This window comes from Xyrauchen texanus, chromosome 25 (assembly GCF_025860055.1).
Source record: "Xyrauchen texanus isolate HMW12.3.18 chromosome 25, RBS_HiC_50CHRs, whole genome shotgun sequence".
In the NCBI taxonomy this organism is placed as follows: Eukaryota; Metazoa; Chordata; class Actinopteri; order Cypriniformes; family Catostomidae; genus Xyrauchen; species Xyrauchen texanus.
The window spans coordinates 26715542-26859720 of NC_068300.1; the positions used below are offsets into that span (position 1 = coordinate 26715542).

The window sequence follows — 144179 nt, forward strand, 5'->3', positions numbered from 1 at the left end:
GGGCAAGTTATCACAAATGATCAATGTGTGTTCAATGCACTATATCTTTATATCATGGTGGCGTAGTGACGCTTAGGAGACCTGGCTGGAATCACTCAGCCGCCCTGTATTCAAACTCACGACTCCAGGGGTGGTAGTTCTTTTTCCTGGATTTGAAAGAAAATCAATACAAATCAAATCTGAATTTCTACAGTTACCTACAGAGTTCTGAATTAAGTGAAGGCGTATTGTACCTGCCACACCACACCCTTGCATGCTGGGCGCTGAATGAGGTGAACATTCAGTTCCTCCACACAGGAAGTGATGGATAAGGGTATCATTGCTTCTTGTAGACTAAGTATAACTCTAGCGGTTTCCTCTGCCTTCCTCCTTCCCAAAGCCTAGAAAACAGAGCATGTTCTGAAAACACAGCTGTGGTCTGGTCACTATGCCTGCTAGAACCTATTACCAGGTAGCTGCCCATCAGGCTGGATATAGTTGAGGGTTTCAGCAGGCCCTGAATAAAGGACACTGGTTTCTCTTGGGTCACTGTGTACTCAGAGGAACCTCTGTTTTGTTCAGTATAGGTTTCTCGGTCCATCTCTTTTCCTAGTGGTTGATATGGTTGGTCATGCAAGTGTAATTTTCCCTGAAGTGTATGGTCAGGCTGCTCATGTGAAATTAGCCTTTGGGCAGAAGTGGCAAAGTAGAGGTATCCACCCTCTCTAGTGACCGGTCCAATGAAACAGAAGACTTCAGTATGTGTCTCAGTATGTGACATGTGATGATCAACAGAAGCTTTCCCTTGGTTTTGGGGTGATTCTTCAACAGTATCTGCTACATTTGCTCCAAAGTATCGTTGATGTGATGGACAAAGTGGAGGTATCCTTCCTCCCAGGAACTACACACTTTGTTATTAATCTCTGCTGCCAGTGTTTTTGTTGGTGTGTTGTTGTCTGTGTTTTGCAGCTCCGTTTCCCAATAAGGATCACCCTTATTAACTACAACTCTTCGCTTTCTACTTCTAGACCTTTTGAAATTATTATCTAGTGATACCTCCATATGTATATTTTTTTCTGGACTTCAAGAGAATACAGAGTTAATATGTTTGGCCACATAGCTATAACTTTCGCCAAATCTGGATGCCAAGGAGCTAGGAATAGCTGTTGTCCAGGATAGGACAAAGGTGTTCCCTGAGACTGATTTGAGGAAGCTTCCTGGATTTTCTCAAGAGCAATGGTCCCTATAAAAGCTCTGTTCTCTTCAGAGCATCTCTCTCAGTGCTCTTTGGTTTTGAGTTTGTCTCTGAGTTCTGGTAAATGGTTCCTGCACCGCACACATCAACTCTTCCTGTTCATTTCAAAATCAAACCTTTGTCAGTCTTTCCACAAAGTATGAACACTCATGTTAACACAGTCCATCATTCAACACATATGTGCTTGTGTATATATTTAGCAAAAAATATTTACTAAACTTAGTCTTGCAGAAATAGAGATCCAAATGGAACAAATAGGGATGGGCAGATCGATCTTAAAGTATCAATACTTCCGATACTGATGTTGTATCAAAAATATCGATCCTCATACAAAAAATATAGATTATAATTTTTTTTCTTATTTGGCTACCATGAACATGAATCATAAGCTTCAAAGTGAAATAAAAAGGATTAGGCTATATTAGCAAGTACTTGTGCAGGATGGGAACTATTTCTTCCGCTCATCTTAACATGCATGCTGAAAGACACAAGCATACAAGTGCTTGTGCCATTACAAGGCTTGTTCAAACAAGATGGATCAGTGCCTTGTAGAGGTAATGATAGAAAATCAGAGAAACAGCTTCTGGAGTAAATTCATGTTAAAATAACAACATATCTAAGGTGACATTTCTTATTTCTTATAGTGGTAATGTCTCGGTTACTTATATAACCTCGGTTCCCTGAGATGAAGGGATCGAGACATATTTGTCAAATCAACCAAATGCTCGAAGGGTGGCCCTACAAGCACTGTTGGGACCAAAGTTAGGTGATTAAATCATGTTTGCCTACAGAGGCGCCGGCTTCAGATGCATAATATGCAGATATAGTTGCCACATAAACTTTGAGTGTTGATGGAGTGAGTCCTGCTTCTAATCACTCTTGACGTTAATATGAGAATGTCATGTATGGGGATTTTGGAGCATAGAGGCGTCTTGTGGATGGCACTCTGCCTGTGAAATGGTGTTCATAACTGAATGTGTCAGTTCTGGTGTGTTTAGCATGCTCCTTTCAGAGGCCACACATGCAGGTTCCACAGCTTGGGCTGGGAATGCCAGATTGTGCATTGCGCCTGTGAGAGGAGATCCCTCCTCAGCGATATTTCCCATGCCGAGCTGTATAACATCTCTATCATTTCCGAAAACCATGGCTGATTGGGCCATTTCGGCGTATTAACAGAACTTTTTCCATGTCCTCTTGGACTTCGCTTATGACAGAATGATGTAGGCATACTGGGGGAAGGGCATACTTGCGTTTTGCTGGACATACGTGGACCAGCGTGTCATGGCGATATATATACACCACTACTGTTGTGTTGTCCAAACGAATCAGAATGTGGTGAATCACAATATCGGAATGAAAGTTACCCCGATGGACATGAAAATTAAATGACTTCAGTGGTAATGTTTTTTTCAGTTTGAATTGAAACAGACACCAAAGAATGGTCTGTACATGCTCGTTCATGAGGTGCACACACATGAACTTCTAAAAAGTGATTAACTGGCTGGGGGAAAGTGTTCTTTTTGCCCAGTTGACTTTAGACCAGATTTTCCATATGGCAAAACAGCATTGGCACTAGTAATAACAAATAATAATAATAACTAGATAGGTACATTTCCTCAAGAAAATGTGAGTGGTGCTTGCCGTGGCAAAACTCGTCAAATAGCCTGCTTGAAAAGAACAGAAATTGTGGTCATAAATAAATCAACCCAGAAGTCTGTATAATTTTCTGGTGCAGAAATATGTGATTTGTTACTAGGTTGCTAGGGTAAGCCCATGTGGTTGCTATGCAGTTAGCAAGGTAATACAATACATGGCTCCTTTCCATCCTGAGTGAAATAAGTCAACCCAAAAATCTGTACTGTTTTCTGGTGCAGAGATATGTGATTTGTTACTCGGTTGCTAGGGTAACCCCATGTGGTTGCTAGGCAGTTACCATAGTGATACTAATCAAGTGTCCTTGCCATCCTGATTGAAATAAGTCAACCCGGAAGTCTCTATGTTTTTGTGATGCAGAGATATGTGATTTGTTACTCGGTTGCTAGGGTAAGCCCATCTGGTTGCTAGGCAGTTACCATAGTGATACTAATGAAGTCTCCTTTCCATCCTGATTGAAATAAGTCAACCCGAAGTCTCTACGCTTTTCTGATGCAGAGATATGTGATTTGTTACTCGGTTGCTAGGGTAACCCCATCTGGTTGCTAGGCAGTTACCATAGTGATACTAATCAAGTGTCCTTGCCATCCTGATTGAAATAAATCAACCCAGAAGTCTCTCTGATTTTCTGGTGCAGAGATATAGTTACTGCTAAACGGTTGCTAGGGTACTCTGTTTAGTTGCTAGGGAGTGGCTTGGCAGCTGCCAATCATGAATCTCCAAAGGCTGCTTGTCAGTATGAATGATATAAACCAACTCCCATGCCTCTGTGACATTCAGAATGGAAGATATCCCTCTATGGATTTTGGTTGTTAAGGTGCTCGACAATGGTTGCTAGGGAGGGGCTAGGAAGTGTTGATTTGATGCATGATTGGCTGTTTGCTGTCCCGAGTCAAACGAGACCACCCTTGTGTTTCTATGACACTTCTATCCGGAGATATCCCTTTGATCTGTTTCAATAGAAGTCTATGGGACTTGTTGCTAAGGTGCTCTTAATGGTTGCTAGGGCGTGGCTTGATAGCTTCACAATGATCCTGAGAGACTGATTGGTCGTCTGAGTAAAATGAGCCCACCCCCTCGTCTCTATGACACTGTGATCCAGAGCTATGTTCAATACAAATCCCTATGCCTTTTCATTTCATGGGCCGCCCTACACCATTATAAGTCAATTGGGGCATTTTTGGGCAGCTCCTGCCCCCAGGGGTGCAACTTTTACCCCATATTGAGGTATGCTCTTACAGAGCCTGCCAGCCTCTTCAAATGTGGCAAATCACACGCTTTCTACGAAATCCTCGCTTGGAGCTGTGACGCGCCAAAGTTTGTCTCAATGTTAAGTCTATGGGATTTTTCGCCGCTTTTTTGCCCCTGGGGCAAATACCGCACTCCGATCGCTTATAAAAGTCATAGCACACGTGTCCTCAATAGGTCGCTCGATTTGACACCTCATTCGTGGGTCTACGCCAAACGGTGCGGGACGAGTTAGGTGCCGAAGTTTTGTTAAGAGATATAATAAAATAAAAACTAGATGGGTACATTTCCTGAAGAAAATGTGAGTGGTGCTTGCCGTGGCAAAACTCGCCAAACAGCATGTTGTAACTGGAAAAGAAAAAAATTATGGTCATAAATAAATCAGCCCAGAAGTCTGTACGATTTTCTGGTGCAGAAATATGTGATTTTTTACTCGGTTGCTAGGGTAAGCCCATGTGGTTGCTATGCAGTTACCAAGGTAATACAATACATGGCTCCTTTCCATCCTGAGTGAAATAAGTCAACCCGAAGTCTGTAGTGTTTTCTGGTGCAGAGATATGTGATTTGTTACTCGGTTGCTAGGGTAACCCCATCTGGTTGCTAGGCAGTTACCATATTGATACTAATGAAGTGTCCTTGCCATCCTGGTTGAAATAAATCAACCCAGAAGTCTGTACTGTTTTCTGGTGCCGAGATATGTGATTTGTTTCTCGGTTGCTAGGGTAACCCCATCTGGTTGCTAGGCAGTTACCATAGTGATAGTAATCAAGTGTCCTTGCGATGCTGAGTGAAATAAATCAACCCGGAAGTCTGTACTCTTTTCTGGTGCCGAGATATGTGATTTGTTTCTCGGTTGCTAGGGTAACCCCATCTGGTTGCTAGGCAGTTACCATAGTGATAGTAATCAAGTGTCCTTGCGATCCTGAGTGAAATAAATCAACCCGAAGTCAGTACTATTTTGTGGTGCAGAGATATGTGATTTGTTACTCGGTTGCTAGGGTAACCCCATCTGGTTGCTAGGCAGTTACCATAGTGATAGTAATCAAGTGTCCTTGCGATGCTGAGTGAAATAAATCAACCCGGAAGTCTGTACTCTTTTCTGGTGCCGAGATATGTGATTTGTTTCTCGGTTGCTAGGGTAACCCCATCTGGTTGCTAGGCAGTTACCATAGTGATAGTAATCAAGTGTCCTTGCCATCCTGATTGAAATAAATCAACCCGAAGTCTGTACTCTTTTCTGGTGCCGAGATATGTGATTTGTTTCTCGGTTGCTAGGGTAACCCCATCTGGTTGCTAGGCAGTTAACATAGTGATAGTAATCAAGTGTCCTTGCCATCCTGATTGAAATAAATCAACCCGAAGTCTGTACTCTTTTCTGGTGCCGAGATATGTGATTTGTTTCTCGGTTGCTAGGGTAACCCCATCTGGTTGCTAGGCAGTTACCATAGTGATAGTAATCAAGTGTCCTTGCCATCCTGATTGAAATAAATCAACCCGAAGTCTGTACTCTTTTCTGGTGCCGAGATATGTGATTTGTTTCTCGGTTGCTAGGGTAACCCCATCTGGTTGCTAGGCAGTTAACATAGTGATACTTATCAAGTCTCCTTGCCATCCTGATTGAAATAAGTCAACCCGAAGTCTCTATGTTTTTGTGATGCAGAGATATGTGATTTGTTACTCGGTTGCTAGGGTAAGCCCATCTGGTTGCTAGGCAGATACCATAGTGATACTAATCAAGTGTCCTTGCCATCCTGATTGAAATAAGTCAACCCGAAGTCTCTACGCTTTTCTGATGCAGAGATATGTGATTTGTTACTCGGTTGCTAGGGTAAGCTCATCTGGTTGCTAGGCAGTTACCATAGTGATACTAATGAAGTGTCCTTGCCATCCTGATTGAAATAAGTCAACCCGAAGTCTCTATGTTTTTGTGATGCAGAGATATGTGATTTGTTACTCGGTTGCTAGGGTAAGCCCATCTGGTTGCTAGGCAGTTACCATAGTGATACTAATGAAGTGTCCTTTCCATCCTGATTGAAATAAGTCAACCCGAAGTCTCTACGCTTTTCTGATGCAGAGATATGTGATTTGTTACTCGGTTGCTAGGGTAACCCCATCTGGTTGCTAGGCAGTTACCATAGTGATACTAATCAAGTCTCCTTGCCATCCTGATTGAAATAAATCAACCCAGAAGTCTCTCTGATTTTGTGGTGCAGAGATATAGTTACTGCTAAACGGTTGCTAGGGTACTCTGTTTAGTTGCTAGGGAGTAGCTTGGCAGCTGCCAATCATGAATCTCCAAAGGCTGCTTGTCAGTATGAATGATATAAACCAACTCCCATGCCTCTGTGACATTCAGAATGGAAGATATCCCTCTATGGATTTTGGTTGTTAAGGTGCTCGACAATGGTTGCTAGGGAGGGGCTAGGAAGTGTTGAGTTGATGCATGATTGGCTGTTTGCTGTCCCGAGTCAAACGAGACCACCCTTGTGTTTCTATGACACTTCTATCCGGAGATATCCCTTTGATCTGTTTCAATAGAAGTCTATGGGACTTGTTGCTAAGGTGCTCTTAATGGTTGCTAGGGCGTGGCTTGATAGCTTCACAATGATCCTGAGAGACTGATTGGTCGTCTGAGTAAAATGAGCCCACCCCTGGTCTCTATGACACTGTGATCCAGAGCTATGTTCAATACAAATCCCTATGCCTTTTCATTTCATGGGCCGCCCTACACCATTATAAGTCAATTGGGGCATTTTTGGGCAGCTCCTGCCCCCAGGGGTGCAACTTTTACCCCATATTGAGGTATGCTCTTACAGAGCCTGCCAGCCTCTTCAAATGTGGCAAATCACACGCTTCTGTGAAATCCTCGCTCGGAGCTGTGACGCTCAAAGTTTGTCACAATGTTAAGTCTATGGGATTTTTCGGCCGCTTTTTTGCCCCTGGGGCAAATACCGCACTCGATCGCTTATAAAAGTCATAGCACACGTGTCCTCAATAGGTCGCTCGATTTGACACCTCATTTGTGGGTCTACGCCAAACGGTGCGGGACGAAGTTAGGTGTCAAGTTTTGTACGGAGATAGAATAATAATAAATAGTAAGATCAAGACATAATAATAAGTATGTGAGATTACAATAGTGATGCTTTGCAAGCACCACTAACTAGATAGGTACATTTCCTGAAGAAAATGTGAGTGGTGCTTGCCGTGGCAAAACTCGCCAAACAGCATGTTGTAACTTGAAAAGAAAAAAATTATGGTCATAAATAAATCAGCCCAGAAGTCTGTACGATTTTCTGGTGCAGAAATATGTGATTTTTTACTCGGTTGCTAGGGTAAGCCCATGTGGTTGCTATGCAGTTACCAAGGTAATACAATACATGGCTCCTTTCCATCCTGAGTGAAATAAGTCAACCCGAAGTCTGTAGTGTTTTCTGGTGCAGAGATATGTGATTTGTTACTCGGTTGCTAGGGTAACCCCATCTGGTTGCTAGGCAGTTACCATATTGATACTAATGAAGTGTCCTTGCCATCCTGGTTGAAATAAATCAACCCGAAGTCTGTACTTTTTCTGGTGCCGAGATATGTGATTTGTTTCTCGGTTGCTAGGGTAACCCCATCTGGTTGCTAGGCAGTTACCATAGTGATAGTAATCAAGTGTCCTTGCGATCCTGAGTGAAATAAATCAACCCGAAGTCTGTACTCTTTCTGGTGCCGAGATATGTGATTTGTTTCTCGGTTGCTAGGGTAACCCCATCTGGTTGCTAGGCAGTTACCATAGTGATAGTAATCAAGTGTCCTTGCGATCCTGAGTGAAATAAATCAACCCGAAGTCAGTACTATTTTCTGGTGCAGAGATATGTGATTTGTTACTCGGTTGCTAGGGTAACCCCATCTGGTTGCTAGGCAGTTACCATAGTGATAGTAATCAAGTGTCCTTGCCATCCTGATTGAAATAAGTCAACCCAGAAGTATCTACGCTTTTCTGATGCAGAGATATGTGATTTGTTACTCGGTTGCTAGGGTAACCCCATGTGGTTGCTAGGCAGTTACCATATTGATACTAATGAAGTGTCCTTGCCATCCTGGTTGAAATAAATCAACCTGGAAGTCTGTACTCTTTCTGGTGCCGAGATATGTGATTTGTTTCTCGGTTGCTAGGGTAACCCCATCTGGTTGCTAGGCAGTTACCATAGTGATAGTAATGAAGTGTCCTTGCCATCCTGAGTGAAATAAATCAACCCGAAGTCAGTACTATTTTCTGGTGCAGAGATATGTGATTTGTTACTCGGTTGCTAGGGTAACCCCATCTGGTTGCTAGGCAGTAATCATAGTGATACTAATCAAGTGTCCTTGCCATCCTGATTGAAATAAGTCAACCCGAAGTCTCTACGCTTTTCTGATGCAGAGATATGTGATTTGTTACTCGGTTGCTAGGGTAAGCTCATGTGGTTGCTAGGCAGTTACCATAGTGATACTAATGAAGTGTCCTTGCCATCCTGATTGAAATAAGTCAACCCGAAGTCTCTACGCTTTTCTGATGCAGAGATATGTGATTTGTTACTCGGTTGCTAGGGTAACCCCATCTGGTTGCTAGGCAGTTAACATAGTGATACTTATCAAGTCTCCTTGCCATCCTGATTGAAATAAGTCAACCCGAAGTCTCTATGTTTTTGTGATGCAGAGATATGTGATTTGTTACTCGGTTGCTAGGGTAAGCCCATCTGGTTGCTAGGCAGATACCATAGTGATACTAATCAAGTGTCCTTGCCATCCTGATTGAAATAAGTCAACCCGAAGTCTCTACGCTTTTCTGATGCAGAGATATGTGATTTGTTACTCGGTTGCTAGGGTAACCCCATCTGGTTGCTAGGCAGTTAAAATAGTGATACTTATCAAGTCTCCTTGCCATCCTGATTGAAATAAATCAACCCAGAAGTCTCTCTGATTTTCTGGTGCAGAGATATAGTTACTGCTAAACGGTTGCTAGGGTACTCTGTTTAGTTGCTAGGAGTGGCTTGGCAGCTGCCAATCATGAATCTCCAAAGGCTGCTTGTCAGTATGAATGATATAAACCAACTCCCATGCCTCTGTGACATTCAGAATAGAAGATATCCCTCTATGGATTTTTGTTGTTAAGGTTCTCAACAATGGTTGCTAGGAGGGGCTAGGAAGTGTTGAGGTGATGCATGATTGGCTGTTTGCTGTCCCGAGTCAAACGAGACCACCCTTGTGTTTCTATGACACTTCTATCCGAGATATCCCTTTGATCTGTTTCAATAGAAGTCTATGGGACTTGTTGCTAAGGTGCTCTTAATGGTTGCTAGGGCGTGGCTTGATAGCTTCACAATGATCCTGAGAGACCGATTGGTCGTCTGAGTAAAATGAGCCCACCCCTCGCCTCTATGACACTGTGATCCAGAGCTATGTTCAATACAAATCCCTATGCCTTTTCATTTCATGGGCCAGCCCTACACCATTATAAGTCAATTGGGGCATTTTTGGGCAGCTCCTGCCCCCAGGGGTGCAACTTTTACCCCATATTGAGGTATGCTCTTACAGAGCCTGCCAGCCTCTTCAAATGTGGCAAATCACACGCTTCTACTAAATCCTCGCTTGGAGCTGTGACGCCACAAAGTTTGTCTCAATGTTAAGTCTATGGGATTTTTCGCCGCTTTTTGCCCCTGGGGCAAATACCGCACTCGACGCTTATAAAAGTCATAGCACACGTGTCCTCAATAGGTCGCTCGATTTGACACCTCATTCGTGGGTCTACGCCAAACGGTAGCGGGACGAAGTTAGGTGCCAAGTTTTGTTAAGAGATATAATAAAATAAAATAAAAATAAAAGATAACTAGATAGGTACATTTCCTGAAGAAAATGTGAGTGGTGCTTGCCGTGGCAAAACTCGTCAAACAGCATGTTGTAACTTGAAAAGAAAAAAATTATGGTCATAAATAAATCAGCCCAGAAGTCTGTACGATTTTCTGGTGCAGAAATATGTGATTTTTTACTCGGTTGCTAGGGTAAGCCCATGTGGTTGCTATGCAGTTACCAAGGTAATACAATACATGGCTCCTTTCCATCCTGAGTGAAATAAGTCAACCCGAAGTCTGTAGTGTTTTCTGGTGCAGAGATATGTGATTTGTTACTCGGTTGCTAGGGTAACCCCATCTGGTTGCTAGGCAGTTACCATATTGATACTAATGAAGTGTCCTTGCCATCCTGGTTGAAATAAATCAACCCGAAGTCTGTACTCTTTTCTGGTGCCGAGATATGTGATTTGTTTCTCGGTTGCTAGGGTAACCCCATCTGGTTGCTAGGCAGTTACCATAGTGATAGTAATCAAGTGTCCTTGCGATCCTGAGTGAAATAAATCAACCCGAAGTCTGTACTCTTTTCTGGTGCCGAGATATGTGATTTGTTTCTCGGTTGCTAGGGTAACCCCATCTGGTTGCTAGGCAGTTACCATAGTGATAGTAATCAAGTGTCCTTGCGATCCTGAGTGAAATAAATCAACCCGAAGTCAGTACTATTTTCTGGTGCAGAGATATGTGATTTGTTACTCGGTTGCTAGGGTAACCCCATCTGGTTGCTAGGCAGTTACCATAGTGATAGTAATCAAGTGTCCTTGCCATCCTGATTGAAATAAGTCAACCCAGAAGTATCTACGCTTTTCTGATGCAGAGATATGTGATTTGTTACTCGGTTGCTAGGGTAACCCCATGTGGTTGCTAGGCAGTTACCATATTGATACTAATGAAGTGTCCTTGCCATCCTGGTTGAAATAAATCAACCTGGAAGTCTGTACTCTTTTCTGGTGCCGAGATATGTGATTTGTTTCTCGGTTGCTAGGGTAACCCCATCTGGTTGCTAGGCAGTTACCATAGTGATAGTAATGAAGTGTCCTTGCCATCCTGAGTGAAATAAATCAACCCGAAGTCAGTACTATTTTCTGGTGCAGAGATATGTGATTTGTTACTCGGTTGCTAGGGTAACCCCATCTGGTTGCTAGGCAGTAATCATAGTGATACTAATCAAGTGTCCTTGCCATCCTGATTGAAATAAGTCAACCCGAAGTCTCTACGCTTTTCTGATGCAGAGATATGTGATTTGTTACTCGGTTGCTAGGGTAAGCTCATGTGGTTGCTAGGCAGTTACCATAGTGATACTAATGAAGTGTCCTTGCCATCCTGATTGAAATAAGTCAACCCGAAGTCTCTACGCTTTTCTGATGCAGAGATATGTGATTTGTTACTCGGTTGCTAGGGTAACCCCATCTGGTTGCTAGGCAGTTACCATAGTGATACTTATCAAGTGTCCTTGCCATCCTGATTGAAATAAGTCAACCCGAAGTCTCTATGTTTTTGTGATGCAGAGATATGTGATTTGTTACTCGGTTGCTAGGGTAAGCCCATCTGGTTGCTAGGCAGTTACCATAGTGATACTAATGAAGTGTCCTTGCCATCCTGATTGAAATAAGTCAACCCGAAGTCTCTACGCTTTTCTGATGCAGAGATATGTGATTTGTTACTCGGTTGCTAGGGTAACCCCATCTGGTTGCTAGGCAGTTAACATAGTGATACTTATCAAGTCTCCTTGCCATCCTGATTGAAATAAATCAACCCAGAAGTCTCTCTGATTTTCTGGTGCAGAGATATAGTTACTGCTAAACGGTTGCTAGGGTACTCTGTTTAGTTGCTAGGAGTGGCTTGGCAGCTGCCAATCATGAATCTCCAAAGGCTGCTTGTCAGTATGAATGATATAAACCAACTCCCATGCCTCTGTGACATTCAGAATGGAAGATATCCCTCTATGGATTTTGGTTGTTAAGGTGCTCGACAATGGTTGCTAGGAGGGGCTAGGAAGTGTTGAGGTGATGCATGATTGGCTGTTTGCTGTCCCGAGTCAAACGAGACCACCCTTGTGTTTCTATGACACTTCTATCCGGAGATATCCCTTTGATCTGTTTCAATAGAAGTCTATGGGACTTGTTGCTAAGGTGCTCTTAATGGTTGCTAGGGCGTGGCTTGATAGCTTCACAATGATCCAGAGAGACTGATTGGTCGTCTGAGTAAAATGAGCCCACCCCTCGTCTCTATGACACTGTGATCCAGAGCTATGTTCAATACAAATCCCTATGCCTTTTCATTTCATGGGCCGCCCTACACCATTATAAGTCAATTGGGGCATTTTTGGGCAGCTCCTGCCCCCAGGGGTGCAACTTTTACCCCATATTGAGGTATGCTCTTACAGAGCCTGCCAGCCTCTTCAAATGTGGCAAATCACACGCTTCTACTAAATCCTCGCTTGGAGCTGTGACGCCACAAAGTTTGTCTCAATGTTAAGTCTATGGGATTTTTCGCCGCTTTTTGCCCCTGGGGCAAATACCGCACTCGACGCTTATAAAAGTCATAGCACACGTGTCCTCAATAGGCCGCTCGATTTGACACCTCATTCGTGGGTCTACGCCAAACGGTGCGGGACGAAGTTAGGTGTCAAGTTTTGTTAAGAGATATAATAAAATAAAAATAAAAATAACTAGATAGGTACATTTCCTGAAGAAAATGTGAGTGGTGCTTGCCGTGGCAAAACTCGCCAAACAGCATGTTGTAACTTGAAAAGAACAAAAATTATGGTCATAAATAAATCAACCCAGAAGTCTGTACGATTTTCTGGTGCAGAAATATGTGATTTGTTACTCGGTTGCTAGGGTAAGCCCATGTGGTTGCTATGCAGTTACCAAGGTAATACAATACATGGCTCCTTTCCATCCTGAGTGAAATAAGTCAACCCGAAGTCTGTAGTGTTTTCTGGTGCAGAGATATGTGATTTGTTACTCGGTTGCTAGGGTAACCCCATCTGGTTGCTAGGCAGTTACCATAGTGATACTAATGAAGTGTCCTTGCCATCCTGAGTTGAAATAAATCAACCCGGAAGTCTGTACTATTTTCTGATGCCAGAGATATGTGATTTGTTATCTCGGTTGCTAGGGTAACCCCATCTGGTTGCTAGGCAGTTACCATAGTGATACTAATCAAGTGTCCTTGCCATCCTGAGTGAAATAAATCAACCCGAAGTCTCGTACGCTTTTCTGATGCAGAGATATGTGATTTGTTACTCGGTTGCTAGGGTAACCCCATCTGGTTGCTAGGCAGTTACCATAGTGATAGTAATCAAGTGTCCTTGCCATCCTGAGTGAAATAAGTCAACCCGAAGTCACTACTATTTTCTGGTGCAGAGATATGTGATTTGTTACTCGGTTGCTAGGGTAACCCCATCTGGTTGCTAGGCAGTTACCATAGTGATAGTAATCAAGTGTCCTTGCCATCCTGATTGAAATAAGTCAACCCGAAGTCTGTACGCTTTTCTGATGCAGAGATATGTGATTTGTTACTCGGTTGCTAGGGTAACCCCATCTGGTTGCTAGGCAGTTACCATAGTGATACTAATGAAGTGTCCTTGCCATCCTGAGTTGAAATAAATCAACCCGAAGTCTGTACTATTTTCTGGTGCCGAGATATGTGATTTGTTACTCGGTTGCTAGGGTAACCCCATCTGGTTGCTAGGCAGTTACCATAGTGATAGTAATCAAGTGTCCTTGCCATCCTGATTGAAATAAGTCAACCCGAAGTCTGTACGCTTTTCTGATGCAGAGATATGTGATTTGTTACTCGGTTGCTAGGGTAACCCCATCTGGTTGCTAGGCAGTTACCATAGTGATACTAATCAAGTGTCCTTGCCATCCTGATTGAAATAAATCAACCCGAAGTCTGTACTCTTTCTGGTGCCGAGATATGTGATTTGTTACTCGGTTGCTAGGGTAACCCCATCTGGTTGCTAGGCAGTTACCATAGTGATACTAATCAAGTGTCCTTGCCATCCTGATTGAAATAAGTCAACCCGAAGTCTCTACTGCTTTTCTGATGCAGAGATATGTGATTTGTTACTCGGTTGCTAGGGTAACCCCATCTGGTTGCTAGGCAGTTAACATAGTGATACTAATCAAGTGTCCTTGCCATCCTGATTGAAATAAGTCAACCCGAAGTCTCTATGTTTTTGTGATGCAGAGATATGTGATTTGTTACTCGGTTGCTAGGGTAAGCCCATCTGGTTGCTAGGCAGTTACCATAGTGATACTAATGAAGTGTCCTTGCCATCCTGATTGAAATAAGTCAACCCGAAGTCTCTACGCTTTTCTGATGCAGAGATATGTGATTTGTTACTCGGTTGCTAGGGTAACCCCATCTGGTTGCTAGGCAGTTAACATAGTGATACTTATCAAGTCTCCTTGCCATCCTGATTGAAATAAATCAACCCAGAAGTCTCTCTGATTTTCTGGTGCAGAGATATAGTTACTGCTAAACGGTTGCTAGGGTACTCTGTTTAGTTGCTAGGAGTGGCTTGGCAGCTGCCAATCATGAATCTCCAAAGGCTGCTTGTCAGTATGAATGATATAAACCAACTCCCATGCCTCTGTGACATTCAGAATGGAAGATATCCCTCTATGGATTTTGGTTGTTAAGGTGCTCGACAATGGTTGCTAGGGAGGGGCTAGGAAGTGTTGAAGTGATGCATGATTGGCTGTTTGCTGTCCCGAGTCAAACGAGACCACCCTTGTGTTTCTATGACACTTCTATCCGGAGATATCCCTTTGATCTTTTTCAATAGAAGTCTATGGGACTTGTTGCTAAGGTGCTCTTAATGGTTGCTAGGGCGTGGCTTGATAGCTTCACAATGATCCTGAGAGACTGATTGGTCGTCTGAGTAAAATGAGCCCACCCCCTCGTCTCTATGACACTGTGATCCAGAGCTATGTTCAATACAAATCCCTATGCCTTTTCATTTCATGGGCCGCCCTACACCATTATAAGTCAATTGGGGCATTTTTGGGCAGCTCCTGCCCCCAGGGGTGCAACTTTTACCCCATATTGAGGTATGCTCTACAGAGCCTGCCAGCCTCTTCAAATGTGGCAAATCACACGCTTCTACGAAATCCTCGCTCGGAGCTGTGACGCCCAAAGTTTGTCTCAATGTTAAGTCTATGGGATTTTTCGCCGCTTTTTGCCCCTGGGGCAAATACCGCACTCGATCGCTTATAAAAGTCATAGCACACGTGTCCTCAATAGGCCGCTCGATTTGACACCTCATTCGTGGGTCTACGCCAAACGGTGCGGACGAAGTTAGGTGCCGAGTTTTGTATAGAGATAGAATAATAATAAAAAAAAAAATAAAAACTAGATAGGTACATTTCCTGAAGAAAATGTGAGTGGTGCTTGCCGTGGCAAAACTCGTGAAATAGCATGCTTGAAAAGAACAAAAATTATGGTCATAAATAAATCAACCCAGAAGTCTCTACGCTTTTCTGATGCAGAGATATGTGATTTGTTACTCGGTTGCTAGGGTAAACCCATCTGGTTGCTAGGCAGTTACCATAGTGATAGTAATGAAGTCTCCTTGCCATCCTTATTGAAATAAGTCAACCCGAAGTCTGTACTATTTTCTGGTGCAGAGATATGTGATTTGTTACTCGGTTGCTAGGGTAACCCCATGTGGTTGCTAGGCAGTTACCATAGTGATACTTATCAAGTCTCCTTGCTATCCAGAGTAAAATCAGTCAACCAGGAAGTCTCTACGATGTTCTGATCCAGAGATATGTGATTTGTTATTTGGTTGCTAGGGTAACCCCTCCTTGTTGCTAGGAAGTTACCATAGTGATACTTATGAAGTGTCCTTGCCATCCTGAGTGAAATAAACCAACCCAGAAGTCTCTACGCTTTTCTGATGCAGAGATATGTGATTTGTTAATTGGTTGCTAGGGTAACCCCATCTGGTTGCTAGGCAGTTACCATATTGATACTAATGAAGTGTTCTGCCATCCTGGTTGAAATAAATCAACCCGAAGTCTGTACTCTTTCTGGTGCCGAGATCTGTGATTTGTTTCTCGGTTGCTAGGGTAACCCCATCTGGTTGCTAGGCAGTTACCATAGTGATAGTAATCAAGTGTCCTTGCGATCCTGAGTGAAATAAATCAACCCGAAGTCAGTACTATTTTCTGGTGCAGAGATATGTGATTTGTTACTCGGTTGCTAGGGTAACCCCATCTGGTTGCTAGGCAGTTACCATAGTGATAGTAATCAAGTGTCCTTGCCATCCTGATTGAAATAAGTCAACCCAGAAGTATGTACGCTTTTCTGATGCAGAGATATGTGATTTGTTACTCGGTTGCTAGGGTAACCCCATGTGGTTGCTAGGCAGTTACCATATTGATACTAATGAAGTGTCCTTGCCATCCTGGTTGAAATAAATCAACCTGGAAGTCTGTACTCTTTCTGGTGCCGAGATATGTGATGTGTTTCTCGGTTGCTAGGGTAACCCCATCTGGTTGCTAGGCAGTTACCATAGTGATAGTAATCAAGTGTCCTTGCCATCCTGAGTGAAATAAATCAACCCGAAGTCAGTACTATTTTGTGGTGCAGAGATATGTGATTTGTTACTCGGTTGCTAGGGTAACCCCATCTGGTTGCTAGGCAGTAATCATAGTGATAGTAATCAAGTGTCCTTGCCATCCTGATTGAAATAAGTCAACCCGAAGTCTCTACGCTTTTCTGATGCAGAGATATGTGATTTGTTATTTGGTTGCTAGGGTAACCCCATCTGGTTGCTAGGCAGTTACCATAGTGATAGTAATCAAGTGTCCTTGCCATCCTGATTGAAATAAGTCAACCCAGAAGTATCTACGCTTTTCTGATGCAGAGATATGTGATTTGTTACTCGGTTGCTAGGGTAACCCCATGTGGTTGCTAGGCAGTTACCATATTGATACTAATGAAGTGTCCTTGCCATCCTGGTTGAAATAAATCAACCTGGAAGTCTGTACTCTTTTCTGGTGCCGAGATATGTGATGTGTTTCTCGGTTGCTAGGGTAACCCCATCTGGTTGCTAGGCAGTTACCATAGTGATAGTAATCAAGTGTCCTTGCCATCCTGAGTGAAATAAATCAACCCGAAGTCAGTACTATTTTCTGGTGCAGAGATATGTGATTTGTTACTCGGTTGCTAGGGTAACCCCATGTGGTTGCTAGGCAGTAATCATAGTGATAGTAATCAAGTGTCCTTGCCATCCTGATTGAAATAAGTCAACCCGAAGTCTCTACGCTTTTCTGATGCAGAGATATGTGATTTGTTACTCGGTTGCTAGGGTAACCCCATCTGGTTGCTAGGCAGTTACCATAGTGATAGTAATGAAGTGTCCTTGCCATCCTGAGTGAAATAAATCAACCCGAAGTCAGTACTATTTTCTGGTGCAGAGATATGTGATTTGTTACTCGGTTGCTAGGGTAACCCCATCTGGTTGCTAGGCAGTAATCATAGTGATAGTAATCAAGTGTCCTTGCCATCCTGATTGAAATAAGTCAACCCGAAGTCTCTACGCTTTTCTGATGCAGAGATATGTGATTTGTTACTCGGTTGCTAGGGTAACCCCATCTGGTTGCTAGGCAGTTACCTTAGTGATACTAATGAAGTGTCCTTGCCATCCTGATTGAAATAAATCAACCCAGAAGTTTCTCTGATTTTCTGGTGCAGAGATATAGTTACTGCTAAAGGGTTGCTAGGGTACTCTGTTTAGTTGCTAGGGAGTGGCTTGGCAGCTGCCAATCATTAATCTCCAACGGCTGCTTGTCAGTATGAATGATATAAACCAACTCCCATGCCTCTGTGACATTCAGAATGGAAGATATCCTCTATGGATTTTGGTTGCTAAGGTGCTCGACAATGGTTGCTAGGGAGGGGCTAGGAAGTGTTGAGGTGATTCATGATTGGCTGTTTGCTGCCCCGAGTGAAACGAGACCACCCTTGTGTTTCTATGAAACTTCTATCCGGAGATATCCCTTTGATGTCTTTCATTAGAAGTGTATGGGACTTGTTGCTAAGGTGCTCTAAATTGTTGCTAGGGCGTGGCTTGATAGATTCAAAATGATCCTGAGATACTGATTGGTCGTCTGAGTAAAATGAGCCCGCCCCATTGTCTCTATGACACTGTGATCCAGAGCTATGTTGAATACAAATCCCAATGCCATTTCATTTCATGGGCCGCCCTACACCATTGTAAGTCAATTGGGGCATTTTTGGGCAGCTCCTGCCCCCAGGGTGCAACTTTTACCCCATTTTGAGGTATGCTCTTACAGAGCCTGCCAGCCTCTTCAAATGTGGCAAATCACACGCTTTCTGCTAAATCCTCGCCGGAGCTGTGACGCGCCAAAGTTTGTCGCAATGTTAAGTCTATGGGATTTTTCGCCGCTTTTTTGCCCCTGGGGCAATTACCGTACCTCGATCGCTTATAAAAGTCATAGCACACGTGTCCTCAATAGGCCGCTCGATTTGACACCTCATTCGTGGGTCTACGCCAAACGGTGCGGGACGAGTTAGGTGCCAAGTTTTGTACGGAGATAGAATAATAAAAAGTATAAAAATAAAAATAAGTATGTGAGATTACAATAGTGATGCTTTGCAAGCACCACTAATAAAAATAAGTATGTGAGATTACAATAGTGATGCTTTGCAAGCACCACTAATAAAAATAAGTATGTGAGATTACAATAGTGATGCTTTGCAAGCACCACTAATAAAAAAAATAAAAATAAAAAGTATAATAATAAGTATGTGAGATTACAATAGTGATGCTTTGCAAGCACCACTAATAAAAATAAAAATAAAAAGTATAATAATAAGTATGTGAGATTACAATAGTGATGCTTTGCAAGCACCACTAATAAAAGGTGACTGAAATTTTAATGACTGATAGAAAGTAGATAATACAACTGGCATTAATGCACCAACGTTCAGTATATTGACACTTTGGGACATCAAGGGTTACTCAGTATGTGTGGTTGTGTTTAAAGTCCCTTTGGAATTACCAGGTAGTTTATATTGTTTTAAATATAACAAGTTCTGATTTTGAATTCTGTAAAGCACAGTAAAAGTTTAAATGTGCTCATACAATGATCAACATGTATTATAAACAGCATATTCTTGAACAAGACAGAAGGTCAAGTTGGGCAGCTTGAGTCTAGCCCAATGCAGCAATGCACACTTAACCTTGAGGATGACTTTGAGGTTTGAAGGCCTAGCAAATGAACTAAAGATAATGTATCTTACCTGGCTCTCTCCTCTTCTTGTGAGCTTGTTTTCAAATTGAGAACTTGATCACTTTCTTTCCAAAACACATGCATTGCTTGTCTTGGATTACTTCATGTGGGGTGTTGTGGTTATTATTCTGATCCCAACCCACTCTGTGCAAGAATCATACTGGTCAGTTTATAGTTGAGAGCAGCTCACAACCTGTGGCCAGCCCCCATTAAAGCACAATTTGTTCTTCTGCACCTAATGGTTGATCGTGCATATTCAGAGTTCTTGTAAGTGTAAACACTATGGCGTTATGATTACCCTCCTAGTTTGAATAAATTCCTGTATACACGTCACATTGGTTTTAATAGTTTAGATGCTGAGTTAATTTTGATTGCTATGAAGCTCATGTACAAATCCACATGCAATGTCATGACATGGACCATTCATAATTTTAATGAATTTTAAGTCCTATACTGATCTATAGGCCTACGTATATATGTAATAACTGCCTTGCTAAATTTAGTCCTACACTGAGAAAATATTAAGGCTACTACACTTTCACTACGTAACAAGCACAAAAATTGGTCATGAATGTTTTCACACAACAAAGAACAGATATTTTACAATGCTATAACTATTTAGATAATCACCTGTCATTAATGATAAATCTGTACTGCTACACCTATATTTAAAATGACATTTTTCCAAATGTTGCTAACAATCCCAACAAAACTGCAAAAATACAGTAACTAAACCAGTGTTGGTGATTTTAAGTTTAGTAGACTGGGTAAGTGTACATATTTAGTAGCAGGGACTGAGAACTAAATGTTTTTAATTTCAGTATCTTTTCATTCTGGTTCAAAAGTTCTTCGGCCTACTTTCTAAAAGGTTGCCGGTTAGAAAAAAAAAATAAGAGTGGTTAATAATGTTCTTTTTAAAAGGACAGTACTCTGCACTAATGAAATACCAAATGCAGTGTTGCCAGATCTCGCAAGGGAATCAAGCAACCTGGTCTGGAAAAACAAGCCCAAAATAAGCAATTCAATTTCTTTCCTGTATGGTGGATTTACCAGCATAGAAATCATAACGAGCAGTTAATTAACAGTTAAGTATTATTTTAATTACAGACCTAAACTCAGCAGCAAGATCTGTATTGCTTGATATCTAACAATAATTCAGTGAAGACTTGGAAACAACTGTGAAATGTACTTAAAATAAATTTACGTTTTAACCTCTAATGTTTTCCTTGTATCTGGATCAAACGTGCATGTATATGTAGTAGGCTAATTATACATGTCTTTATCCTCAGAATCACTCCGGAACAATTGAAAATAATTTTGTTCCCATTTTCGGTTACGTTCTAAAAAAAATTTCTCATGTTTTCAGTTTTTGTTCCTTGAACTGTTTTTGTACCCATTTAGTAGGCTACAGATTTCAGATCCTTTTATTTCATTTCATAAAAAAAACTTTAAATAAAGCACATCTTCTTGCAACTGGCAGATAGAAATGACTTATTCTGAGCACATCATTTATTTACCTATTATTCATTCTCATCAAATGCAAAAAAGAAAACCGAATCACTGTTATGAACAATAGCTCCATTTACATGTCATTAAAGCGCTCTGCCCCTTAGCTCTCTTTTTTCACACAGCGGCCAGTTGTGCAGCCTTCTCTGCCGGTCCACTTTAGTCTGTTTCTTGCAAACACATCATAGGCTCGGTCCATTAGAGGCCTAATCAGTGGGAGAGAGATGAACCAGCCAAGCCAATCCAGACCCACTGCACTGTACATTACTGTGAAAGCTGGCACACCACGGTGAATCTGAAATAAGAATAACACAAAAACACTGAAGGATATTAAAGATTTTAAGCACTAATTTTGAAAATTAATAAACAAAATTAAAAAAATTATCATTTATTTAACAATTAGTAGAACCCCTCTTCTAAAGCAACTAGTTGAAAATGAAAAATAAGAAAACAATCCAACATCCTCTAATGCATAATATTCCATTGAACCCTGAAACGTTTCACATGAGGAGGAAAATATTCTTTCACTCACCTTGTTATTCTTATCAATGACAGTCATTTCATCCATTGCCATCTCATAACTGACACATTCATATTTATTCCCATCATATTCTGGTAGTGAGATGTCCACAAAATGTACTTTATCTGCTCTGTTTCTTTGAAGAAACTGAAGAAAGCGGATTTCTTTCACGCATATTGGGCACTCTCCATCATAAAGTACCTATCACATGAAATAATCAGGATATTTAACAATACAAATGGCGATGATGCTGGATCTTGAGCTCCAGAATTGAGAGAAGTTTAATTATTCCTGGGATTCATCAACTTTTCATGCACAATCCAATACAAGTCTGTGTGAGCATGGCATGCAAGTAAACATTTAGAGCTTATGCCCAATGCAATTGGTATACTTTAGTATATAGACATTTATCATTCCAACAGAAGCCAGTTCTCACCCGTATGTTTTCAGAAGAACCTCTCTGCTGACTGGAGATCAGCCGCTGTGAAGTAAACACGCTCGTCCTGGATGTGATACAACGTAAAGCTCGGAACCATGTTGCGCTGACAGTCATCGTTACCCGAGTGAGAGGAAATTTTCATCTAGTCTGCACATATGGAGTCACATCATTCACTGACCTGCGCAGTTTCGATGCATGTTAGCTCGCTTGCTAAGGTCACGCTTTTACACAACACGATTAGGTAACACACGAGCGGAGGTTTAATTAGTTCTCATGTTTGTGTATATGCAAATATGTGTGCTGGAGGCAATTCAACATTCATTGTGGTGCAAGTTTAGTTATTTTAGGGCTTTGATAGGCCAGTCATATTGCTCACGACAAATTAAACGTGAAAACTTGTTTCTTATTGCTGGATGATTTTCCAAAATAAGAGTCCTTTAACACCATTTATTGTACTCTTCTAAGTATCACCAAAATGTATTATATATTGCTGATTTAGGCCCAAGCATGGACATTTATGTATTTTCCCTTTTCCCCCTTGAAAGTGTTTCCAGGAAAAAATGACATTTCCTTTCTGGGATGAATTTCATGTGACTAGCAAGCTGTGACATTCAATGTAAAATTCTCCAAGCTTGGAACATCCTATCTGCCAACAACCAAGAAAAACTATGTCCAGATTTATCTAGGAGAATTGGTGCTATTTTAAAAGCAAAGGTGGTCACACAGAATATTGATTTAGCTTTAAGTTTACTGTACTGTGTATAACATTAACTGATAAATGAAAACTATTTATATAATTATTTTTGAAGACATCTTCACTATGCAACATTTTTCCCCAAGTCCCTAACAATATGCACAGTACTGTATATATATATGTATATGTATACATATATCAAATTGTTTTAAACAAATCTTGCAATTCTGCTATGCTAGGTCTCTGAGGGTTAAGTTGCATGAAATTGTGTCCTAAAATGAACCTGTGTGACCGTATCCCCATTTTATGAATGTATTTGAAACATTTGCTAAAGTTTTCAAAATACAATATTTTCACTGTCAGTAGATATTTCCGAAAAAGTGCCCTATGACAATCTTGACAGGCCATCTTTATTTTGAACAATTAAAATTTTAACAAAAAACAAAAAAAAAATCTATCCTCAGACAAGGAAATTAATGGTACGGCCAGCTATTTCATAGGTGAACAGAAGTTTATTTTCCCTTGCTCCATGCACATAATGTTTTTAGCTTCTCATGATAAATGTAACTTATAAATGATAAATATAATTTACATCAATACAAAAATCCACTAAAAACAACAAAACTGACACATTTCATCAAGCCACACCTTTATTTCTCTTGCGTATAAATTGTACAAACAATAGTGTAGATCAAATCAGCAACATCTTGGCGTGACCCAGTCCCTGATCTCCATCTACATTGTCAATTCCTGTGAAGAAATACAAAACATGAAACAGAGCAAGACAACTTAAGAATATCATGACATTGTATTTAATGCATTCATAATTTAATGCAAATGCACTGTATATGAGCTCTTCTCAGAACAGATGAATTGTCTCCAGAAAAAAGTCAGAAGAACGAAAGTCATACTGTTAAATCATCACAGAAGAGTTCTGAAATTCATGTGAAGTGTCAAACAATAAAACAATTAAATAATGCATTTTATTGATTTGCCTAAAGTGGTATATATTTAAAACTCACCATAATAGCATTGACAATATCATTATTGTTATTCTTCAGTGCACGCACAGCCTTTGCCCTGGACACATTGGCCTGTGACATCACTAGCTCAATGTCCTTGACCTCCACTCCAGTCTCATCAATCTGTAAACAAACAAATAAAAAGACTCGGTAAAAAATAAATAAATTCGTTATTTTAATATTTTAAACCAATATCATAACATATACATACAGAACAAATAAATCGTTTAAAATGTCACTTAAGACAGCAAAACCTTTCACGAAGTCAGCGGTTATATTCTGCAATAACAATGGCATTAGCTCTCACCTCTTCCTCTTCACTCTCCTCCTGTACTGTGGGCGTCTGTGTGTTTTCCTGGATGTTTGAAACAGCTTCTCCTTGCACCTTGAACTTCTCTGCAGCAGCCAACTGAGCTTGCTGGGAAAGGTCTTCAATCTGAGAGGAAAATAAACCATCATGATTTTAGCTTGCTTTGTGAGGCTCAGATAGCACCACCTTCACTGTAACCATTTCCTCTCTCAGGACAGAATTGTTTTGACTTCATCAGTCTCAGAAGAACGAAAGTCAAACTGTTTAAATCATCATAAAGAGGATGTCTAGCCTAGGTTAAAAGGTTGTCATGTAGAAATACAACAATAGCTTAAGAAATGCACACCAATATTAAACTATTTAAAAGTAGTTTGTCTTTACCTTGGCCTCACCGAAGACAATGTATGTATCTGAAGCTGGACTTTTGTAGACATCTGGTTTGGTGATGACAAAGAGAATGTTCTTGGACTTGCGAATAGTTACCCTAGTAACGCCAGCAACTTGTCTCAAACCCAATTTGGACATGGCCTAGCAAAGAGAAGCAAGGTTAAAAATAGTGAATTTATTCATTATGAAGAATTAGAGGTTATGAGATTCATGTGGTTTCTTGATGGAATGGCATACCTTTCTGGCTTTCTTCTCACTTCGGCTTTGTTTTGCTTTGCTGACAGGTTCCTCGTCAATTTCAGCAGCAGCTGCCAGCTATGGAAAAAAAACAGTTTCAGATAAGTTCCATGGAAAACCCTCAATTGTATGAACTCTCCCCAAATTTCATGATCAAGGGAAATGATTTGGGGAGTACAGTGATTTACCTGTGCCTGTTGTGTTTGTGTCTGTGCAGAGTCCTGCTCCTCCAGCTCAGGAACAGATTCATCACTGTCAGATTCAGTGCCAGACCCTAAAACACCCAAAAATAATTCAAACCTTCAAATTGGGAAAACTGTGAACATACATTTAAAATGTATACACAATTTTAAACAACCTGCAAGATGTCTGGGAGTAAACTACCATTCCACTTTAGAATGAGATTATATAGTTGATAAACTCGAGCAAAACCCATTTCATTATTGGCCTAATGTCCCTTTAACACCAAATTAAACTCTTCCGAAACAGACCACTGTCGCTGCTAAAGGACAACCAGTGTTGTATGCCCCAGTGTGCATTTAACTATCCAAAAGCATTTAAAAAAATAAATACAAATAATAATTATATACGCACATAAAATTATAAAGACAAGGAAACAGATAGAAAGAAAAGGAGATACCCTTGTCGTTCCTGATGACTGGCTCCAGTATGGATGGGGGTTTAACTAGCATGGGGACAGGGGCAAGAGGAGCGTCACCTTTAGAGGTGGGAGCAGTCTCAGCTTTGGGTGCAGCAAATGGCTTAGCTTTAGGGGCAGGGGCAGACTCCGCCTTAGGGGCAGGGGCAGACTCCGCCTTAGGGGCAGGGGCAGACTCCGCCTTAGGGGCAGGGGCAGACTCCGCCTTAGGGGCAGGGGCAGACTCCGCCTTAGGGGCAGTCTCAGCTTTGGGTGCAGCAAATGGCTTAGCTTTAGGGGCAGGGGCTGACTCCACTTTAGGCTCAGCTTTAGGGGCAGGGGCCGACTCCGCTTTAGGGGCAGGGGCCGACTCCGCTTTAGGGGCAGCTTTATGTACATGAGTAGGCTCATCTTTAGGGGAAGACTTAACTTTAGGGGCAGGCTCCGCTTTAGGGGCAGAGGCAGACTCCGCTTTAGGGGCAGCTTTATGTTCATGAGTAGGCTCATCTTTAGGGACAAGCTTAGCTTTAGGGGCAGGAGCAGACTCCGCTTTAGGGGCAGCTTTATATACATGAGTAGGCTCATCTTTAGGGACAAGCTTAGCTTTAGGGGCAGGGGCCGACTCCGCTTTAGGGGCAGCTTTATGTACATGAGTAGGCTCATCTTTAGGGACAAGCTTAGCTTTAGGGGCAGGAGCAGACTCCGCTTTAGGGGCAGGAGCAGACTCCGCTTTAGGGGCAGCTTTATGTACATGAGTAGGTTCATCTTTAGGGACAAGCTTAGCTTTAGGGGCAGGAGCAGACACCGCTTTAGGGGCAGACTCCGCTTTAGGGGCAGGGGCAGACTCCGCTTTAGGGGCAGGGGCAGACTCCGCTTTAGGGGCAGGGGCTGGCTTGGCTTTAGGGGCAGCGGCTGGCTTGGCTTTAGGGGCTGACTCCGCTTTAGGGGCAGCTTTATGTACATGAGTAGGCTCATCTTTAGGGGCAGGGGCTGACTCCACTTTAGGGGCAGGGGCTGACTCCACTTTAGGGGCAGACTCTTTATTGGTAGCAACAGGCTCAGTTTTAGGAGCTGCTGGGGTTACTACAGGGATTGTGCTTGGTAGCATGGGGGGGATAAAAGGCATTGTAACAGGATCCTCAGGTGGTATGAGTGGTGGGAGATCATCATCTTGTAATACTGAAGGTGTAACCCAGGGAGATGGCTTTGTGGGGGCCACAGATGGTTTATGTTTAAGAGACTCTGCTTTGCTAGCAGGGGCTGGCTTCCTGTCTGGCACTGGAGCAGGGCCAGGTTTAGCTGCTGCTGCTTTTGGAGGTGCAGAATTATTGGGTTCTGAAACCACAGTGGTTGATACTTTTGGAGCCTTGGGAGCTTCAGCCACTTTAGGTTGACTGGAGGCCATATCTGCTGTAAATGATTTGGGTGCTTGGACAGCAGGTTTGGAGTTGACTTTAAAAGCCACAGGAGCCACAGCAACTTTGGGAGAGACAGGGGAAAGAGCTGCATCTCCAGCTGGTTTTGCTACCTCTGGTGCAGATATAGCAAGAGGTGGCAGAGCTGCAAGTGGTGTGCACTCTTGAGCAGACTTAGAGGTGGAGGGAGGTGCAACCGTATGCTCACGTTCGGCAGGTTTGAAATTCTTTGCTTTTTGTTGCTTTCCCTGTTTGCCAGCCTTTACAACCTTGGTAGCAGTTTGGTCAGTTTTTACAGTGACTGGAGTGTCAGCTGGAGGAGAGGCCAGGAGGGAGCATGGTGGGGTAGCATGAGGGCCAGAGGCAGTTTTGGGAGAGGTGGGGGAGCTTGAGGAGGCAGATAAAGAGGAGCGTTTCCTGCGTCCAGCAGGAACAGGTTTAGGAGCAGAGGTGTGAGAAGTAGACCGCTTGAAGTTAGTCTTGCTCTCTTTAGGCTTTGCCTGAGAGGGAACATGGGCCACAGCAACAGGGGGAGGCACAGGACCAGCAGGTTTGGCTAATGGAAATAAATGGGCTAGTGATTTTTTTGGCAATCACAAAGTTGCATGGTGTATATCTTAACACACATGCTGATTATGGGGGATGCCTTCAAGAAACTACACAAAGGTGTTATATTGCACCACAAAATCTTTTGCAAAATGATTAGACTTTCCACAAAAACACGACTACAAAAGCAAACAAAACACACCATACAAATGTGGTTAGGAACAGTGAGTCTCTGTAAACACACATACACCATAAAAGGAATTGTCAATGAACCACAGTACCTAAAAAACCTCTATATTAAACATTCATTTTAAATAAGTTAAAATATTAATAACAGTATTCGCCAACACATTCAAGTCCAATTTACCATTTCTGATAAAGTACTCAAAAAAAAAATATATGCAAATGTCAATCATTAATATTTCAAAAGCAATTGGAAGAATTGCTAACTCCAAGAAATAATAATAATCAAAAAAAATTAAAACATAAAACTCTATATTTCTACGTATAAAAAGGCAATTACATTTCCTGATTTTTTTTTAAGTGCTTACAGAAATTAATTGTGTGGAAACAAATCTGATAAAGGTCTTAACACTAGCAGCAGGTCAGACTTTTAAATGACCCACCTGAAGTGTTGAGATGGAGGGCAGTATGTTGAGAAAGCAGTTTTATCTGAATGGAAAGGGCTGTGACTGCATCTTTTAAAATTAGGTTCATTTCTAAAATAAATTATGGTATTCCATAAAATCAATATTCAGAGACACTTCTTAAGGCTGGTTCACACCCAATCTGTGATGATTTTGCAAGACGAATATCTGACAGAAGGTCCATTCACAGAGTCCGTAAACAAATGCAACTAAAAATATTTACTCCTGCACAGTAGGCAATGCTTTTATTTTACCAGTCTTCTGTCCACACACTACAGCTGAGATTAATATAATAAATGGTGTTAAAGTATTTATTTTCCTAATTTGGTGTAACTGTCCTTATGTTCTTTCCATGATATTGATGCTTGAGGAGTATATAATTGTGTTTTTTAAGCAAGTGAGTGGAGTAAAAAGCACCGTTTCATATTTATTTTCACGTGTATTTTGCTACAAGTAGGTATATATTCCAGACTCCAGAACCCAACTTCTCTTTTTATAATGCCTGGATAATTTAACAGAAGGTACAGTGATATAAATACACGTGGAATAATGTACATCGAGAGTAACAGTATAATATAAAATAAGATGCATCTATTAAAAATAATATAAAAGAAAACACTGCTCACAGTATTTTCTTTATTTAAAGTATTGCAATACTTTGTTACATTGTCCTTGAAATAAAAATAGCAGTGTGGTTCTGCAATTTGTTCGTCTAAAACATTGCATGTATAGCATTAAGGGATATTTTACTACAAGCTTAGTGCAAACAAATTGCCAAACCTCGCTACAATTTTTGCCATGAGAATATACAAGGACATTGAAATACACATTACGACAAAATACAATAAGCAAACTTTCAAAAACAGATCGGGTTTATGTTTGCAGTACAAGTGAACTAACTATTTATAAGTATTTCATTTTCTGGGAGTGTATCAGTTGCACGTCCAATTCCGGTGTTTGCCAGTTGATTACTGCCACCAACACTCTGGATTAAGCAGCTGCAGCGACACTTGAAAAATAACAAAAACCCTTTTCTCATTGGTCAGACAGTTTTCATTGCAGTCTGAAGAAAAACAAATCTGCCCTCTCTGTAACCTTCTGATTGTTGGCGAATAATTTATAGACCCGCTGTGAATAGTGCCATCTGAATACATTGTTGCCATTCAAAAGCACACCAGAAAAACAGGTTTGATGTGAACAGACCATTAATTAGCAAACAAGCAGTTAACTGCATCTCCATTCCTCCTCATAAAGATCAATATGCCTTTTGCAAGTACATTCCTGAATTTAACAAATACCTCAAGAAAATACCATAGAAATAAAACCTCTGATAGTATCTTAATTTGTCTGCATTATCAGAATGGACAAAAAAAATATATATATGTAAAGGTTGAAATCACTCAAATTTTGTTAACGGTTAGGACAATGTAGTTGATTTGTCATGCAGAATTGGTTTATGTTATATGCACACAGACGTAGTGATGCACAGGTTCTCAATTACACCTTAACTTTCTGCAATACAAGTCAGTGCAGGCAAATCAAACTGTGGGCTATTTCTTGGGTCCTGGAACAGCCTTTAATATTTCAAAACCAACTAATATTCTCAGTATTACCACCACATAACCAATCAACATGCCTGTACTTAACCAATTAATGTAGTTTCACAAAACTACACTAGAGTTCTTGTTTGCTATGCTAAACAGAGCATCTTTTAAATCACACTGACCTAAAAATAAAAAATTAGACTCTTGGGGTGTCTCTCGATCAACTCCCTTGTTCAGTAGTCAGGGCACTGACTAGGAAGTCAGACGTTTCTCTAATCCACTGTGTGCATGAAAGGGGGAGTTTTTATTTTTATTTTAAGCTTTAATATGATAAAAAAAATACACTTTGTATTTTTATTTCTTAATCCATGTAATTTATCTCTCATAACACTGCACATTTTAATACCTCCCACGAAAATGTCCAACAGAGTAATTTAAACAGCCATGTTGTTGATTAATACCAGCTCTGTTTTAATGCAACTTCGTAAACGATTCGTAATCGTTGCAGGTAATTGAGTCACAAATGTCACATTGTTCACTGAAGGTATGTGCAAAACTACCAGTTTTTATAATCGATTAGTCATTGGTTGTTTGAATGACTAGTATATGTAAAAGGGTCATGAAACACTAAACTACATTTTCTGAGATGTAACCAGATGCGTTACACATGATAGAAGACAAAGTATCCATTATTTTAAATTAAGACGGAAGTGGTAATGATTTTTTGTGCCATTTTCATCTTCCGGGTTTAAAATCAACATTGAGTCAACGTCACGATGTGCCGTGTCCCTGTACTACAGTGTATCGTTGCGTCAGTGTCTCATAAATATTAATGAGACTGCGTGGCCTTATCTGACGAGAATGGGCTGTCTCATGATTATTCTTGAAACAATGGCGAAGAGCCTTGGTGTCAGTTGACAGAGTTAATAGTACCGACGCGAGTCCCCACGGCACGCTGCTGACAGAGGGACAGGATAGTTCTTCAATCATTGACAAAACCCTTTAAATGTTCATGCAGCACCCATCTATTAACAGGAGTGTTTTGAGATGTGCGGTAAGGTGGACTGTCTCTGACTGGGTCTCATTTGAGATGCGGTTTATTTTGATTGTTCCAGACACACAAACCCTGTCAATCTATCCTTAATTCAAGTGTGTTAACCGATCAAAGCACTTATATTTGTGAATCAACGTCCTGGAATAAGTCTAACATATTTTGTATTTACTTGTGCATGAAATTACAGATATAAAATGACCAGTGTACTGTATTGTGAGCTAACAAAACAGTGTATACTTTATTTGTACATTCTGTTATGAGCAATTGAACACGGTCTATTTTTTCTCTTGAAAAAATAGAGTGGTGGTGGCGTAGTGGGCTAAAGAACTGTTCAGAAGTTTGCTGGTTCGATCCCCATGGCCGCCACCATTGTGTCCTTGAGCAAGGCACTCAACTCCAGGTTGCTCCGGGGGGATTGTCCCTGTAATAAGTGCACTGTAAGTCGCTTTGGATAAAAGCGTCTGCCAAATGCATATATATTGGAAAACAAACCAAAAAAATAAAAATATTTGCGTTGTATAATGGGCTAAACCCTCTCACCTTTTTGTTCCCTTGATTTCGATCCATCTTTAACAAACAAAAAACAAACTCCTTTATAGAATTTTTTTTTTTTTATGTCAACGTTGTCAATAATGTTGACTAATTGTTTCAGCCCTAATATGGATTTTGGACCCATCAAAAAATGGAGTACATTCACTTGCATTGTTTAAAGGAGGAGGCCTGAAATGAAATCCTGAAAATCTTAAATTCTGTTTTGATGAAGAAAGAAACCTGGATACATCTTGTATCTGGGCTGAGGGTGAATTAATAATAAAAAAAAACACAGGACCTCAAAAATACTGGAGCATTACTCCCAGCAGATGATTTAACTTTCGACAGAGTAGAGGTGTGCGATATTGACAAAAAATGATATCTCTATATTTTGCATCCCTCAAAAAAAAAAAAAATTGGTAGAAGTCTGATATTGTACTAGTTCCCTCTTACAACATATTAATAGCATAACATGATAATATTGATATTATTAATCGAAACAATATATTGAAGGAAAAGAGGTCTTTATAATTTAAAACTGAAGCATTCAAGTAAGAACAATACAAAACTCTGCTCTGCTGTAAGGTGAACTGTGCAGCATACAAGCAAGAAGCAAAAATATGACATTGTAATAAGTCACCAAAGCACAAGAAAAAAACAATATTGCATTTGTAAACAACTTAAACCCTTCTGTAAAATTTTGCATAAAGTCAAAGATGCAAAAAATAAGCAGTAACAGTGTGTATCTTGGGTCTTAATTCTTCAAAAGTGGTTTAAAACCATCTCTCTTAACCGCTTGAATTGGCACCATGTCTTTTGCGATGTAATTGGTGACAGCGTTTGTTATTTCTTGCCATCTTTTTTGTCGTAAGGAACTTTTTTGCTAAATGATTCGGCCAAAGTTTGTCGAGTGTGTTTTTTTTTTATTTTACCCTATCAGCTGCAGGCGTGTTGTATTCAGTTGACTCGCATTTCATATTCAGTGCGGTGGTTAGTTCGAAGATGGTAAAACAGGTTGGTCGTCGAGCTGCTTTTGACTAAACGAATTTCGGCAGTTTACAGTTTGGCGTCTTTTGACTAGCATCTGGCCTTTCAAAACCAAACCACCTCCATGCTATTGATGATGACCCACATCTAGCAATTAAATCTAGCATGGGTTGCGAGGTTGTTGGGTTGGTCTCTTGCCGTTTCTTTGCTAATTTGTAACTTCTGTCATACACACTGCAATCTAATGTGCAACATCACGATCTGAATGTGCATTAGTATATAAAATACTTTGCTAAAGCACGCAGTGAATTCGTGGACACTTCGTCTGGCTTTTAGATTGTCACTCATTTAAAAAAAACTCGATAAAGTGATTTCACAGATCGTTAAAACAACAATTATCATAGACGATATATAACACACCCCTACGACAGTGATTGTCTTGAAATGTATAGTACATTAAAGGACTAAACCTAAAGCATTAAAGATACAAAATGACTTGCAGAGCATTTTACCATGCTGACTGTTGTTCAGTGTTAAGCACACCAAGTTCTCCTCATGTAAAAACGTTCTCCAAGAAGTCGTGTCTCAATTAATTTGAGAAACGTGTCTCTCATTTAAACCACCACAACTAAAAATATTTATGTTAGTAGTCAACCCAACTAATTGACAAGTCAGTTGTTGGATGACTTGTTGATTAGTCGACCACCCTGCCACATCCCTAGTTAAGAGTTAACACGCTTGCCAGTGCCTGAATGGGTGTTCACAATATAATGTTAAGGGGTGAGATGAGACACACCCTAGGTGACTCAAAAACCATGACCACTCCAACCAGAGGAACTTGCTTTGTGAAGGTTCTACAACAGCTGGTAGATGGCAATCATAAACGAATGTCAGAAACAGGTGCAAAAAACCTAACTGTATTGTATGGAGAAAAACTGCCTGCCTGCCCCCCCCAAAAAAAAAAAAATATATATATATATATATAGCTCCAGGACCCTTTGCACAAGCCACATTTAATTTCAGACATGCACATTTAAAGATAGTACTCACCCGTCTCAGCCTGTGGCTGCTGCATCTCCTGCTCAGTAACAGGGACAGTTTCTGTGGCTTCGCCAGGCATTCTGGACTGCAACAGAAATACAAATCATTACACATGTCATATGGATCTCATAAGTAAAGAAAATATGTGTCTTTGTGTTAAACTTATTTTGCTATTTCGAAATTAAGTGGAGCGACGCACTAGGCCTCTTCCTGCTAGGCCTCTGCTGTCAGCTGTCTCACAGCCTGAATTAAACACACATAATACCAATCTTACATGATAACATTCCCAGGTCTCCTGCACAGAGACTCTTACGTTCTATCAAACGTCCAAATGCAAACTAGAACATATTCAGGACCAGAACTACACAAAGGAGTAGTGCAAGTAAACGTTCAGAGGTGCGCGTATAGTGTGACGGACATTCTCACGTGTTACCGAGAGCAGTACTGTCACGCCGCCGCTGTATTAGACAAACTCAGTGAGCGCAAATGAAAACAAAACAATGTGGACTAAATAGATAAACGCCCTCTGGCTCTGTACAGTCAGTATAATACTTTCAAAGCATGTGCATATTTCTATCCTAAGCATGTTATGCCTATGGCTTGTTTAGTTGGTAAGATAAACTTTCAAATCTGTGACTACTGGCACACAATGCAAATTCCCGTTGTCTTTACGTTACATTAAACTTCCCACAAATATCACTACAGATATTTCTAATGGGATTTTGTCAAATAATGTGCTAGAATTGAAACGATGTTACACAGAGCCCCCAGCTCGTAAGAGAGAATGCAGCGCGTCTCGCTTCCCCCATTTTGAACAATCAGCTGGTTGTCTTCATTAAAGTATTTCCTCAAGAGACACACCAAATAAATAAATACTTACCATTAGGCACAGAGGAATACTAAGGCATCAACACACGCACCGCTTGAGGGGTCAAAAGCGCTTAAGCAACATTGGATGACAGAAGATGTAATACAGAAGTACTCACTAGTTCAGGCCACAGGATCCACGATGGCTGTAAGAGAGGATTTCTGACTACTGCGTCGATGTGATGTCATAACTCTGCTTCCGGTACGAACAGGAAGTATCTCTTGAACGCGCTGCTCGCTTGCTGAAAGGGAGAAGCCACATATTTAGGTTAAATGTTGTTTATATGTTTTTAGCGCTCAGTTATTTAAACATAAAAGTTACATCGGTTGATTGAAATAGCAGAAAATAGCAAAATAACTGTTTTAAAGGTAGGCAGGTGTTCTTGTATACAGCAATCTCGCCGTAAATAGCAGTTCAATGCTAAACTGAATAAATGTAGCGTTAAAAACGTTCACATGTAACTAATATTATGAAAACACTCACCTTTATCCTATGAGTATGAGTTAAAAGACACCGCGTGCTGTCTTTGTTTTTATCCAACAACATATTATCCTTTCCAGAATCGTACATCTAATGTTTTGTTTCATACAATGTGCACTCGTATTGCACATCCTGTTTATCTTAATAAAATGTGGCATTTGTACATGTTTTGTATTGTGTGTCTTGCCAGAGGACGATGGTGTTTTTCCTATGTCTTGAACACAATATTAGGGATTTACTGTCCTGCCACCATCACACTTGGCTTGCTCACTAAGGGTTTAAAGGCACAAGCTGCTTTGAAACAATTGTAAAAAGTGCTACACAAAAATAGTTTGACACTGTGCTTTTTTGCTGTTTCACTTTAATCACACTTGACAGATCTTTTATCCTCACAGCGAGATGTCTATGTCCCATTTGTATGGGCGGAGGGGAGGTGATGAGGGGGAGGATGGTGTGGAAATTGAAAAGTTTGAGATCTCTGAGTGGGACTTGGCCAATGAGTTCAACCCAGAAAGACGGAGGCACAGACAGACGAAAGAAGAGGTGACTTATGGGATCTGGGCTGAACATGACTCTGATGATGAGAAGCCCAGCTTTGGAGGCAAGAGGTATGGAACCATTGTTTATAATGAATGTTTGAGCTCATCTCAATTTTATGCGGTCAGAGACCTAGATAACTATGTAATAAGTGCTTTTGAAGACATACGTGCCTACTTGTTGTAGGAGAATTCAAATTTCCCTTCACTTGGCTCTTTTAGTTTTGTTTTTATGTGAACAACTCTCCTTTTAACACCCAAAACTGAAATGTACTCACCATCTTGTTGTTCCAAACCTTTATTGAACACAAAAGGAGATGTTAGACAGAATGCTAGGGACTGAAAGCCTCAGTCACCATTCACTTTCATTGCGCCTTTTTTCCATACGATTAAAGTGAATAGGGACTGAGGCTGTCAGTCCATATCATTTTGCCTAACATCAAGAATGAATGTAATATGGCTTTGGAAAGACATGAGGATGAGCAAGTGACTACAGAATTTTCATTTTTCAGTGAACTAACTCTTTATATATTCGTAACAACATAGATCGAAGGACTTCTCAGCTCCGGTAAACTTTGTGAGCGCTGGCCTACGAAAGACGGCAGCTGAGGAGAAAGCAGAAAAGGAGGATTCAGATGACTCTAGCCAAGGTGGAGATACACCTCCTCCACCCCGAACTTCTGCTCCCAAAAAACTCCAAACGGTACAGTGAGATGCCTATAAGTTTTACACAGCCACAAGTGTGAGGTATTGGACTCTGGGCCATGGAAATATGACTTGATACCAGTCTTTAAATGTATTTGTTCAGGGTGGGAGCTTTAAGACATCCCAGATGTTTGCTGGTGGTATCAGGGTTGGACAGGACCTGGGAACCTGGGAGAAGCACACACGAGGCATTGGCCAAAAACTCCTGCAGAAGATGGGCTACGTTCCAGGAAAAGGCTTGGGCAAAAATGCTCAGGGTAAAGCAAATCAGTCCATAGCCTTTTTATACCTCAGACTGATTCTGTCTGAGTACAGTTAGCTTATAGTGAATTATGTTATGTGTCATGTTTTATTTACCTGGATTGATTTAAGGAATTTATTTTTACAGTATCCTGATATGTGAATATAATTTGCAGGTATTGTGAATCCAATTGAAGCTAAGGTGCGGAAGGGGAAGGGAGCGGTTGGTGCATATGGTAATGAAAGGACTCGGCAGTCCTTACAGGATTTCCCAGTTGTAGACTCTGAGGAGGAGGAGGAAAAAGTAAGTCAAATCAAAAACAGGAGTGGTTTGGATTTTTTTTTTTTTTTTGGGGCCGTCTGTGCAAATGTAGTATTGCTAGTGCCTAAACTAATGGCAAGCATAATACCAAAGTTTGAGATTTAACATATTTTTACATGACACAAAAGCACTTTTTCTATTATTGATGATGACTGCATCAAACTGTGTGTATATATATATATATATATATATATACACACACACACACACACACACACACAAAACCATCCCTTGTATAACTCAATAAAAATTATTAGGGGTGGGTAAAAATATAGATTTTCCGATGCATCGTGGTCTTCGTTTGATCGATATCAATTCTTAAATCCCAAGAACGTTCTTTTACTCTATGCGCAACCCTCCACTACAATGAGAGGAAATCGCTCGTTGCTCAGTTTCACAGCTTGTTGAGAATAAAAGTGTTTCCGTATAATGTGTGTCCAAAGACAAGATCCACGCAACCCATTTGTCATTGAATTATGTATTTTTTTAAACCCCTTTCTGTTGTTTACAGTCAGTTGTTGATCAAAAACAACAAAATTCTTATCAGGCATAACACAGATGAGAAAAAGCCGTTTGAGTCTCACTCATTAACGTGCTGATTTACAGATGCTGTTTGCAGAACTGCTAGTTTTCTTAAAGAGAAAACACATGTTTTTCAACACATGTTCAACAAATCAATGTAAATACCTGTAAATAATACAAATGATATAATTAAACAATAAACATGTAACAAATATAAAATATGGATTTGTTCATTTTTAAAAAGCTAAAATGTGATAAAAATTATGAAAAAGGAATGAAATATAATTAGTAACATCAATATTTTCATAATGTACCTAGTTAGAAGGTCCCATGTGTAATTAACAGCATTTTTGCTGAGAGCTGAGCTGAAATTTTTTCATATGTAAGAGAAAGGGATATTATAACAGAAATATACCCATATAAATTTAAATGAATCAAGAGCTTGTGAATCGAAATTGAATTGAATTGAGAAATCTGTATCAATACCCAGCCCTTGTAAATAGAGTGAAATACACCTTTATTTTAAAATAAAATTGAAAAAATTACATTTATGTCTATGTTCAAATCAACACTTTTTATTCTTAACTCTCTCTTTTGCAGGAATTTCAGCGGGAGTTGGGGCAATGGCGTAAAGAGCCAGGAGTGGTGAAGAAAAAACCTAAATATTCTTACAAGACCGTGGAACAACTGAAAGCTCATGGCAAACTGGCCAACAAGAGCATGAGCAGACCTGCTGGAGAACTGGCTCGGGTCAAGGTATGAGTGCATCAGATGTAGAGTAATGGTCAATATACACTGCACACTCAACAATTAACCCACCATTCCTCTGTTTCAGGTGATAGATATGACGGGCAGGGAACAGAAGGTGTACCATAGTTACAGTCAGATGAGTCAGAAACATAGTGTCCCAGAGGAAGCCCCTTTGAGTGTGAGCACACAAGAAAAGAAGAGCTCTGGCTTCTCTCTTCCAGAGCTAGAACACAACCTCCAACTTCTCATTGAGCTCACAGAGCAAGACATCCTACAGGTACAGAACTCAAACAAACTAAACTGATCTACTGATGAAATGGGCAAAATAAGATACTTTGTCAATATCAGTATATAATAACATCAGTGGTTTGCAAACTTTTCAGACCAGCTCCATGTCTGAGGAGATCAGTCCAGGCCATCAAAGTACCACCTGATGCTCAATTCAAGTGGTGAAAAAGATATATTAAATTGGTGAAGCGAATAGAAATTATAAACAAAGCATGGAACAAAATTGGATATTTGTGTGGTGCATCATTACACCAGAAACAGTAAAATCATTTATTTTACATATTTTTCTCCTAGCAGGACATTTAACATAACTTTTAAAATCTTCTAATATTTAAATGCATAATTTGTTTTATAATAAGTGCCTTGTTTTTGTCTCTGACTGACACATTCAACAAATTCTGAACAAAGTACTTTGTTTGTGTTAAATGTGTAGAGTGCTAGGCGTCTGCAGCATGAGAAGGACACTGTGGTGACCCTTACCCATGAGAGCGAAGCCCTGCAGGGCAGGCTTGCAGAGGAGTCAGAGGATCTTTGTCGGTTAGAGCGGGTGCTGGACCTGGTGGAGCGTTTTGAAGCGGGTGAAAAGGAGTGTAGTCCTAAGCTTAACCTTCAAGAATGTGCTATAGTCTTCCAGCAACTCCAGACAGAGTTCTATCAGGAGTATAAAACCTTGGGATTAGGAGATCTAGCTGTATCTGTAGTGCATCCTCTACTGAAAGAGAAACTCTGCACATGGGATCCATTGAAGGTAAAAACTTCAGTCACAACACTGTCTATATCAGTCTTATAGTAGCCTTTTAATCCGATAATTGATAATCTGTTTGATTATATTACAACTAATAAACAAGCAGTACAACAATAAAGGCTTCACCACAAAAAATAATATAAATGTTTTATGAAGATCAATTCTTCCTGTATTTTGTGTCCACCATGTTTTTAAGCTCTGAACTGTTTATCTGTCTTTATCTATAGGATTGTTCAGATGGTTTAGAGGAAGTTGGTCAATGGAGGGCCATTCTTGAGAGCTTACAGTCTCTTCACAGCAGGCCAGACCCTTCTCAGATGGACCCTTACCACAGGTAATCCATGTGTGAGTCCTGTATATGTGGTGTGTCTGTGGATATGTAAGCAGGTTAGTTGAGCAAGTGTTTTTGTGTGGCTCAAGGTTGATATGGGAGGTGTGGGTTCCCGTCATGAGGAGCTGTGTGTCTCAGTGGCAGACCAGAAACGTGGGGCCCATGGTGGACTGTGTGGAGTGCTGGGCCCCTCTGCTACCACTGTGGATTTTGGACCATGTTCTGGAGCAACTTATTTTCCCACGACTACAGAGAGAGGTTTTTGTTTTACATTTGCATCATCATCACATGCATTATCATACTTGAGAATCTGAATCTCTCTCTGTTCATGGACAGGTGGACAACTGGAACCCACTGACAGACACAGTTCCCATCCATTCATGGATTCATCCTTGGCTGCCCCTGATGCAGGCCCGCCTTGAGCCCCTGTACGCACCCATCCGCAGTAAGCTCGCCCATGCCCTACAGCGCTGGCACCCCAGCGATTCCTCCGCCAGACTTATTCTGCAACCCTGGAAAGATGTCTTCACACCTGGTGCTTGGGAGGCCTTTATGGTCAAAAATATCGTCCCCAAACTTGGTATGTGCTTATCTGTTAGACTGTCTGAATTAGTGCTGTAACAACTAATTGCTAAAAATCTAAAATAATCAATGTGCATGGAGAAACTCTGTCAGTACCATTATTTTGCAGAAGTGAAAAATGCATTTTCATGAGAAAACTAATTTGAGACAAACTGAAATAGAAAATAAATCAAGACACAAGTTGTCCAGTGCATGGCAGCACTTTATGTTAAACACTTAAAGATCACAAGCATTCAGTTTAATGTGGGCCAGTTGCTGTTATTGTGCTCAGAGGTAACACAGGAAATAAAATTATGCTCTTATCCGATTAACCGAAGATTAATCAATTATCAAAATAATCTTTAGCTGCATCCTTAGTCTGAATTTACATTGTGTCTGGGGTGACCAGACATCTCGATAAAAATCGTTCCCGATTCACACTTTTGACTGTCCTGATTCTCCAAGCCCTGCATCCCAATGGAGTTACAGTCGGGATGCCATTTATCCCGATTATTATTCTTTACTTTTAGTGTTATAAATGTGTAGTGAGTGGGTGGTCTGTTGTTCTTTGACCCATTAATAAAATAACAAATTGTTGCTTGCTCAGAATATTGAGGGGCAAATTGAAAACATCCAGTGCAACAGAAATAATTGTATACTTGCTCAGATTTTATTGGCTACCATCTGACAAATAAGTTTAACTATCTAGTAGCTTATTAAAAAAAAATTACTTGTGTTTGGAAATCTGACACTCTGAAATCTGTTCTTATAACAGTAGGAGAAATCTTAAAGGAATAGTCTGGGTTGAATAAAAAATTGAGCTCAATCGACAGCATTTATAGCATACTATTAAAAGAAGAATTAATGCAAGTGCTTTTATAAAATACGTTTAAAAAAAACAACAACAAAAAACACACTCACTTCCATTGTACTGATTTTTGCACAAATGCTGTCGATTGAGCTTAACTTGTATTAAACCCAGAATACTCCTTTAAAGGAATAGTTCAACACAAAATGAAAATTCTCTCCTCACTGATCGCGTTTACATGCACATTCTTACACTGATTATGCTTAATAAGCCGACAAAGCTTGCGGTCATGTAAACACAATAAACCACGTTTCTTTATCAGTGTCAAGGCCATAAACTGCTCATGAATAACCCTGTCGACATGGGTAGAGTTTTGCCCATTTGCCGATTTTACTTGCAATGTAATGCCTTACCCTGTGTTCTTACTGGCTCATCCAATGTGCGCACATGTTGAGCGCATTCCATTTCATGGTTTGACATCAAAAGTAGAGAATAACACAATTATTTAAATAAGCTGATTTTAGAGAGTAATCAGTGTATTGGTGTGCATGTAAATATATCCTTATCTAAGATGTGAATTACTTTTGTTCTTCCGCTGAGCAATAACAATGATTTTTATAAGGCTGTTTGTCCATACAATGCAAGGTAACAGTAACCAGACCTTTTTAAGCCCCAAAAAGGGTATAAAGTCAGCATAAAAGTAAGTCAGCATAAAAGTAATCCATACGACTCCAGTGGTATAATTAATTTCTTAAACACTTTTAAGTACATGAAGCATGTGCAGACATTAAATAGCACTGTAGGAAGTGTAATAGAGCTTGAAATCTTGATCGCCAAGAAGACTGCTGTCAAGATGTACAGTGAAAAGTAGGGCATGGTATCGTTCAAAAATGTACGATATCGATACAAACACTTTTTCCGATACTTTGGATGAAAAAAAAATCTGCAGGAAAACGACAAACACCGCTGGTTGGACGCTAGGTGGTACTATGGAATAAACGTTAAACATTGTTAGGGTTAAGCTTGCACAATAAATCAAGACACCTTGATTTCAAACTTTATTTTTTATTTATTTTAACAAAGTTCAAATGAAACTAAAAAAATAAGTGCATTTAAAATACCTACCCGTCTGATATTTCGTTATCCAGGAAAATACAATACAATTGGAGGATATATATATATATCTCCAATTACATCGGAAACCTCGGGGCTGATGGATTAGTGAATATTCTTGCTTAAGTGATTTTGCATTGACAATTATAAAGTGATAAAATTATATATATATATATATATATATATATATATATATATATATATATATATATATATATATACAGTGAGGAAAATAAGTATTTGAACACCCTGCTATTTTGCAAGTTCTCCCACTTTTAAATCATGGAGGGGTCTGAAATTGTCATCGTAGGTGCATGTCCACTGTGAGAGACATAATCTAAAAAAAAAAATCCAGAAATCACAATGTATGTTTTTTTAACTATTTATTTGTATGATACAGCTGCAAATAAGTATTTGAACACCTGAGAAAATCAATGTTAATATTTGGTACAGTAGCCTTTGTTTGCAATTACAGAGGTCAAACGCTTCCTGTAGTTTTTCACCAGGTTTGCACACACTGCAGGAGGGATTTTGGCCCACTCCTCCACACAGATCTTCTCTAGATCAGTCAGGTTTCTGGGCTGTCGCTGAGAAACACGGAGTTTGAGCTCCCTCCAAAGATTCTCTATTGGGTTTAGGTCTAGAGACTGGCTAGGCCACGCCAGAACCTTGATATGCTTCTTACAGAGCCACTCCTTGGTTATCCTGGCTGTGTGCTTTGGGTCATTGTCATGTTGGAAGACCCACCCTCGACCCATCTTCAATGCTCTAACTGAGGGAAGGAGGTTGTTCCCCAAAATCTCGCAATACATGGCCCCGGTCATCCTCTCCTTAATACAGTGCAGTCAGCCCTGTCCCATGTGCAGAAAAACACCCCCAAAGCATGATGCTACCACCCCCATGCTTCACAGTAGGGATGGTGTTCTTGGGATGGTACTCATCATTCTTCTTCCTCCAAACACGGTTAGTGGAATTATGACCAAAAAGTTCTATTTTGGTCTCATCTGACCACATGACTTTCACCCATGACTCCTCTGGATCATCCAAATGGTCATTGGCAAACTTAAGACGGGCCTTGACATGTGCTGGTTTAAGCAGGGGAACCTTCCGTGCCATGCATGATTTCAAACCATGAAGTCTTAGTGTATTACCAACAGTAACCTTGGAAACGGTGGTCCCAGCTCTTTTCAGGTCATTGACCAGCTCCTCCCGTGTAGTTCTGGGCTGATTTCTCACCTTTCTTAGGATCATTGAGACCCCACGAGGTGAGATCTTGCATGGAGCCCCAGTCCGAGGGAGATTGACAGTCATGTTTAGCTTCTTCCATTTTCTAATGATTGCTCCAACAGTGGACCTTTTTTCACCAAGCTGCTTGGCAATTTCCCTGTAGCCCTTTCTAGCCTTGTGGAGGTGTACAATTTTGTCTCTAGTGTCTTTGGACAGCTCTTTGGTCTTGGCCATGTTAGTAGTTGGATTCTTACTGATTGTATGGGGTGGACAGGTGTCTTTATGCAGCTAACGACCTCAAACAGGTGCATCTAATTTAGGATAATAAATGGAGTGGAGGTGGACATTTTAAAGGCAGACTAACAGGTCTTTTGAGGGTCAGAATTCTAGCTGATAGACAGGTGTTCAAATACTTATTTGCAGCTGTATCATACAAATAAATAGTTAAAAAATCATATGTTGTGATTTCTGGATTTTTTTTTTAGATTATGTCTCTCACAGTGGACATGCACCTACGATGACAATTTCAGACCCCTCCATGATTTCCAAGTGGGAGAACTTGCAAAATAGCAGGGTGTTCAAATACTTATTTTCCTCACTGTATATATATATGTAACCACCTTTCCATTTAACGTCAGGCAAGAATCCGCCTAAACATGCAGCCGGAAAATTACTTATACAAATGAAGACATAAAAACTTAGAAATAATAATGATAATAATTACTGATATATAAATCATGGTTCGAGGTGAACGTGTTTTTGTATTATTTTACAGGCTGCAGAGTTGCGTTCACAATAAACTGTTCTGTTTAAATAAAGTAAACTGAACTCAAAGCACTTCCTGAACTGAGATGTCTGAGGTCATTTGCAGCACTCGTAAAAAATAAAAATCGGAAGACAGAAATGCACGTGTTCCACGAGACTGCACGCCTCTGTATCAGCACCTCATATATGCCCATATACGGCTTTTCTGTCATCTGTACTCTGTAATGTAGAACAGTGTTAGCAATGTTACTTATAACATTCTCAGTCCTGGAACTCATTTTCTGGTACAAGTGTTTATCCTTGATGCCTAAGCACAGCCAATCACCAGCACTTTTAGATTTGGGCACATCTAGCATGCTATATGCTTATCACTGACGTTGACGAGACTAAAAAAAAAGCGAAAGTGACATTTTTTGATACTCGATTGTTTAGAGGCAATTCGGTCTGTGCCTAAAATGTATCGAACTCAATACCCAGCCCTAGTGAAAAGGGTTATATATTGGTCTGTTCTCACCCAAAACCAACTGGATTGATTCAGAGGACATTGATTTAAACACTGGAGTGATGTTTATGCTGACTTTCTGCTTTTTGGAGTTTCAAATGCCTGATCACCATTCACTTGCATTACTCATACTGGCCAGATTCAAACTCATGTTTATTTGGTCACCGTAGTCTGTGTGAGTGTCTAAACTTTGTGTTGCAGCTTTATGTTTGGGAGAGCTGGTGGTGAATCCTCATCAGCAGGTGTTGGAGCCATTTAACTGGGTGATGGACTGGGAGGGCATGCTCTCTATCTCCACCATGGTGGGACTAATGGATAAGAATTTCTTCCCCAAATGGCTACAGGTCAGCTTGCTGCATTTTTATCTTTTAAAGTTAGTCAAAAGAACACAATACCTTTTGTACTAATGCAAATCATGTACAAGTGCTAACAATAATAAAAAATAAAAAAAACCTGATTGGTATAATGCCTGAATTTGGCTTGTATTTTAAGAACCAAATGTTATGTCATTTCGTGTTGAAGGTGTTGTGTTCCTGGCTCAGTAACAACCCAAACTATGAGGAGATTACCAAGTGGTATCTGGGCTGGAAGAGCTTGCTCTCAGAGAACCTGCTCAATCACCCACTGGTCAAAGACAAACTGAATGAAGCTCTCGACATTATGAACCGTTCTGTTGCTTCTGGACTGGGTTAGTCATGCATGCATATTTATTTCCAGAAAACAAAAAAGTGTGTCATTCTACCTTCCCATAAATCTTTACTGCATTTTTTTGCAGGTGGGTACATGCAACCTGGAGCAAGGGAGAACATCGCATACCTTATTCAGACAGAGAGAAGGAAAGATTTCCAGTACGAGGTGCAGCCAGAGCGCCGTGAAGTGGAGAATTCTATTCCACGGCCACCAGGCACTGCCCAAGTACTAACATCTGTACCCACCAATTTCAAAGATTTAGTCCAGACCAAGGCTGAGGAGAATGGCATTGTTTTCATGCCACTTGTGGCCAAACGGCATATGGGCAAACAGCTATTCACATTTGGCAGAATAGTCATCTACATTGAGCGTGGAGTGGTTTTCGTGCAAGGCGAGAAAACTTGGGTTCCAACATCCCTACAGAGCCTTATTGACATGGCCAAATGAGACTGATGCTGTATTGAGTGGAATTAAGAAAAGTGTTTAACTATGTCTACCATAATACGGTTTTATATATTAAAGAACTGACTCTGAAATAAATTTGTGCTTAAATTAACCCAATGCTTGACTGTATTGCATTAAGCTACAATCACCAAGTCATTATGGCAAATTTTGGCCTAAATCTAAATGCAATGTCACAACAACTACTTTCATTTGTTTTGGCCTTCATTTCACAAATCATTTTAATTATTGGAAAAGTTATTTTAATGAATTTATAAAAAAATAAAATAAATCAAACCAGAAAATAAACCATTACAAATATTAGAGAATGACATGTATACCCAAAGCAACTTTTTCGAATAGAAACTGGAAATATTACCAATTCCATACCAATGGAAAGTTTCAGTCAAAAATTGCCTTGGTTCTTATTTCTAAGCATCTATATTCTAAAGCAGAGTGAGCAGATCAAAGTGTACATGTGTTCTGCTGAGCTGCTGATTCCTTGTTGTAAAGTCCAAGCTCTTCACTTAGAACTCCTTCTGAAGATCTGCACAAACAATTCAAAGTGATTCCAGTATATCAGTATCACAAGCAAGATCCAACTAGCTAATGTAATGCCTGAAACTTCATTTTTAGGTGATGAAACACAGAGGTAGAACTGAGGCTTATTTCTGAACTCACCACTCTTCCTTAACATCTCGCCTTTTCGAGACCGAGCCATTGCCTCCAAAAACCGATCGAGGACCTTCACATACTTGGCCAAGCTGGTGCGCTTATAGTCTGAGTGAATATCAATAAAGGATGCCTTTACAAATAATCAAGAATATGTTTAGAGCATTGCCATGAGGACTCAATAACCGTCTTTGGAACTACAGGGTAAATGTATTACAAAGCTTGAACCCTCACCTCTGATTCTGCGGTGTTCTCCAGCATCTTGTTCATTCTCCTTGTCCCGCATTTCATCTTCCTCAACTTCATCTGCTCTGGGTTTCTCCAGCTCCTCACAGATCAGACTACAGAGAAACCAGTGAGTCATCTCTTACTAAAGATAAAAGTGCTTCAAGAATTTCAGTAACCATAGCAGATGTGAAAACAGTCATTATATCCAGTTCTGTGTAATGAACCAGCAAACATGGATACTGATATATTCTGTATTTACCTTATTGTAGGCACCTCAAAAGGATCAAATGTGTCCAGTTCTTTCAGATCAATTGGCACAGAGATTCGACCTGAAGACAGTACAGATGAATGCGTTTGCTGTCGTTAAACCAAAAGCTGAGAACGTTATGTATTTCTAAGAAACCTGTAATACATTTCTGAAATACAAGACCATACAATAAAAGTGCTGTGCTTTTGTTTGTTGTGCCTTAAGGGTCTCACCTGTCTTGGGGTGTACACTGAATGGACTCTTCAGTAAGTGGTTGACTCCTTTACTGACATTTACATCCAGGCGTGGGTAACAGTACTGCAGCATGATCTCCTTATTGAAGTATTGTCCACCCTTCTTACTGCTCGACTTCACAGGCACCCAGAAACAAACAAAACATATTCTGGGAAACTGAACTGTATATTATGCGTCTACAAAGAAAATATCCAAATGCTGGCACCAGAGCTGTTTTATATAGGATCATTAGGCTCATATCTTGCATTTACCTTTTTATGTTCAACCAAAGCACAGAGTCTGTCCCATCGCTTCATTGGGTTCTTCTCATTCTGATAAAAAGTAATCAGCTCCTTTCTGATATGTGTAGTCAGACTTAAAGAATAACAGACATCTGGGTTTCTCTTATAAAAGAATCAGTTACACCAATTAAATCCTCATTTGGGTCATAATAAAACCCTTCACAATGTGTGAAATAAAACATGACAATCACAACTGATGAACATGTTTAATAGGAATGAAAGGATATCTTCAGGTAGCAGACTGAGCACTTTGTCTACACTCTCCTTACTGCCCAGTATGTCCTGTCCCACAATGGCATACTGTGGAAAATAGCGTTCCACGACAGTCAGAGACTGACTAAGAGAAAGAAAGATATGGAGGGAAAATTAAGCACTTATTCTATGTTTCTATATATCTGGACCATGCCTAAGAAGGTGAATGCATGTTTTCTTTACCTGATAAAAGGATGGATTGGATCCGATAGCACAACTTTCCTCACTGTCTCCTCACCACCCTAAAAACATACACATGACACTATTTAACCCTTGTACACTTATCGATAGACAACCCTGTTCCATCTGTTTGGGTCAAATTTGACCCAAAACATAAAATGTGGAACCCCTAATTTTTTTAATTTAAAGAAATGTTATAAAACCATTTTCACTAAAGTTTAAAAAAAACAAAAGTTATGCATTTATTTTGGGATTTTTTGGTATTTGTGACCTCCTTTATCTCTTAGCACATTTTATCTTGTATTAAATTCAATAAAAAAACATTTCAGTAACAAATAACAACTATGGCTAGGAGGTTGGCTGATCTCTATAGTGTAAACCAATGTTGTAACAAACTTGCTGTAACTGATATTTAATGGAATGCTATGCAGAACATTTTCCTTCTTCATGAAAGATATCACTTAAATAAGTGTCCTGAGATATCGCGACACCACAAGACTTTGTAAACAGCAAACAAAAATGTGACCACGGGCCTCGTAAACATTCGTTAATCAGCCAATCAGAAGACTTTTGATGTGCTTTCTGCCTGTCAATCATTTTGTGTGTTATCAAAGTGTAGTACTTTAAGCAGATCATTCAGGTTTAATGTCATATTTAATCATAGCAGTTGTCAGCTGAAGGTGCTAAGCTGCTACTGTTGTGCTTGACAAATATGAGAAGGTGACTGTCTCAATGCTTTCTTTGGAGGGCAGAGTTTTGTAAAGAGGGGGCATGTCTAAATCAACAGCGAAGACTTATGGAAGTGTTGGAATGGATTAAATTGCTTACAGCACCTTTAATTTCTAGAAAGTTATGCACTGGATATTTATGTAGCTATTATAAAAGTGGTGGTGGAGGACAAGTCTCAGTTGCCTATGCTTCTGAGACAGTCATTCCATGCATCTTATCACGTGGCTCATTGTGCATGACACCGCATAGACTCACAACATGTGGAGGCTCATGCTACTCTCCGCGATCCACACAACTTACCACACGAGCTGTTGAGAGCGAGAACCACTAATCGCGACCACAAGGAGGTTTTCCCATGTGACTCTACCCTCCCAAGCAACCGGGCCTATTTGGTTGCTTAGGGGCTGGAGTCACTCAGCACACCCTGGATTCAAACTCATGACTCCAGCGGTGGTATTCAGCATCAATACTTGCTGAGCTACCCAGGTCCCACACCTTAATTTCTGTGCGTGTCTTGCAGATTGATATTTATTTGATAATTTTGGTAAAAAATAACCCGAATAGTGATTAAAGGTTTAAGCACGGACATAATTTAAAGCTGAACATTGTAAACTTCACCAAACTGTGGTGCTGTGTGTAACCTTGATTTATCTTAGTGACATATTTAAAAAGGATGCACTGGACTATACTATGTACTACTGTAGAACTAATATCCAGTATTTTCTGTTGTCATAATGAAATACCTTGACTAAACTGAGGTACTCTGCCACGGCAGACCGCGCCGCCACAGAGAGCTTCCTAGCCGCATCATCACAAACCCAGCAATGCACTCCTCTCCTGCCTGAGTACACCCACAGAAGATGCTGGAATCCAAAGTCCTCTGAAGCACACACACACACACAGCAGAAAGTAACCCTACGTTAACTTTGTTCCATTTATATATGTACGTTAAATGTTATACATTACTCAATTTGTAAATGTTCTATTGAGCAAGTCCACTCACCCCGCAGGGCCCGGTCCAAAATATGGATAGCAATGGTCATCAGTGTCCAACACTTTGAGCATATATCAGCAGCACTGAAGAAACAATTGAAGATTATTTTAAATGCACATAAAATGTAATATCAATCAAATAAATATTTCACAAGTTTATATAGCTGTATATAGCCAACAGTAATATGAAATTGAGAGAGAAAGGACATAAAGAGTCATCTGTTTACCTGCAGCAACTTCTGACATCATCATAGTCTGTCATGTCAATGTCAAACACTAGCTCTTTCTCCAGGGCCTGGAAGGTTCCAGACTTCACAGTGTTGTGTTGACTGGGCTGTCAATCGCAGAACCAGACACATTACAATCCCTTCATTGACAAGGTATTTAATACTCAACATGAAAGATGAAGCAGATATATAAAGCGCTACATTATCAAAGACACATACTGCCTGTTGATGAATGTAAAGTCCTATTACCGTCTTTGCTGGCGATATATGTGATATAATTTTTATAACAGCCAACAATCGCATATGATCACACCGCAAATATTACAGCGCAGCAAAGATGTACTAAATATTAAATAAGTTACGTAATATTATATAACTACAGCGTAATACAATTAATGTACTATAATCGCTATTTAGCACTATAATATTCTATTAGAACTACATCCTAAGTAAATCCATATATATAATATAATAGTAAATAATTATAGAATGTATTGAATCTGTGATTAGTTAGATCACCCTGTGGCTGTAGACTGCTCCAATATCAATCTTGTATGGAACCATTTTCTGCATCTCTTTCTCCAGCTCATTCTGAGTGCTGAACGACTGATATCTCACATAAATGTCATCTTTCAGGGTGAAGGAAAATTCACGGTTCTGGAAGTAGTTTTTAGACACTGGAAGATGTATATACACAGATGATAAGAGCAGTTAGAAATCGCACTGTTGGTACAGTTTGCTACTGCCATAAAGTTGACTTGAGGTTAGACATTCAATATTCAGAAATAGTCAAAAATTTAGGGACAGTCTCTCAAGTTACATAAAACATTGGTGTACACATTTCTATCTTCAATAGCATTTGAAGCATATCACCTACGGTCACAAAAACAACTCCAAAGTGTTCATATAGGTGTCAGAAATAATGCACACATTTTAGATTTTTCATATCTATTAAAATAAACTGTCAAATTCTATGTAAACATAGCTCTGTAGGTAATGTAGCATTGATTAAATATTTAATGGGCATACTATATTGTTTACAAGTGTGTGTGTGTGTGGGTGTGAGAGAGAAAGAGAGAGAGTGTGAGAGATTACTGGGCAATTTGATACAATTATTATTATTATTATTATTATTATTATTTTCAGATTGAATGTCACAGCTGCAAAAGGTGGTTCCATGTGGCATGCCTTTCTAAGACAAGCAGTTCAACAGGGCTCAAAAGTTTGACTGGAAGTGCTGCCAAAATAATGTAAATAAGTCTGAAATCCTATGGCTCCCACCTGCAATCTGTCTAAACATGTACATAAATAAATAAAACTGTACACAGTTCCCAATATGGTATAGCAATTTGCCTTTTGTTTCTTTTTCCTTTAGTGGTTAATTAGTATATTTCATTAAATTGCAATTGAATACATTTTTAAGAAAATTGCACTCAATTTCAAAAATGTCTGTTGAGTCCAAAAGGCTGTTATCTGGTGGCCTACTGACAGAAATAAAATCCAGATCCTGACACCAAGGCCTATTGCAATACAGATAGGTACAGAAATATTTATATACAATCTGAAAAAACCATTTTTTTTTTTTAAATACAAAAAATTTAAGGTGGGCATTGTAGCTGAAACCTAGATGAACACTTTGAAGTTGGTTGTATGATTGTAAGTCATACTCTTCAAATTATATTGAGCTTTAAATTATGGTATATTATGGTGTATAAGCCTATAAAGTAGGGCACTATATAGTAATGTTTACACATGATTTGACAGTTTATTTTAATAGATATGAAACATCTCAAATGTGTGCATTATTGCTGACACCTAGATGAACACTTTGGAGTTGTTTTTGTGACCGTAGGTGATATGCTTCAAATGCTATTGAAGTCAGAATTGTGTACACCAATGTCGGATGTAACTTTAGAGACGGTCCCTAAATTTGCAACTATTTCAAGCCAAATTTATGGCAGCTGTGTGTAATATCAATGATGAATATGATCATATTAATGCAAATATTATTGACTTAATAACAAAAGTGCACATATTGGTTGCATTGAAAAACCTAAATACACAAACTGTTCAAATTAATATGTTTAACACGCAAACTGTCTGATTAGAAACTGAGTTAGTTTAGTTGTTCAGAGATGTACTTACCTCCGCCATAACTTAACCAGCGATAGTATTGTGGAAACGGGAAAATTCTGCGGTAATAAAGCGGCAACAAGTCAGGTAAACAAGCTGCATCATAATCTGAAGTCGGCATGTTTCTTTTAGTCTTTAGTGTTGATTTTCATTGACAGCTGACCTCTCCCGCTAAAGCTGAAACTAGCGCGGGAAATCGAACGTCAACAGGAAATGACGCAATACGTCCTCACTCGTTGAGCTTGGCCATCGCTCACGATCTATTTACATACTCTGCTGCCGCCCGAAGGCTCGGAAAACAGTGGCTTATGATTACTTTCATTCAAAAACAAACTTTTACTTGTTTCTTGAATTTTAAAACCAAGAATTCAACGCAAACTAGCCACTTAATACCCATATTTTCTTAGCACCCACAAAATGTTTCCCCCTCATTGGTTGATACATGGAACTATCAGGTAGGCTTCAGAGCCATATAGAGATATATGGCTCTGGTAGGCTTTATACATACGTATATAAACATTATTTGCAAGATGCATGCAAATGAACACTATGTCTCACTTTTGAGATGATGAGTCAGCCTATGTTTTACATCTACGCTTAGCAATACAAGGCCTTTATTAACTAACTCCCTTTCCCCAACTTATTCTATCGGTCTTACCACAGTAGTAGGCTACAGATATTCCTCCAGTGCTGGACAGACCTGGCAGACTGAACCAGCCTAGAAGTGTTGCCTCCATACGTACTGTTATTTCTGCAGCTACTCCTAGATCTGTTCAACGTCACTGTAGTAAACAGGTAAAGGTATATTTAATTAGTTGTATTTGAGGCCTATTTGTCTATGCGCAGTTGTTTAAATGCAAATGGGTATTGGGCCATTGTCGTGGGTAACAGTGTTATCCTGGGCCCTGGACTGGGGTTAGTGAATGAGGGACCACTCCAAAACGTCTTAACACCTTCTTAACACCTAGTGCATTTTTGGTCTGCCACCTGAAACTTTTCACACTCAAATTTAAAAGCTCACCATTTACACACTCTGTGGACTAATTGCAAAAATGTTGTCTAATTTTTTAGAAAACCCCCAAATGTAAAAATAATAATAATAATAAATTCTGGTTCTGATCACCTTTCTTAAATTCTTCCTAAAATCCTGAATTAACTCTTAATTTTCAGCCTGTTCCTCTCACAACACTATCATATGGCTTCAGAATAATTTAGATCTAAGGCACAGGTGTCCTGAACTACTTTAGGTGCTTTTGGAGCTTGGACAGCCACAATCACAATCCTCTCGTCCTTCAATCTTGTGTTTCACGGGTGAAAAAAAAATCATATTGGTTTTGAACGACGAGGGTGTGTAAATGATGGCAGAAAGGTCCGTTTTTATTTCAATGGTAATTAAATTTGTCAGTATAATTAATATACACATGATTCATCTTTTAATTATTTTGGCAAAGTTTTATATTCATAAGACAAAAAAAATTAATAAAAGGTCATATATTACCTTTTGTAATACTGATCTCACAATATTCTTTGAAACCCTTTCAAACATGAGATCACAAAACAAAAAGCTTATAAAAACAATACAAATGTTAAATCTTTTCAAATTCATGTAACTGCCTTAATATTATATAGCACTTTTTATCCCAGTATCTGTTTTATTAATCTTTTTACATATATGTTCATTTTAGGTTTTAGTTGTTGTTATTCTCCACAATGCCTTATATTTGCCTTGTACTTTTTGCATTGCACTTGTTTGTAATTGAAAAACAAAGAAGAAAAAGAGCGTATAGACGGAACTGTCACGTGATCTTTTTGATTGATTCTTGCACTGGCCAGGATGGGATAAGCACAGTCGTTTAATATAACTGGATGAGGATTTTAAAAATACTTTTATAGAGACTGCTGAGGCTTATTTCCTTTCACATGTTTGAGTCCTTGGAATAGTCAGTTTTGTTTTATTAAAAATAGCTATCTGGTGTAAAAATGTATCCAATGAGATATCAAACTTTCTGATAGTTAAATTTGAATGAATCACAGAGCTATAAAATACCTGGAGAGAGCTATCCGTAAGAGCTATCTCTATGACTATGCTAAGCTAGCACCAGAAAGCTAACGAAATGGAGGCTGCCATCTTTGCTCATGTCACGTGACTGATCACTCGTCAATGGGAATAGATAGGGAAAAATATAAATAAATGTAACGCTTTAAAGAGCCCTTCAAAAACAACCCGTCACTGGATGACGACGTGCTATAATGTAATTAAATAATTTAAACTGAAACGGTTCTTGGAATTTTTTTTTATTCCTTCATAAAACATGGTTAGTTTTGAATGGCTTTCTATGGAGAAACATGCTTTTTGCCTTCGGGTGTAGTTCCAGCATCTACCACCAAGGGCTAACAGGGACCTGCTAACCAGCCATGGGATGCGGCCAAGCGCCACCTGGAGCGACAACAATGTCTGACAACATAGCAATTTGCAATGTTTTCATGCTCCTGCAGCAGTATCACTTTATATGTATGTGTGTGTATATATATATATATATATATATATATATATATATATATGTTGTTGATGTTTTGAAAGTATATTGTGGCATAATCATCTATTTTCATGCATTTATGTAACAAAAAGTATTCACAAAATAACAGAACAACCAAGTGACAAAAGTTAAATAAGAGAGTCATTTTTAATTAAATTATTTTAGTTAAATAATTTAAAAGCTTTTTTTTTTTTCAGTAAATCATTGTTGATTAGATTATTTGGGGAGGTTTTTTTTTTTGTTTTGAAGGGGGGGCATGAACCAAAATAATTGAAAACAACTTGTGTAATGCATTTCAGCCATCACAGATGTGCTTTTCCATTGATCATTCAGTCTAAATGTCATCGAATATTTTGGCCTCTGAGTGGACTAGAAGCTCAATCTAGGTGTCATTAGAAAGTTGAATATTAAATTCTCCCATTTGCGATGATATAAAACATTTTATCATCAATAGTTGATAACATATTTCCGATGATTTATTTACCATGCTTTTCCTGCTGGACTGAATATTTTGTTCTGGACATCTAAGATATAAAATTGAATTATTCACCCAAGCAAGCTCACAGATAATAAATAAAAGCTCAGTATGCAGAAAACTGCCTATGATAAAAACAGATATAAATCTTTGGCTACTTGGGGCTTGCAGCAGCAGTTATTATAGCATAAATGAGACATTTGTATTTGATTTCTTGCAGATATCATATTTCACTTTGTGATTCTTTTCATAATCTTTTGATCTGTGGCATTAAGGCAAGAAAATAAACTATATAGGCATGAGAATAAGACCTTTCATTTAATATATGACTTGTCCATGTAAGTGCTATGTGAAAGATTTTTATATTTATATTAATATTTCTACCACAGTAATAAACAAATAAAAATATTTTGTTATTTTATGTAAAATAAATGCAAAAGTGTGGATGTTCTATGGAAAGTTAACATTCTAAGCTTTCATATGATGCCACATATGAAATTTGCCTGACATATGTATCCGCATACATATCCCCTCCCATTTAGAGATTAAGGGGACAGGCAGGCCACACAGAATAATTTTGTCCCTGACCTCTTATGCATATTAAGGAGGTATGGGGCAATAAGACTTGTGAAAACATTCCAAAGATTTTATTTTGATTTTGCATGAGTAACTGTGTGCTTGTGCACTTGTGCAAATAATAGCACTAGTTATTAGGCGGCCCTAAGAACAGCGAGGGCCAAACTGTCCCAGGCCATCATAAAGGCAAAGCGTGCACCCGCCAGAGAATCCACAGTCACTTCCAGGACGGTGGCAACACGCGGCGCAAGTGGCAGGGCATCCAGGCCATCACCAACTACAGGACCACATCAGTTGCCTGTGACAAAGATGTCTCCCTTCCAGATGAGCTGAATGACTTCTACGCTCAGTTTGAGGCGCAGAATGCCGTGGTGGCCCCTCCTCCCAATGACCAGGTGCTCTGTTTTACCACGGCTGATGTGAGGAAAACTCTTAAGTAGAGTCAAACCACAGAAGGCTGCTGGACCAGACAACATTCCTGCTCAGAGGATGTGCAGACCAGCTGGCAGATGTTCTTACCGACATCTTCAAAATATCTCTGAGCAGCGCCATCGTTCCAACGTGCTTCAAGGCCACCACCATCGTCCCCATGTCAAAGAAGTCTTCAGTGTCCTGCCTCAATGACTTCCATCCCGTCGCACTCACACCCATCATCATGAAGTGCTTCGAGAGGCTCATCGTGAGGCACATTAAGACCCAGCTGCCCCCTCACTAGACCCACTGCAGTTTGTGTATCGTCCCAACCATTCAACAGACAATGCCTTCGCCACCACCCTCCATCTGGCCCTCACCCACCTAGACAAAAAGGACTTATATGTTCAAATGCTGTTCATAGACTTCAGCTCATCATTCAACACAATCATTCCTCAGCACCTGATTGGAAAGCTGAACCTACTGGGCCTGGATACCTCCCTCTGCAACATGGTCCTGGACTTCCTTCTCCATCACGACCAGCACACTGAGCACTGGGGCCCCCAGGGCTGTGTGCTCAGTCCACTGCTGTTCACTTAGCTGACTCAAGACGAACCACATCATCAAGTTTGCCTATGAAAAGACCGTGGTGGGTCTCATCAGCAAGAACAGGAGAGCAAGTCAGCATACAGAGAGGAGGTGCGGCAGCTAACGGACTGGTGTAGAGCCAACATCCTGTCTCTGAATGTGGACAAAACAAAAGACATGGTTGTTGATTTTAGGAGAGCACAGAGTGACCACTCTCCGCTGAACATCGATGGCTCCTCTGTGGAGATTGTCAAGAGCACCAAATTCATTGGTGTTCACCTGGCGGAGAACCTCACCTGGTCCCTCAACACCAGCTCTATTACCAAGAAAAAACTTTCTTCGAAGGGTGAGAAAAGCACATCTCCCACAACCCCCCGCCCTCACGGCCAGACTGTGTAACGGCTTCTTCCCCCAAGCCACCAGACTCCTCAATACACCGAGACTGGACTTACACACACAAACACACACACACACACCTGTACACCATCAAACTTTTGCACATGTCCAGAGTTGCACTTTAATTCATTGTCACTTATACCTGGCTGCTACCTCAATAACTGCTATGTCCATAGAACACTATTTCATAGGATGTTATATTTACGTTTGGCATTTTTAGAAAGTGTCATCTTTTTGCACTACTCATTAAAAATGTGTACTGGTCGGCGATGCACTGTCTCTCATTGTGCCTATTGTCCTGTTCCTTTTAGTAATTTATTGTACTGTCCCATATTTTTTGCCCACGTTTGCACGTGCACTTTATGTAGAAATTTTATTTAGTTTGTGTAGTCTCTTGTGGTTCTGTGTTCGTCCTATGTTGTTTTTATGTAGGACCATGGTCCTGGAGGAAGTTTGTCTCATTTCACTGTGTACTGTACTAACTGTATATGGTTGAACGACAATAAAAACCACTTGACTTGACTTGTGTCTGAATGTACCATTCTCATTTACACCTCTAAAGAGACTACTAAGAGACTACATTTTTATTTTTGTCAATTTGAGTACATTCACGCAAAGCAAAGCACATGCATTCCCTCCAAATGTTATTAGAGAACACTCTCTTAAATGTGTCAGGGATTTCACCTCTGTCAGCAAGTCACTCTATTAATTACTACCAGCCTCCTGAGTGGCTCAACAGAGACATCCTCATCAAGCAGCTGGTCACAGCTACTTTAGGCATAAAACTCTTCCATAAAGAAGTGCTTTCCTTTCATCCTTCACAGGTTCATTTTTAGCACTTTGAATATAATTGTCTTCCTGTTCTTGAAGGTATGACATATTTACTGTAGAAACAGCGCCCTTGATTTCCTAAATCTGTAAGCTAAATGGTACTTTTTACATTTAAAAAGTCTGAGGCTTTTAGTAAAACTGCTTCTTTTTTAAATTTATTTCTAAAGTAATACAAATGTCTTGGTATTTGGTATGACAACAGTGTGATCCAAGCCATGACAGAAGTAGACTGTAATTTTGCGGGGCAGGATGAGGGGCTTGTAGAGGAGGGAGATAAGGCTATCTGGGCGACAGTGCAAAGCATGTCAGGGCTTCATCAACAGAATTCCACCGACACACAAGTCTCTATTGTTTTGTTCACATCCTCCTCCACCTCCTGCATTGGTATTCTCCTTGTGTGGGTGGAAGATCTCAAAGCCGACTTTGCTTTTTAAAAGAACTTCCTCCAAAACAGGTGCTGAAACATTCCCTCATGTTTCCTGCAGACTGGTGATGGGGGTTTGGGCTGGAGAGACAGGCTTTGACACACTTATGAAGATCTAAAGAGATGCCTACTGTCTGCTTTATTGTAGGCAGGCTTTGAGTTTTGGTTGTGATGTTACAGATCACATCAGTTTGTTATGGTACAACACCTTGTGACAGCTGCATAGAAGCATCATGAGCAATAATATGCAATCTTTCCAATGATCACTATTTGAATATGTGTTCATACAAATCAAGTGAATTGCAAATTAGGTCATCGTATCAAAGGGGTCACATGGAAAGGCTTTAGATTAATGATAAATGTAGGCCAAAGGTGTTTTATGTTCTCTATTGCTTTCATCAGGAAAATGTATGTGTGCTCAAGAGAGAGTGGCGGTATCCATTGAATATTTCATGTCTTACAATTTTCTATTTCAAACCATTGAAAAGTAAATCTGTATTCATTTTTTCACACAAGTGTGTGCACACACGTGTCTACACACAGACACACTCTTTTACTCAGACTTTGCTGCTGTTGCTATGACTACATTCTTTCTGCACTAAATGTGTTGTCTGACATGTCTTCATACCTATACTCTTGCTCTCACATACTCTCTCTCCTCTCAGGCACACACAAGGTTGTGGGAAATAAGGCTTTGTCTTCGCTTGTAGCACAGCTCTTAAAGTGCAGCACACCATCAAAACTGTACCGATCATTTTGGATCTATGTGAGTGAATAGTCTGCAGTTTTCTTTAAATACACCCCTAATCATCGTTTATTTGTTTGGCATATTGTGAGCAGACTCGAGTAAGATACTTAATTGATAACATATCATACACAAATCTCCGTTCTTGATTTGTTCTGTATCCATTCCAAACTAACACACATCAGTCGAACAGCTTTTGCACAAGAGACCAGCTTTTTTAAATCGGTTTAGCTTACTTGCACAATTTGTATTGTTTTTTGCAACATAGTCTTATGACAACTCGTAATCATTTGTACGAGATCAAATCAATACAATACAGGCATCAAATTGTAACTATAGCCCCCTATCCAGTTAAAGGAATAGTTCACCCCAAAATGAAAATTCGCTCATCATTTACTCACCCTCATGCAATCCTAGATATGTATGACTTTCTTTCTTCTGCTGAACACAAATGAAGATTTTTAGAAGAATAGCTCAGTCGGTCCTCACAATGCAAGTGAATGGTGACCAGACCTTTTTGAAGCTCCACAAATCTCATAAAGGCAGCATAAAAGTAATCCATATGACACCACAATCAATGTCTTCTGATTCAATGCAATCACTTTGTGTGAGAAACAGATCAATATTTCAATCCTTTTTTTTTTTTTTATTCTTTTTTTTTTACTATAACTCTTTCACTGTCAGAAAATCCAAGAATTTTTTATTGTAAAAAAAAAAAAGGATTAAATATTGATCTGTTTCTCACCCACACCTACCATATCACTTTTGGAGGTATGGATTTAACAACTGGAGTTGTATGGATTTTATGCTGCCTTTATGTGCTTTTTGGAGCTTAAAAGGTCTGGTCACCATTCACTTGCAATGTACGGACCTACAGAGCTGAGATGATTTTGTTTCTGTTCAGCAGAAGAAATAATGTCATACACATCTGGGATGGCATGTGTAAATGTGAGTAAATGATGAGAGAATTTTCAGTTTTGGGTGAACTATCCTTTTAAGAAATGTATAGCATATTCATGCTATACATTTGACAGATGCATATCAATACCTTTCTCATTCCAACTTCCAAACTCTAATGTTTTGTTTTGTTTTTTGCTTCTGTGGTACAGTGCAGTTATTTTCCTATTAAAATCATGGTTAGGTGTTAGGTTAAGGGTTTGGGTGAGGGGATAGTCTTTATGGTTATGTTTAGTTTTGCATTAGTGAAAAAATCGCAAGAACGTTCATTCAAAACCCTGATCCTTTGATCTGTGGTACACAAAAGTGATTTTTCTCTTCTATTCATGGTTAGATTTTGGGTTTGGATAAGGGGTTACACTTTATGGTTAGGTTTGTGTTAGGGGTTAAACTCAGGAAATATCATTGTTTGTTCTTTTGTTTATTTTTCTCTATGTGAGTAAAAGTTGTATATTGTTGTATTTGTCAGTCACGCCAAGTACCATTTCGCCATCTTGTACTAATTAACATGACTTGTTGTGAGACCCGATTGGTTTGTTAACACACTAGGTTCAGGTCAATCATAAATCAAGAAACTGAGCTCAGGCAAAGGACATCTGGACATTTTGTAGCCTTATTTTTTTCTGCAATAAAACATTAAAACCATTTACTTCGACCTACATTTTCTGCTGTAACCAGCAAAACTCAGATTTGTGCTTTAAGCTTCAGACACTTTTCTCTAACCTGTCCAAACATTCACAACCCCTTCTCCCTCTCTGGCCCAGAGACCCAGATACAATAAAACCATGGTTGGCTAATTAAACAGCCAAATGTGCTCATCCATTATCAACATACCTCAGGGGTTCACGATGACACACTGTACATACGTGTGTGCGTGTGTGTGTGTGTTTATAGAGAGTGAGTGATGGTGGGGGCTGGGTGTACCTCTTGGGTTTTTGGGGAGCCGAGGGGATCCCTATGGCAAGAAAAGCCTACAATGACAAGAGGTGTGTTTGTATGTGTATGAGGGCGTATGCGTGCACTAATTTTGTTCTCTTGCCAGTACAGTGGAAATCAACATTCCAAGAATTCTTAGTCTAAATTATTAAAATCACACCATACTTTTTACCCATATGAAACACAAATATATATGAATATATTGGAAAATATAATGTGATATATTAAATAATACATTTTCATATATGGGAATCAAGTGCTTATATTTTTCAATATTCTGCAATATACAGTGCATCCGGAAAGTATTCACAGCGCTTCACTTTTTCCACATTTTATGTTACAGCCTTATTCCAAAATGGATTATATTCATTATTTTCCTAAAAATTCTACAAACAATACCCCATAATGACAACGTGAAAGAAGTTTGTTTGAAATCTTTGCAAATATTAAAAATAAAAAACGAATAAATCACATGTACATAAGTATTCACAGCCTTTGTCATGACACTCAAAATTGAGCTCAGATGCAGCCTGTTGCCACTGATCATCCTTGAGGTGTTTCTACAACTTGATTGGAGTCCACCTGTGGTAAATTCAGTTGATTGGACATGATTTGGAAAGGAACACTATATAAGGTCCCACAGTTAACAGTGCATGTCAGAGCACAAACCAAACCAAGCCATGAAGTCCGAGGAATTGTCTGTAGACCTCCGAGACAGGATTGTATCAAGGCAAAGATCTGGGGAAGGGTACAGAACAATTTCTGCAGCATTGAAGGTCCCAATGAGCACAGTGGCCTCCATCATCCGTAAATGGAAGAAGTTTGGAACCACTGGGACTCTTCCTAGAGCTGGCCACCCGGCCAAACTGAGCGATTGGGGGAGAAGGGCCATAGTCAGGGAGGTGATCAAGAACCCGATGGTCACTCTGACAGAGCTCCAGCTCTTGATGATCTCCACAGAGGAGCCGTCAATGTTTAGCGGAGAGTGGTCACTCTGTGCTCTCCTAAAGTCAACAACCATCTCTATTGTTTTGCCACATTCAGAGACAGGATGTTGGCTCTACACCAGTCCGTTAGCCGCTGCACCTCCGCTATCTCCGCTACCTCTGTATGCTGACTCGTCTTTCTTGCTGATGAGACCCACCACGGTCGTGTCATTAGCGAACTTGATGATGAGGTTCTCACCTGAAAGACTCTCAGACCATAAGAAACAAAATTCTCTGGTCTGATGAAACAAAGATTGATCTCTTTGGCCTGAATGGCAAGCATCATGTCTGGAGGAAACCAGCCACCGCTCATCACCTGGCCAATACCATCCCTACAGTGACAGCATGGTGGTGGCAGCATCATGCTGTGGGGATGTTTTGCATCAGCAGGAACTGGGAGACTAGTCAGGATCGAGGGAAAGATGAATGCAGCAATGTAAAGAGACCTCCTTGATGAAAACCTGCTCCAGAGCGCTCTGGACCTCAGACTGGGGCGAAGATTCATCTTCCAACAGGACAAAGACCCCAAGCACACAGCCAAGATTACAACGGAGTGGCTACGGGACAACTCTGTGAATGTCCTTGAGTGGCCCAGCCAGAGCCCAGACTTGAACCGGATTGAACATCTCTGGAGAGATCTGAAAATGGCTGTGCACTGACGCTCCCCATCCAACCTGATGCAGCTTGAGAGGTCCTGCAAAGAAGAATGGGAGAAACTGCCCAAAAATAGGTGTGCCAAGCTTGTAGCATTGTACATATAAAGACTTGAGGCTGTGCCAAAGGTGCTTCAACTAAGTTTTGAGCAAAGGTACGTGTGATTTTTAAAAAAAAAAAAAAAAAATTATTTTGTTTTAATTTGCAAAGATTTCAAACAAACTTCTTTCACGTTGTCATTATGGGGTATTGTTTGTAGAATGTTAAGGAAAATAATGAATTTAATCAATTTTGGAATAAGGCTGTTAACAAAATTTGGAAAAAGTGAAGCACTGTGAATACTTTCCGATGCACTGTATGCATGAACCATGTATGTCTATATATTTCTACATATGAAATATATATATATATATATATATATATATATATATATATATATATAGCAATAAGACAAAAACTGTACTACATTTTTACATGTAATGGCTTTATTGAAACACTCAAATAGTGTATCTTTCATTAGTTAACATATGGGTTTACATACAGCATTAACCGTCTCAAAAATATATTCCCAATATGCCTACAAAGGTCCCCAATTCTTTACAGATTCAGACAAATGAAAACATAAATGTTAATTCAGTGAAAGATTTGCTTTCCACATTGTATTTCAAACTGTTGGACAAAATCTACAACCATTTATTTATTTATTGTTTTCACACTTGAATGAATATATATATATATATATAATTTGTGTGTGTGTGTGTATATATGTGTGTAGATATATATGTCTATGTATGTGTGCGGATGTGTGTGTAACGTTTAATGGAAAGGAGATGAGAACCGGCTTGTCAATATAAATAATATTTTAATAATAAACTGAAACAAAAGACACAAACACACATGACGGACATGTCCGTAAACTATCTCTCTCTCCTGCACAATCCTCCGCAATCGGCCTTTATCCCTCTCAGAGGCTTGATTAGCCTGATAAGGGACTGGGTGTGTAGAATCACGACCCGGCCCCGCCACAGTGTGTGCGCACATGTGTGTGTGTGTGTGTGTGTGTGTGTGTGTGTGTGTATATATATCCATCCATCCATCCATCCATCGTCAACCGCTTATCCTGTGTACAGGGTCGCGGGGGGCTGGAGCCTATCCCAGCTAACATTGGGCGAAAGGCGGGGGACACCCTGGACAGGTCTATATATATATATATATATATAAGGGTATATCTTAAGGGTTAGTAAACCATGAGACAATTTTCATTTCTTGGGGAATTATCCCTTTAAGACTATGTGGTGTGATTTTGGTCTAACATGTTCTTTAAATAATGTGGCTGTGAAAAGATGAATAACACAGCAGCATGGTGCATACAATTGGGTAGACGGCTCATTTGAAGGCCTGAACACACATGCTGAAAACATACATGCTTTCTCCCTAGAATGTATCTATCTGTTTCACTACGATCCCAAATTCTTACTGCAGTCTATGCAATCCATGGCATTGTTAACGCTGTAGTCACAGTGGATGGTTTGATAGAGCTTGTGTGTGTGTATTTGTGTGCATGTTTCTATGGCAGACTGCAGACAGCTTGTCAGTAATTGGGGAGAATAAGTCTCCCCCCATCATTTCATCCCCTTTTACTGGTTTCTCCCCAGTTACTTTCTCTCTCTTTCTCTATCTGGTGGATGTGAGTCATTGGTAGTGAGCCTGCATTCTGTCATTCCCTTACACCCTAGAGCTTTAGTTAGGAGGGAGAAAAAGAGTGTGAAACTGTAGGCATGAGGGTCAGGAGGACTTCAAGCAACTAGGAGCTCTGAGCACTCTCCCTATAACCATTCCCACCTTGAATCAGTATTTTTCCCTTTCATTTTCTTTTCCTTCATAGCTCTCTTCCTAAACTGACTCTCAATTGGCTCTTGTACTATATTCTGCAGTTTAATCCAGGATTGTGCACTCTAACAGTGTTTGCATGAAATACCCTTTGAAAGCAATGCCTTTAAGCTGTGGCTGTTCAAGGTTGGTTTGGCTTAATGTGTTAAATGAAAGAGCTGAACATGGCGTGGGTGTGGTGCAAGCACTCTATAATATAATATTGTGGACATGTGCCATGGAAAGAACTGGATTGTCTGCGGAAAATGATGTAGAGTATGAACTTTGTGTTCATACATTTTCTCAAGAAGGTACTAAACATTTTCCTATGTACACAGAATAGCATTCTGTGATTATATTCTTCCACTACAATTGTTCAAAGTGGTTATCTGAGTTTGTCAGTCGAACCAGTCTGGCCTTTCTCTGTTGACCTCTCTCATCAACAAGGTGTTTCCATCTGCAGAACTGCCGCTCACTGGATGTTTTTTATTTTTGGCACCATTCTGAGTAAATTCTAGAGACTGTTGTGTGTGAAAATCCCAGGAGATCAGCAGTTACAGAAATACTCAAACCAGCCCGTCTGGCACCAACAATGCGATTATCTAATCAGCCATAAAATCATGCAGATACAGGTCAGTAGCGTCGGTTAATGTTCACATCAACCATCAGAATGGGAAAAAATGTATCTCAGTGATTTGGACTGTGGTATGATTGTTAGTACCAGATGGGCTGGTTTGAGTATTTCTGTAACTGCTGATCTCCTGGGATTTTCACACACAACAGTGTCACACACAACTGACCAAGTCTACGGTAACTCAGATAACCGATCTGTACAATTGTGGTGAGAAGAATAACATCTCAGAATGCTATTTTGAGATGCGGGTTGGTGCTGTTTTGGCAGCACAAGGGGGACCTACACAATATTAGGCAGGTGGTTTTAAAATTGTGGCTGATCAGTGTATATATAAAGACTGAATGAACAAAAGAGAGTAACAATTTAGAATTGTTACAACTCATTGAGACACAAAGTATATACTAACACTTTGAGGCAGATTACATGTTCAACTGCAGAGTGCAGTCAGTGCCGCCTATTCCCATTAGAAAACTTGACTAGAGGGTAAAATATGATTGAATATGTCAGTACTTAAACAAACACACAGTTCATTTGATTGACAACATCAGGGTTTTAATTCATTTAAGAGTGACACAGATCACAGACAAGAGAAAAAAAAGAACACTATTCAATGTAAAACAGATGGTCTAAAATAAAGGAATAAAGCAGAACCAACAAAAATTAACTTTCATTAATAAGTTATACATTACATTGCAAACACAATTGTCTGTTTTTAAATTGTTTTCACAGACAGTATTTAAAGGGCTGTACAAAATGACTATGCACAACATATTTACGTCCAGACTTATGTAACAAAAGGAAGATTGTGGAAGTCCACCACATAAACCAGATAACATATAAGAGTGCTACTTAACAAGATAATAGTAACAAATTCATATTAAGATTATGGCCTGTAAGATAAGTCATGTATTGAACTATAAACTAACTATAGCCATGATGACCCTATCTCGCAAACATTTGTTATGCTACATAGAGAGAATGTGTCCTTATTTTCACTTTGTTTACACTCTTGTTCTCTTTTTTTCTCTCTCAATTTCTCTGATTTTCAGATGTACAGTCCAGCTAAACAGACTTGTCTGTTGCTAGGCAATGGTGTAGAATTGGGGATTAGTGCATGTAGCATGATGAGATGCAGGTCTGTATGAACAAACTGCCAGGGTGGGATTAAATTAAATAACTAAATTTTATTTTAATTCGAGCTGTATTGCACCACTTAATATTAAATCAGAGATAAAAATTTTAAGATTAATATTGTCTGCAATGAAGAATTCTGAACCTAGATGTAGTTAGTAAACAGGTAATCGTGCTGTCACCGAGATATGCCAACGTACTCGCACCCTGGATTTGAAAGCATGAATCGTGGCTGATGGCCCAGGATTTCGGCCCATAATAAACATAAATATTATGACATGTCTCTCAGAGTGCTGACAGTACATCTACAGTTCGCTTACCTAGACATTCTTGTTTAATTTAACTAGTTTTTTTAAACCAAACTACTGGAGATGCACATTTAAATGTAATCCCCATGGTGAAGTGGGGTATGTCTACTGAGGTGAAACGCTGTGTCCTGCCAGACACGGGCGGAACGATATTGTGGACCATGCGCGACACAGACAGGTTCAGCTGTTGCTCATGGTCTCTATGGCGCAGGTGGGACTGAGTTGGGGTAGCAAGTGGCAAAGCTCAATTTTAGGGTGGTGACTGCCACTCTGTGCCACCAGGGCTGGACTGTTAATCTGGTATACCGGGCATTTTCCCGGTGGGCCGATGCACATTTGAGCCGATCAGGGGCGTAATGGCCATCGGGAGAACAGAGCTGGCCGGTGGTTCGGCCGCAAAATGGGGCATGATGAGCAGCAATGAGCCGCCGCGTTGTGCAGAAAGGACCACAAAACAGCACTGCGATATGCAGAAAAGGACAGCAAACACACCAAACCCTGGATTTAGTTGTTTTATGATTAAGCATTACACAACCAGGGTGGCAGGATTCAACACAGAGATTACCAGAATGAGGCTTAGGATGAGAGTATAGATCTCTCTGACAGTGAGCTGAATAAATGCACCAGAATATGAAAAATTAGAATGCACTTTAATGTCTAACCCTCATAGTAACCAACATAGTGGCAGCACAACATGGCAGGAAATATGTACAAGTCTGTTAATGAGAATTAGGGGTTGGAACAGATGTTAAGATTACTTGAGGGAGAAAGTTTAAAAAATGAAAAACATCAACAGGCACATTCCAATTGTCCTCTCACTTATGTAACATTTATCAGATTTGGTGACTGTCTGCAATATCTATCTGTCCCCTAGTAATCCCCCATCATCCCTGTCTCTGACCTTTTTAGTCCATCTTCAAAATTACTTCAGAGAATATTATTTTCTTAAAAAAATAAATAAAAAAAAAAACAGCTGGAAGGTGTCTGTGTGGCAATAAATCCTGCATGAGCTCTGCTCTATACTGAGAAATTGCCTAGGAAATCCTGTCTCTAAAGGGCAATGCTTGGCTTCACCTCACAGGCTGAGATTTATGACCCATTCTCTAGTGGCAGAAAATGCATGAAGGACTTCAGTAGACATGAAATAGAGAGTGAAAGAGTGTGTGTCAGCATCTTTAATACATTTGGATTCAACAAATGTGATTGGATGCTCCATCTAGCTGCATATTCATAACACTGTCCTTTTTCAGAAGGAAATAAAATCTTGTTTTGCTTCTCCCCTCATGTCTTTTAGATAATAGACTCAAGAGCTTTTAACAAATACAACCTAAGCATAATCCTGTATTGAAACAGAGACAAATGCCAACCTGTACTCAATCATCCTTTTACTTTTCAGTGTCCTTGCCTGACATGTGCAACCAGTTACTCTCACATCCACATCCACTAAAGTGCATACTGTGAAATAGAAACACATCTGCTTCCTCCTAAATATTTGATTGTGTTCACATCTCAAAGCCCATTCCCATTCCCGGTACATGTATGCACACTAACAATTAAGACAAACCCGAAATTAATTTTGCAATGTCCAATATGTACCGAATTTCCAATAACCCCTCCTTGTCTGATTAATCATTAATACAAAATGCAGTTAATGTATAAACCCAAATGCTGGTAAAGGGAAATCAATCAATACTTTAGCATAAGGATGTGTAACTTTCAACAAAGGCATCTGCTCTTTGACATAGGGATGAGCGTGCTTGTGGGTGGTCTGTCAGGATGGAAGAATAAGAACATGATTGTCAAGAGAAGGAGGGGTCATGAAAGATTATGACCTCCCCTCCTCTCAACCCCCCGACAAACACTCTCGAAGAGCGAAACTTATTTTTGGAGCTAGAGCAGCAAGTGTTAGCTCACATGATGGAGCAGCTCTTGGTTCTCTTCTTGCTGAAGGAGGAGGTCAGGAGCTCTGCCTTGCTGGGCAAATGAAGGAGGCGTTTGGAGAGTCGACGTGTTGGGCTTTGCTTTATGGGTGCCTGCAGTTTGTTGAGGCATGTGATTGCAGCAGAACGAAACACGCTGTGGATGCTCTTCTCAGATGTGAATGCAGAGCATTCCAGGTACACTTCTGCTCCAACCTGCTTTGCCAACAAGGTGCCCTAAATTCAGTAAGAAAGACAAGATGGTTTAGAATCACATACAGAAAAAGAGAACAAAAGCGTCAAGGAGTCTGATTTACAAAGGGAGGGTGCAATCGACTGACCTGCTCATGGGAGATGGGTGTTAGTCTCTGATTGGACAGCTCCATTAGAGTGCAAACATCTGTGCGAAGGTCTGTCTTACAGCCAACCAGAATTATGCGCGTACTGGGACAAAAATCCATGATTTCTGCCTTCCACTGCAGGGAGAGTGCTGTTATTGCATTGCTATAATTGGTAATAAACTGGAAATAGATTGAATTTTATTTATTATTAAACATCCAATCAATGGCTTTTCACCTTTTTCAATGCGTTTTCAACAGTGTCAGGCCGACTTGTATCAAAGCAGAGGAGAACCGCATCTGCGTCGCTGTAGCACAGAGGTCTGACATTATCATAATACGGTGAACCTGCAAGAACAACCATACAGAAAACATCAATAACTAATAAGATACTTATATGGAAGAGAAAGGAATATTCAACAGAGAGTGCCCTCTTGTTAGTAGCTGAAACCCTGCGACTGGCGAGTTAACTCCAGATCATCTGTCCTTATTCTCCTTGAACTGTCCACTGTTTGTGACACAGTGAACCACCAGATCCTCCTGTCCACCCTCTCTGACTTGGGCATCACAGGAACTGCGCTTGAGTGGTTTATGTCATACCTCACATCCTTCAAGGTTTCCTGTAGTGGAGAGGTGTCCAATCACACCAGGCAACCACTGATTGTTCCTCAAGGATCAGTGTTTGGACCTCTCCTCTTTTTGATCTACACTACATCAATCGGACCATTCATTAGTGATAGTTTACACACAAATTACAATTCTCTCATAATTTACTCACCTTCTTGCCATCCCACTTGTACAGTATTTGACTTCCTTTCTCCAGCAGAACACATTTGAAGAAAAATAGTAAAATATCTCAGCTCAGTAGGCCCTTATAATGGATGTGGATGGTAAAACAAATTTGTTGATGCTCTAAAAAGCACAGACAATCAGAATTAACGTCCTCCATACGACTCCAGTGATTAAATTAATGTCTTATAAAATGATACTATAACTGTTTGTGTGAAAAATATAAATATTTAAGTCCTTTTTAACTATAAATAATTGCTTCTGTTAAGCAGCAGTATGCACGTTCACGAGAGGGCTGAGATCATGCAGTCTCTCGTGTGACATATTGCCATGTTCACGAGAGAAGTGCCGCATGCACGACACACCCAGAAGAGCAGCGCTGTTTCAACTAAGTAAGAGGAACACTGTACAGACCGAACACTGTAAACAAATTGAAGGAAATTTAAACAAAGATGTCAGAAGATGAGATACGTGTTTTTGCACAGCCATATTTATTTGAACCTGAGTGCTCTGACCAGGAGCACAGGGAGATGGAGGAAGCTGGACCAACAAGCCTCAAAGAGACAGAAACTCAGGAGACATGGTGGTGCACATGTACGCAATGCCAGGCATTGCCAACAGAGGTAGAGATGTCTGCTGCAACATTGCCATGCCATTGCTGGAAAGACTGTGTGATCTCAGCCCTTTCGTTATCGTGCATACTGTTGCTTACTGGACTCAATGATTTATAGTTTAATATTTTTTGCAACAAAAGCAATCACATTGCTTTATAAGACATTCGTTTAACCACCGGAGTCGTATGGATGATGTTAATGCGGATTGTCTGTGCTTTTTGGAGCATCAAAAATCGTGTTACCATCCACATCCATTATAAGGTCCTACTGAGATGAGATATTTTTCTTCAAATGTGTTCTGCTGAAGAATGGAAGTCATATACATCTGGAATTACATGAGGTTGGGTAAATAATGAGAGAATTTACATTTTTGGGTGAACCACCCCTTTTAAGGCACATGGCTTTTCCTGCCACTGCTACTCAGATGATTGATAGCTCTACCTGTTGTTCCAGCCTGATGGGGTTACTCTATTAGCTCATATCTTGGCCTGCCTTTTTGAGATCTTGGCCTGGATGAAGGAATGCCACCTTCAGCTCAACCTCGCAAAGACAGAACTCCTTGTGATCCCAGCAAAACCATCTGTTGACCACAACCTCAACATGGATTATTTATTTAATACAAAAACAAACAAGCTAGCCCATCTATTCTAGCCTCTCTGGGAACTTGGCAGTGTGATACTACAAATATTGTTTACTTTTGTATGACAAATTGCTTGTTATGTTCCTCATTTGTAAGTTGCTTTGGATAAACGCATCTTCAAAATGTGATGAAAATTTAAAAATAATGTCATTAGCATTTCGTATGGCACTGCTGATGTGTGTGGGTGAATCTCTCAGAGAGATATATATATATATATATATATATATATATATATATTGACAGAACGAGTTGCCGATGTCTTGTCCCCTGCACACACTAAACCTCATCTTACTCCGTAGCTATACGGCAATGGCATTGAAAGGTGTGCACATAAACATACTATGTATGGATACTAGTATATCCATAGAAAATAATGGTAGTACATTAAAGATTTATTTCACTCAATATTCACGTATACTTTGTGTGCTTAGAGAATTGACATTAAGCTCAGTTGTTTGGTTTTGAGTCTCTCTGGGTCACGTACTACTGCTGTATACAGTATGTACACAATGAGTCATCTCACTAGCTTTAGTGACAGAGAATATATATATAAAGCCATTAAAGCAAAAAGAACAGTGATCAAGGCTTCTTTGGGCTAGAACTGCTTTCATATGACAAGACAAAATCTACATCTGTGTACACATTTTATAAATGTGTATTCCTTTTAAATCAAATTTCAAATTATAAGAGCTATAGGAGTTCCCTGCGCCAGTGTCTGTCAAAGGGTCAGTTCCAGCCTCTCATGCCCATCTGCTCTTTGATCTAGAGAGTGTGTGTAGAGATGCCTGAAGCAGTGCGAGCCAAATGAGGAAATTCAATTAAAGCTTCTGTAATTAGTCGTGATTAGAGTGTGTTTGTTCTTGTATGCTGATGAGTGTTTGTGTGTGGGTGCATGGGTTCATCTAGCACTCTGCCAATATTCCACCTGAGCGTCGCCACCTAACAGGGCTGTGCGCAATTAACAAAGCCTACCTGGCTCAACGAGGGCATAGATGGGAGATGTATGATGAGTCTTTGTCATTGGCTTCTCAAGCTGTGATCTTCCATGCAAAATTGCACGTAACTGGTAATCAGAAGGACACTGGTTCGAATCCCACAGCCACCACCATTGTGTCCTTGAGCAAGGCACTTAACTCCAGGTTGCTCCAGGGGGATTGTCCCTGTAATAAGGGCTCTGTAAGTCGCTTTGGATAAAAGCGTCTGCCAAATGCAAATGCATAAATTAAGCACCTGATGCCCTCACTGTTTTGAAGGTTCGTGCCAAACTCCCGCGAAAATACAAGTGAGGATTTTGATAGTTTCACTTTAATTTAACATTTGTGTAATGTTCTTGGTTCATGCATGCAGGAGATGATAGATGAAGAAACATATTTTCGAATACACACAGAATCTCAAATGTTTTCCTTCATGTGAAATAAGGGCTTGTGGGTTTTATCGGAGAGCCTTAAAATAACGTGTGAAACTGAAGAATGTAGGACAGAAATATAGTATAGCTTAATATAATATAATTGCCTGGGTTGTCTTGGTGTAAATGTAAAGTTGACCAAAAAGAGACATATGTTAAGTATTAGGAAATGTTTTAACAAATAAAAGACTACTTTTCATGCTATTATATCCCTTTTCATTATTTTTATATACTAAACAATTCACTAATAATTTTTTATAGCCCTATTTTATTAAAAGATTCCAAGTTAAATATGAAAAAATTTCTTCTTAATGTGTATATGTATTAAGCATGCATACACCTTACGAAGTATGACAATTTATCATCAAAATCACATTTATAAGTTATTGCTAGCCAAATGTCATAATCTTTACAGCCATGGGGTCTGAGTTCTTAAGGAATTGTTGTTTTAACAACAAGGGTTCTGAGACCAAATAAATGCTAAATGGACCAAAAAAAGAAACCGGGTCCTCTTTTTAAGTCCACTAACATTGTGAACGCCAAAAGAACTGAGGTCATTTGCAGCTGTTCCCTTAAACTGGACTGGGTTTGGTTAATTTAAAACAGACTATATGTGAAACCATGCTTAACTTTGAGTCACTGAGTGATTTGGGGTCAGATTGGCCATTGGGAGAGTTGGGATTTTTCCCAGTAGGCCGGTGGAACGTTGGCCACTTGCAGGCCGATGCACATTGTGATATAAAAATATATGAATAAATAAATATTAAACAAAGCCAATTAAACAAATTAATCTACTTGAAAATTATATTATTGCTGTACATTATAATACTTTTGACAATAAAAAAAGACCCCCATTATGCTGGATTCCTGAATGTTTCACAAGCCAATCTTTGTCATCAGATCAAAGAGAATCAAAAGAGAAAGGGGCCGTTCAAACCGAATGCACCCTTTCGTACAAAAAAAAAAATGTTATTAATTTGTAATTTTCTCTAAAAGCGTGGAGCTCCTGCACGAAACACTGAACAACAAGACACAGCACAACACAGCACAACTGTCAATGACAACAGTTATTGACAGTTGTGTTATTGAAAAATTTTAGAAAATAGCACGGACAAACGCAAAAACTTATAACGTCATTCGGCTTGCTAACAAGTTCATAACTGGCATGTGAAAGGAGGGTTACACCGAAGATCCTAAAAAAAGATTCACAATGTCCGATGACTATTTACAACTTGAAGACAGAGTTTTTGGCATGGCTGCAGTGGCATTGTAGGTGTTATCTTATAATGCATTGGATTTGAAATTGCATTGTGCCATAGGGCCTCAATAGCAGCAGTTGTGAGTCCTATAATGGGAAATACTAATAAAATGCAACAGATTTTTCAGTCTTTCGGAAATTAATGTTTATCTAATCTAATAAAAATGTGTGGAAAATATATATTCAAATATTGCTAATAATAAACTTATTTGCTTACTGAATAATAAAACACATTTTCTCTTTTTACCATTCAGCTGCATAAAGATAAGCACCCGAGAATAAATTAGTGTTCGTGTCATGTATTATGACATTTTCAATGCGTCGTCAACTATATCAATCAGTGTGTCATAGCACATGGATTGAACTGTTCTATTTATGTGCTATGTAGCCTATGAAACCCATTAATAAATCAATTATAAAAATAATAATAATATAGATATAGGCCTATATTAAGTAATAGATATATTAGATATCTACACTCACCTAAAGGATTATTAGGAACACCATACTAATACTGTGTTTGACCCCCTTTCGCCTTCAGAACTGCCTTAATTCGACGTGGCATTGATTCAACAAGGTGCTGAAAGCATTCTTTAGAAATGTTGGCCCATATTGATAGGATAGCATCTTGCAGTTGATGGAGATTTGTGGGATGCACATCCAGAGCACGAAGCTCCCGTTCCACCACATCCCAAAGATGCTCTATTGGGTTGAGATCTGGTGACTGTGGGGGCCATTTTAGTACAGTGAACTCATTGTCATGTTCAAGAAACCAATTTGAAATGATTCAAGCTTTGTGACATGGTGCATTATCCTGCTGGAAGTAGCCATCAGAGGATGGGTACATGGTGGCCATAAAGGGATGGACATGGTCAGAAACAATGCTCAGGTAGGCCGTGGCATTTAAGCGATGCCCAATTGGCACTAAGGGGCCTAAAGTGTGCCAAGAAAACATCCCCACACCATTACACCACCACCAGCAGCCTGCACAGTGGTAACAAGGCATGATGGATCCATGTTCTCATTCTGTTTACGCCAAATTCTGACTCTACCATCTGAATGTCTCAACAGAAATCGAGACTCATCAGACCAGGCAACATTTTTCCAGTCTTCAACTGTCCAATTTTGGTGAGCTCTTGCAAATTGTAGCCTCTTTTTCCTATTTGTAGTGGAGATGAGTGGTACCCGGTGGTGTCTTCTGCTGTTGTAGCCCATCCGCCTCAAGGTTGTGCGTGTTGTGGCTTCACAAATGCTTTGCTGCATACCTCGGTTGTAATGAGTGGTTATTTCAGGCAAAGTTGCTCTTCTATCAGCTTGAATCAGTCGGCCCATTCTCCTCTGACCTCTAGCATCAACAAGGCATTTTCAGCCCACAGGACTGCCGCATACTGGATGTTTTTCCTTTTCACACCATTCTTTGTAAACCCTAGAAATGGTTGTGCGTGAAAATCCCAGTAACTGAGCAGATTGTGAAATACTCAGACCGGCCCGTCTGGCACCAACAACCATGCCACGCTCAAAATTGCTTAAATCACCTTTCTTTCCCATTCTGACATTCAGTTTGGAGTTCAGGAGATTGTCTTGACCAGGACCACACCCCTAAATGCATTGAAGCAACTGCCATGTGATTGGTTGATTAGATAATTGCATTAATGAGAAATTGAACAGGTGTTCCTAATAATCCTTTTAGGTGAGTGTATGGTGAAATCTATGTTCAGTGGGCCACAAGAATCCTGAAATTCCCAGTACAATTTTGTCTCCCAGTCCTACCCTGGTATGACTATTAAGGAAATACATTTGAGTGTTTTTAAAAGTACATGATAGAGAGCATGTTTGGCTAAGTGCAGAGCAGGAAAGACATTGAAGGCTACTAAAGTACTTTAAATTTCCTTCTTGCCAAGAATCCATTTTTTTAAGTGAACCATCTAACCAGATCAAGAAGTAGTGCTTTGAAACAAAATTGAAACATTTTATGTCAGAAAACATGGGGGAAATATAACCAGTAAAGAACTAAATTCTTTACATTTTCTGAAAAAAAAAAAAAAAAAAGTAAAATGTGGTGCTTGGCGGTACAAAACACACCACCATGATGCTAGGATGTACTGGAAGGTCGTAAAGTTGTGCTTGTTGGAAAAAAGAAAACAAATACTAAGTATGTGCAATATAGCGCAGCAGTGCCCACCTATTTTTCCAGCCATTTGGTTCTGGAATTTTTCCAGTTTATATTTCCATAGGGATTTCATAAAACACTTTAAAGAGTTCTAAGCCAAACCAGCTCCAAGGTGAATCACAACATTAAAGATTTTGATTTGAAACAAAAAAGTATTTGAAAATTTCACAAAAACTCAAAAGGTACAAGATTGAGTACTTAACATCTTTCCTGAGGGCATGAATTACAATCCCATGAAGCATTGCAAAAAACATAATCGACTTAAAAACAATGGAAACATATAAAACTATTTATTTAAATTGGTTGATTATAAGTTATTTTGATTTGTATTCAAGTAGTTTGATTGACCGACTTTATTGCATCATTCACAGGGCATCATGGGAGTGAGCGGTCGCTACAGAATTTGTTTGGCACACTCAGTTCACCACAATTTTCTTATTGGTGGATTTTTCCCCTGAGGATTATGGGTACTTCTTCACCAGAAATTCCACTGTTAAACACAAATTTAAATTAATTTGAATTTTGAATTAATATAGACAGATGGCATTAACAAAGCATATATCATCGATTAACAACCTCAGATTTCACATAGACTTATGAGTTCTCGCTTAACATCAATTCCCCTATGGTAAACGAATGACTGCTGCACTCTGTAGTAACAGAGATGCTTGGCTCAGCAAGCATCACTAATTACAGACTATGTATGAGCAAATTAAAAGTTATAATTTTAAGGAAAAGACTCAATCTATTTTGATTTACTAGGTGGTAAAATATCAAGTGAAAAAAGACATCATAATTATCTCATATTCTATAAGGAGCAAAAAAGCAGGATTAGTGAAAAAAACTAATTCTCTACCTTATAAGGCACCTCTTTTAGAGAGGCAATATGCCATCCACTCATGCTAGCAAGTGGGTACTTAGACAAGCATCCAGGCATGGCAGTTAACATAGATTCAGATTAATCAGGAAATCACTCAATTGTTACACAATGTATGCAACGTGGCCTTAAAGAACCCAGCTCTGCACTCTGCATGTAATATGAAAGCAGATGTGGGATTTAAAAATGTTAAACCTATGCTCTATTGCAAAGATTAATCTTACAACAAAAACAAGGTTTTTTTTAAGGACGGCATGATGTAAAGATTAAATAAAACAATATCCAAACATAATGTAGGAAAAGTGCACGAAAAGAGAGAGGTGTAGAGCCAAAAAATAAAATACAAAATGTTTTTTACATCTTTGAAATGCGAACCATAATAATTTTTAGGAGACCTAAAAACTGTTGAAAAGAACAAAGGTTTTCATGTAAAACTCCATAACCCAAACACAAAGAAAACAGACAAGAAAAGATGAACATTCCTTGGCTTTGTAATAGATCAGAGTATGAGAGTTTCAATTATCTGTCTACTACCTGCCTACTCTTAATGATACTCTTAATCAGACACATGCACAAACACTCGGACTAAAGATTCCCTGGTCAAATGTCTCTATTCTTTAATACATCTAATATGCAAGGCAACAGGCACTGGGACAGGGGCTGACCTCTTTAATCCACTTCAAAGAGGACAGTATCTCTTTAGCCTCATCATAGGGCTTCGTCCTTCATTCTGAGACATTCCACAATCAGACATCCCAAAAATGACAAACCTTGCACTGTCCTAGCTCAGATTATTTCAATCAACAATCAGATTTCTTTTCTAACCTGAGACAGACAGAAATTAAAGATTGCACACTGCCAGCATCTGACACTTGAGGATAGGTCTCAGGTGTTTCAGCTGCCAGACCCTCTCACACAGTTACTGCAGCTTCACATATGTCAGCTTGCATTTCCTGGGTTTTCCCCCTCCACCCTGACTCAGGGCTCAGGTGCTGAAAGTGTGTCTATCCTGTAATATCAAACTGACCTACTAGCCAAGCAACAATCAACACAACAGTCATAATGCACACAAGCTCGCACATGTACAATCATGTATAAAACACAGTCAAAAACAAAGGTGGCAGGGGGACTTGCAGCTATGAAACCACTATATGGGGTCAATTATGTGATTCTTATCTTTTTCAAAAATAGAGTGTGGCAGCGGGGGCGTGGTCAAGCGCCCGTCTGGGAGAGAAAAGCGGTAAGGGCGCTTACACCTGAGCTAAATTAAGCCTAACACCTGTGTCTAATTGCAGTAGCGTGAGGAGAGCGGATAAAAAGCAGCAGCCACAGAACATCGAGAGAGAGAATTACGGGCATGTCCGCATGTGTGTTTGTTTATGTTGTGTTTTAAGTTTCTTATTAAATTATTATTTATGTTGACAAGCCAGTTCTCGCCTCCTCCTTGCCCATCCTTTAACTGTTTTACATTGGTGCCAAAACCCGGGAAGGAGGAGGGATGGGCGTCGCAGAGTCCTCGACACTGCCGTCCACCCAGGGGAGCGCCGCTGCCATCTCCCGGGTTTCGGCATGTCAGAAAACAATTTTTTAATACAGTTATTAAAAAATACATAGAAACTGCAATTCACACTAGACAATTACTTGAATACACCTCTTCTACGATGAACATGATTTTAATTGCTAAGTTCAAAGGCATTTTGATATTTTTTTCTGGGGCTTATATTAAAGAAATCTCAGGAGGTGTAACTGTCTGGAGACAGTTTTTTTTTTTAAATATTATTCATATTTTGTCCCGATACCATTTTTTTGGAGTATGAGTACTGGTAGGCCTACTTTCTTTCTGATATTTGCAGATACCAAGTCGGATACCTGTTTTTTATATATTTATTTCTTCTGAAATCCATATCAACAGATTACTTCAATTTTATCAGCAAAATTATGTTTAAATAAATTAATTAACTTTAATCAAATTAAAATATGGGGGGTCACATGAGTCCCATGCGAGGGTAGGACTTGTGAAAGGCAAGCTCTGCACACTTTGTTAGTTTTGATAATATTTGTGTCACAAACCGGTGAGATTCAATACACCCTGATCCTTAATTGTTTTGGGAAGACAATATGTCAAAGATTTCAAAATCCTCAGGCTCTGGAGATATTAAAAGACAGTTACGTGCTCTGGCTGATTCCCCTCAGAGGAAGGCTGGAAGCCCCGGACTCATTTCGGATGGTGAACTGAAAGAAATCCGGCGTGAATTGATGAATGTGTCGGCAATGCTGACAAGGGTCGTTACGGTCTATGAGGATCTTGCTGTGGTGCGTCGATCGATCACAAATTCACTGAGGTGGTTACAAGAGTTGCGGGCATCAGGGATGGATCGGGGTCATCAGAGGGGGAATTGGCTGCTGGTCTGCTGGTGACCAGTGTGGATTTGGAGCACGTCTGGGAAAGACTGGAGGATTTGGAGAACTGTAATCGACGGAACAACATCTGAATTGTTGGAATTCCTGAGCATGAAGAATGCAGAGATATGGTGAAATTCATAGACAAGCTCTTTCCGAGTCTGCTCGACATAACAGGCCAAAAGCTGGAAATCGAGTGAGCTCACATAGTTCTGGCTCGGAGATCTGCTGAGGGAGACAGTCTCTGATCAATTCTGGCCAAATTTCTGAGAACATCCAATAAAGATCTTGTGTTACACGAGGTGAGGTGAAAAGGAAAGCTTTCTTGGAAGAACTACAGATTTTTTTTTGTTCTCAGACTTTGCAAATTCGACAAAAGTGAAACGTGATCGATTCAAGGAATGCAAGAAATGCTTACATCAACAGAAGTTCGCTTTTGCACTGATGTTCCTGGCCAAATTGAGAATAGATACTAAGGATGGCCGCAAAATATTTACATACCCACAGCAAGCAATGTCTTTCATAAAAACAATCGACAGAGTAAGCCATTTGGTTATTTTCATGTTGGAGTTTGTTTTGTGGAATAACACTCCCTCGGGACAGTTGTGGATGAATCTGCACATTCTTGGTGCTTATGCCTCCTATCGGCTGGAGGTTGATTTGTGGAATATTTCTTGGATTGATTAGGGCATGTGTTGCACTTGTGTAACGACCGAATGGACTGCCTCACTGAACATTCTTTTGACTGCCCGAGGAACTGTATGGCCCCCCTATTTTTTTTTTTTTTTGTGTGTGTGTGTGTGTGTGTGTGTGCGCGCGCCAGTGTAGGATAGTGTTTCATGAAGAAATGCATCTTTCCTTGCAGGAAGCTGAAAATTTGGGAAGATATGGGGTGGACATGTTTTATATAGTGCTGGCTCAAGTAATAGCAGGGGAGTCATTATATTGATAAGTAAACATCTACAAATCAAATGTCTCAAGCCGATTAAACATCAATTAGGAACAGTCATTATGGTTTTAGCAGAAATTCAGGGGCAAAGATTGATTTTGGCTAATATGTACGCACCTAACACTGATGATCGGGGCTTTATTTATAGATTTGAAGGGATGTTGCAAGCTGCTGGCACCCCTCATGATATAATATTGGGAGGAAACTTTCATCTTTTAATAGGCTCAGTCCTTGATCATAGCAAAGGTGTGTAAATCCCCTAGAGCAACAGTGATGCTTCACAGGATGTGTAAAAATCTTGGTCTTGCAGATATCTGGAGACTTTTGAACCCATCTGAGAGGGACTATGCATTCTTTTCATCAGTCCATAAGATTTATTATAGATGATTATATCGATGATGTTGTTTGAAAGTATATCTTTTTTAATGTTTGTTTATTTATTTTAGTGTATTTTATTGTTGGTGACCACTGTAGTGCGTGTTTGTGTTTGGTGTGGGGGAACGTTCGGGGGGAGGGGTTTAATGTATATAATTGATTCCACATTCATGTTTGTTTGATTTATGTATGGAATCGATAAAAACTGTTAATAACAACAACAAAAATCTAATGAAATTAAAATATAAAAATAAACATAATATTGTATTATTTTTTAATCAAATTATGTGATTTTATACAGAACCTCACAGCCAGGGGTGGACTGGCCATCAGAAGAACTGGGACATTTCCGAAGGGCTGGCTGCGAAACGTGGCCGAATGGGCTATGATAAGCTGAAATGGGCCGGCGCGTTATACAAAGGACATCAGGACATCATTATATTATAATAACTTTATTCTACCAAATCTATAAGCCACTTGGTATAACCAACCTGTAGGTCCCTCAAAAAATGAAGTTAACTTAATTTAATTTTTTTAAGAAATGTAAAAGTCAGTTTCATTGAGCCAACATAATTTAGATGTATTAGGCCAAATGAATGTACTATGGTAGTTTTAACTAAATTGAATTAGGTTTATTCAATACATCATCTTTTTAAGTAGGTCCAACTTAATTTATTTTATTAACATTAGTAAATGCCAGGTAAACAAATGTAAGCACAGTGAAACTGTAATTTTAATAGCAACTTCTAAATAGCACTCAAATTAAGTATTGTGGTGAGCAGAGCGGGGACAAGCTGCGTCTGGGCAGCGAGCGGCTGGGAAGATAAAAGGTGAATGAGTTCCACCTTTGTGCCACACCTGTCTTGCGTTCCAGTGAGGGGCGGCGGGACAATTTAAGGAGGGGAGACAGCGCCAGACAGAGAGAGAGATGCACAAAGCTGTCTTTCTGTGTGTCAGTGTTGATGTGTAATGCTGAAAAGCAATGTGTTGCAGCTGCTAATAAACAGCTGTGTTGTAGTGTTTAATGTACACTGAAAAGTGCCACATTAATGTTTCTTACGTGTTTGTCAAGCCAGTTACAGCTTCCTCCTTTGCCATCCTTGAACTGTTACAAGAATTATTTGTAAATTAAAGTCCATCCTCAACCTAAGCACAAGCAGCATTCTTCACCAAAACGGTAACCCCCAAAACTCAAGCATAACAGACACTCTTTTTAAATACCAATATAACAGAACATTAAACATTATCAAACATCCTCCTCTTGCTCAAAAATGCATAAATGAACACTTAATCCCCCCCTCCTAACAACTTTTGGGCCATTTTCTATGTAAAATCCCAGGCCGCTTTCTCTTCCCAGTCTGCCCTGCTATACATGTTTTTCAAAATGCATTAATTGCATTTCTTGACACATTTTAAACTAGATCTTTCAAAGATTGTTCATGTTTATCACTTCAGACAATTCCCATATGCAGATTTACAGAAAATTCAAATCCAAGCTACATATCAATAAGGCCCAGACCCAAATCTACATGACTAATACAAAATTACAAACAATTTATTTTTATTGTCAGGCATGAGTCATAGCTGGACGAAATACAATATTAAGGCAACTCTTAACTACTTGAAGCAATAAAAGTACCAAAATCAACATCTGCTGCATTTACTTGAAGACACGCTATCTATTAAAAATCCTAAACGTCGTAGAACAAGACTAGGACACTGGTTACTATGACGAGCCTATGTTTGAGATGAATTATGACGTCATTGTTTAGAAAAGAAATCCGCACGATAACTGTCCTCGCGGACATTTGTCAAAACTCATTTGTTAATCTGTCGAAATACTACCCCTGTTAAAAAAAAATAAGCTGCGTCACTACTTCTTACCTGACGTGTCCCATAAACTGAGCTCCACGCGCTGTTCGTCTAATTCCAGTCCAGCGGTGTAGTTCTCAAACACTGTTGGGACGTATGTCTGTGTCGGGGTAAACGAAATAAAGTCGATTACATTGATAGTAAAACAAAATACATTGATTAAAATCACTTTCATAGAAAAAGCTAAATAATTCGCTATGATTCGTGTAGCTACAATCACTGCACAATAAGACGTGCGTATTGGGCTACATTGGGTTTAGCAACATAATTCCTTTGGAGAACAAAAACAAATTTGCTTCGTTATGACGGGTTGTTGCAGAAGTGCTGATTTTTCACGAGTCAACACGTGCACAACAACTCACATGAGTGTGATACACAGAGAACATCCCTTGTGTGCATGTGGGTAATCAAACAGTGCGTAATTCTTCTCAGTATTACACAATGACATGCAGGAATCTTCATTAAAACATACGAAGCACATTTCTAACAAAGTATAGGCTACATATCAGCTATGAATAAGTTAGAGGAGACATACCTCAGGATAACAGTCTTTGGCCAAGACTTGCAACATTGCAGTTTTCCCGCACTGCACGTCTCCTACTAAAACCAGTTTACAACGCATTACCAAAGGCTGGCTGACTCTTCGCTCCTTCATTTTGAATAAGACGGTCACGTAAACAGTGACACTAGACCAGTCCTGACGATGGCACTCTTGTATGGCCCTGGTCAGTTTGTTCAGACCACATTGAGGTTTGGACTGAACTCTCCACGATAGAGAGTAATACGGCACTGCGGCAATTTATACAGCTCCGCTATCCAATCAGGGCTCTCCGTCTCGCGCTCGAGTTCCACTGCCCTCGAAATGCGCCCACCCAGCTCAAGTCTGAACATTGATTTAAATTTAGCCGAAATAAATGCGCAATGTCTCCTAGTATGTCCAGCAATACGAAATTTGGTCTTTTAAGAAAGTTTTCGCTGAAATGGCGAAAATACGGACAATTATTGTGAATACTGGGCTATTTAACAACAGCATAATTCTTCTTCTTACTGTATTTAGAAATGTTTAATAACTTTAGGGATAGTTCACCCAAAAAGGACAATTCTCTCATCATTTACTCACCTTCATGACATCCCATAGACTTTCTTCTGCTGAACACTAGCTGAATATTTCAACTCTGTAGATCCATACGATGCAAGTGAATGGTGACCAGACATTTGAAGCTCCAAAATGCACATAAAGGCAACATAAAAGTGACCAATAAGACCCCGTTGGTTAAATCTATATCTTCAGAAGCTATATGATAAGTGTGGGTGAGAAACAGATCAATATTTAAGAAATTATTTTACTATCAGTTCGCCTCCCTGCACAGTAGGTGACAATATGAACAAAGAATGCGTATCGGCATAAATTAAATAAGTAATAAATAAAAAAATAATAATTTGAAAGTGAAATTGGAGATTAATTCTTAAAAAGACTTAATATTGATCTGTTTGATCTGATATATAAGTGACTCAACAAGGTAAAATGCAACTTCTTAGGTTTGGCCGTATTTTCACACAATTTTGTGTTGAGACAAACTTCTTGAGGCAGTAGACTAAAAAGTTTAACTTTTTCAGCTTTTCCTTTTCACACAGCTTTAAATCAGTATTTAAATCAGTATTTTTCTTGAAGACCCAATATCCATCTTTGCTCCAACGCAATGACCAAAACATTTGGATAAAGGTTCTTCTGCTTTACTGACCATTAGTTGCGTGAATGTCCGACACCCTCTGCAGCTTTATTGACTTGTTCTTGAGTAACAATTTGATTCATTCCTGGTTTCTCATTTGTTTGTTTGGCTCTGAGAAATGAGAGCGTAATCAAATGTGTGCAAGCCGGTGTATGTAATAAATCTATAGCCCATTGCATTGTTTGTGTCTTTTGTGGAGACACCTGATTGTAATTAAAGCCTGTCCCTGTGCATGGATGATAATTACATGATGAACCTGCCATAATGCTGTATTTAAAAAGTGCTGCATTTCAGAGACTGTTCAGACATAATGTTCCATTAATATTGAGACATTTGTGTGTAAAGCCAGCAAAAGTGAATTGATTATGTAACTATTGGTGGTTCGGATTGTTAGCTCTCTCTCTCTCTCTCTCTCTCTCTCTCTCACTCTCCAGGGGCGTTGGACTGGGGGGGTAAAGGGTACCGAGTACCCAGGGCCCGAGGCAGGGGGGGCCCCTTAGAAGTCAGTTTTCTATACATACATATTTGGTACGGGGGCCCAGCAAGATGGTTTGTACCCAGGGCCCAAAATTTGGTGCTACGCCCCTGTCACTCTCACTCTCACTCTCACTCTCACTCTCTCTCTCACTCTCTCACTGCCTCTCTATCTGTCTCTTTCTCTTGCTTTAGAAAATTGTACAAATTGTATGGGCTATTTGGACTCCGAAACAGAGGAAGGCTACATATGGACAAAAAGCTAAATTAGGAAAAGTACCTTTAGGGATTGTGTAATTCTGAAGCGTAATTATGTGTGGACTATGTACAAGTACAGTATTATTATAGTGTAATAGTGGGTTACAGTAGGAAGAATTTACATGTTTCTATTTCTAAAAATTTTTTTGGAGGGGGGCTAATATGAGACCTATACAGTCTCATATTTACAGACAGTTGTATGGCTACTTTGTTGTTAAGCCTAAAGCATATGGGAGTCATATTCTATTATTAATTTGGTAATTGTATAAAATGTACAATGGATTGAATTTGCACAAAAACAATATAAGGACAATTTCAGTTCATGGTTATAGTAATTCCACATCTACTCCTACTGTATATCTTACTTTATAATTCACCTACTCTCCCTCCTCTCTCTCTCTCCTGTCCTGTCTTCCTTTGAAATATGATGTGTTGCATAATATTCCCCATCCTTAACTGTGTGCACATTCTCTCACCCTGGGAGAAATTAATCATTGTCATAAAAGGAAATGCTGTCATTTCTGAATGTTATTTCTTGCTCGCTGTGGAGAATATGAAGGAGAAAAAAAATAGGGGTGGAGAGAAAGTGGGAATTTTGTGCACTGATTGATTACCAATATTTTATAGCATCATATGTACTAATAAGTTGCTCATTGAGAGATTACTTGATAAAGGCCACAATGTCATCACTCCTCACCCACACACAGCTGCAGTCTAGTTCAATGACCCACTGCAGTGCTATGTGCACTGCTGATATTTTACATTTGCAATCAATATATGTACATGTATGTTCTACTTCAGCACTCCACCTGCACAATGTCACACTATGATATAAACTCATTAATGTATAAAGTTTATATCTCTGAAAGAGCCATAAAAGGGCAAGCTAGATCAACTCTGTCAATAAGATCACCTCTGCAAGTGATGTATTCAGAATCAGAAAAAGCTTTATTGCCAAGTAAGTTATCAGATTTCCTGCAATCTTACTATGAACAAATTTTTTTTATGTAAAATATTTCAAGCAGATACTATCCCAGCACACCTTTAGTTTTCCGAATTTTTGTTTTATCTTTAATCTCATAAAGTTCTCATTTACTCATACATTTCTTTTATAAATTTAAACAGATACTATCTACCCCCAGAAATGAAAACAGAAATATTCTTATATTCTGATATATAAAACTTCTCAATGATACTTGTTAAACAAAAATTCAATTTGAAGTCTAAAAAATGTTTCATTGTTATTTATAGTGTAGTTAAGTGATAAATATGACCACATCCATAAAGAAGAAATATATTTATGAATGATTCAAATAACCATAATTTAGACCTAAACCTTAAAAGAGCTGGTCTTGAGTGATGAAGTGGCTGCAGTGATCCTGTATTAAAATGGATTAAAAAGTCTATTTAAATGCTTATCACATATCGGATTGAGGACTAGCTAATGCTGACCTCAGGTGGTTAGTGCCTGTAATATGTATATTTTTAAAAACTTCAAACATGCCAAAACACTGAAAGTAGAATTGTATGTGCACTTTTTTCCAGGCCACTGGTTTGTTGTCAGATATTTTTGTGTGATAATGGGTTTAGCTAAACTCACTTTAGCATTAAGGAGTAAGGAGGGTCTTAAACAATGAGTCCGAACTTTCAGAGGCTGGATTTCTCAAAGCACTAAGTAGAACGTTAGTAGTATGTTTTGGCACATTTCCCAAATGCATTATTATCTAGATAGATTGCATAAACTTTAAATGAATTAGAAGTGAAAAAAAAAAACTGTGGAATCTTTTCACTTTCTTTCAAATTTTATCTATTGGACAAAATACTGATTGAAGAATAACATTAATAAGTTTTGATTATTGCAAAGCTAAATCTATAATATATCACAGAAGTGAGAAAAAAGTGTTGAGAAAATCACCTTTGAAACTATACTCCGCAGTGTACATGGCACGTTATTTTAATGACAGGCAATAAATAACTTTAAGTAGTAGGCCTTTTTTGATTAAATAATCATCTGCAATAAAAAAGGATTTTTGCTGCTTGCTCAATTGACTTATTTACGTAAAATGACACACAATTGCGACACAATTCTAGAATATTCTGTCACAACTTGATTTCATTGAATTCTATCAATTTATAATTGAAAAATGTAAGTTTACTTAATCCATTTGAGTTGGGACTACAGTAATACTTTTTGTGGTGTTAATGTAGCATTGATGAAACTAAGCAGAGGATTTCTATTTCCCAGCATGCTTTACATGGGACTCGATAGGAAGAGCAAATGTTAAAATTAAGCGTTATTTTATGTGATTTTGTGCAAGATGAATATAAAGGTTGATACTTGTTTAATGTTTTGTTATGTCGATGATCTAGACGAGTTTATGTTATGTTGGAGTTGTGGGGGTTTACCATTATGCTGAAGAGTGGAGCTTGAGTAAATGATGAGGACATGAAATTGTTTACTCGCTTCATTGAACAAATGCTGTGCTAAGTTACTAAACTACACTCTGTTGTGCTTCCAACCAGCATGCATTTAGCATGTGAGTAGCATTAGTACATTAAGAAATAAAATAGATTTACTTGAGTTTTTGATCATCTAATTTTGTTGGGTTTACCCATTTCAACTAGGTTCTTTCCACACTGTGTTTGTGTTGAGATTACTTTGTAAATTTAAGGAAAGAAAAATAATTTCAAACATGCATGTGAAACCACTGTCCACATGCAAAATCAAGATAAACCAAAGAGCTAGGACAATATAGTATTAATAATAATATTATTTAATATCTCATAGGAAATATGAGACCCTGCAGCAGTTTACACTTACACACTTACATAGGCCTACATAATTGTTATCACATGAGATTTGAGTGACCATGTGCTAAACGAGCACACCTATTATAATCTCTATTTTAAGATTAGTGTCCAATTAACCACACAAATACAACATACAAATGGGAACTGCAAAACCCACTTATAACAAATATTCTTTATAATTATAGATTATTTTCTAAAAATGTGATTAATCTATAATTATGAAAAATAATTATCAATAGCATAATTCTTCTTAGTTTATTTAGTAATGTTTAATAACAAGTGCCTCACAACAATGCGAATAACAAAGTGCCTCGCAAGGTAACGTCATTTCTAGAATTGACAGTATTTTTGCACGATTTTGTGTTGAGGAGACAAACATATTGAGATATAGACCTTCTTGAAGTAGTCAACTATGTTAAACTTTTTCAGCCTATCCTCTTCAACTCTTGTGTATCGCCAGACCTTTGTCTAAAATGGCAAAGAGCACAGACTGTGGGCGTGCAGTCTGAGGCTGAGACTGGTCCTTTTAACACAGCTTGAAATAAGTGCTGAATCAGTATTTATGTCACCATAAGAATATTATGAAGAACAGAATTCAAATCTGTTTTTGCACATCATTCCCTTTGAACCTTTAACCCTTGTGTGTCAATTTAAAAAAGTTACTCAGAGGTCCTTAGAGGACAAAAATGTCTGCATCAAAAAACTGCCATAATAATATTATTATTTTCCGCTTTCAGTTAGTTATTTTTTTTTTACCAACATCAATCCTGATCATAACTACCAAAATTAATTCATTTTCAGGATTTGAACCTTTTAAATGCCAGTCTGATTATATAATGCCACTGTTGTTTTCACACACACACACACACACACACACACACACACACACACACACACACACACACACACACACACACACACACACACACACACACATTTCTCAATACTCACATACAAATCTCTGACATCATACCAACACACCCACACAATTTTAGCTGCATGGTTTATTCAACTGGCCTGCAGTGCTCTATAATATAGCAAACAGAAAATAGGAAAAAAGCTTATAGTTGCTTCATAGGCTACTATATATACTATCTGTTGGAAAATATTTTGTTATTATTATTTTGAAGCCAGGGCTCAGGAATGAAAGCATAATATCACAGAATTCATGAGTTTATGCTTTAATGGCTCTGGGACCAAATATTGCAGTTTTAATGTGTTTTAATTGGACATTTTTGTGCTGAAGTTCCTGATTGTACAAAGTGTATTATAGATGTATTATAGGAACTGAGGTTTAAATATCAAAATTCCCCCCAATATATGTTCATCTTTTGCTAAATTTATGCCGTTGGCACAAGGGTTAAAACTTATATGAATGTGAGTTTTGGACAAAGTGTTCTTGACTGAGCTTATCAGCCAGAACCAAGTAGGCCCATTACACGTAGCTACCTATTTATTTATTACATACTTCTATGATGGACTAAAACTGAATTGAAAATCAAGTTTCAACTCCGGTTCTCTTGTGCTGACCAGGGCCTCGTTTCCCCAATAACGATTGATCTTTGCGCTTAAAAGCGTTTTCTACGAACGATTAAACGAACGTTCGTTATTTTTTATGTGCGTTTCACAAAACTGCGCTTAACATGAACGCGCGAGGACGCTCTTTAAGTGCTACTTAAGAGAGACGCTGTCCATAAACGGGAAGTTCTGAAATGTAAGTAAGTAGCCTATATATTAAATATAGTGCTGCTCGTCATTGCAACTTCATTATATTTGTGCATAACTTTAAATAATAATTTTTGCATAATTTTTGTAATTTCGTTCGCTGGAAATATTTAAAAAATGTACAACTTACCACATGATTTGCAATCGTTAAATGTGCATTTTAATATTTCGTTTAAAATATTGCTCTGTTGTTCGAGATTAAAGCTGCCAGGATCCGTGAAGGCAGCGGAGACCCTGTGTATGGTCCTGCTAATGACAAGCATTCACCGAATATAACCAGAATATCACAGTGTTATTTCTGAGCAAAATAAGGCTAGCTGCACTTGTGACATTCACCAATCAAAGGGAAATCTGCTCTTTACTCCCAAAAGTGATAACGGTAACAGCAATGCTACATAACATGTGCCGTACTACACAACGCGTGGGCGAGAGAACCCTTTGTTGCCAGAGAGGAAGAGGATGAGGAGCCAATAGTGATGGGCAGTAGATTCGCTGCAAATAGCGAAGCTATTAGCCTAACTACATTTCTGAGTAGCGAGGTGGTAGCTTCGCTAGTTTTTAAATCAAGTGTCTTTTCAGTGGCGAAGCTCTATTTTTGACTAGGTAGCATTGTAGCATTGACAAAAGCTACACCGCTACATATTGCCTTTTAACCGGTGTTTCCTAATGCGAGTTTTGAATCAAAACTAAAAATGTCCGATCACAAATGAATTGCTCATCTGAGTCGGTTCTTTAAAATTAATTGCTCACACCCGATAGGAAAGCAGTCTGAATCGGTTCGCGATTCAATCTGAATGCCTCAGACAACTTGCGCGCTTGCTAAAGACATTTTCCAAACTAAAGAGTAGGCCTATCAAAACACTTATTAGCCTACACGAAAACACATAAAAAGTACCATGGCATTACCATGTTTTTTTGGGCATACCATTACCTGGACGCACAATATTAATACTGTGGTTCTGAGTATAGTAATCATTAAGCGAAGTGTGGTATTTTATTTTTATAATTACATTGAAGCATTATGTAAATTCAATAGTATGTGCATATGGTAATCATATATCAGTTTACCATGGCTGAAACGTGGTATTCTTTTAAGTACTTGGAAGCACCATGCAACTACAGAAATGTGCATAAATAGTTGTGTATCAAAGTACCATGGTATTACCATCTCTCTCTCTCTCTCTCTCTCTCTCTCTCTCTCTCTCTCTACACACACACACACACACACACACACACACACACACACACACACACACATATGTTTCCATGTTTTTTGGGGACTTTCCATAGACATAATGGTTTTTATACTGTACAAACTTTATATTCTATCCCCTAAACCTAACTCTACCCCTAAACCTAACCCTCACAGAAAACATTCTGCATTTTTACATTTTCAAAAAACATAATTTAGTATGATTTATAAGCTGTTTTCCTCATGGGGACCGACAAAATGTCCCCACAAGGTAAAACATTTCAGGTTTTACTATCCTTATGGGGACATTTGGTCCCCACAAAGTGATAAATACACGCTCACACACACACACACACACACACACACACACACACACACACACACACACACACACACACACACACACACACACACACACACACACACACAATAAATGTACTGGATATATCCTGTAATTCTGTGTCTAGCTCCTGCATTTCTGTATTGTATAGATTAATATATAGAGCTTTTATACAGGAATGTGCAAATTAAATTATGTTTAAATGGGAATGGGGTTCGTAGAGGTAGTAGTCTAAATCTGAAAAATAAAATGTACAAATAGTGACTAAATGTTGAACACATGGGTTTGTTTAAGTAGCATGTCTAAATATTAATTTACTTGTTTGTTGTTGTTGTTTTTTACGTGCACATACATATTGCACCATACTGTATACTTGTATATTGTATTGCACTAAACTGTAATATTCTGTACTATAGCTTTGATAAATGTCATGTGAATACATCTTTTAGATGCTTTGTCTGCGACAGCTTAACTGTAGCAAGCTAATTTTGGCGTGTAATTTGCTACTTTCTATGAAGTGTAGCTTTTAGCTTAAACATTATTCTGTTGAGTAGTTTGTGGCTTGCAAAATTTTTTGAGTAGCTTGTCCAACACTGGGGGAAAATATAGGCCTATACGGACGATTTTCTTTCACAGCATCAAGTTATTGACTTTTCCCTTCTCTCTCTCTGATTGTAATTTTTACAGTTCTCTGCAACAATCATGCCACCACTTTGTTGTTACCAACTAGTCAACAAATAACTTTATTTGTTATCTGTTCATCAAATATTGACTTAGCATTTCCTGCATTTATTATTATTTTATTAGTTAAATAAAACGTATGTATACTGATATTAAATTAGCATAAAGTGTAGCTATAGGTGTTTAAATTGTATCAGGTGTAATTCCGTGATTGTCCTGCAGGTGTCTGCATAAATCTGTGTGCTCACGATGTTCTTAGCGGTGTCGAGAACTCATGAGCACTCGTCAATCTACGAGCAATTTCAAGTTCTACTAAAAACATTTTTTGGAAACGGGCCGCAAAACTAACATGAACCGTAAAATGGATTCTACGATCTACCCAGGCTTACGATGCTTTTGGGAAACGAGGCCCATGATTGTTTTGTAGTTCACATATTGGTCAGGTGGAGGCAGCATTGTCATGGAATCAGAATCGACTGTGTACAACGTACATACAAACCGTACAAACTAACAGGATTGTGTCAGTACCGAGCTTTATAATGCAAAGTTTTCCGTTTTTAAAACCTTCACGCGATCGTTGTTGTTTCTATATTGATCACTAAAAGTATAAAAGTACACTATTCACACTAAATGACTTGATATGCCATCTGAGAACGATGTAGTATGTTCTGAGAACGATGTAGTATGTTACTGTTTTGATGTAGGCCTATATTAATTAAGGGAAATAAAAAATAAACACAATCCTTGAAAAATCAATTAACTTGTTCATTCGTGAGTTGTATTCTTTTTTTTTTTTTACTTAGTGCTGTTTAATGTGTGAAGTGTTTAAAGCCACTTCCAAAAATAATAAAACGACAAAGAAAAGGATGCTCGCTTTGTCAAGAAGCTGACAAATGTTCTCGATTACAGGCCTATGCTATTATGCATAAGCATAATAGCATAGGCCTACCTGTAATCAAAAAAATGTTCGTTTTCTATAGGCCTATAACATTAATTAAGGTAAACTAAATCTTCCTATCCAGGCTATTTTCCATATATGCCATATCAAGTTAGTTTGTGATTAAGCAAAACCTGAGAGATGACAATGCAAGTGTGTTTGTTTAAGTGAGATGCGCAGCGTAATATCGTGAAGACATGATAAGAAGTCACATGGGAGAGCACAAGAAACATCCACAAATTGCGTAAAACATTCTTGTTACTTGTTAGAAACTGCTTAGAAATAGGTCAGCTGGAAAGCTCATGGGCTGTTCACTTAAAATAATTTACATCTCTGCGCATGGGCAAATTGTGGTTTGTCTTTTTCTAACAGAGGGATCGTTTCTCGCATACATTTTAAGGGATCGCTACCTCGCTAGGCGGCCTAGTACAAAGGCATGAATGTGGGCTAGTTTTTTTTTAACTTTCCAATTTAATATATGCATTATAAAAGATGATGATTTCATTTTCTGTCATTTTTAACCGGGTTGCCAAGTTCAAGAGCGAGTGTCGATCGCACAATGTGAACTCTCTCTCTCCATGGTCCTGATTTTACGCCCCAAACGTTGCCGCAGCTTGTCAGATATTTTTTTTTTTTTTGTATAATATGACTAAGATTTGGCCCTGCGATGGACTGGCGACCTGTCCAGGGTGTCCCCCGCCTTTCGCCCAATGTTAGCTGGGATAGGCTCCAGCCCCCCGCGACCCTGTACACAGGATAAGCGGTTGACGATGGATGGATGGATGGATGGATGGATGGATGACTAAGATTTGGCCAAACTACATCGAGTCTGTGAACATGACTATGAAAAAGTACCGCTAATAAATGCTGATCATAACTGAGTGTTTTTGACAGCTCCATTCCAGCTGATCAAACGGTTGCGTGTCAGTATGTAGACCTATTCATATTTGTTGCCATGTTTCTCTCTGTTAGAGCATCTGATTTAATAGGCTAAACTATTTAGGTTGAAGACGTCTTCTAATAATAAGCTGTCAAATAACATTTGACATGCACTGCATTCTTTGTTAATGTCGATGTTTATTATTATACGGCGTATTAAAATTTGTTTTTGGCCTTCACACCCTAGACCTGCCTTTTAAGATTTGTAAATCACAACAGTAATGCAGCTAGCTAATGTACAGTTTGAGAAGGTGATAAAAACAGATAAACGAATAGAAAGTTATTATACATATTTATTTAAAGTTGCACCACAAAAAAAAATAAAAATAAATAAACATGAACAATAGACCTGGTTCAACTGAAAGCTGATACTTACCTGTCTCAGTTTCAATTGCTTCAGCTGTACATGAAATGTGGATTTCTGACAAAGTAATTAAACAAAACGTACATTTATAACTTTTAGTATCCTACATTTTTTTTTAATCTTTCATATCTTAGAAGTTACTAGACTAGATTATGTAATGTCACATGTTCCCAGATAATTGGTAGGCCTAGCCCTAAGGCTTGGTTAAATAATTGGAAATTAGGTTGCTCCTAAAGCATTTTTCACATTATTATTCCAGTAGTAATTGTTAACAATGTGTAAACATTTTGTATTGTGGCTCCTGACCTTACTTTTTTATTTATCTTATCGTTGACACATCCAATGATAATAATAATAATAATATTTAATTGATAATAGATTTGTATTTCAAGTCAAGTGTTTTTTATTGTCGTTCAACCATATACAGTTAGTACAGTACACAGTGAAACGAGACAAAGTTCCTCCATAAAAACAACATAGGACAAACACAGAACCACATGAGACTAAACAGACTAAATAACATACCGATATAAAGTGCACGTGCAAGAAGTACGGGACAGTACAATAAATTACTAAAAATTAACAGGAAATAGGAACAGTGAGAGACAGTGCAGCACCGACCAGTACACATTTTTAATGAGTGCAAAAAGATGACACTTTCTAAAAATGCCAAATGTAAACATAACATACTATGAGATAGTGTTCTATACACATAGCAGTTATTGAGGTAGCAGCCAGGTAACCCCCAAATATGACTAAATTATGTTATTAAATTTTGCTCGTTTGGTGTAATCTAATAAAATTACACTTTATCTCTGTTTTTGACATTTTACATACCCTGATAAACGTATGTAGCTTCATATCTGGATTTAAAAGATTGCGCAGTTTCAATGTGTTTGTTTTAATTCAAGATAGGTTGATCTGATTATTTCAAATGCTGTATAGACAGGTTTTCTTGCATTTATACACCGAATATGTAAGGCAAATACATGCCCAAAACGTAGATAATATTGACCATCTCCAAAGCATCTACAGATTTCAATGGCATGAAATATATTTTGAAGGCCTACTATCGAGACATTTATATAACGGCAATTGCACATCTAAAGTTCACCAGTTTCTCGCAGTCTTCTAGACAATATATAAATTAAATTAGTTTCTTAAGCCTGTTCCCCCAAGATGAAAAACAACAACTGGTATACAGTGTGGAAAAATGTGATTTGTTGTTAATATCAGGACAGCATTTTCACCTATCGTGTTGATTTGTAAAACAACGTTACTGATGAGCCAATAGATGGCGCACGCGCGCAGCTAAATCTAGTTACATTCACGTCACTTAGCAGCTTAAGGAGGTCCGTTCGGATGAGAGTATGTAAAAGATTAGATTGTCTACACAGCGATGAAATCAGTTTTCTTCTAAACATGTTAAACAGTATCGCCTGCAGGGCTAAACGATCGATGAGACGTGACAGTCCCCTCTCAGTGATTCCACAGATTGAATCAGAGTACAACAGTAGGGCCTACAGTTGAATAAAATGGCCATCTACATCAAATACAGTTCACAATCATACACGTATTGCTTTCCCTCGTGTCACCGCTCAACCGCTCACTTAACGCACCCCCACATCTCGTGCACAAGGAGCCATTTTACAATTAATCACCTCGACTGCGAGGAGGCCTTAACGTCATCCCTTTGTTCTAGTAGGGTTTCCATCGACATGTCACGTCGGAATACAAGAATGTAGGCTTACCTAAGCCACACTATTCTTCACGTCAGGTCAGAGGATAACTGGATCTAACTGGATATTTTGACTTCATGCCCTATTAACCTTGAGTTTACTTACAAATCAACTAGATTGCCTTACGCTCGTATTGGAAGCGTGAAAGCAAATTCCTGAAGTTGTGCTGCACTTTCGAGACTGTTTCGTCGATTCTGAGTTGAGCACTATCTGTTCCTTTGAAAACACGACGTCTGAGAGATTCTTCTCTTGGCATTCACCGCGTGCCTTAATTGTATGGACATTAAATCAAGGTCCGCTGTGAACACGCAGAGCGAGAACTCTAGAGGGCACGAATTGCAGCCCATTGCAGTCATGAGCAAAAGCCCCCCAGTTGATTCTCAAATTTCGCGCCCTGACTCGCGCACGTAGCCACGAGCATCCGAGAGAGAAGTGAATAGATTTGAAGTTAAGAGCGCACACCAAACACTGATTACACCGAATAACCACATGCTTTAGCAATGTGCAGTTGCGACGCAAATTAAACGGTGCAACAGCACACGACGAAATCATGCTAAACAAATCTGAACACATTTGCATCCACCACCATAGTCTTCATTGTGTTATCCACGTATGATAGGCTACTTGTTCCTTCACTATCTTTAGCCTAAATCAGTTTAAATACAGATTAATGACGTGCATCATGTCTAAGATCACACAATGAAAAAAAAGTCAATCGATACAATGCATTTACTCTTGCGTTCAGTGCCATTTTCCTTCAGAGTTATCAAGAGAAAAAATACATTTTGGCTTTGTGTCCATGGGATTCTTCATTCAATCTTTAAACAGGCGCTCTGGTTCCTTTGTCCTTGGTGTTTTTGAAGAAACGAGCAATGGAAGCACATATAGAAAAGAGGACAAAAACCCTTGCAGCATGACCGTCAAACCCAGACTATCCCGAGGTAAGAACGGGACCGTTTTCAAAGCTGGGATGCTGCGTCTCCTCTCGTCTATGCAAATACGCCCTCCTCCGCGGCTATTTTCGAGTGCTCTTTTCATTTTCTGATCTGTCCAATGACTTTGCGGAAGCTATGACGCTCGAAATATGTTCTTGACGATGAATTGCTCTTTTCCTCCATTTAAAACAATTCCGCAGCATCCCTTAGTAAATTCATCCTCAGACTAGCCAGCGAGCACTGGGGCCAGTTCTTCCCGATCCATTCCTTTTAATCTCGAACGTCCTCAAGCAGCGGTTTTTGGTCCTGCCCTGAGTGTTTTTTCAGCCTCTCTGATCCAGTCTCTTGGATTAGAGGTCCTCTCTCCCCGTCCCAGACACGCGCAGCCTTCTGCTGATTGGGCTCAACGCAAGCGGATTACATTGTGACACAATGACGTCATGGCCCTGGCCCAAGTTCTCCCCCATTAGCCAAAGCCTCATCAGCGAGATGTCCTTGAAATAGCGCGCAGCTGACATTCTGCAAAGAGAAGTGAGCAACCAGACGTGCATTATGGACAGAAATAGTTTTGTTGCTTTGATGCGTATAAAACGTGTTTGCATCCATAAATATACCGGATCTATACCATATCCGATTTGTTTCCAATGCATATAGCGCATACAAACCTGTCCTAAACTGCATAATGTAGCCTACCCATATAATCGAGTGGAGCACATATAGGGATCAGGGGTAAATTAGCTATTCTTAACAGGCTTAAAGCCAGCTGGAATGTTATAATGTAACAGGAATGTTCTTTTTTTCTGTAAACGCGGAAGAAAATAATCAGCCTTATCATTCGATAGTGAAGTCTTCCGTCGTTTAACATAATGCAGATAGGGCTTCCTGTTATGCAACGGAAAGCAGCCCAATTCATACCAAATTCTTTTTTTTTCAGTTGTACAGTATTCTGTAATTGATATCAGGTGGATGCATGATTCAATTCGTTTGTTGCAATTTGTCAACAAACTATGCAACACCATTATTGCTTATGAAAATGTACTGTTTTGACCTGCAGAAGTGTGCACTGGAGTGTTTCATGTAACCATTGTCAACTGAGAAAGCAAATCTTAAGTTGCACCATGAGTCCGCCATTGGGGCAACCGTGGTTTACAAACGCAGACGTTTTTATGTCTGCGTTTTGTTTATTTCTTTATTGTAAATTATACCATTTTAAAATCAAATTAAAATGATTTAAAAAGAGCTTTAATTGCATTACAATTAGCCTTCTATTTTGTTACAATTATATAATTTTACTGTTTGACATATATATCAGGATGCATGCATTGTTACAAACTCATTTCGAGTTATATTGCATGACTGCAATCTACATTGAATACATACACCTCTCTTGTGTTTTAATATCGCGTGTATAGCTTTGATCACTGTTCAGCTCTTATCTCATCAAGGCATTGAACACTGCATTTCAGAGCCTGTGTTTCCGTTTATGGAGTTTGGTAAGTTAAATATTTGGCCTATTGTTTTGTTTCAAACCATTTGAAATAAATAAATTAGATAAATAAAATGTATAATTTATCAGTCTACTAAATTCTATTTTAAATGAGAAAAAAAAAAAAAACATTAAATGAATGTAGATCGCATATAGGGTTAGGTTGTGGATAAATTCAAAGATAAATTCTGGCCATTGTTGGCATGAATGGCATGACTGGATTGTCAAGAGGCTTTTCTCCACACCACCCCTGTTTAATGAAACAAAAGATATTGAGAAGAAGTGTCCCAGATTTTCAAAGTTATTTTTCTTTCCCAAAGATGCGTTTTTACCTAAAACTCTGGTCCGTTTTAGCATCACTTCATTGTTGTCCATATGTTTTAAGTCAATGTACCATTTACACTATGCATTTTAATTGCATTTTGATAAATATATTAACACTTATGCTTTAAAACTTCGGTCTGATCCAAACGAAAACGGGGATTCCATCACAGAATGCTGTCCGGTTATGATGACATCTGCATTAAAAGCAAGACGCATTTTCTTCAGTCGTGGTATTTGGGGTGATTTTGAACGCATATTCGCCTCTTTTCGTTTTCAATGGGTTTAGATGTCTTGCCACACAAATCCCGGCTCTGGGAGAAGGCCATCAGAGGATTTTTTATCAAAGGTGAAAACGCCTTTCTGGGTCCGAAGGATAACGACGACCACTTGTCCACAGCAGGAGAAGATGAGAACAGGACCAATGCACGGCTGTGCTAAACGCCGTCAGTAAGCTATTTCTCCTGACTCAGTTGCATTGCTGTGCGGCCTCCTCGTCTTAAACTGCGTGAAGGAGGAGCTGTTCTGTTGCATTACAATGACATTCAGTCCCAATTCATTCTGGCGCTGTCTAACGGTCTTTGGATAGCAAATCCACCTCATCAGGGGGTCGCAGCCCTCTCATTACGCCCCCAATCCCAACACACACTTACTACAATAGACCCAACAAAGGGCGAGGGGAGTGGGCCTCAGCGCTGCGCGGCCCGGGCGCTGAACTCTGGGCTCCAGAGAAAAATTCTCTTCAGTGTTGGTGTTACGAACAACGTGTTAAAGTGTTTTGTTATAAAGAAGCGCACATATTCAAACGATTGGAGAAAAAAGAGACATCACACGGGTTCATTTTATTAAAGGCATTAAAGTGAACAAAGCTGCATTGTTGTTTATGTTTGTTCTCATGTTGACAGATGCTTGCAGATGTATGCTTGCTATTTAACTTTATTGTACATGGGATTAAGCATCCCTTAGCACGGTAGCCCTAAGCACAGTAGAGGAATAGTTGAAATGGCTGATTTGGATATTGACTGCATATGTGCATGAATAGAAGTGTCACCACAAAATCATAATATGCTACTTTTAAATGGGTCAAGGCCAGGTGAGAGTTATTTTGTAGTTGAAAAATGGGCACTTCCTCTCTCTTTCTCTGAAACCCTAAAATACATCCCAGCAGTCAACTAAATCTAATGATAAACCACAACGACCCCTTAAAATAAGTTCAAAACGCTCTTATTTTCAGACTTACCCTTTCAAAAAAATACAATGGTAACCATAGTATCCATCAGAATATATAGAGAGATAACAGTTATTGTTACTATTTTAAAATCATAACCCAAAATCGAACATTGTAAGAAGCTCTCAGAATTATTATTATTATTATTTCAGTATTTTTGTTGATGACGGCTAATTCTATTTACCACAGTTTTAATGTTGGAAGAATAACTAGAAACTAAGATATTTGTGCGAAAACTAAAGTTACAGCTAAAATTAAATTAAATGTTTAATTTTATAAATGGGGGAAAATATTAGGCTACTACTTTATTATATAGCCTATAAAATGTTCTTCTCGCTTTCAAAAAACTGTTATGCCATAATAAACACCAAGATCAGAAAAAAATTAAATTCTAGACGCTCCTAAACATTTCTTTGCCTTGTGTTCTCGCCCATAGAAAAGCAACACGTTACTATTTATTTTAATTTTTAATAATAATAATAAAAATAATACAATAAAATAATAACAGTAACATATACAAATAATAATTTAATGGGTGTTGTTGTTGTTTTAAAGCACATAAACACTTGCTAAAATTTATACATTTTAGAGAGTTTTTCTCAGGGAAATCATACCGATTTTCAAATTGACGTTGAAGGCTTAGACAGGCCCAGCTGGGCGCTTTACTTATGCGGCTATTCAAACAGAGGACGGAAAGGTCATCTCTACGGCCCGGTGCGCCTGGGAAACTCGCTAAACATGGCGCCTGTGTGCCCACGCAATATTAACGTAAACACACTTGCTCTCTATGCTTTGCTCTCTGGTCCAGGTATGTTTGTGGCGCACATAGAGTGACTGTATGCGTACTGCACGAGCACAGTTCCTTAGCTAGAAAAATACATATAAAGAAAGGGAGGGATACGCTATATTTAAAATGTCACTGCGCTTCCTTTACGATAAGTCGATAAGTCATCTAAAATTTCTCCAGTTTAGTAGCCACTTGCGAATAAGATAAAATGTTATTTTAATGTTGCATACTTGTTTAGAGATGTATAGTAAGGTGTAACTTTGCAAACATTTCCAGAGAGCAGAACCAGAAGGACCCTCAAGTATTGTCTGAGGAAATAAAGAGAAACACCCTCACAAAAGAATCCATTGTCAAGCCCGAACAATCTGCAGGGCCTCATAAGCTGTCCTTCACAATCAAGATGGTGGGCAATGATTTGAATGCAAGAGGGGCCTGTACTTTCGTGTCTACCAAATGGTAATCACTGAGAGGATAACCGTCAAATACCGCGCACACATGCATACATATATACACACGCGCTCAATGTTGAATGGGTTGTAGTCAATTTTAGGTCATCTCAGTATGAAGGAGGCTAGAAGTTTTATCGTAAGAAATCACGAGGGAATATATTTCTTCTGGAGTAAAGAATAAGGATTTTTACGATCTCCCTTAAAATATCTATATCCTCTGCACCAAAGATGAAATGTTCTATTATTCACGGATAAAAAATGACTGAAGACAGAGGGAGCGTAGACAATATATGGCCCTAGATTTAGGCTATACTATAATTAGTCATATAGCTCAAAAGCAAAGATAACGGATTTGAGGGGATAAATCTAATGAAATTCGTTTGCCCAAAATTTCCCCCGAGAGTTTAGACTTAGTTGTCTGAATTCAGTTGTTTCTGATATTGCTGCTCCGAATGAGGTCAAATAAGACGTCAGAAAACAAAAACAAACAATGACAACAACAGCAACTGTATGCTGTTTATTTCGTGCTATTGAAGATATTGTTAAAAGTATTTTTTACATGATACATATATTTTATTCATATAGGCTAGAGTTAATTGACCATGCAGGGAAATTAATTCGGACTCATTAGGCCTATTTTAGTTTTGGTGACATGCATGCGCACTTCGCTGCCTTTGGTGTAGTTTTTTTTTTTTTTTCTCAGAAAACATTTATGTTTTGGATAACACTTTAAAATAAGGTTCAATTTGTTAACATTACTTAACATGAACTAACCATGAATAATACTGTTACAGCATTTACTAATCTTGGTTAATGCTAATTTCAACATATGTAACCTAATACATCTTTAAAAAAAAACATAATTCGTTTTTTTTTTATTGCACTATAAACTAACATGAACTAACAATTGTATTTTTACCTTAACTAGGATGAATAAATGCTGTAAATAATGTATTGTTATTTTTTGTTCATGATAAACTAACGTTAACGAGTGAAACCTTATTGTAAAATGTTTACATGTTATATTTATTATCTGACAGTTTACTCAGAAGTGTACACATACACAAATCCTACACAGGTGCGGAACTAGACAGTCTAAATTATCATCTTCAGTCTGCATATAAGAAGCATTCCAGTACAATACAAATCCTTGTGTGACCTTCCTGGCTCAGCATCACAAAACAGACCACTGACATTCACAAATATATCTTCTCCATAAAACCACAAAATATATTCAAGGCACTTTCCTACCCTCCTTCCACTCTGGCTCTTCTGTTGTAACATGTCTCTGACCAAAGCAGACTACATGACATAGAATATGACATGAGAAAAGGGACCATAACTATGTGGCGGCATCTTTCAAAGGAAAGAGAAGACTTCTTTTACAGTATGGGAATAAGACCGGAAAGATGGTTTATTTGAACTCTGCATGTATTTCATGATGAAATATTTGCCTAAAATTAATTTGACTATAGAATCTCAAAAGCTATTACAGCTATTGACTAATTCTCACACAGATGTAAACTAATTTAAGGATGTTTGATTTTTACAGGAAAACAATACAAATATACCAATTTCGATTTTTGTTTTGTTTTGTTGTTTTTTGTTCATAAAAAATGCCACTGAGCCAGTAAACATGCAAGTAAAATATACTGAAAAAATAGACAATATGTCTGATTCTGTGGGCTGTATGTGTTCAATCATTATGCTCTTCAGAATTACTGACACCTTGCCTCTTGAGATACTTGGGTGATGCATCCGAGTGTCGATATCAATGCAGGAACTTCATTTCTGCCTAATAAATGTCAACAACAGCCATGATTGATCTGTTTGCACCATGATTGGGACGGGATCGCAGTCTTTGTCGTGCCTGTTCTGGTATTGAATTGCACCTGGTGCAATTTTGGTGCACCTGAATTGCACCAAAATATTAGTATTTTTTAATGTCTTCTAGGCTGTCATTTCTAGCATGCAATGTGTTTGTGGTCAGGCTGAGGATACTCACAAATGTGTTCTGAAATATGGGTGTTACATGTATGTTGCCAATGCCCATGCACTCCCTGCTATTTGAGGCATACTTTCTGCACATCTTTATTATCATGTAATCTTGCCATGCCCTGATGAACTGATAGCAACTGCACACATTTAAAGAGCCCTCATGCCCATCAGGAAGCAACATGATTTATTTGTCAAATCAGTCAGAATAATATGGGAAGTCCCCTTATTCAATTCTTGTGCTTTCCCATTTTAACACAAAATGCCTTGCAAGCGGATACAGTCCAGCCCTGCAATCAAACATTTGATATTTTGAGTGATATAAATAAATCTTACAGGAATTCAAAATACATAATTTAGAAATAATAAGTTGAATATGCATTTCACAATTATTAAACACATTTTTTTTTTTCAGATTTTCAAAGAATCTGTTTCTATTAAACCACAACAATCTCTTTATTAGTATGCAATAGTATTAAAGGGAAAATGTTATATTTTTTTTTTAAGAAATGTATTTTTGTTGCAATGGTTATTCTTAGTACTGTACGTGACGATTCTGTGACATTTTGTTAAATATTATTAGTAATTTCCTCATAAATCAGCATGTGATGAAGTCAAATGGCCAGCAGAAGCTCGCAAAACAGACATATTTTCAGCTCATCTCATCAATGCTTGGCCTTGCTGTATAGTTTGTGAGTGAGAGGCTGTTTAGGAGTGTTTAGCATACAGCTGTTTGATCTTCTCATTTTCTCACTCCTCTTAAGTCTGTCATCTCGAATCACACCAAACTGTATCCACCCTACACACTGTCTGCTGACTGGTCACCTGTGTTACAGATTCACATGTAATGCTTGCTATTATTTCTCCCTATACTTCTGCATGTGGTTCCAAATCTTGAAGAGTGTTACACTTCTGTGAACTGGTAAAGACGGGTCACATACTGTCTGATGAGCTATAAATGATTAATATGATAAAGACTCTATAAGGGAGGGAGAAAGGGAGTGTTCATATATTATGTCTCTAACAAATACATACTTATTAATGCAGTTCACTCACCCAAGCATGATGGGTATTTTTATCTTCATTTGTTTTTTTTTTTGTAAATAGCTATTATGTCATGTCAAGGTGACTGTCTTAATCTCTCTGTAGTTCCACAGAAGGAAATGGAAGGTCTTTAAGAATATCTTACTTTTTAAATTCCTAACCTTCCTCATACTCATTATCTGACAGGTAGAAATCTCACCATAAGCTCCCCATCCATATGAAGCTACAATTTTGTGGGCTTTTGGTTAGCAATGTTGTCATCTCTCTCTCTCTCTCTCTCTCTCTCTCTCTCTCTGAAAATCTGTCTTTTTTATTCCCAAGGTCTCAGAGAGAAAGGATGAAGAACCAACAAGGGGAGGAGAAGAATGAGTAGATGAAAACAGACATCTTGCCATGTTCTTTTTTCCAGGTCAGCAGCTCCTTGAGGCCTGCCCTGTTTGACAGACATATTTTACCATATACCCACCACAGAGATGGCTGATTGACAAAAATATATATACATATTTTGATCAGATATTGCCTTTACTGTAAAATATGCTATCTGATGAAGAATGGCACAATACATGAATATACATGTCATTTAGTGTTTGTCTCTGCTGTCAAAGCAGCTCCATCGCTGCTGGAAATCTTAAATATAACCTGCATCTTTATGTATTTCTTTAATATGTTCACACACAAACACAGAACCTCCATTTTACTTTTATGCACACCAAAGGCCAAATTCAACCCAAACCCATTTCTGTTAGAAAACAATGCCCTTGCTTAATCCACGTCAACACAATGATGTTTTCATGGTATATTGCTTTAATTACCTGATTAATGAATTACCTGATTTTAATTTTCCATAAATAAATAAACAGAACAACTACTTCAACACAAACAAATGCCAACCCCACAAAAAAAAATTAAATTTAAAAATACAGCAAAATCTTAAAAAAGAGCCAAAACCTGAACCAAATCCATTCTTAGTTTCCAATTTTTAATACCTCAACTCCTCTGCAGTGCATTTGGATATCACCCCACATTGTTGGCCTGTTGGCCACTATTATTGCTTATAAAGGGTTGTGTGTGTGGGGGGGGGTGAGTCGGACACTCCGAGCACATTAAGAGTGGCTGTCTTTATTGGACGTGATTGGTCTGAGTGATTTTATTGGTTTCATTGACTGTCTCTTCAGTATTTATCGGCCCTCTCACAAGCGAGTCGCGTGAAGTGCAGTCCGATGTAACAGAGGGTAGATATGAATCTGATGTGACAATAAAAGGGAAATTATGTTCTGTGAGTAACAGATCTGCTTTCGTTCACCTGGGAGAGGATAAAGGGAAGGGTGAGATAATCAGAATAATTTTTTTCTTCGCATTCAGAGCGCAGTCATTGTTAAACATACTGTTCCTAACACACAATGGACTAATATGTAAATACAGCATCCTCTTTGTGATGTATATGATTGATTTCTGAATGCCTCTTTACCGTGAGCTATAAAGTCCAGTCATCAGTGTTCCTCTGCTGCTGTTGTTTTCTGAGGAATTAGTAGCTGAAGAGACAGTGGGATGTGCCTATGCCTATCTTATTATTTTACTCATTTAATCCATTGTTTCACATGTGCAAAGGCTTGTCTGCTTTTCAGTATGAAGTTTCTCTTTTCACTCTTTATTCCAGCATGGTCTTGTATGGACCAAGTGTGCAGCGACATCTTTTTGGGCAAATGCACGCACCAAGTGATTTTTTAGACACTGTGTCAAGTTGAAGTATATTCTGGATACAATAAAAGTTAAGCCATCAACAGCATTTGTTACATAATGTTGATTACCACAAAATCTATTCTGAGTTGTTCCTCCTTTTCTTTTAAAGCAAATACCTGGGTTACAGTGAGGCACTTACAATAGAAGTGAATGGGGCCAATCCGTAACAATTAAACCATTAAAAAAAGCATCAAAAAATTAAAAAACGTCCCCATTCACTTCTAATGTTAGTGCCCCACTATAACAAAAATTCCTTGAAAAAATGTAAACATTTAAAAAAAAAAATCACAAGAAACATGCGTTCTGTTCGTTGTGCTGCATCTAGCTTCTTTTATCATAGGAAACGTTTGATGTCAATGGTCCCTAAATCTGAACCTGATTTCACAACCTGATCACACAGGATGTTGGCATATTGTTTCCAAGAGTTCCGGTACCCTAGGATCGGCCCCATTAGATGTTTCTCAATGCTAAGACCATAGAGAACAGTTTTGCATTTTGTTGAAGACTAGTCTTGCCAAGCTACCTTGGATGAATGAACTTTGAAAGACAGGAGGACGTAGAACACATCTTTTGTGAGTTATGTGATATGCTGAGATCTTCCTGTTGCGCAATTAACCATAAAAGCATATTTGTAGCCAGTGAGAGAACTGCTAGCATTATCATACACCAGTCACAGCATTATTATCATCACACCATTGAGGTTTTGCAGGATTCGTTGAAAGAATAAAGTCTCTTAACACTGTTAATCCTCCATGTGTTTATTTCTTTATTAAAATGATGCCCAACAAAACAACAAATCTTGATGACTTTCACAAGCTTTCAGTCTTCCACGAGCTTACATTGGGAAAACACAATGAAAAATTTCCTTCATCTGCCACCGTAGTGCCTCCGTGACTTCCAATGGGTTTTTGCCCACAAGTCACTGTCTGATGCATCCTCGATATTCAGCCTGATCAAAAACACATCCGGGTGATTTTATGCATTCTCTGTATTTGAGTTCTTGAGGATTGGATTTGAACTCTGGCAGTGGATGACGATGTCGATATGAGTCCATGAGAACATAAAAACATATAAGAATGCAGCCAGCATCATATCACCCTGCAGCTCTTGTCTGGTTACCCGCTGAAGCTAAGCAGGTTTGAGCCTGGCTAGTACCTGGATCGAAGACCTCTTGGTGAAAACTACGGTTGTTGCTGGAAGAGGTGTTAGTGAGGCCAGCAGGGTGGGCTCACCCTGCGGTCTGTATGGGACCTAATGCCACATATAAAGCACCATCTTTCGGTGAGACGTTAAACTGAGTAAAAGAATAAGGGTGTAATCCCAGTGTACTTGCCAAATTTGCCCATTAGCCTCTATCATCATGGCTTCCTAATCCCCTATAAATGAATTTGATCCTGCGTTGAAACCCAGTAGTTATTGTGATCACATAATCAGTGGCAAGGGCAATTCAGAGGTTGCATTTCTCCCCTTAACTTTACATTTTGACTCCACTGATGGTCAGGTTTATGGATGGGGTTTGGGTTGGGGTACTGTTTATAAAATATGCATTCTCATCACAACATGCTTTTTTGCCCCACTGTGGACATTACACCTGGAAAATGGATCTCACACGTGCCCATACACGCCCAACAACAATTACTGCTTTGGCCACTGGGGGCAATTTTTTGCATTTCGGTAATCACACACCGATTTTTGCTAAAGTAATGTCAACCTACTGTTTGCAATTTCACGTGAGATCAGTCTGGATTTCATGAGCTTTGTTTGGTTCAATATTGTGGTTAATCGTGTAACATAAAAGTTCCACCTTAGGCCGCTTCAAGCATCCTTCAAAATGATTTTACATTTGAACATATGAGCATAATTCTGACATTTCCCCATAAATGTCAAAATGTATATAATATGTGTAAAGCTGTATGTAAATGTCATCAATGTTCTCTTCAATAAGATGCTTTTATCTCCCATCTTGAGGAGTATGTCCTCCTTTTTGTTTTATGATTAATAAAATATGATGAGGTTGGTCTTTAATCTCTTACTTTCTGTTGCCTTACATGCCTCTCAGAAAATAAATCAGTGTATACAGCATGTTGTGTTAGGTGACCTGGCATTAAACAGGCTTTTTATAGGAGAATTCAGGAAGATGTTAGGGGCGGTTTTGGCTTCGGCCTTCTGGCGCTAGGGCCTCTGAATCAGTTAGCTTTGTTAGTTTTGGAGAGAATCCTTGTTGTAGTGTTTAAAAGGTCAATTCTTCCACTTCAGGCCTATTAAAGTCCTGGCTGAAGAGTAATGTAAACTTAAAACAGTTTATAGCTTCCAACATCCTATGCCATTCTAATGGCTCAAACCATTACCCAACTCTGTTGTCATGGAGAGCTGCCCGTTTGCCTCCGTGGAAACCTTGATTGCCCAAGATATGCTGATATGGTCACAGGAGTAATATCTTTCTGAGTGACATGCGCAATTATTTATTTTTTATCTAATGACTGGATGAATAGATTTATATTTAAAACAAACAAAAAAGTTTTTGCAAGGCTTTACACGGTTGAAAAAAATCCTCTGTGTCCTCACAAGGGCTGAATCCAGCATGTTCCAAATGGGACTGACAGTTTGCATTAAGGCCCCTGCATACTTCATACGAAACTGAAGACTGAATTGGTGTGACATAATATTGAACAAATTCTGGCCAAAATTAAGGTGTTTTTGCCTTCGTTTTGGTGGTTCGGCATGCTTGCCATGGCAAACATTTAGAAAAACTTCTTACCGGCTGCTAAACACCATCTTACTGCCATTGGTCCACGTCATCGGTTGGTGTTATCTGGAGCTCCTCCTACTTTGAGACTGACAGCTAATTCTGTTTATCTTGTTCAGTCAGTTAAGATCAATCAATATAAACACACTGGCATGGAGAGTTATTAGCGAGCTGGTGCAAATTTACCTACATCTGTATGATCGTTCATGTAGAAACATTTTCCAAGAACATGTCATAAGATTTCTTTGTTCAATTAGTCTACAAAAGGAATCAAATCTACTCAAATACTCTTAAGTGCCCATTCACTCTTTTGTTATACATGCTGCTTCACTCATGTGCCATCTGCAGTGAAAGCCATTCACTAATCTGCCGATAGTAAGATATGCCTATCGTAATTGTTTTGGTCTATATTCTACCCATTAACACTCTTTTATACACCCATATTTGCAGTAGTATCAGTGTCATCACAAATTACATTAACTGCATGTAGTCAATGCATATTATGGCCACAAATATTACATTAGCATCATGAATACAATAGCATTACAAAGTACACATGATCTTCTGCAAATATTACTTTTCATCATCATCGAGTAGTTAAAACAACTACTTTTACTGATCTTGTGGGAATTATACTCATAGAATTAGGCATGACGTCATTGATAACACATTTTGATTTCATATTAGTTGATGTTTTACATACAGCTGAAGACAGAAGTTTATATACACCTTAGCCAAATACATTTAAACAGTTTTTCACAATTCCTGACATTTAATCATAGAAAATATTCCCCGTTTCAGGCCAGTTAGCATCACTATTATTATAAAATGTGAAATGTCAGAATAATAGTAGAGAGAATTATTAATTTCAGCTTTTATATTTTCGTCACATTCCCAGTGGGTCAGAAGTTTACATACACTTTGTTATTATTTGGTAGCATTTGGTAGCATCAAACTCTTTGCTTAGCCTTCCACAAGCTTCTCACAAAAAGTTGCTGGAATTTTGTCCCATTCCTCCAGACAGAACTTGTGTAACTGAGTCAGGCACATGCATTTCAGTTCTATCAGGAAGACTTGCAGACTTGTGTGAAATTGAAGATGACATTTATTTGATGAATATAAAACAGAAAAGTAATGTCTCTCTTTGGCTTGGGCCCCGTCTGAAGGTCCGAAGTTGTAGTACTCAGAACAGTCATATCCTGCCGGAGATAGGAGGCAGGGGCGAGGAGCCTACCCCATGCAGGATGGGACACAACTGGTGGTGGTGAGTGGTGGAGGTTGCCGCATTAGCACACTGAGACAGCAGTGTGATAGATTGTGAGCAGACTTATAAAGCAATGGCTTATAAAGCATGTGATTGGCTGGGAATTACCCAGCAAATGGTGCAATGATGTACACCTGCTAGTCTTCCCACTAGAACTACGCTGCGCTTACATTTCTGCCCACAACTTTTCTATTGGATTGAGGTCAGGGCTTTGTGATGGCCACTCCAATACCTTGATTTTGTTGTCCTTAAGCTATTTTGCCACAACATTGGAGGTATGCTTCGGGTAATTGTCCATTTGGAAGACCAAGATTGTCTTGAGATGCTGCTTCAATACATCCACATAATTTCACTTGGTCATGATGTCATCTATTTTGTGAAGTGAACCAGTCCCTCCTGCAAAAAAGCACCCTCACAACATGTTGCTGCCACCCCCGGTTGGTATGGTGTTCTTCAGCTTGCAAGCCTCTCCTTTTTCCCCCCAAACATAATGATGGTAATTTTGGCCAAACAGTAACATTCTTGTTTCATCAGACCAGAGGACATTTCTCCAGAAAGTAAGTTCTTTGTCCATATGTGCACTTGGAAACTGTAGTCTGGCTTTTTATGGCCGTTTTGGAGCAGTGGTTTCTTCCTTGCTGAGCAGCCTTACAGGTTATGTCGATATAGGACTCGTTTTACTGTGGATATAGATACGTGTCTACCTGTTTCCTCCAGCATCTTCACAAGGTCCTTTGCTGCTGATCTGGAATTAATTTTCACTTTTCGCACCACGTTCAACTCTAGGTGACAGAATGCATCCTGAGCGGTATGATGGCTGCGTGGTCCCATGGTGTTTATACTTGCGAACGTGGTACCTTCAGGCATTTGAAAATTGCTCCCAAGGATGAACCAGACTTGTGGAGGTCCACAATTTCTTTCTGAGGTCTTGGCTGATTTCTTTTGATTTTCCCATGATATCAAGCAAAGAAGCACTGAGTTTGAAGGTAGGCCTTAAAATGCAACCACAGGTATACCTCCAATTAACTCAAATTAGCCTATCAGAAGCTAATTGGCTAATTGCCTAAAGGCTTGACATCATTTTCTGGAATTTTCTAAACTGCGTAAATGTCTGACTCATTGGAATTGTGATATAGTCAATTAAAAGTGAAACAATCTGTCTGTAAACAATTTTTGGAAAAATGACTCATGTCATGCACAAAGTAGATGTCCTAAATGACTTGCCAAAACTTTAGTTTGCAAAAATGAAATCTGTGGAGTGGTTAAAAATTAGTTTTAATGACTTCAACCTAAGTTTATGTAAACTCCTGACTTCAACTGTATAGTCTTGAGCGTCCTCATATTTAAATATACTTCTAAACGCCTCCCGCAGCAGTGTGGATGGTGTTTGAATTTTCGCAAAAGTATGTCATTGCTCAGCTGTTTTGAAATTCTTTTTACCTCTGAACGAAGAACGAAATAGAAGTGTGCTGGGGTATTTAGGGCTATAACCACCATATTGATCAGCAATCGTGGTTGGTTGACCAATTTTATTTATTGTTTTCAATGACCAAATCATAAACTTTTACATTTGTTCCCCTACTATCTTGAATATTTGGATACATCCTTGGAATGAGTGCTGTGAGGTTTCAGAAAGTTACCCTGTTACACACACACACATGCCGCCTAAAAGGTTTTCACCACTGCAAGTGTATTATCACGCTTTCCTGCAGTTCTCATTCTAATACATTGATTATGTTCCATCACACACAATTATATGGGCTCATATGGTGAATGACTGCCTTTGAAATCTGAAAGTGAAGATGCATACCTCTTTCTGCCATGATTTGAAAGAATGCTACTGGTTTTTGCTTTTGTAAATATCAATCATACATACACGAGAGAGGAATAGGATGCACTCCAGTGACTCTTCATAGAGTTCCACATAGCATGAACACACAGATAGCACTGTCAGCTAAACTGTCAAGTAGCATTTTTTTACTTAATGTGTTTTGAATGGATCTTGTTTGCTGAAATGCTTGTTTTACTGTTTTAGTATTTAAAAATCTGTCCTTCATGACCTTAAAAAGGGCCTCTCCATAGTTAGAATATGTCAGAATGTGGTGATTCATGTGAACAGACCAGAATGGCTCTGTCGGTTTATTGAAACTCTGCTAGAATGTCTGCTAGTGTTTTTTGGTGTAAGAAGATTAATTGTAGGTATTGGTTCAGAGATGGCAGTCTGGTGTTTGACTTTTTTCTCTCTTTCTTTTTCAAAATTTTACACTGCTCTCCTTACATCATTTCATCTTCTGCCTTCCACTCATTTATCTGTCTTTCCAAGCTGGCTTTTTATTAGTCTTCGACTTCTGTTCTCTATCTCACATCCTGTTCCCGCCTTCCTTTCCTTTTCTACTCTTCTCCTTTCTCATCCTTCTCACTCATCCTTATATTTCTCCTCTCTCTCTCTCCTTCACTCCTGCATGCTTCAGCAGCCCCCCTCTCTGGCTCTGCCTTTGCTTGTCCACAATTTATGCTGATTGGACCAGCTGTTCCACTTAAAGTTGTCATGGCAACCACAACCGGTCACCTAGCAACCATGCCCATCTCTCCGAGCACCAACCAATGCTCTCCACAGGCAGAGAGAGAGAGAGCGTGAGAGAGAGCGAAAGAGAAAGGGGGAGTGGAAGATGGCAGTAGTTGTGAAAATTCCTTTGGATTTATTTTCTATTAGTGTGTGTTTATTTCATATTTTGCTTTTGGTCAAGTTCTAATGGTCTATCCTCTCTCAGCAGGAGAGTTTTCTTATTTTTTATATTTGTGTTAACAATGTTCATGGGTATATCTACTGCCGAACTCCGAGTTTTTCAGAGTCAAAAATAGTTTTTGTTTTCTTTTGGTGATTTATGACCTTGTATAATTTAGCATACATTTTTTTCCCTCTCACAGCTTGCAATTTTTTTTACAGCTTTCTCTATCCATCTCTTCATGTCATGGTCTTTTACTGTGCAAGTTTGTCTGCATGTTAGTACAAAATAGTTTTAGGGACAAAGGTTGTGGTTCTTGGTTCAATGCAGGGAACACAAATACTATGCACATTTGTATTAGTATAAAAAAGTCAGATGGACAATGGTTGTGGATTACATTCCCAGAAAACACACATTACTGTACAATTTTGTGTGCAGGTTAGTACGAAATATCCAGACTGACCAAGGTTTTGGGTTTGAGTCCCCAGAAACACACATCCTGTGAATGTTTGTGTGCTTGTTAGTTTGAAGTAGCCAGATGGACAGAGGTTGTTGGTTTGATTCCCAGGGAACACACATACTGTGCACGTTTGTATGCATGTTATAGTACTCAATAACTAGAGTCACCAAGGTTGTGGGTTCGATACCCAGGGAACACATATACCAGCAGTCACCAATAACTGGACCGTGATCCAAGTCCAGACCCCGGCTTGGTTCCATCTGGACCGCGAGATAATGACATTGGTTGTGCTATTTTAATGTTTCTACAGTTATAGTTAGCAAACTGTATATACAACGGAGCTATACACCCCACAAGCACTCAGGGGGGATCAGCACTATATCATATTTTTCTCAAGCGCAAAACATGCTTAATGTCCTGCTTGTGCGTGTTGCCTCTGTCCCTCACGATATATACGAGGCATCGCATTAAGCCTGATTAGGCTACATAGAGTTCCAGGCGCTGTTATTTTAACAAAAACAGTGGAAACATGGTCAGCAGCAATGTAGATGGAGACTGGGATCTTTGGCTAAAACACACTGCAGAAAATGAGAATAAAACAAAGTGATCTTCATCGTTCTGATTAATGACTTGAATGGTTCTGCTAAATCAGGTTAGTGACAGGACAAGTTCACATGTCACTTTTTAGAATAATGTCTTTTTCAGTCTAAATTTAGCTTTAGTAATCAGCATGTTAACTGCCATTCATGACAAACAGTTTTTTGTTTTAATTTTGTGAAAATGAATCAGAGATGACATCATCTAGAAATGATTAGTTAACCTGGATAGTAGAGTTCTCTGCTTCTGATGAGAACGTTCTCATTATTTCATAGTCAGCCCATTTATACTTAACTTAGGCAAACAGTATTTTTAAGACGTATATTGTTAGTTTATTGTTATTACTCTACTGAGGTGGAGTTGGGGTATCTGAGGACAGAGGCGGAGCCGATGGGACCGAGGTGGATACCTAGGGAAGGAGGTCCCCGGTGAAGCCGGAGGCTCAGAGTGATGAAGCATAGCTGAAGGATCGTAGAGCCGGGGCGGAGCCAGGTGACCAACTGACCAAAGGTGGAGCTGGAGGGATGAGGGACCCCGGAGAAGCCAATTGGCTGAAAGACCACGGTGGAGCCAAAGGCTCATAGAGCCAAGGTGGGACAGAGGGAACGAAGGGCCATGGTGGAGTCCAGGACAATATCTAGGACAATATAATCTAGGACAATAATCTCTGTGAAAGCAGGCTCTGGGACAGATGGGGCTACAGGTACTGGCTCTGGGATGGTCAAGGCTACAGGAACTGGCTCTGGGTCGGTTGAGGCTACAGGCACTGTCTCTTGGACGGTTGAGGCAACAGGCACTGTCTCTGGGATGGTCGAGGCTACAGGTACTGGCTCTGGCTCGTTGTGTGAGCCCAAAAGTGGTTTCAGAATGAAAGCATATGCTTTAGCTGTATGAAGACAAAACTGTCCGCTTCATCACAATTCTTATTGCATTCTGTTGACATTTCAATTATTTGTTTCTTTTTCCCCTCCACACAAGCATAGACTAAAGAAAGTGAAAGCTGTGTTAGTCATTAAAACCAAAGTTATTATTGTTTCAAAATAAAATTGTGTTTTATTATTTCTACTTCATTTTCAATTTGTCCTTTTAATTTAGTTTAGTTTTATCTAAACTTATCCCTATCTAAAGAAATAATATATACTGAGATTTCTTTTTTGTCTCTATCTGCTGACTGGTTTGGGAAAATAATGAGTCAACACAGTAGTAATTAGCACTCGCTGAGAAGTTTCATCTCACGACTTGACTGCAAATGCTACATCTTAAAACCCTGGTAAAGGCCACTGCTAATTTTAGGGCCATTTAACACGGACATGATTGTTAATTTGTTAATTTTTGTTGTATGTGCTGCTTGTGCACCTAAAACCCTGATGCGTCCCTGTGTTATCGTTTAAAAAAAACAAGAGGTATCATAAAAATGTCTTTAGTACTACCTTAAAGAAGCTGTTTGACAACAGACACTCACATACTGTCTATTCCACAAATATACTAAAATAGTAACTGAATTTAAACAAATTATCTGGTTCAAAAGTTTACATTTCCTTGGTTCTAAAAGGATTAGTTCACCCAAAAATGAAAATGCAGTCAATGTTTACTCACCCCTATGTTTTTATAACTCCATATGATTTTTTTTCTTTTTTTTTTTAAAACAATGGGAGTAATTGTGAAAAAACGAATTGTGCTCAATGATGTCACACAATGGCAATTTATGGAGATAAATTCTTCAAGCTTCAAATGAACACAAAAGTATAATTCAGAAGTCTAACAAATTATTGTATGCAACTCATGTCTCGTTCTGAAGGAATACGATAAGGTTTGATGAGAAACAAACCAAAATCTAATGTATTATTAAGTGAAACTCTTCATCGACCAATGATCTCCTGTGCGCGTTCAATGAGACAGACTGTACACAAACTTTAGAGCTACTGGCATGAGAGAAAACCCTTTGATAGGGTGTGTTTATTTCTCTATGATTAATGACTGTTTGTATAATAATTGTTCATGAGCCTCCGCTTTGTCCAGATCTGTGAAGCAGCCACTTTTCATAAGAATTACTGTACATTCTTTGGTTTCCCAGCATCTTCTGCACATCTGAGTTCTTCCCAACAAGGGCTAAATGATATAGACATCAAGCTTTTGAAACTTAGGACAATTGATGCATACATACACAACTATTACTAAAGGTGCAAACATTCATTGATTCTCAAGAAGGCAACACAAGAACCAAGGGGATGCAAAAACAGGATGATTTGTGTACATAACAGTACATTTTGTCCAATGTAGCTTTTGAAGGGCAGTACAACATAAAATATCTAAACTTTTATCACTTATATTTGCATTTATTTTACATTCTGAAAACGTGTAGGCTTAAAACAAAAGCGGTATGCAAACTTCTGCAATATATAGTTTGTGAAAATGTATATTTTATTGTATATTTAGTTTTTCACTATTTAACTAGATTTGAGCTTTTTTAATTTACAAATTCCACTTAGCCATTCTATCCATATAATTTCATATTGCATGTGTAATTATGAGTAGACTTGTCATGTCAGGTACACATTTGAACACAAAAGTAACAACATTGGAGCCTAAAATTCCAAATGAAATCCCCACATCTCAACATTTAATGCATTTAGACTCCTCTCTCCTTTTCTTAAAAAAAAAAGCAAAAATCAAGGTTACAGTGAGGCACTTACAAGAAAGTGAATGGGGAAAATGAAAGTGAATGGGACCAGTTTTTGGAGGGTTTAAAAATAGAAATGTGAAGCTTATAATTTTATAAAAGCACTTGCATTAATTCTTCTGTTAAAACTTGTGTATTATTTGAGCTGTAAATTTGTTTAAATAGTAATTTTAACACTCTTTTTAGGCTCTGTTGATATTACATCATCATGGTAAAGAAGTTATAAAATTGGCTATAACTTAACACAGATGCGATTAGTTAGTGATTTTATCACACTAAAATCATGTTTACACGCATATCCTTTATGTGTTGTGACTATACTTTTGAAACAGTTAGTATTTTAACGTATTTAAAAACTGGCCCTATTCACTTCGATTTTAAGTGACTCCGTGTAACCTTGATTTTTGCTTTTTTTTTTTTTAAAGAAAAGGAGGGATGAGTTTTGATGTAATCGATGATTTGTGGTAATCAACATTATGCCACAAATGCTGTTGATTGAGCTTAAATGTGCACTCAGTATTTCTAATCCAATAAACGTTTTGTCAAATTCCGCAAATATCTCCTCAAAGTCTGCTAGCGGTCCGTTCTTTGGGTGAGCTGAATTTCTTTTTTTGTATTTGTACACAGCCCTGGCTCTGTAAATGGTACAAAAAGAAAGTGGATCGGACCAATCCACACAACACTACTCCAGCCAATCAGCAACAGGGGGTGGTTTCTGCATGTTCACAGGATGGGGGTGGGGGCAGAGCATTCATTCATTAGAAGAGCGACTGCAAATCTGGGTGATGCGAACTTTCTAAACTCCAAGGAGGACAAATGGCTGAGAAACAGACCAAGAGAAAAAAGTCAGACAAATATAAATGAAAAAAGAAGGATTATGATAAGTCAAGGGCTAGGAGCTGCGTCAAAATCGACGAGGCTTTTCAGCGGTGGAGAGACCTCCGAGAGGTAAAAGGCTTGAAGACTATACAGAAGTTGGGGGGCAGAGCTTCCAATGGAGCATGAATATAGTTCGAATATCAACATTATTTCTCAGGAATCGCTGAGTGCATCTTGTATTGAACCCGGAATATTCCTTTAAATCCTTGTATTATGTAAAAAGTGCAGTGTAACTGTCAGAATGTGAATTTTGTCTGATTTACCTCCATGTTCATTTGGAAAATGAACATTCAGAAAACACCCTGTTTACATTTTCACGTGTTGTGTGAATACATGGGTCGGCTTCTTTCAGCTTGTCGTTGAAAACACATTTTTGCATTATTTTGGGCATTTGTGCTGACATAGAGCGTGAGCGCCAAGCGCATGATGTCATTGCCATGGTAACCAGATACTTTTCAGCTGATTTGCTGAAGACTAGAATGAATGTATCATCAACGTGCAATGCAACTAAATTGATTTTCTTCTCTGCAAAAGATACCAGAAATAAGAAGGACAATTAGATTTAATTTAAGAAGAAAAAAATCAGCGACCCTACCAAAACCCAGGACTACCCTGTGTTATAAACTGGGATGTCTGGTCACCCAAACTATAATTAAATTATAAACAAAACATTTTGGGGCCCAAAATAAATTCATATTTCATTGTGCATTTTATTGAGGAAAAACTGTAAAATAACTTATTTTAAGCAGCTTAAAATGCTTTTTGAATAGAAAAAATAAAAATAAATAGGTGCTGTTTATCTGTTTTTCATAGTTGCAGTCTGCTTTAGCAATAACATGTTTTTTCCCCGACTGTTTAAAAAGTTACAATTAATTTATCAAGGACCAGTTTAAGTTGACAACACTGCGTGGACCACAAGAGACTACAGATGCCTACATGTGTGGATATGTTATGCCTAAAAAGACTTAATAGCCCAATATTAATAATACTTTTCTGAATTTTATATTTTAGATGTGATGATTTTTAACTGTGAGAGACATGATGTGGGTAACTTGACTCAATGAAATTCTTAACCACGATGAAACTGTGAAGCTAGGACGGTCTTGACGATTTTACCAGTTGTCAGGTCCTGTGCCATGTGAAACTGCCTTGTAGTTTCTAGTACATTGTCCACATACCTGTCTTTATGTGTTCGTTGTGCCAGCCACCTCGGTAGTCGATGTTATACAGCAGTCTCCGTAGTAACATTCAAGCATATTGATTGTGCCACTCAGCAGGTATGTTTGCTCAACACGTTGAAACAAACTCTGGCTATGACATCAATGAGTGCTATAACTGCTTGCAGACAGAGTGTCCATTTATTTCTGTCTCATTATTTTTATTTCCTTATTTGAACTTAAATCCAGAGTCCATTAAAAAAGGACTCAAGACTCGGACTCGAGTCCGAACTCGAATACCCCAACTCTAGAACGCACATACTGCAAATGTTTGTGTGCATGTTAGTGCGAAATAGCCAGACGGACAAAGATTGTGAGATCAATACCCTGGGAACAAATGTACTTTGAATGTTTGTGTGCATGTTACTATAGCCATGCGGACAATGGTTTTGGGTTCAAGTCCCAGGTAACACACATACTGTGTCCGTTTGTATGCATGTTATAGTACTCAATAGCTCAACTGACTAAGGTTGTGGGTTCGATACCCAGAGATCACACATTCTGTGCAATATTGTGCGCATGCTAGTATGAAAGTCAGACTGACCAAGGTTGTGGGTTCGAGTCCCAGGTAACATTCATAATGTGCAAGTTTGTATGCGTGTTATAGTACTCAATAGCTAGACTGACCATGGTTGTGGGATTGATACCCATGAAACACACATACTGTAAATCTTTGCATGCATGTTAGTGTAAAATAGCCAGACTGACAAAGGTTGTGGGTTTAATTCCCAAGGAACACACATACTGTGCAATTTTGTGTGCTGGTTACTACGAAATTGCCAGACTGATCAAGGTTGTGGGTTTGATTCCCAGGTAACACTCATAGTGATAAAATGTATGCTGTGAAAGTCACTTGGATAAACACATCTGTCAAGTGTGTAGATGTTATATGTACCACACTAAACAACATAGTGTCATCATACCTTTCCTTGGGAATGGTGTGTGTCCTGGGGAACAGTGTGTGTATTACAATGTAGAGCTGTCTCTTTCCTCTCGGTTTTGTAGAGCTATTCTGAGCTGAAGATCCTCTTGAGCTGTATTATCTAACATGTTAAAGTGGAGCAGCTTACACGCTGCTTAGTGCTAATGGTCTTTCCTACTGCCCAGCAGCCCTCACATATCACCTAAGTCTCACCTCACTCTCACCTGATGCCAGTGCACTGCATCCTGACATCCTGAGGTGCTGAAATTTAATCAGACATTTTCAGCACATATGTTTCAATTCTTTGAGTTTGTGTAAGCTGTGAATACTCTCTATAGATGCTGCCATGTGCCACTCAAGTTTTAATTTGGTGCATTCCATCTTGACAATTGTGTGTGTCTGTATATAACTCTATTCGTATATGAAGTTTGTGCATGTAAATGTAGTTTGTGCAGGAAATGAAGGCCTGCATCCAAAGTTTAAAATGGAAATCTAGCGACAGGGCCCCCATAGTCATGGAAAGTTTTTACAGGCCCGGAAAAGTCATTAATGTTTGCAAAATCCTAAATATTAATGGAAATTTCTACAGTTATTAAAGATTTTCTAATTATGCCAAAAGGCTAACATTTTTAATTGGCTAAATTGTATTTGCGAGTGCATTCCCCATATAATAATAATAATAATAATAATGATGATAATAATAATAATAATAATAATAATAATAATAAAAACAAAACAAAACAATTATGAATGACTGGAAATGTCATGGAAAAATCATGGAAATTAATTGTGGGAATTGAGATTTTGCTCTGAATATCTCACCTAAGAGGCAGAGGGTTGCATTTGTTTTAGATGACAGAAGCACAACTGAAACGTGTGTTATCCGTATGTACCACAGCATCTGAATTTTATATGTGAGGATCATGTATGTTTCTGGGCTTTTAGTGTATGTTAGGGTGAATTTGTTTCTATGTTTGTGTTTCAGTGTGCATGTCTGCTTTTTGTGGACCTTTCTGTGTTGGTATGTGATGTTGTGTGAAGGTGTGAGCTTGTTGTGTTGTTCTGTGTTTGTGTAGCAGTGTGTTTCAATGCAGCTTAGAAATAGCCTCTCACTTTGCCACATTAAGTCCTAAATCCAGGCAGCTTTTCACTTAAAGGTGAGATGTGCTTTCGTCCTTCTCTCTGTTCAGCTAAAGAGCTCATGTTTATTCATGTCTTTAAGAGCACTCCTGTTTGATTTAGCTGAACGGGCCAGTTTTCATGTTTTTTCTTTACTTTAGAAACACATTCACATGGAAATGACTATCTACTTACCTGATCAGTATGTGTCTCTCTTTAACCATAGAGGTCAGTCTGTCTGGAAAACTCTGTGCTTATTTAACAGCGAGCCTGCCATAATACTCCTCTCTTTTCTCTTTATTTTCTCTCTGAAAGGTGTTGGGGGGATGCAACGTGTTAGTCACCATGGCAGAAAAATGAAAAGGTTGAAACATGTTGGCCTATTGTATGCATGTGCATGTGTGAATGTATTTTATAGTGTGCAGGTGTTTGTGCACAGGTGTGTGAGTGTTTAGGTAAATGTTCGGGTAATCTCCGGGGTGGGGGTGCGTCCTCCTGGCCTTCTGTAATAGGATCTGTTCTGAGAGCAGCGAAGGGAGGTGTGGATTTCTCTCTCACTATCTCTCTTTCCACTTCCTTGGTCTCACTCACCATTGTGTCCTCACTTGCTCTGGCCCAGTCCATCTCAGAATGGAGGCACCGTTAAGTAAGGTAAAACACATACACCTGGCAGGTTTCAAGCTGTCATGGGAAGATGACAGTGCAGGGTTTGGCCTCTACAGTTTAAAGCAGGGTGTCAGTACTATCTACAGGTATTTGCATTCTAACACTTTTTGCTCTCTGCACCACTGTGTTATAAATACATCCACCTATGGGGGAGTGAGTGAGTCAGATGTCCCTCCAGAATATGGATGCCTAATAAAAAGATAAAATAGATGCTTTATCATCTGCCAGCGAAAAATCATGTATCTGATAACTTAGAAAAGTAACGGCACATCTCTTTTTAATGAATCACAAATTTTTATGTATCATTTATGTTTGTAGTACAAATGGTAATACTAGGTAATGTTGCATTAGTTTTGCATGCAGGTTTTTGTTCCCTTGTTCTTTCTCAACCTTGATTCTGCACTCACTCTCTCCCTTGTACTGCTTCCAATATTGTCCTTCATCTCTTTATTATCCCTCATTCACTCGTCATTTTAGATCTCATTTACATGCCTGTTGCTCTCCCCTCACGTTTGTTCTCTTCTCCTCCAAATTCCTCTCATGATGTCTCTGTAAGAGAGCAGGCCACAGAGCAGTCACTCATTGATTGGTTCATGTGTATTAACACACTAGCATATAAGAACTGAGCTGTGATTACAGCCACCACTGCGTCACAGCAGGACTGATAAACACATTGATGTTTACCAAAACACACACACACATTAAAAGCAACAAAACAAGCCAACGTGATTCCTCTATGAAAAAAAAGAGTCTTCCTGTTTCCTATTGATTGGTAGCACTGGCACAGGTTTTTCAATCAAGGGTTCAGAAAACAGATATGAAGTATATACATTTATATTCAGATTTATATTTATTGATTTACATTTAGATATTCAGTAATTACATTCATATATTAGGGCTTGGAAATTTAACACGTTCATTTCTGTGATCAAAAGTTGTCTGTTTAAAGTGTTGTCTGTTTAAAAATTATGCAATTAATGCAGTATCCAGTTTTTTGTTTTTTTTTTCACTTCCTGAATTTTCACTAATGTTTTTCCCCTCTTCCTGTGGCTAAAATTGGCATATACTGTATACATTACCAGGAGGTACATGCTTGACTCGACTGCACATGGTAGCACAGAAACGTATTTTTTGGAGCAGTGCACGCTAATTCATTATGTGAGCATGTCCTGGGCATAATAAACATCAGAGTGTATTTAATGCATGAAAAATGGAGACTTCACCCAAAAGTGGTGAGCCAGGTGTTGAAGCGATACGAGCTTGCTGCCAGACTGTATTTCTTGGTATTGCCCAAAAACGCTCTCTCACTGTCATCTGAACCAGTGACAAACAGAACCACTCAAGAGAGACCCTAGTGTGCATGATAGAGACTGAACGGCAGCCAGAGAAGATAATAGTTTTTAGATTTTAAACTTCAGCATTTAATTTGTTTAGAATGTACAGTGTCTTAATGCATTGACAATTAACACTTAAGTTTATTTTGCCAATACAATTTTATATGAATTGAATCTGCCCATTTGATCCTAATATTTTTTTACAGCATGTCAATTGATTTTATGACAAGTAGCATAAACATAAACTTGTATCAAAGATTTTTACTTGTAGAAATGTGTGTAATATCTGCAAAAAAAAGAAAATTTTACCGTGTTTATATTTAAATATTAAAATAAATGTCTGTTCTTGAAAGTTCTTTGAAACAAAAGATAAAATAAATAATTATAAATGATTATATTTTAATATTGTTTTTAATATTTATGTATATGTGTGTGTGTGTGTGTGTATATATATATATGTATATATATATATATATGATCATTAACATATATATATATATATATATATATATATATATATATATATATATATATATATATATATTGTTCATTTTAATGTTATTTATTGAGGTAAATATTAGGTGTTAAAAAGAACATTTTTAAAAGGTTTTTTTATGTTGGGATCTTTAGGTTGCCTGAGAGTCTGGTTGGGGGTCCCTAGGTATAAAGGTGTAAAAACCCTGGCATAGGCATGTATTATTTAAAAATAGTAACACTAGTAACACCCCTCACCATAGATAAATGTGTGTTAATGTGTGCTTGCTGTGATGAGGACTGAAGCCACTGAGGTGACATCTCCTCCTGTGCCCTTCACTGCATCCCTGACATAATCTTGCTGATCAGGAGACCCAGACCTTAATTATTCACTCACTCACACACACACACACACACACACACACACACACACACACACACACACACACACACACACACACACACACACACACACACATGTTTGGTTTCCAAGTTTTATGGGGACTTTCCATAGACATAATGGTTTTTATACTGTACAAACTTTATATTCTATCCCCTAAACCTAACCCTACCCCTAAACCTAACCCTCACAGAAAACTTTCTGCATTTTTACATTTTCAAAAAACATAATTTAGTATGATTTATAAGCTGTTTTCCTCATGGGGACCGACAAAATGTCCCCACAAGGTCAAACATTTCGGGTTTTACTATCCTTATGGGGACATTTGGTCCCCACAAAGTGATAAATACACGCTCACACATACACACACACACACACACACACACACACACACACACACACACACTCACTCACTCACTCACTCACTCACTCACTCACTCACTCACTCACTCACACACACACAAGCTTATCGAAGCTTTGGCTGGGCGACGAGGTTAAAGGTCAGGTCACAACTGCCATCTGCGTTTCCCTGTTCTCACCTCCCCCCTGATGTTTTGAAATGTCACATTTCGCCCCAGCAAAAGAGACACCTGCACCCCCTGTAGAGGGCCTTTTTTGGGGTTCAGACAGTCATTTAGTCTCTTTATTTCTAATAAGAAATTTGTAAAAATCCATATATCTTTGGTCCAGAGCTTTTCAAAGTGGGAGGAATAAAAGCCAAAACATAGTGTAGCATTTTCAGTATTTTGTAGTCTTTTTTATTTTATTTTAGGCCTTTTAGCTACTTTTAATTTTAGAGAGAGCAGAAAGATGATAAGAAGTAATGAAAAATGAAATGAAAGCCAGATTCAAAATCACACTGTCCACATAAGCACAAAGGCTCAACATCTCAGAGCATTTTTTATTTATTTGTTTTTTTATTTATTTTTAGTATTGATTGGGTATTGATACAGATTTTCATAAATTTATTTTAGCGTTTATGTGTATTTATGTATATATGTGTGTGTGATATATATATATATATATATATATATATATATATATATATATATATATATATATATATATATATATATATATATATACACTCACCAAAAGGATTATTAGGAACACCATACTAATACTGTGTTTGACCCCCTTTCGCCTTCAGAACTGCCTTAATTCTACGTGGCATTGATTCAACAAGGTGCTGAAAGCATTCTTTATAAATGTTGGCCCATATTTATAGGATAGCATCTTGCAGTTGATGGAGATTTGTGGGATGCACATCCAGGGCACGAAGCTCCCGTTCCACCACATCCCAAAGATGCTCTATTGGGTTGAGATCTGGTGACTGTGGGGGCCAATTTGAAATGATTCGAGCTTTGTGACATGGTGCATTATCCTGCTGGAAGTAGTCATCAGAGGATGGGTACATGGTGGCCATAAAGGGATGGACATGGTCAGAAACAATGCTCAGGTAGGCCGTGGCATCTAAACGATGCCCAATTGGCACTAAGGGGCCTAAAGTGTGCCAAGAAAACATCCCCCACACCATTACACCACCACCACCAGCCTGCACAGTGGTAACAAGGCATGATGGATCCATGTTCTCATTCTGTTTACGCCAAATTCTGACTCTACCATCTGAATGTCTCAACAGAAATCGAGACTCATCAGACCAGGCAACATTTTTCCAGTCTTCAACTGTCCAATTTTGGTGAGCTCTTGCAAATTGTAGCCTCTTTTTCCTATTTGTAGTGGAGATGAGTGGTACCCGGTGGGGTCTTCTGCTGTTGTAGCCCATCCGCCTCAAGGTTGTGCGTGTTGTGGCTTCACAAATGCTTTGCTGCATACCTCGGTTGTAACGAGTGGTTATTTCAGGCAAAGTTGCTCTTCTATCAGATTGAATCAGTCGGCCCATTCTCCTCTGACCTCTAGCATCAACAAGGCATTTTCACCCACAGGACTGCCGCATACTGGATGTTTTTCCCTTTTCACACCATTCTTTGTAAACCCTAGAAATGGTTGTGCGTGAAAATCCCAGTAACTGAGCAGATTGTGAAATACTCAGACCGGCCCGTCTGGCACCAACAACCATGCCACGCTCAAAATTTCTTAAATCACCTTTCTTTCCCATTCTGACATTCAGTTTCGAATCATTTCAAATTGGTTTCTTGAACATGACAATGAGTTCACTGTACTAAAATGGCCCCCACAGTCACCAGATCTCAACCCAATAGAGCATCTTTGGGATGTGGTGGAACGGGAGCTTCGTGCCCTGGATGTGCATCCCACAAATCTCCATTAACTGCAAGATGCTATCCTATCAATATGGGCCAACATTTCTAAAGAATGCATTCAGCACCTTGTTGAATCAATGCCACGTAGAATTAAGGCAGTTCTGAAGGCTGAAAGGGGTCAAACACAGTATTAGTATGGTGTTCCTAATAATCCTTTAGGTGAGTGTGTGTGTGTAGTGCATATAGTATATATATATATATATATATATATATATATATATATATATACACACATATACAGGGTTTTTCTTGGCTCAAAATGAGGCAGAGGTGGTCCATCCTGATCATGTGCACACATTCACTTGTACCATGCCTTCCTCTCGCTGAAGCAAACACTTACAAGCAACATATTTTAGGTGTTCTAATAATTAGATGATTGAAGAAAATGACAATTATCAACTTATAGCATATTTAATTGAAAAAAGCTAATCTGTTCAACATTACATTAATTAAATACAACATAACAGCTAATGTGTTCATTTATAGTAAACAAACAGCAAACTCGTTTAACCTCTTCAACCAATAATAAGATCATCTCTGATCTCAGGTATGGTAGGAGGGTACGATGTGTAGAGACCAATCGGCCACTGTTTTACAGCTTGGATTGATTGCTTAGATTGTCAGGTCTTGATTTACCCTATAGACAGCTGAAACAATGCTGTATCTTATTACTTGTTACTTATTCTATGTAATTATGTTTCTGGTTTATTGTGGTATTTACAAATGTAAGTAGATCTAAGGTTCAGTAAAACCCTCAGATCACTTGTTTGGAGAGTTTTTTGGACTTTTGATAAAAAAGGCTACCTTGGATCCAAATGCCATAACTTGCTTTGAGATAACAATACAAACTTTTGCCCAGATACAGTTGACATGATTGTAGTCATCATGTCAAGCATGAATAATTAACAAAAGTAATAAATAAACTGCATCTCTTTCTCAGCAGTGCTGTAACATAAGAGCCTCCAAACATGAGATGTATATGTTTGCATTTTTGAGAAAATCAAGATTATGTGTGCTTAGTAATTTTTAAGTCACTGAAATAAGGCCATGAAACACATAATAGGTAAATTTACAGCATGTCTTATTCCAAAAACGATAATGATCTCAAACGGGAAAGTCTGTACCTCTCGTTGGTTTCATACGGATTACACAATCAGAGAATATTTGTTTTCAATTTAAATTGGTTAATTTAAAGTAGACAATTCAAGATTTTTATAGACATATTTCGGATGTCTGCGAGGCAAGTATACGCTGAGTTTCGGTTCATTTTCATGATGAGCTCAAGTTCACAGAGACCGAGGCGGCAAAATCGCATCCTGTATGATTTCTTGATTTTACAAAACCACAACGTTTTGCTGTTATTGTGATAATAATATTGTGTATTATTTGTACACAAATAAAAGTAAACCCTTTATAGTTTCAAATGATGTCTTACCCTTATCTGTATGACCAAAAATGACAGAGTATTTCTTTCTGCTGTTATCAGGGAAAAAGTCAGGTGATCGTGCCGGTGCCTCCGGTGACCACAGAGGATTGACTATGTTATGTAATCAATAGAAAAAAACGACTTAAACAGGAGCAATTCAAATATTGAATTTTGGGGGCATTTCCGTCCCTGCACGATGTTATTTTGAGCCAATGCCTGATTAGCTTGCTGTTGTTAAGTTCTGCTGGCCCTGTGGAGATTTTTTATAGTGGTTTAATTTCACAGCAGTGGCAAACAATGAAGTCTGGTCAGGTAGACTTCGATGTTGCGTGAAGACTGTGACAAAGATTGTCAAAGAGGGGGAGGGGCAGGGGCTCGTGTGGTCTCGCAGAATTACAACTTAAATGCAGATGTCGGGCATACGTTTAATTGAGAATTGATGACAAGGGCCAAATTTAAATAAAAACTAAAATATAAATATAAAATAAGAAATTACCTGCAAAAAGGCCACTTATTTTGTGAAAGAGGGTGGGTGCTTGAGCACCACTTGGAGTCTATCTGTGCACATGACTGCCTGCCTGAGTTTCGTCCACAGTCGGAGGCGGCACAAAATTTGAAGGAGGCGGCAGCTATATATATACGGATAATCCTCTATGCAGGATTATCCGTATATATATATATACGGATAATCCTGTTTTTATGTTTTAATGTTGTGACTGATCGGTGTATATATATATACGTGTATATATATATATATATATATATATATACGTATATATATACACCGATCAGTCACAACATTAAAACTGGATGTTTTTTGTTTTTGGCACCATTTGGAGTAAATTCTAGAGACTGCTGTGTGTGAAAATCCCAAGAGATCAGCAGTTACAGAAATACTCAAACCAGCCCATCTGGCACCAACAATCATGCCACGGTCCAAATCACTAAGTTACAATTTTTTCCCCATTCTGATGGTTGATGTGAACATTAACTGAAGCTCCTGACCTGTATCTGCAAGATTTTTGGCACTGCACTGCTGCCACACAATTGGCTGATTAGATAATCGCATGGATGATTGTTGGTGCCAGACGGACTGGTTTGAGTATTTCTGTAACTGCTGATCTCTGATCTCAGAACCCTCTAGAAGCCCCTACAACACAGTGCAACATTGCCAATTGACATCGCCTGCCTAATTGTTTCAAGTTGGCTAGATTAACTGTTTTTATTCATTGACAAAACTCTGTTTCCATTTAAAATACAAAACAAATCCTACTATAAAAAAAAATCGGTTGTAAAAAGGCTATTTATTGTTGCATAAAACTGTTTTAAATTGTATCTGGCTCTCTTGTGCACATTTACGTATTGTTAAAATTACACTGATGTATTTATTTGAGTGAACTGAATGCTTTCCTTTCCTGACTGTGATAGGCTGTGTCTGTACAGTCACCGCTATCTGCACCCAGTGGACCAGACGAAGGATTACACCGGGATTAAACATCCTAATCTGACACACACTCTGATTGGTTGCGAATAAGAAAGCAGTGATACTGTATGCAGAGAGCAGAGCTCAGCTCTAAAATGGTGGAAGAACAGAGCAAAGGAAGACAGAGAAAGATGAAAGCGAGTGAATGCGAAATAGTCATTCAAAACTCTCATATCTCAGAATATTTGTATCAATACATACATGCATGCACACACTTGCGATTCATCCATCACAAACCCACACACAACGTATATTAAAAATGGCTTTCTTGTAGCCGACAGTTCGCTGCTATTACAAGAAAATCATCACCAAATTCAGTATTGATCATCTCTCACTCAATGCCACCTTGACAGGTATATGACCTTCCCCCTCTTTTCTTTGGTTTTTTTATCCACAGAAGAAGAAATGAATAGAGAGGGAAAGCTTAACTGCAGGAAGGTTTTTTTAAGACTGTATTTTGGGAGCCGTTTTAACAGTGAGGTGGTGGGTGGGCGAGTTTGACTGCTTTAAGCCGAGTTTTGACTGCTGGTTTGTCTTTATTATCAAACACCATAATTGAAAATCGACCCATGGCTCCAGTATTTTAGATTTTGAAAAATACTGTGCTTTCAAAATATAGAGATGGCAATAACAAAGACAGCTTTAGTATCTATTCATTTGTTTGTCACTATATATAGGTCTTAATATGTCTGGGTCTAATCAAGTTCCACATTTATGATGTATCAAGATTAATACATATTCTAAAATAGTATAATATTCTGGGTTGTGTCTCTGGATTTGTATATATCAAAGAATATTGTAGGTCCCATATTTATACAAAACACTTTAGTTTAAATTCCACCCTATAATGATGACTCAAATGTCCAATGCTCTAATTCTGTGACACATTTAACCAAAGAGAATACAGAATTAAAACTGGTCATCATTTTGGCTTGGTGCTCCTTCTTTTTCAGGAGGTAGCCTCTTCGTGCTACAAAATGATTCAAAAACGATCATATTTAATTCAAACAAAAATTAATCTGTTTGGCAGCCAGATGGTTACGAGTCTCACATGAATTCAAAAGACAGACAAGGAGAGAGAGATAGATAGAGAGAGAGAGAGAGAGAGACATTTCCCCCTAGGACAGCGCGGGGATTATCGTGCTCACTGGAAAATTTTGATTTGCTTTGTGCGCTTGGGCCCACACAACTGCCTCCATTTTGTACACGTATTGTCCAATTATAAAGCTCACAGTGTTTCAAAGTATTCCTCTGTTCTTCCTACATCCCCAAATGACTGCTACATGTTTGCAAACTAATTTCTCGCTTTGGATTTGCACGTTGTGTTTTCAGAACTAAGGTACAACCATGGTAAATAAGTTGTAAATAAGTTATATACAAAACAATTACCCTGTAAATCCACAAAGTACAAAACAATTTAGTTTCCAAAAAGCTGTTTTCTTATTTATTTATTCTTTTTTTTATATGGGTTCTCTTGTGCAGATTTATACATTGTTAATATTACACTCACATTTTTGAGTGCACTATAAGATTGATTTGACCTCTCCTTAATAATTAGAAGCTTTAAGCCTAATATAGTTTTTCCAGCTGCTATTATTTGGGATATTTTAACCTACCCGTTAAACGTCGAGAACAGGACAATAGGAGGGTACAGAGCGTCCTGACTCACGGTGACCTCCTTTATTAGAGCGAGGACACACAGACAGATGGTTTGAGCCGTCCTGCTGAATTTGTTACCTATCCGTCTGACGTGCAATATGTCGATGTCCCTACCGCGTGCGCAGCGACGACAGCTGTCCATCCATCACCGACTGTCACCGTGGAATAAACGAGTCTCGCAAAGCGTTAATGTGGCTTGAGACTCGCAGAGCATAATGAATGTGATAATATCATGTTTATGTTCTGGATCATGATGATGATGATAGTGATATAAAATCACCTTATGCAATTGTTTCAGTGTAATTTTTGGTATGCATATCAATCGGGACCAAAGTGGTTACATTAAAAGCGCAGAAAAAGCTGGAGGATAAATTTAAAAAGAGGCAGGAGAGTAATAAACAGATATTACAAATGGAGACATTAAAGGCCATTGGATTTGCACACATACACATTCCCCCTCACGTGGCTTCTAGTCATTTATCTGGGACATTTCAAGCGGGGTCTTTGGAGAAGGGTTGTGCAGAATTGCGGTAATTTGCGTGAACGGGCATTGATTTACATTCACGGCAGAGGTTAATGACAGTGTCGTTCCTCGCCGCCTGTTCTTTTCATTGTAATGTTGTTAGGGAGAGCCCAGGGCCGCACACCCACCCCCTGTTCCCCTCCTAATATACTACTGAGGAGCGACCTGAAACGCTTTCAGTTTGCTTGAACATTTGCTTGGAGATCTATTCCTCCTAAGTGATCATTTATAGTAATGCATTTTCTCATTTCCTGATGATTGTTCAGGATTACCTGTCGGTTTGTACAAGAACAGGAGAGACAGAAGCAGCATTTTAGTGTTTGTGTGTTAAAGGTATAGTTTACCCAAATATGAAAAGTCTCATAATTTACTCACACTCAAGCATCCCGGATGTGTGACTTTCTTCTGCTGAACTCATACAAAGATTTTAGAAGAATATTTCTGCTCTGTAGATCCATACAATGCAATTAAATGATGGCCAGAACTTTTAAGGTTCAAAAAGCACATAAAGGCAGCATAAAAGTAATCCAAATGACTCCTGTAGTTTATTCTATGTCTTCAGAAGCGATATGATAGGTAAGAAACAGATCAATATTTAAGCCATTTTTACAATAATTTATCTTTCCTGCACAGTAGGTGGCGATATGCACAAAGAATGTGAATCGCTTAAAACAAAAGAAGTTGAATGTTAAAGTAGAAACTTCTAAGGGAAAAATGGTTTAAATATGGATCTGTTTCTCTCCCAGGCTTATCATATCGCTTTTGAAGATATGGATTTAACCACTGGAGTCTTATGGATTATGGAGGTAATGAAGCTGCCTAATAATTATGCACACATTGATATAAGGTGTTAGTCACTTTCGCCACACCCTCCCTCATTACACAAATGTATACAACCTGAAAATGATTGAATCCAATAAGCATTCAAGTTTATATGGTTTGGAGTTTGGAAATATGCATGGAAATAATGATAAGATCAGAATCACTTGCCTAATAATTGGACATGCATTGTAAATATGATTCCAGTGAGTTGGCCCCTGGTATTTCCCTTTTAGGTTGTGTTCACACTTGGCAGGTTTGGTTCGATTAAAACAAACTCTAGTGCGATTACTCTGTTAGTGCAGTTCATTTGAACAAGTGTGAACTCTGCCATCCGAACCACCTGAATAGTGGGTTTCGGTCTGCTTCCAAACAAATTCTGGGGCGGTTGACTGGTATATGAATGCAACATGGACCAAGGACGTCTAAACGGACCAATAACAGGAAGTAATTTGCGTAATACTGACCTCAAACATACCTGGTTCTTCTCATCATAGGAGCTATGTTACCCATTACAGTTCAGTACAGGCGTCGGAACGTCCTTGCAGCATATCTTCATTTGTGTGTGCAACAGAGGATTTCCTGGCGCTGTTTTGACTCCTTTATACATTTTATTAGCACTTCGTTTGTTCTCAGCTGGTAAAAATACCACCATATACACAAATATAAATCCAACGAGCACATTTCGCCAAGCTGCCAGCATTGTTTTGGATGATCAGCAAATTGCAAAATATTTGTCATAAAACAGTCCAATCAGGTTGTGATTTTTTTCCTGATGCCTTTTGTTTTGTATCTTTAGGTTCAGTGTTAAAAATGCCAGTTTGACAAAATTGATCATATTCTTTTTTGGTCCGGACCAAGAGAACCGAACTACAAGTATAAACACACCCTTAGGTGAGACAGTACATGTGGACTAATGACATTTTGTCTGTCAGACTATGTCTGCTGCTTCTTACATGTATACAAAAACACACTTGGCCATTAAGACAGAGAGTAAGTGAAAACATGGTTTGAATGGGAATAAATAGAAAAACATGGAACACTCACAAGTACTGAAATTCTTCTGTCCTTTGTGAATGAGTTCAAGGATGTTGTGTAAGCTACTGCTTATTTTAGCTGCATTGCTTCAAGTGACTGATGCAGCAATTCTGAATCTATAAATCACTAATGTTACTTAATTGAACCTCATGGAAAGGAAAACTACGATGAGCAGTATTGAAACCAGTGCTCCAAAATACAAACTTTGATAACTAGATTAAACATAATATACGATGATTATTTATAGGGTCTGAAAAATCCTCCCAGAGATGTAGGAGAGGAATTGTCACTGTATTCTCCAGCAACTATTGTACAGTATATCCCTGTCAAATGTTTGTTTCCTCTTTTTTTAGAGGACTTCATTTGTTTTCGTTTCATGATGTGAATTATCTGTAGTTCTCAAAAGAACGCTCATGAATTCAAAATAATTTTGATAGTTTGAAAGAATTACTGTTTATATTAAATCTGCACTGGATTACTGAGAGAGAGAGAGAGGGGGAGGGAGAGAGAGAGATACAATAAAGAGAGACGTAGAGGAATAGTTTACCCAAATACAAAAATTCTGTCATTATTTAATTACATATTTTAAGTGAATAGTGATTCCAGTCTGTCAAGCTCGAAAAAAAACTATTGATTAAATTCATACACTGTATTTCGAGTCTTCTGAATCCATAAGATCACTCTGTGTGATGAATATAATGAAATTTAAGTTGTTATTCACACTTAAATCAAATAATATCATTTTATAAAGCACTCAAACCAAACATGGCGAGTATGTCGATAACACCAAACCTCATTGGTTCTCATTGTGTCTCGTGACCAACATGTTCTCTTTAAAGCTTTATATACTCCAGTCACTTATTACTTGGAGTATGGCAAATAAACCCTGAAGATATGTGAAGTATGTCATATGAGTTTTGAGCAACATTAGGGTGAGTTAAAAACTTCAGATGATTTTTGGGAGAACTATTCCTTTAAGATACAGCAATATCATGTCTGTTGTCAATTATTTCTCTAACACCCATTCAGTGAGGGAGTAAAGAAGGAAGGAAGAGGACAACTGACAATAGAAAAGAGGTGTTGAAGGTACAGCTGAAGACAGCAAATATAAAGAAATTAAGAAGTGCAAGGTCAGAGACACGGCAGGAAAATACTAATTTTAAAACAGAAAATGGATAGAAAAGGTTAAACATTAGGAAAACAACAACAACAAGGTAGTTCAAGATGGAGGAGAATCAGAAAAAAAATCGATAGGAGATTGTTTGGCTGAGAAATTCTGATGAGATTTCTTTGAGATGAGGGAAAACAACAAGGACAAGAGGGAGACGTCGTTTAGAGAAATGGAAAGAAGAAAAAGGAGTTATGGAAATTCTATGATCATGAGCAGAAAAAAGACACTTTCAGCAAAACTTTTTGCTGCACTGGGAATACTGAGAAGCATACTCTCACACACACTTGGTGCCAAAATCTGTGGCCATCTGTCACACACTTATCTACACTCACTATGTGTATACCACACTCCTTTACACACCAAATCAAGGAGATCCACAGATCGCTTCCACAGCTTGCTTTAGAGAGTGATGTATGCCATCACTTATATTCTTGCTGACTCCCTGGACTCATTCCAGATCGGGTATCGCACAGAAAACTCACGATTACTTTACATCAGCACAGGCATGCCACTTGTGGTAAGCGCAGGCAAGCACTTTCCAGAGTTCTCAAGTTCCTTTTAAGACTTTGCCTTAGTTCTCATCTTAATGGTTATACTGATAAGAACTCATTAAATTCAGATCTTAACAAAAGTTCAAGAGCAGCTTGCTCATTTAATCCTGTCAATCAAATCACAAGTATATATAAGCAACAAACCTCATTCCCAAGACAATTCTCCCAACTTCCCTCCACCACCCCTTATTCCACCTCTATTTCTAATGTCATGAGCATGAGACTAATCTCCAAACCAGTTCATTTGTATCACATAAAAGGTTTGTATGAATATATGAGATTGTGAATTACTCTAATGAGGCAAAAACTGCATTTGGAAACAAGGTGTTTTAACTTATATAATGCCACAACAGGACACTTATCTGAAAGGTCAGTCACATCAAAGAATTCTTTATGGATCCACACAGAAATAAGGGTTCACGCTCTGATCGACTCTGATTTATTTAGATTAGTGGTTCTCAACTGGTGGGTCATGACTCACAAATGGATTGCAGGTCTGCTTCGAAAGGGTTGTGGGCAATTGGGAAGAAGCTAGCCATATAATCATGTTTAAAGGATATCAAAATAAATATGCTTATATATAAAACAAAACAAAACTGGAAAGCGTTTCCAAGATCTTTTATTGATGCCAAAGGCTGAGCATTCAATCAAATTATTTTGCCAAAAATTCATCTGTAACTTATTAGAAGCTAGCTAAATTAGCCAGATGCTTAGGTTGCATGACATTTTTCCTAGAAAATTATGAACAACTATGCAGAGTAAAAGAATATTCGACTCAAATATGGCTTCTGAAGCAAAACCAGTTGAGAACCCCAGATTTAAATACAGAAAAAGAAACTCTTCACTGCTACAGAGTCCCCAACTGTGTCTCATGAGAAGTTGTAAAAATTGTATGAGATGGTAAAATTGTAAGAAATCATACAATTACAAGATGGCTTGTACAAAAACACACAACTTTTACTCCCATAGAGAAAATAAACAAACCAACGAAAAATGGGCCTCGTTCATGAAACTTTTGTAAATTGGGTGTAATTTGCGTGTAAAATAGAGCTTCACAAAAATGTTCCTCTTAGTGGACTCCAAACATGAATAAATAGAGTGTGCCTGCATGTTCATTCACAATTATCATAATCCACACCTATAAAAACGCCATACAAGTAAGCCTTCAGACTCACTAGTAAATGAGAATGGGAGATTTTAACATCTATGCGAACATCTTATGCATCTTTTTACAAACTTTCTGCCCCATGCCAATCAATTTGGAAAAACAATATAAAATGTATGAAGCATAGTTTGGAATAATCTATACTTTGAAGAAATAAATGCAAGCACTAAAGAAATGCTTTAAATGAAGTATATGTCCCCCTAATATTTTGAAGTTAATTTCACTAATTTAAAATTAACTATTTTTGTCATTACTTATTTAATTTCACTTCTATCAAAATGCAGTAATGGCAGTTTGTCAAAAAGAACACAAAACATTTGGATGTCTTACACATGGTTGACAGCAGGTGTAAATTTTGTTCGTACCAACTAACGTTTGAAAATACATAAATTGTTTGGAATTTGAGAATTTACATCAGAACAGCTATATGAACGATTTACACAAATATTCACTCTGCTCATGTTTCATGAATGAGGCCCAATGTTTTTAAGATTTGTTTTTATTTTTTATGTTTAACCCTTAACACCTAAATATGATTTTGTAATGAAAATCACTTTTGTGTACCATGGAATAACTGAGTTTTGAACAAAACAAGTGGAGGGTATTACAAGTTATTCACAAAACCAGTCAATTTTATTGCAGAAATAAATAAATGTGGAATGTGTTACCAAATTTGTTCACAGACGTTTACTTTCTTTAAAAAAAAAAGTGTTGGATATGAAGCTAGCTAAAATTTGATGTTGAATATTCTTTTGTTGATGGGTTAGTCTCGATGGGATTAAAAGTCATACCTTTTTGTACAAGCCAATTTGTACGATATCTTACAATTTTGACATCTCTCCACTGGCTGCTGGTTCATGCACGTTTTAAATTCAAGGCCCTGATGCTGGCATATAAAACAGTCACTGGGTCTGCTCCAGCATACCTAAAAACATTTATGCAGCGCTACGTTCCCACCAGAAGCCTGCGGTCGGCTAAGGAACGTCGCCTTGTCGTACCAAAACAAAGAGGCACCAAAACACTTTCCCGGACTTTCAGTTTCATCATACCACGGTGGTGGAATGACCTTCCCAACTCAATCCGGGAAGCTAACTCACTCTCTATCTTCAAAAAACGGCTAAAAACACATCTTTTCCAAAAGCACTTACCCGGTCAATAAAAAAAAAATAATAATAATAATAAATAAATAAATAAATAAATATTTACATTTCTTGTTGCACTTAAATCTGTTTTGTATACTATTATGATGATAGTGAAACTTTGTAATATGGCACTTTTTGTACCACTGTCTCCCTAAGATGATTCGCTGATGTTCTTCCACTTTTGTAAGTCGCTTTGGATAAAAGCGTCTGCCAAATGAATAAATGTAAATGTAATTATTTCAGGTTGTCACGAGACTATGTTGAAGTTCATCCATTTTGCAGATTTGAGATGATCTGACTCTGGATCTGTAATGAAAAAGGTTCTACTGAGCCTCCTTTCTGTGGTGCCTCTGTGGAAGTGTGTCACGAGTGGACAAACCCTGTGAACTTCCACTACAGCACCACTGAGAGTGTTATCACTGGTGACAGTGATCTCCAATGTAGGAGCACTAAAATCAGAGAATGTGAGCCACTTCCTTACATTCAATCCCAGATTTGTACTGACCATATTGAGTCCAAACCATTGAAGAATCATTCACGATTCTCTCTATTTTTAGAACGATTGTCTTCCTTCTGTTGGGGTCAAGGTTGTTAAGGGAAAAGGTCAATAGGACCGATGCATTTGTTCATATCAGTTTGTGTGTATGCCTGTTTGCATGATGAGGTGCTGTCTCAGTCTCATGAGTAGCTTGACCTTTTTAACCTATATTCCCTCCCCAGGCCGGCTGGCGCACGTAGACGTTACAGCCTCTGACCCTTCATGGAAAGCACACGCAGATGCAGGCAGACAAAAAGTGCCACACTTATGTTGATCTGCATACCAAATTTAATACCACCCCAAATCTCACCCCAGTGCATTTCAAAATTGTTATTCTACCCCCCTGCATGTGAACCCTGACCTCCCCAGCATAATTAGAGAGAGAGAGAGACAAGAACAAGGGAGCTCTATTTGTCTCATTCTATGGTTAATGTGGTGATGGAGGGCAGAGGTGGGGGGAGGGAAGTTTGTCTCCACCTGACTCAAAACCCTCCTCCACATCGCTCACACTGACTTCTCCTCAGGGAGTAGAGGATGTATTGTGCACATTCTAGTGTATGAGTGAGAGAGGGACAGGCACGTGCCGAGTGTCTGGTGCTGAATCATACCCCCACCCCCCATCCCCCAAAAGCCCCCTGGCCACACTGAATTTACACAACAGAGACACACAAACACACATATTATATAGCTTCACTGCATACCCACTTAATAACACTGAGGCTTTCACAGTTCACAGTTAAAAGTGAGGTGCTTTGAAAAAACAGTTTTCAAAATGTTTTGTGTCAGATTCCACATTTAGAATATATTAAAGTATTACTTTTTCCCCCATCTGGAACACAGTATTGTATATCATGACAAATAAAAATATAGCTGCAAGCAGCGATAACGGGCCTATGTTATTGCATCGAGTTCTTCTAGACTTTTTGGCTTACTGAGCATGTGAGAAAATTCTGGAAGATTATTAGTGAAGCTATCTTTAGTGGTTGAAAGAATAGTTCTACCTGAACGATAGCGTGGTGTAGATTGAGTAACATTAGCTGATCTATAGTATCAACATCAACTCCATATGACAGAATATCTATAGTATCAACATCAACTCCATATGACAGAATATCTATAGTATCAACATCAACTCCATATGACAGAATATCTATAGTATCAACATCAACTCCATATGACAGAATATCTATAGTATCAACATCAACTCCATATGATAGAATTAAATCTAGTGTGTGATTATGGCGATGAGTTGGTCCTGTCACATTTTGTCTGACTCCAAAGAGTTGAGAATATTGATGAATGCTAATCCCAATGTGTCATTTTCATTATCTATGTGAATGTTGAAGTCACCAACAATTAAAGCTCTATCTACAGTAACTACTAGATCTGATAGAAATTTGCAAATTCATCAAGGAAATCAGAATACGGCCTGGGTGATCTATATACTGTAGCAAGGGCAAAAGATAGGAGAGATTTTTTTTATTTATATCTGACGGTGTCACATTAAGCATTATTAGTTCAAAAGACTTATATCATGTCGTCTGAGTAACACCAAAAACTTCACTGTAAATTGCAGCAAATCCTCCTCCTCAACCCTTCATTCAATGCTCATTTTTATAACAATAACCTGGTGGAGTAGATTCATTAAATAATAAAATAACTTTTTAATATTTTTATTTCTGTTATCATGTCTACCTTTTATTTTTTGGAATCAGATTCATGTAGTGTTTATCATAGAAAAGTGATGTATTTAAAAATTTGGCATACAGTGTTCATTATAATGGGGCATAGTTTTCACAACTCGGTACTCAATACTCACTACTCATGAGTACTTTTAAATGAGCTACTCTTTTACTCTTATTTGAGTAGTTTTTAGGACAGCTACTTTTATTCCCACTAAATATTTTGGGAAGTAACAGTACTTCTACTTGAGTATGATTTTTCAGTACTCTTTCAACCCCTGGTGAAAGTCTGAGGACAGGGTTGAGAACTGTTGGGAATCGGTTCTTATTCAGAACCAGTTAAAAATGTTTTTTTAAATACCAGAACCAAATACATTTTTAATGACTTTCAGTTCCGCAAAATTTTCTGAAATGTGCATTCTTCTGCTCAAGTTGAAGAAACACCATGCTAAAATACTCTAACAATATTTCTTGGAACCACTCAGTGGCACTGTAGCATGCTATTGAATCACCAGTGCAAAACATTCAGTGCGACCAGTGTAGTATGATTCCTGAATGAATGGCTCTTATAAATAATTTTTTGAGAATCTACAGTGCGTAACTTACATTACAACCAGTGTAGTCTGAATCCAAAACGAATGACTATTGTGAGCTGTTTTATGTGAATCTACAGCACAAAACATAGAGTACAACCATTGTAGTCCGATTCCCAAATGAATGCATCTTCCTCCTGCTTCCTCCTGAATGAATGAGTCTTCTTCAGCCGGTTCTTATTAGTGAATCAAAAACGACTTGAAATGAACCAAGAATTCAGAGTAGGCCTACTTACTAAATGTTTGTTGATATGACAATAGTTAAAGATTAACATTGTTTTTTTTTTTAATTAGTGGTATTTTATAAAGGACTGTAAATACAATAAGAAATGCAGTTCTTATTTCCAAATAATTCTTCCTCAATAGTACTAAAATAATAATTAATAGAACCATTAAGGAACCAGAATACTTATCCTGAGGATTAACAAAGTCCATTATTGGTAGGTTTGGGATTGTGTTTGATTTTGTATGAGGATGGCTTGTATTTATACATACAGATACAAATACAAATACACACACACACACACACACACACACACACACACAAAATCAACACACTCCTGTCAATATAGTGTTTCACAGCTTCATGGTTCACATGCAGTATGGCCAGTAGCCATGGAAACAAGAAGATATATGTAGGTTTTGTTCCTCATGAAACATGTCTTTTTGGTCCTTGAATTATATGTCCATGTCAATCTTGATTGTGCCAATTAATCATATTATACTGATATTTAAATGTACATGTAGATAAAAGTATATTTCACATTTTCATAACGTGATATTTTATTTTGAAATTATATTGTGTTCTGTATTTTCTCAATTGATATAGCTCATGGTTTTCTTAAGTTTTAACTTAATCTGAATCATTTTAATCTGCAAAATTAACTTAATTCTAACCAAGCGTTTAAAGGTGAAGACCAAATGTTCATCTGTATATATGTATAACTAAACCCACCTTCCAAACAAGTTCCAACCCACCCACCCACCCACCTACACACACACACACACACACACACACACACACACACACACACACACACACACACACACACACACACACACACACACACACACACACACACACACACACTCGTTCTCGTTGCCTATTATTGGTGTGAAGGAGCGAAAAGGATTCTCTCCAAATGTGTTAACTCAACTGTTCCATCCTTATTTTTTCCTGTTCCCTCCACAGTCAGACTGAGGTCTCATAAACACACTCACACCACATATCATCCACTCAGACTCTGGAATCTGGAGTTTATTACAGTAAGATGTAGGTATATAAATAGCTTTCATAATGTACTGCATTTGACTAGGTATGTTAATTACACTAACAATAACATTTATGAGCTATTTTTTTAATACTGTGTATGTTTCTGCATGTGTGTCCTTAGATTCCATTGTTTTCCATCTCTGCCCCTGAGTCAGCAGTTAGTTGATAATCATGTCACATTGCTTTTAATTGCTCCGTTAATTGATAGGAAACAGAAAGGCTCTAATTAGATGTAATGATATGAGGCACTCTGTCACTGTGGAGCTCAAGATTTAGCACACCAGCATTCAGACTGGATTCTTCACAGGGAGATTTACATATGAAAAGCATGTGTGTGAGCTTGTTTGTGTGTGTCTGCGAAAGGAAGAGAGGAAGAGAGAGTGGGGTGAATATAGACTAACAGATCAAGTTGGAGAGCATTTTGTTAAGAACAATAGGGAAGAACAGAGGGATTCAGTCTGCAGGTTGAAGACTTGAGATGTTGCATTGTCATATGTTGCAAAGACCTGTGCTGGTTTTGATGGATCAGTACAACTGGGTTGTGCTACAGATATTTGCATATTAAATGACATATATTCAAAGATTTACATCCAAGAAAAGTAGCTTTGCAGAGATACAAAAAAACACAACTTTTTTTATTGATTCGGAGAGTGCAATTGCTTGAAACTTTAGCTTTAACACGTTCCAAAGTTTTGAATATGTCAAATAGAGCAAGTGATATTATATGAAAAATATTCAGTTTATACATTTTCCAGTAAAAATATAATCTAGGGATACTAGTGTAGCCTAACCCCTGTTGTGTCGATTGTAGTGACACAAGGTGCCTCAGATACCACTGAATATGGTCAATGAAAAATTGCCGAACAGAATTTGCCTGTCCCGCCTGACAAGGGGACTGTACCGCGGAAAATACATCACAGGGGGTTTCCATGATAACTGGCACCTATGGAGCACCTGTTCCATTACAGAGTAATTAGTACCCGTAGTGGGTCTGGTCTGGAATTTCTCTGCTGAATTTGTGAGCTATAGGGCTGGGGAGGAAGAACATCCAGGGAGCGGGAGTTTTAGGACTCACCTGTGAGTAAAAGTGCACGTGTTCGCCTCAGTGGAGGGGAAAGGCGCTAGCGCAAGTAGTATACCCGGTCAGTTGTCCCGTGTTACAGAGTTCTACGTGCTCAGACCTGGAGCGAACACAGGACGAATCTCGTTTCGGTATTTTTGTAGAATCTCGCAACGGTATTGGGTGTTGCCCAGCCCGCTGCTCTACAGATGTCTGCTAGAGAGGTGCCATTGGCCAGTGCCCAAGAGGATGCCACACTCCTTGTAGAGTGTGCTCGAACCCGCAAGGGGGCAGGCATGGCCTGGGTCCGATGGCATCGACTACCCAGTGGGCGAGCCTCTGTTTGGAGACAGCGTTCCCTTTCCGCTGTCCACCAAAGCAAACAAAGAGCTGCTCAGAGAGTCTAAAGCTCTGTGTGCGGTCCAAATAAGTACACAAAGCACGTACCGGACACAGCAACAATAAGGCTGGGTCTGCCTTCTCCCGAGGCAGCGCTTGCAGGTTCACTACCTTGTCCCTGAAAGGGGTTGTAGGAACCTTGGGCATATAGCCCGGTCAAGGTCTTAGGATGACATGAGTATCTGCCGGACCGAACTCCAGGCAAGTGTTGCGGACAGAGAATGCTTGCAGGTCTCCAACCCTCTTGATGGAAGCGAGCACAATCAGGATGCATGGAGTTTGTGCAGAGCCCGGTTGAGAACTCACAGGTCCAAGATTGGCCTCAACCCACGTCTTTTTTTGGGTACGATGAAGTAAGGGCTGTAGAAACCCTTCTCCATCTTGGCTGGAGGGACAGGCTCTATCGCATCCATTCGTAAAAGGGTAGATCCAACAGCAAAGCTCTCAAGAGGTGAGTGGAACAGTATTGAGTTTCTCAGCTCGTTAATCACACAACCGCTCGGCTCCGAAGAAAGGATCTGACTGAACAGATGCACGATCCCCGCCTTTTTACCCGTATGTCCGGGGGCGGGACATGCAAATTCTGTTTGCCAATTTTTCATTGGCCTTTTCTCATATTCAGAGGTATCCGAGATTCCCGAAAGAAGCCCCTTGTGTCTCTACAATTGACACAACGTCGAGTGAGTGACAGAAGGGGAACTAAACATTCTGAAAACAAGATAGATTTTCTTGATTTTACTTCAACTAATTAAGACTTGTTTTCAGAGAATATATATTGAATTAACTTTATTTTTATTACCTCACTGATAAATTGTTTATTTTTATTTTATAAAATTGTTTTTATTTATTTATTATTTATCAAAAACCTTACTGAATTATGAAATTTATACTTAAATCAAGAAAGAAAAATAAATACATTTGCCAATAAACTTAAATATAAACTTATTATTTTTTTTTTTTAATTTAAGATATGTTCTTTGAAAACAAGTCTTATCTTATCTTGGAATGCCCAATTCCCAATGCGCTTTTATCTCCTTGTGGTCGTGGCTTTTTGCATTGTTATAGGAACATTAAGAGTTTTCTAAGTGTAATTTAGGCTGCTTGAGCATTCAGTGTCAAGTTTTGAAAAGTAGTGCTGCATTGCATTCAACTCAAAATTGGATTTTACAACTTCCGACTAAAAAAAGTGCAATGGAATACATCTTGAAGTCGGAATTACAACTTTGAAGCTCGTGCAGAAATTCTCAACACCTGAGATGCAGGTGCATGATGTCTCACAAACATGTCGACACTCAGGGAGATAAACAAAGTAAGTGATAAACATTCACTTTATTAAGTAATATCAATAAATGTATTCGTTTCTACATTACATGATATTAAAGCTTGTTTAACAAATGCCTGCAGAAGATAATCATACACCTGAAGCACAAATGCGAGCGCTGCAGCATTGTTTAGGAGTCATGGGGTTTGGGTTGCTAGGAGTCATCTTGCTAAGCTAACAGGAGCATTGCAGTTTTGTTTCCTTAAACGTCATCTTCCGAATATCGGGAAATGGAATGCATTTATGGTCGGAGATCTGAGATATCAAATAGGAATATCCCTTATACAACTTGAATGGAACGCAGCATGACTGTGTACCCTGACGAAATAAAATTTATTGCAAGCAACATTTAAATCGCAAATATTATTAGATAGATTTTTCCAGGTATTATAGACCTCCTTGGTAGATTCATATGAAAGATTATGATTTTTCAATGTCTGTTCGGGAGACGTTCTTTTCACAAAACAGTCATGCTGCAGTTAAAATGAGGCTTGCTTGAGCATTACGTGTCATTTTAAGCTATGGCTTTCGTGCGTGGATGTGTTTTTAAAATGTCAATTGGTATAATTAGTTACATAATGTATAAAGGCATAAGATGTCTTACTCATTGTGAAACTGTAATTTTTTAATAGCATGAATCACGAAGGCCTAGATTTTAATTTCACAGGCCACCACTGTCCGCACCAATACGTTTTTGCTTGAAAACGCATCCTTTTTTCTAGTTTTGGTCTTCCATCCACACTGAGATGGAGTTTTTGACAACGAAAACTGAGCTTTTTGAAAAAAATGCTCTCCAAAGTGGATACATTTGAAAACACCAGGAATGTTCCGTCAGACCGTACATGGGATGCAGATTTTGCGCATGCACAGTAAGGGGATTTAAGGGTTTCCATACATTTAGTGTGGATGAGAAACTTTTGAAAAATGCTTGAAAACGACAGTGTGGACGGAGAGTGTTTTGAAAACGAAAACAGAGTTTTCTAATGTATCCGTATTAATGTGGACTTAGTCCAAATAAGTCCTTTTAAGCTTCGCAGGTGCTCAAGGGAATTCCTGAATATAATTTTTTTTAACAATTTAATTTACATAAACCGTCCGAACAAACCGACTCACTAAAATTAATTGGAGTTTCCAACACTAAATATAAGTGAATGATTTATTTTAACCAGTTTATTTACTTAACCTGTCTGAAAGAACTCAATCTCTTAAATGGTTTGTATTTCCCAGAGCTACATATGAAAGAGAGAGGACTATTCAGATGAGTGCGTTTGATGACTCCCTCTGCTCCATTGCTACGTTCGGAATACAGTGTGACAAATCTAGTATTTTGTACCAGTGCACTGCTACTCATAGAAAGATGAAGCTTGTTACTGCAAAAGCTACTTTATTGTGTATATAGCTGAGCTACTGTCACACTAGTAGCCTTGCTACTTTTAGTTAGTTATTCCCTAACACTGTTTGGTAAGGGTTGAAGAGGCAGGGAGAGAACGCAAGAGACGGAGTGAGAGATAGATGAAAGTCTTATCTCCTGTAATAGAGTTAGATAGGCCGATCATTTATCTGTTTACAGAAAGATGGTCTGATACAGTGAAATTAGAGCAAAACATTCGAGTGACAGAAGGAGGGAGGTTGTGAATGAGAGAGACAGATTGGACATGATGGGGAAGGAGAGAGAGGTGAGAGAAGAGCTGGAGTGACCTTGCATCAAATCCATGTTAGTTGATTGGCATTGGGGCAAATTGCAGGACAAACCATTGTTTATCTTTGATAGCCTGAGCACTAGTGATTTGCTCAAACCAACAGGAAACAAAATGTGTAGTAGCTTGTATGATTCTGCAATGATGCTTTATATTTTGGTTGTATAAGTTATGACAATGTAAAAAAAAATATTTTTCGATGATAGGCTCATATTTCAGTCTAAGAGATGGTCTGTGATATTGGCTTCTTGATGCAGTACTCTCACTCACTGATTTGTTTCTCTCATCAGTCCTGCTGGTAATTTAGCTAGTGAAATCACACCTTTTCTTTCTCTCCGCTCGTCTTCGATTTCCTGTCTCAATAGTGGCCAATCACACAGCGGTGTCTTTGGAGGCCAGCCTTGGGTAGGGGTGTGTGTGGAAGGGGGAGGGGGGTGGTCATGCACCCCCTCGCCATTTTATATTTATTGTGCTGAAGACAACCCTCTCTTTTCCTCTCACAGAGGTCATATTAAATGTGTTGGCCACATGACAGTATGAAGTGAAGACAGGGAAGGCATTTTCCACTGTGTTGTATACAGTTATGCATTTGCAGATTGATTACAGGATTGTATTAGTTTCTCTGTCAGTTTGCTTGTAAAATATTAGAAGAAAGCGCCATGACCATATTTTGCTGAGAGGAGGCAGAGATGATCCCTTTAAAGGCAACCTGGTCTCATAAAAACATGTTAGGCTGCTATTGACCT

The 144179-nt window shown here is 38.7% G+C and overlaps 5 protein-coding genes and 2 non-coding genes across 13 annotated transcripts; 1 reads left to right on the forward strand and 6 right to left on the reverse strand.

Annotated features, from left to right (window-relative positions):
- Nucleotides 1-20688: 20688 nt before the first annotated feature.
- Nucleotides 20689-22133, reverse strand: LOC127619267 (uncharacterized). Its single transcript, XM_052092122.1, has 3 exons — nucleotides 21743-22133; nucleotides 21319-21507; nucleotides 20689-21081 (listed from the first exon to the last, which is right to left on the reverse strand). Exons 1-3 carry the CDS (start codon nucleotides 21857-21859, stop codon nucleotides 20890-20892), a joined length of 498 nt encoding a protein of 165 aa, XP_051948082.1. The 5' UTR covers nucleotides 21860-22133; the 3' UTR covers nucleotides 20689-20889.
- A 938-nt stretch (nucleotides 22134-23071) lies between these two features.
- On the reverse strand, nucleotides 23072-33866 carry LOC127618547 (nascent polypeptide-associated complex subunit alpha-like). 4 transcript variants are annotated; one of them, XM_052091054.1, is made up of 9 exons: nucleotides 33784-33852; nucleotides 32807-32882; nucleotides 25036-27003; nucleotides 24584-24669; nucleotides 24396-24473; nucleotides 24153-24299; nucleotides 23769-23897; nucleotides 23462-23584; nucleotides 23072-23189 (listed from the first exon to the last, which is right to left on the reverse strand). In XM_052091054.1, the coding sequence occupies exons 2-9, from the start codon at nucleotides 32874-32876 to the stop codon at nucleotides 23175-23177; spliced, it is 2616 nt and encodes an 871-aa protein (XP_051947014.1). In that variant the 5' UTR covers nucleotides 32877-32882; nucleotides 33784-33852; the 3' UTR covers nucleotides 23072-23174. The 4 variants fall into 4 exon arrangements, with proteins under 4 accessions (XP_051947014.1, XP_051947012.1, XP_051947016.1 ...); XM_052091052.1 differs by having other exon boundaries at nucleotides 33678-33808; XM_052091056.1 differs by lacking the exon at nucleotides 25036-27003 and having other exon boundaries at nucleotides 33784-33866.
- LOC127619387 (small nucleolar RNA SNORD59) lies at nucleotides 23294-23370 on the reverse strand. The gene has a single exon (XR_007967557.1). It is a non-coding gene; the product is annotated as a small nucleolar RNA SNORD59 (small nucleolar RNA).
- LOC127619386 (small nucleolar RNA SNORD59) lies at nucleotides 23976-24053 on the reverse strand. Its single transcript, XR_007967556.1, has one exon. It is a non-coding gene; the product is annotated as a small nucleolar RNA SNORD59 (small nucleolar RNA).
- A 3-nt stretch (nucleotides 33867-33869) lies between the features above and the next one.
- LOC127618548 (tuftelin-interacting protein 11-like) lies at nucleotides 33870-44838 on the forward strand. Of its 4 annotated transcripts, none has more exons than XM_052091060.1 (14): nucleotides 33870-33932; nucleotides 34524-34753; nucleotides 35228-35384; nucleotides 35490-35643; nucleotides 35803-35930; nucleotides 37071-37226; nucleotides 37306-37497; nucleotides 37942-38256; nucleotides 38481-38587; nucleotides 38674-38842; nucleotides 38921-39164; nucleotides 43762-43904; nucleotides 44083-44248; nucleotides 44336-44838. In XM_052091060.1, the coding sequence occupies exons 2-14, from the start codon at nucleotides 34545-34547 to the stop codon at nucleotides 44695-44697; spliced, it is 2502 nt and encodes an 833-aa protein (XP_051947020.1). In that variant the 5' UTR covers nucleotides 33870-33932; nucleotides 34524-34544; the 3' UTR covers nucleotides 44698-44838. The 4 variants fall into 4 exon arrangements, with proteins under 4 accessions (XP_051947020.1, XP_051947017.1, XP_051947018.1 ...); XM_052091057.1 differs by having other exon boundaries at nucleotides 33874-33932; nucleotides 34541-34753; XM_052091058.1 differs by having other exon boundaries at nucleotides 33880-34033; nucleotides 34541-34753.
- A 260-nt stretch (nucleotides 44839-45098) lies between these two features.
- On the reverse strand, nucleotides 45099-51083 carry LOC127618549 (DNA primase small subunit-like). Its single transcript, XM_052091061.1, has 13 exons — nucleotides 50901-51083; nucleotides 49275-49432; nucleotides 48756-48862; nucleotides 48539-48612; nucleotides 48279-48415; nucleotides 46810-46868; nucleotides 46597-46711; nucleotides 46345-46431; nucleotides 46072-46207; nucleotides 45851-45920; nucleotides 45598-45704; nucleotides 45373-45471; nucleotides 45099-45238 (listed from the first exon to the last, which is right to left on the reverse strand). The coding sequence occupies exons 1-13, from the start codon at nucleotides 51007-51009 to the stop codon at nucleotides 45219-45221; spliced, it is 1278 nt and encodes a 425-aa protein (XP_051947021.1). The 5' UTR covers nucleotides 51010-51083; the 3' UTR covers nucleotides 45099-45218.
- Nucleotides 51084-64446: 13363 nt separating this feature from the next.
- LOC127618345 (rho-related GTP-binding protein Rho6-like) lies at nucleotides 64447-81729 on the reverse strand. Its single transcript, XM_052090708.1, has 5 exons — nucleotides 81488-81729; nucleotides 80965-81052; nucleotides 67842-67951; nucleotides 67607-67741; nucleotides 64447-67502 (listed from the first exon to the last, which is right to left on the reverse strand). The coding sequence occupies exons 1-5, from the start codon at nucleotides 81605-81607 to the stop codon at nucleotides 67257-67259; spliced, it is 699 nt and encodes a 232-aa protein (XP_051946668.1). The 5' UTR covers nucleotides 81608-81729; the 3' UTR covers nucleotides 64447-67256.
- Between the last annotated feature and the right edge of the window lie 62450 nt (nucleotides 81730-144179).

Bases quoted from the DNA above. Each gene is read 5' to 3' on its own strand.
- LOC127618548 (XM_052091060.1), top strand. From the start codon at position 34,545: ATGTCTATGTCCCATTTGTATGGGCGGAGGGGAGGTGATGAGGGGGAG. The intron at 37,498-37,941 runs GTACAGAACTCA...TTAAATGTGTAG, and splicing joins CAGAGCAAGACATCCTACAG to AGTGCTAGGCGTCTGCAGCA. The intron at 44,249-44,335 runs GTTAGTCATGCA...ATTTTTTTGCAG, and splicing joins TTCTGTTGCTTCTGGACTGG to GTGGGTACATGCAACCTGGA.
- LOC127619267 (XM_052092122.1), bottom strand. From the start codon at position 21,859: ATGACTGTCAGCGCAACATGGTTCCGAGCTTTACGTTGTATCACATCC. The intron at 21,508-21,742 runs GTGAGAACTGGC...TTCATGTGATAG, and splicing joins GTTCTTCTGAAAACATACGG to GTACTTTATGATGGAGAGTG. The intron at 21,082-21,318 runs GTGAGTGAAAGA...TTCTTATTTCAG, and splicing joins TCATTGATAAGAATAACAAG to ATTCACCGTGGTGTGCCAGC.
- LOC127618345 (XM_052090708.1), bottom strand. From the start codon at position 81,607: ATGAAGGAGCGAAGAGTCAGCCAGCCTTTGGTAATGCGTTGTAAACTG. The intron at 81,053-81,487 runs GTATGTCTCCTC...ACCCCGACACAG, and splicing joins CCAAAGACTGTTATCCTGAG to ACATACGTCCCAACAGTGTT. The intron at 67,742-67,841 runs GTGAAAAGCCAT...CTCTCCCTGCAG, and splicing joins TTGAAAACGCATTGAAAAAG to TGGAAGGCAGAAATCATGGA.
- LOC127618549 (XM_052091061.1), bottom strand. From the start codon at position 51,009: ATGCCGACTTCAGATTATGATGCAGCTTGTTTACCTGACTTGTTGCCG. The intron at 48,863-49,274 runs GTGATCTAACTA...TGCGATTGACAG, and splicing joins GAGCAGTCTACAGCCACAGG to CCCAGTCAACACAACACTGT. The intron at 48,416-48,538 runs GTGAGTGGACTT...TGTGTGCTTCAG, and splicing joins TTTGGACCGGGCCCTGCGGG to AGGACTTTGGATTCCAGCAT.
- LOC127618547 (XM_052091052.1), bottom strand. The intron at 23,898-24,152 runs GTAAAGACAAAC...TTTTCCTCTCAG, and splicing joins TTGTCTTCGGTGAGGCCAAG to ATTGAAGACCTTTCCCAGCA. The intron at 23,585-23,768 runs GTGAGAGCTAAT...GTTTGTTTACAG, and splicing joins AGGAGAGTGAAGAGGAAGAG to ATTGATGAGACTGGAGTGGA.